General features: G+C 44.5%; 1 long non-coding RNA gene across 1 annotated transcript; it reads left to right on the forward strand.

Annotated features, from left to right (window-relative positions):
• The first annotated feature begins 28,572 nt into the window (after nucleotides 1-28,572).
• Nucleotides 28,573-116,449, forward strand: LOC146822005 (uncharacterized). The gene is made up of 5 exons (XR_014962800.1): nucleotides 28,573-28,711; nucleotides 48,550-48,801; nucleotides 50,229-50,374; nucleotides 114,924-115,304; nucleotides 116,016-116,449. It is a non-coding gene; the product is annotated as an uncharacterized LOC146822005 (long non-coding RNA).
• Nucleotides 116,450-144,179: the final 27,730 nt, after the last annotated feature.

The raw sequence follows: 144,179 nt of genomic DNA on the forward strand, positions 1-144,179 counted from the left end.
TCATTAATGTTACCAATTCATGTTTTCCGGACACCAAAATTAAATATGTAGGTATTTGGTTTTCTTCTACTATTTCTTAAACTCACTCTCTCAATTTCACCACTTGAAAAAACAAAATTCAAAACTTACTTTCCTGTCCTCACTATACCTTTCTTGGTGGGGAAGACTGGATACTATTAAAATGATGATTGTACCGCTTATTCTATTTTTACTTTCCATGCTACCCTTCAAAATCCCCAATTATTATTTTAATCAAATCAAATCCATTTGTACTAAATTTCTTTGGAACAACAAACCCGTCCGCATTGCTTTATCAAAATTAATTAAATCAAAAGATGTTGGGGCGTTTGAGTTCCTAATTTTAAATGATATCACTCTGGTTCTTAATAAGACAAATTTACGCTTTGAACAAACATTACAATGATGAGCCAATACCCAGTTGGATTGCTTTTGAACGGTCTTTATTGCAAGAATTTTCTTTCTACGACACTTGTTTTATGTCCAACTGTACTTTTATTTCCAAACATCCCATTTAAAAATACTCCCAACATTTAATACTTTCACTCTTCATGGATGACTCTGATTTTTATCAAGCGTTTCTTGCTTCCTCTATTTGGTATATTAAGTTTATTAAGTTTGCCACAAATCTTTTTACTTCAAACACGGGAAGGAGAAGAATATTATATACGTTCACCAACTTCTATCTCATAATTCTGTCCTGCCTTTTAACACATTACAAGATTCTTACGATTTACCCTCCCATTTTCTAGACCAATACTCCCATTTATCACAGGCACTTCAATCATTTCTAACGACTAGAAATTTCCCTCCCAACACTACTCCTTTTATTCTCCTGACTCCTCTGTATAATATTTCACCTGATTCTAACCTGAAAGCATCTCATCTAAATCATCAACTAAGTTAGCATGGGAATTGGATCTTTCTATGTCATTTACAATTCAAAAATGGAATAAACTATTGCATAAAGTTTTAACTACCTCTAAGGCTGCAAATATCACCCAATAGTCATTCTTTTTTTTATAATAGGGCAGTTTGGACACCTATATCTATTCATAAAATCAACCCTTCTTCTTCTCCTCTTTGCTGGTCATGTCTTTCGGCTCATGGTACATTAACTCATTTGTTATACCATTGCCCTAATTTTTTCAAGTTTTGGGTTTCCATTTGGTCTAAATGTTCAAAGATATTTCTTTTTTGTATTCCATTGTCATTTCATAATGTTTTCCTTGGTTCTATCTCTGCTGACGTTCATGAGTTTCAAGATTTCCAGTTGAAACCTAAATTACTTGACCTTTTATTGCTCTTGCTTTTAAAGTTATTCCTTCTTGCTAGAAAGACAACTCTAAATTATTTATGCTAACATGGTGGAATTTTATTTGCAATGAACATAGAATTTCTACTGTTTCATCTTTAACATTGTCTCAAAAAATTAAAACTGACTTATTATGGTTACCTTTTACTACTTTCCTATCTGCACATACTTCCTTATAATAATATATTTTTGATCACTTTTGTTCTTTCTTTCTCCTCTATCTCTTTTTCCTTCTCTACTCCCTTGTCACTCCTTCTGTATCTTATATCTCAAAAATAATTGTTTTAACCAGTTTATTAATTAGGTACTTTAACCTTATCTAATTTACCTTCTAAATAATGGTTGTATTTTTAATCTGTTTGTATTTATTACCAGATTATTTATCTTATGTTTAGAACGTTTATTCTTGGTACTTTATTTTGTATTCAATAAAAACTATTTGAAAAACAAAAACCTTTTTAAAAGATATTTCTTAATCATAGACAATTTTTGCCTTGTCAGAACCTTTTCAGTGTAGAACAATTGGAGTGGACCCCCGAGGGCTCTGACACACAGTGCCACTGCACCTGCTGCATTGTTGAATGGCACACCTGTGTATGCCTCACTAGTAGCCTTTACCAAGTGATCTAAGTCCAAATTCATTTCATTCAGACACATTTTCATCATGACACATTTTATAGTGAAGGTAGCGATTTAGATGCATACATTGCTATGTTGGCATAAGCGCGTTAGCTTTTAGAAAGCCATCTTGCCACCTTGCTGCTTTTGCACACGACACTGCTGAGACATGTTATTATTTGAGAACTGCTTGCTTGCCTTTTCTTCACATGAGAACTGTCTGTTGTTCACATCCCTAGACGTGCACTGCGACCTTGGTCTGAACATTGTGTGCAAAACACTTTGAGCCGCCAGACAATGTATGTTTTTGAGTCCAGGTTGATCGGCCCACTCTCTAGTCATAATATGCACACAGCTGCAAATACCTGAATGTCGAGAGCCTTTAATATTACAGTTTGCATGCGTTTGAAACACATTCTGGAGAAGAACATTTCCAGGCGCAGAGCAAAGCTGATCCTGTGATGTGATCCACCTAAGCTGATCTTTACGGTATGGGGTTCCCCATTCAGGCCTAGAGACCTTCTACTAGTCTAATAATATTAGTTTACTAGCGAAAGGAAGGTGGCTGTATTCCACTGTCATTTATACTATGATTTCTCCTTTCATTTTCTATGGTATTGTAACAATGCTGATGGTTTTAATTATAATCATTTGTCGGCTTATGTTAGCTAAAGTACTGCATCTTAGGCTACGTAGTTTATAAAATAAACCTTTTAAACTTTACTGTGTCTCTGATTACTTCTGTTGTGGATTGATATATGAATAATAGAGAACAGGTATTTCTGATTCCCACCATTCCTGAGAATACTCTAAGTCGCTTGTTCTGGGTTGTCTATACATTGGGACCTCCGAGATAATACGGATAACGAATGGGACACTGATGCTGGTCGCATAGGGGTTCTGGGTACTGAGGTGAGTTTTTTGGTATACCACAATTCACTGAGGTCCTGGTTTCCTGCGCATAGTTCTGTGCATGAGCAGAATCCCTGCAACAATTTTAACTTTGATCCACGCCTTGAAAATGTTTTTTTTAAAGCGTGCCAGCAAAATTACACTGATGATCTTTAAACAAGGAGAAATGTGCCTGTTGTTGAAAGGAAAACTCTGCCTTTGGCTAACACAGTGACACAAAAAATGTCACAGCCTTCAGATGATAGTACATTAGCTTTGCTTGAAAATTATGCAACTAAAATGTCTTTACTTGATGAAAAATAGGTTGCGGGTGTAACTTGCATAGTTCAGTGTGCATAATCAGGCAGAATTACCCACAAATTCTGCAAGATTATGTGCAATTACCATCAGAAGACCAGAAGAGTAATTCTGTATTTAGACCTATTTTCTAAGCGCAAAATGTCCCCTTCCATTGAAATGGATGTGGTTATGCATGTTGTGCTAAGAAAGAGAGCTAAACGCAACAGAACATGAATAGCAAATGTGAGCAGCAGCTCGCACTCGCTAAATGTGCCCTTTGAGTAGGATTTTCCCCCAATTTACTCCCAGCATTTAGTGCTAGTTTCTTAGTGCAAAATGCACCATCCTGTCCAAAATGGCCGGGAGGATGCATTTTAAGCAAAGAAAATAGCCCAAAATGCAACAAAATATGAACAGCAGTGCGAGCAGCCGCTCACACTCACTAAATGTGCTCTTGTGGTGGGATTTTTAGTCCTAAATTTCTTTTAATTACAAGAGCGGACGCAATTGGGTTACATCATCGAAGATTAACGCAGAATTACCAAAATGACTCTGTACAGTCCTAAGAAAAATAGTCATATTATAACATGAACAAAAAGAAATTGCGTGGTGCTTCGTGTCATTTTGTGACATCAGAGCAAATCCAGAGGTGCCAGTGATTGAAGGAAACGTATGGCATACCATGGATGCAGCGAGAGATGACTGAGTTTGGTGATGAAGACTGGATAAAATGAGTTGTGTGTTCTTTAATTTGCTACTTCAATCACTCTCTCGCCTTACTATTTATTCAACCATTTATTCACTCATTCTTTTGTTTGCATTGCTTTAAGTAGCTCCATTAGTGTCTGCTGAATTCTTGAGGCTTTGTACACTCCTAAATGCCTTTTGCACCTGGGGGAACACGTGTTTCCTTCCCTACCCACTTCTTTCAGTCACTTCAATTTAAGTTCTTTTGACATATTTACCGCGCTGAGGCTCAGTGCTTAGTTTGTAAAACATACAGGTGCCAGTGCCAAAGACATTGCGCTGCAGTTGGTGCAACCTACGGCTCCTGACACTTTTTTTTCCCATTAATTGCAAACCCATTGCAGAAAGGGACTCATAGCGAGGAGAAATATACAGTGCCAGTGAAAGATATACGTAAGCCTTCCTGGAACTGAGAGATTCCTTTGTCTATGACATTCACCATAGGAATGCCTGACTATGAAAATTAATTTTATTTATTCTGTCATGAAAAAGAAGGGTGCTAACTTTCTGCTGTTGCACAACACACAGGCCTGTGGCATATTTTACTAGAATACTAGATCAAGTTGCTGGAGCTGTCCCTGATTGCTTCAGATCAAAAGATGCAACTGCCATTGTCATCACTCAAAGTGATTCAGTTATCTATGGTCACACGTTAACTGTGTTAGTGACTCATTCAGTGGAGCCACTCCTTACCCACCCTTGAACTCAGTAACTAACTCAAGGTTGACTAAATACGAAATAACAATTCATTTTGAACGTTTTATATAGCGCCAACATGACCACCGAGGGTATCAGTGCGCTTTACAGATAAGCATCACAAGGTAATAAGCATACAAAATAACAACAAATTCAAAGTGAAAATTGTCCAGCAATCTTGTGAAGGCACAGCAAACCACATCATAAACAACAGAGGGAGCAAAAAGATCACAGTCTAGAATTATGCGACCGACTCATGAACAAGGTGGCTGGGGAATAGTCAACGGGTATAGCCCCAGAATCAGAGGAAGGAGCCAGGCTAAGACAGAAATTTCTTCATCAGTAGCCCTTTGACTTCTTTTTTAAAGAAGACAGAAGATGGGTTCACCATGACTTCAGGGGGAAAGGAAGTTCCAGATCCTCTGAGCCTTCCCTGAGAAGGCTCGGTTATAGGTTTTTTTTTTGTTGTTGAATTTTTGAGGTTTAAGCAAAAGGGAGCTGGCGCTTCTGGAGGCTCTAGAACCACAGGAGAGTTCCAGTTTCTGCATCTTGAAGTGGATGGCTTTGTGAGCCATGCATGCAATTTTTAGCTGTATCCGAGCTTCATATGGCAGCCAATTCAGTTCCTTCAAGTCAGGGGAGATGTGGTGGTATTTTTTTGTGCCAGTTAAGAGACTCACAGCGGAGTTGAGGGTAGACCTAAGAGGAGCCGTCCTAACTCTGGCAGGCCATAAAGTGTTGCGCTACCATAGTCCAGCTTTGAGATCACTAATGCTTGAACTGCAACCTTTAGGTCATGAGCAGGGAAGAAGGGTTTGAGCTTCCTAAGTAAGCTGAGTTGGAAGTTCGCTCCTTTGGTGAGGGAACTGATGTGCTTCTGCATGTTCAGGCTTTTGTCTAGAATGATGCCCAGAGTTGATGCCGAATCTGCAAGGTGGGGTCTGCAGTTAAGGGCAGTCAGCTGATTCAACCATTGCTCCATGACGAGGGATTGGTTGTGGGGTGAGATCAGTAGGAATTCCGTTTTAAGAGCATTAAGCTTCAGGTGATTGCATGTCAGCCATCTTTGTGTTTTCAGCAGGACTGAATTGAGGGACTGGATGTATTCAGGGGAGGCGATCTTCAGGTATTGTTGGGTATCGTTCGCATACATATGATAGCGAATGCTGGATGATTTTAAGATTTCTGTCAGAGGCTCCATAAACAGGTTAAAGAGCGTGGGGGACAATGCTGACCCTTGTGGAGCGTGGGGGACAATGCTGACCCTTGTGGCACCCCGAAGGTGATTGGTGCAGGGTGGGACAAGGATTGATTCTGTTCTGAAGGAAGGACGGGAACCAGCTTAATACCGGCCCAGACAGCCCCATTCTGTGCCCTAGGAGGTCAATTAGGTGATCATGTTTGACAGTATCAAATGCTGACGAAAGGTCCAGAAGGATCAGTAAGCACAACTCATTGTGATCCAGCATTCTAAGCGCATCACCCACATTGTGCGTTAGTGCCAACTCTGTACTATGACCTGGGCGGAAACCAGATTGGCATTGAACCAGGAGTTGGAAATGGTCAATGTGATGGCAAAGTTGGGCAAGCACACATCTCTCCAAGAGTTTTGCCAAGATGGGGATGTTAGTGATTTGGGGAAAGTTAAGAAGGTCCTTGGGATCTGCATTTGGTTTCTTTCGGATCGGGGTAACTTGACCTGCTTTAAGGCAATCCAGAATAGCCCCTTGCATAAGAGAAGCATTGACGATTGTTGTCCAAAAAGTTAGTAAGGCGGATCTCACTTCCGGGAACAAGTTCGATGGCAGGGGGTCGTTGTAGTGATTGGAAGGTAGGTCAACAGCATTTTGTGTATAGTGTATTGATCCTCGGTTTGGAACAGATTCCAGGATGCATTGTTTTAGAGGCGGTAGGGCTGTGAGGGTTCAGTGATATTCGACTCTGAGGGGCAAAGGGTGATCAGCGGCCCGCTCAAGATGTGATCATGGGCTGAGCGTAGTTCAGGTTCAATCTTAATAGTCTTCTTCATGAAGAACACAACAAATTCTTCACAGTTCGGCAGTGTCCCTTGACTCGGGGCCAGGAGGTTAGGATGATTATTAGATTGGGACTTGATGATTTAGAACAGTTTTTTTGGATGTTTTTTTGCTTCATCTAGTTGAGTTCTAAAGAAGGTAGCTTTCGAGCATCTGATGCGTTTGTTGCATATGGTTCACAAGGATCTCAGGTGACAAAGATGTTCAAGGGAGGAATACAATCGCCACTTCCTTTCTGCAAGTCTTAAATTCTTTTTTTCGGCTTTAAGATTATCATTTAACCATGGTTTGGAGAGCTTAGCAGACACTCTTTTAAGCTGAAGTGGTGCCACTGAGTCAAGTACATTGAGCATTGCATGGTTATAGTGGACCGTCAGGTCATGGACATCATACATGTTCAAGGGGGGGGGGGGCAGGATGTTATCACAGGTCTCCACCAGGTTTCACGAGTTGATGTTCAGTAAACATCTTTTTAACTGTTTTGGGTTCTTAGGTTTGGATCTGCTTGCTCGTACCGATTCAAGGACGAGGAAGGTGATGCAATAGTGGTCAGTCCAGTCACAAGGGAGGACCGCCTCCAAGCCGAAGGATTTGGGCTTACCAATGACAAGATCTAATGTGGCTCCTTTGATATGTGTAGGGCTGTCACATATTTGAATAAGGTTAAGGTCAAGTAGGAAGGATTTAAGGCTATTGACCAGCACATCGTTTACATCATTCCAGTGGAGGTTGAAATCACCCAGGAAGATCTGAGTGCCCTGGAAATCCGCATTGGCCGAAATAATGTCCATGATCTGTTCTGTGAAGGGAAGGTTGTCACGAGGGGGGTGGTAGAACGCGTGCAGTTTGCAAGAGTGATTGTTTCCCCCAGTCACTTCAATACAAAGGTATTCACAAGAGGGCAGGAGGTCGGCATGAATGACTTTCACTAGTAGATTACTAGGATGTAAGCATGCAATGCCTCCCCGTGACCACTGGTTCTGTCCAACCTAATGATATCAAAGTTGGAAGGCATTAGAGGGTCATGGATGGGAGCGGCTGCATCATTTAGCCAGGTTTCCGTCAGCATTACAAGGTAAAGATCCTGGACCAGAATGAGATCGGCAATATTCGCAGCGTGTTTAACAGCCGATCTGCAGTTTAGGAGGGCACATTTGAGACTGACGGGGGTGTCCTTTGGTGGCGGTAGAGTGGGGGTGACTATCGTGAGGTTGTTCTCATTTAAAGTTCTGAAGTTTGGACTAGGTACCCTGAAGGGATCCGTAGGGATTGATTCAATTGCATGCTAGTTTGAAGGGGGGGAGGGAAGTTCCAGCTCGTATGAAAGTAGTAGAGAATGAATATCGCTATCAGACAGGGAGGCTCTACACCTGGAGGGTTGAGAGGGGTCATTAGGGTGCGGAGCGGAGGGCCAACAAGGGGGTGAGTGTGTGAAGTGGGATGCAGTTTGCCTAGGGTAGTGGGGGTAAGGGCGCTAGGAACAACCACAGTACTTATACTTGCAGCACTTAATGTGTCAACCAAAAAGGTGTGGCATTGTAAAAGTTGCTGCTCTTTTGACACTCCCAAAAGATGACAGTGATAAAGGTGTAAAAAACAAATGAGCATTATTGCCTTGATGTAACAGAACTGTGCGCTAAACCAAGACCAATATTTGAGATGTGACACTCAATTTAGCTGATTGGTGTTTTTTTTGTGGATGAATCATTTTTGAGAGACGTCCAAGGAAAATTACAAGCAGCATATGCAGTTTGCACGTTACCATGCATTCAGGAGTCACCATTCTTGTGTAATGTAACTTCTGCACAACTGGCTAAATTGGTTGCTATTACTAGAGCTTGCTGCATAGCCAGTGCATTGAGTGTTGCAGACTATACTGACAGTCAATGCTGCTTTGGAGTATTCCACGATTTTGAGGCAATCGTAGGCAGAGATTGGTTTCATGACTTCAGCTGTTCCTTCAATTCACAATTCACAATTCATGCATTCTTAATTCATAGTATGCTTTGAATTTACCATCAAAGATAGCAGTTGTGAAATGTGCTGGCCATGGACTTGGAAGTGATATGATTATTAAAGGTAATAGCCTTTCTGTTGCACAATACTATTCATCAACAAATACTACATTGTTCAAGGAGACATATGTACAATCAGAACATATTCATATGGTATTTGCTTGTGTTTCAGTACAAACATTTGATGGATTCGGAGATGTGCAAATTGAGATGCCGGACAAGGAAAAGAAGAAATGGAGGAATGTATTACGCAAACTAGATCAGGCGCCATATTACACAAAGTGCTCCAGAGGCGCGACGGGCATTTGCGCCCGCTTTGCGCACCCTGGGGGACTTTGGTATTGCAGAAGGGACCGCAAATGCTTGGGCAGCCCCTTCTGTAACTCTGATAGCGCTGATCCCTCATTTGCATGCGGCGTGCCCTTGCAAATGAGGGAATGCTTTCAATCTGCACCCTTGCCCTATTACAGATGCAGAAGCAAAGAAGATCTCGGGGGTGCCCCTTACGGCTCCTGAGAGCAGCCCTCTGGAGGGGGGAAAAGGTGGTCCATAGTACCCCCTAGACATCCTCTTGCAGGTGGGTGCAGTCACTCACTGTAACCCCTGCAAGGGGATCTCGAATCACCCTTCAAATTACAGGCAGGTTTCCACATGCCGTGTGAAAACACAGAGCGGCTTTAAAGCAGTTGCTCTGTTTTTCACATGAATGTGCTGCCCCCAGGGCAGCGTGAGTTCGCGGCTGCCCTAAGGGCAATGCATTCATCATAATACGGAGCATTTTCCTATTTAGGGCAATAGAGGAAAATGACCACATGTATAATGCGCCCCCAGAATGACTTTTGAAAATATAATGATGGGAAGTTTGTCTTCCTGTATTCACTACTACCGCAGATGGTGAAACTCTTTCACTGACCTACACATGTTTAATGTGATGGGAGGGTGCAGTTGTTTGAAACTTACTGATTCAATCCTCATTTCTGAAGAAATGCAGAGGCTTATTGCCAAAGATGTATAGTGTGTCTGTGAAACTGAGAAAAAATGTTGGAAAGAAATCTTGAGTAACAATGAGTCATGTGGGGAAGACAGAACATCCCTTCATAAGGTCACAAATTGATTTTGGAAAGATTCCACCATGTAACAGATCGACATACATGAAAGTTGTTGTTTGCCTGTTTTAAAAAAGGATTAACATGTATAAAACAAAGAGATATGATGTACTAACAGTTGTAAAATTTCTATTGAGAAAATTAATTCTTAAATTGATTACCAACCTCAAACAAGTCGGGGAAGAGAGGACATCTCAAGAATGACATTGTTAGAGTTTTGTGTGCAGCATTGATCATAAATTTCAGTGTAGCTATTATCCAGAAACATCAGGCCTAGTGGAGTGCTACAGCAGCTCCATGAAAAACAAGTTGGCAAACGTTTGTGGTTCAAATTCTTTGAAATGGCCAGATGCACTTCCTTTGGTGTTGCAATGCCTGAGGTGTACTCTGAATAAGGGAAAGAGCTTGAGCGCTCATTGGAAGGCCTATGATAATTCCAGGAATCCCATCTGCAGGTCTAATTACTTTTACCAATGATTTCATTTAGGATTTCTATAAACACCTAACGGATATAGTACGATATACCTTTCACCAGGTGAAAGTTGCTACATCCTCTGTGTCTACAGAATTGTGTCATGAGCTGAAAACAGGATATCGGGTCCTGATCAAGAAGCATGTTAGAAAATCTTGTTTAAAAGAACGCTGAGAGGGCGGCCCCCTTCCAAGTATTCCTGGCGACGGGCACTGCAGTGAAGTGTGGAGATTTGCCATAATGAATGCTCACATCTCATACAAGTAGAGTGTGTAATGCTGATGTAGAAACAGTTAGATCGGGACAAACCAGAGACATAGACACAACTACACGCCAAGAGATTCTCCGGAAATTAACACAATGAGCTCTCAGGAGCGAACAGACTGGTTCAGCATTCATATCCTTTTCTGTATTGATTATACTTAGGTAAAGGGTGGCGATTTAGACCTCTCATGCTAAACTTGCGCTCCTGTTTTTAAGGTTACTGTTCAAGTTATGGGTTTGGGAAGTGGGAGAGTGGGCAGGGGGTGATAAGTTAGAGGACAAAAACCATGTTAAATATGTAAGAATATGACTTTCTTGTTCTTAGCCAGTCAATGAAACACCAAGGCCACAGGCATGGACAGGGGAAACGGAGGTCATCGTGAGACTCCCCTGAGGAAGGGCAGGGAAGAGTTAAACACTCACAATGGGTGAGGGAGGACACACGTTGTTGACATGGAATGTAAACGGTTTGGGGAATAAAGTTAAGAGGGGGTTGGTCACCAGATATCTTAGGAGACTCAAACCCAAAATCATATTTCCTTGCAAGAAAACCACCTGATGTGCACGAATTGTGCCTTCCTTGGGAGAGGGCCTGCATCACACTAGCACACGCAGGATTTTCCTCTGGGGCCAGGGGAGTAGCCATAATAATTAAAAAGACTCCTTTCAACATAACCAAGACATGGACAGACCTGAATGGCACATTTGTTGCAGTCCAGGGAAACTGTGACCGGAGAGAACTTCACTAATTAGTGTATACACTCTACCGTGGCCTAAAAATTGAACCTTAGACGCAGTGGCCACAGTACATCTGGAGTCTGGGCCCTCCATACACATACTTGGCGGCGACTTTAATGTTGTGCTAGGCCCACAAGTAGATCAGACTCACACAAACACTAGGACATGTATGCCCACGCCACTGGCCGAATTCACAAACTCTCTGTATCTGTCAGACCTGTGGCGCCGGCATCACCCAACTGACCGCACTTACTTGTAATTTTCAGGAGCTCATAGAGTCTTCTTCAGACTTGATTACCTTTTTGCCCCAGCTGGAGAGAAACAGACAGTGGTGAAGGGGGAGTACTTGGCACACTTGATATCAGACCATTCACCCATATACATGACAGTGGGGAGGAGAGAACGCAGAACTAGGCAAGGCTGGAGGCTGAACACCTGGAACTTCCAAAACAACACAATTGCTAGAGAGATCAGAATAGATACTGAGCTATACTTCAGAGAAAATGAGTGCTTGGTATCCTCAGCAACCACTTTATGGGAGACATATAAAACGGGATTACAAGATAGAGCACAAAATACAATAATTTGCAAGCGGCGAGAGGAGACTCGCTAAGTCGAGGAGAAAGATAACAATTTCTGGAATTAAAAAAAGAGGTAGGCTCGGGGACAGACACACACCTACTCCACCAAATAGCGATAACACGAAAGGAATTTCAAGCTCTGGCGGAAAAAGAGGCATGAGCCCAACTAGAGGCCTTACATCACAGGCTATATGGAACTGGAGATAGGGCCTGGAAACTATTGGCCTGGTTGGGGAGGAAAGAGAGAGAAGGAATATGGGTGACCAAGATACAGGAAAAAGAGAAAACACATTTGACGGCACCATCCATAGCAGAGGCATTTGCCCACTACTACAGAGAGCTCTAGAAAGCCAAGCCAATAGCGGAAGATTCCCAAATACAAAATGATCTTGACGCGGTCGATACTCCCACCCTCACTCAAGAGGAACGAGCAGCCCTTGACAAAGATCTCACCCATGTGGAAGTCCTAGAATCTATTAGCAGGCAAAAATGAGGGAAAACTCCAGGTCCAAATGAGAAACCAGCAGAATTATTTAAACGCAACGCTAACCTATTAGCCCCACTCCTCCTTAATATGTACCGGGCGGCAAAGGCAGAAGGGACGCTCCAGCTGGACCTCAGTAATGCCACAGTGGCAGTGATACATAAACCAGGGAAGCTCCCCAAGGAGTACAGGTCATATCACTCAATCTGGTTACTCAACATTGAGTCTAACATCCTAGCCACCCGACTGGTGACAGTTATCACATCTCTTATTCACCAAGACCAATCAGGCTTCAGGCTCAAGCAAGCCACAAGCTTTAACCTTAGGCGCCTGGCCATTTGGCTAGATACCATGAAAAATAGGACAACTCCATATGCACATCTCTCTCTGGATGCAGAGAAAGCCTTTGATGCGGTGCACTGGCCATTCATGAGAAAAGTTTTGTGGAAATTTGGGTTTGGCCTGTCTTCACGGCATGGGTAGAATTGTTATACAATGACACAAGAGCTAGAGTCAGAGTGAACAGGGTGATGTCAGCAGACTACCCACTCGGGAGAGGCACGAGGCAGGGCTTCCCCCTATCACCCTTACTATTTGCCCTGGTACTGGAGCCCCTAGCATGCCTAGTGAGAAAACATGCTGCATTAAGCAGATTTAGGGACGAAACAGGACTCTTGAGGGATGAACGGATCTCATTGTACGCGGATGACATCCTACTGTACATTATTAAACCTGACAAGACACTTCCAACAATATTTCAATTATTCAAAGAGTACCGCACCAAGGCAGGATACAACATAAACTGGGACAAATCAAGTTTCTACTCCATGAGAGGAACCCTAGACACACAAGAGTTAACAGGACACCTCCACGTAGTCCAGGAGGGATTCCGTTACTTAGGACTCTGCATTTCTACCAATGAGGGGGCGTGCCTAAACGTCAACATTAAGTGGGTCCTTGCAGACTTCCGAGAGGATGCTGGGCTGTGGAAGCAACTCCCTCTCACACTGTTAGGCAAAGCCACCATGTATAAAATGATAACCCTGCCCAAATTACTCTACATATTACAAAATACATACTGTAAGATCCCGGCGGTGATATTCAAACGTATAAATGAGGAGCTGCGTTCACTCCTAGGTAATGGGGGTCACCGAAGAATAGTATTACAGACACTACAATGTATACAGTCCTATTCACGGGCAGAGATCCTGGTAATCATCAATGAATGGGGTCACGTGCTGGGAGATCACCCTGCTTTTGCCTTAGAAAGGCTCCAATTCCAGGAACACACATACCTGCACTACCTATATGGAGGCAGGGGAACCCGTAAATTACTGTCCGCCACACAGCGAGTGATTGAGGCCTGGAAGGGGGCAGAAAGGCAAATGAAGTGGGACAACAGGCCAAGGAGCGAAACTCTGCTATGGGAAGGCACGAGGCTGCCAGAAATAAATGGGCTTCAGGGTTTCCGCCACTGGGATATGATCTGAATTTCCAGACTGGGAGATATCATAAAAGACGGTGACCTGATCCCCTTTACCGAGCTCCAAACCTACTATCAACTAGACAATACTCAATGATGCAAATATTTGCACCTAGAACACGCCTGGAGGGCTGAGACAGTAGATGCCTCAGATATACCCCAAAAACGCACCTTTGGATGGTAGGCTACTGCAAGAAGAGATTCCCAAAAAAGCGGTCTCATGGACAAACAAAACCCTCATTAACAATGTACCACATAAACTGAACTCCCTTAGATCCAAATGGGAAGACACCATGGGACCTTTAGAAGACATTGACTGGGAGGAGGCCTTGATGCGGCCGAGGGAGGTGGCAATCAAACTGAGACTACAACTGAGACAGTTTAAAACCCTTTACAAGATATACGACTACATGCCATGGGGAGAGCAGAGACACCAACCTGCCTACGCTGTAAAACAACACAGGGTACATATAAACACACCCTTTGGGACAGTAAGCATGTCAGCAGCTACTGTTCCCAGATACTTAGGGAGCTGAACAAAATACTGGAGGCACAACTCCCTTTGGACCCTAAATACATTCTACTAGGAAGGCCCACAGAAATAGACCTACCTCGCCACAAACTCACGCTATGCAACCTAGGACCGATAGTCGCTAAAAGAGATATAGCCAAATATTGGGGAGCTACCACCTTAACCACGTTAACGGAGTGGAGGGAGAGCATGGACTTGTATATGATTGCAGAAAAAGTGGCATATAAGGCGAGAGGGAGTTCCCAATAATTTGCTAAGATATGGAGCGCCTGGCTGAACTACTATAATCTCGAAGTAGAAGAGGCAGCAAAAACTAATACACACCCTCACACACAAGTCTAGAAAGCAGGCGATCCAAGAGAACACTGATACTCCCTCCGTTCCACATCACCATTGACAGGGAAGATATGGCACAATACACCAAAGAGGAAAGGGGACTGGGATTGCGATGTACCTTCATATAACTGTTTCATTATACAACTGTCATTGGATTTTACAATGTAATTAATCTAATACTGTAAGCCTAACATGCTATTGTACTGGCTGACTTTATGTTAATAAAAACAGTTTAAAAAACATACGCTGCCGAGTCACAAAGTCAAAATCAAGTTCGATAAATGGTTCAAGAGAAGGAAGAAAAACAATGCTGAGCAAATCAAGAAAGATAAAATCAATAGGAAACAGAGCAAGAAGATGGGAGCTTATATAAAGCTCATCTACCAGAAGCTAACCTGCTTGTCTGCCTGAAAATGAGAAAGCAAGAACCAGAGGAGTACTAAGAGATGCAGAATAATGTGGTGTGAAATTAGCTGAAACCGAAGGAGAAGGAGGTAACAAAGAGCCCGATGTGAGCCCTGAAGAATCATCAGAGGGGCTACAAAACCAAATAGTGCAATAAGAAGATCAAACAGAATACATTTCCTGAACAAGAAGTACACAGATCCTGAATAGGCGTATTTGACAACGACTGATCTGGAGGAAAGAGATATTGACTTGAAAGGGCTTTGATTTTCATTTGAAAATTCTCAAGAGCCACCGTGAAAGAGTATAACTAATGAGCAATGATGAATAAGTTTCCTTATGGATAAATGAACTGTTGTCCTGAATTGACTTGCCTTTCTTTTTGAAATTTGTGTTTATGACAGGTATGATTCTGAAGTGAAGGACTCAAAAATGAATTATTGACTACTTGTATTACAGATTACTTTTAATGTTTGCTATTTTTGCTTTGAATATTATGATTAAAAAAAATAAAGACTGGACAAAATGACTTCAAGAAATGAGAAGATCCGGATGTCTTTCCAAATAATTTCAATAACTATTCCTTTGTCTTCACTTAATGGTGTGTTATTTCATACGTATTCTGCTGGTGGGTATCTGTCAAACACTACTAATATCTCATTATTTCTGAATTCTAGTAAGCATTGCAATACAAACCTTAAAAACAGTTGTGACCAAGTTGTTGTGGAGAACTCTTACATACATTTATTTAAGAATTATAGAGATATAATGAATTTGTTTGATTGTTACGTTTGTCCTCACCTGCTTCTGTTTCAGAGGGTGTAACTAAAATTGTGTTACCTCTATTTATGGCCTATCAGGTGCACTTTACTATCCTATAATTATGCACCAGGTTTAGAAGAATTTAGTCTAGATTATGATATTCTAATACATTACACACCTGTTGTTTCAAACCTTGAAGCAAGAGAACTATTTAAGAGTCCTAGAGAGATTCACAGTATTAAAGTTGGTTATTCTAAAATATAGATTGTGTTTAGATTGTCTGAAGTAGAGCATAACTCTTTTAGAGAATATAATAGGAAACAATGTCATGATGGGTTGATGAGTTCAAAAGAGATGACATTTGAATGAAGGTAAGGGACTGTGATTAAAAAGTCCCAAATATATCTTGGCTTTAGAATATGAAAAGAGAAGGAAGGGAGTGTTTACATCATGCAAATGAAACACAGTTAGTATGATAGATCAGTTATGATAGAGCATAGTGTGAGTGCTTATAATTATATTATAGATAGGTTGTATATGCTAAGTAGTCTTGGTTGTATGTTTAGGGCCTTTTTTACATTTTCACAAAAACTGATTATGAGTGGTGTGCATCATAGGAGAGTGAAAAGAGAAAGTGGTGGTCATAAATATGAAATCTGAATGAAGGTAAGGGACTCATTAAAAAGTCACAAATACATTTGAGTCTTAGAAATTGAAAAGAGAAGGAAGGGAGTGTGTGTATATAATGCAAATAAAATATAGTTAGTATGATAGATCAGTAATAATAGAGTATAGTGTGTGTGCTTATAACTATATTATAGATAGGTTTTATATGCAAGGTAATCATTGTATGTTTAGGGCCTTTTTCACATTTGCACAAAACCTGATTATTTTACTCTTCCACAAGGTTGGGCAGGTTCATATTATTTAACTTTAGTCTTCCCTGAAATGAATCACATGAATAGCTTGAGGGATGTGCATCATGGAAGGGTGAAAAGAGAAAGTGTGGGTGAAAAAGTGTATTGTGTTATGATTCCTCCTATAGGGATTGCTTTGAATGATACGAAGATTGGAAAACTGTCCACATTAGTAGAGAATTTGGCAGATAACACAGCAGGTGCTTTAGCTAAGATTAATGAGGCGCTGCTTGGACTAGGTCTATGATTATTCAAAATCAAATGGCTTTAGATATGCTTTTGGTAAAAGGAGGGAGGCTTTTATCAAATAATAAAGGCACTGTGTTGCACTTATATTCCAGATAATAATCAAAGTATTAAAAATTATGTTGATTACCTGAATAATGTTGTGAACTAGATTCATCCAAAAGGAGAATCTAGATATGGTAAAAAAATGGTTGATGGATTAGTGGAATAAGAAAGCCAAAGATATATTAGTGAAGATAGTTTTTTTTTATTAGAAATACTAATTATCATTAGTAATAATAATTATAGTGTGTCTTTACTATACACATTTTGTGGATCAGTTTGTGTTGGGGTTTTAGATGTGATTGTATTAACAAGAAGAAGAGGATGATGAGACGATTGACAAAAGAAGTTGCTCTTGACGAAAGAAAAGCGCGGGCCAATGACAATTTGAGAGCGCCGTAGAGTTGCACTTGTTTGGTGATGTGATAATTTTCAACTATCAGAGAGGGGCCTGTGGAAAATGAATTTTTACTTAAAAGATAAAGCCATGCTATTGAAAGTGCATGTTTAAGTGTTGTGCAGACAAATGATTTTCAAAAAATCATTAAGCTTCAGCCACAGTCTCTGTAGCTGCATGATTAAAGTACCATTTTATAACTTCCTTGACTGAATGGATGTTTGAAGCATTACAAGGTTGTTTAGTTGAACATACATTGCTATGTGGTCGTTATGGATGTGCAGAAGAATAAAGTGGAAAAAGGTTGCAGTTATTGTTTATTTCCTAAATCGATCGTTTGCAAGTACGTGGAGAAACTAGCAGATTGATTGGTTTACTGTGCATGCAACATTTTAGTGCTGCCTCTCTACGTAATGTAATGTTATGGAACAATGTGCTGTTTGTATCTAAAACATTATAAATGGGCTGCAAATGTAATGTCATTCATATTTGCTCAATTTTTTATTATTGCTTGTAAAATTGTTGCTTGTTTTATTTAGGGAAGGCTAGATGCAGCGTGGTCCTTATGTATTTGGGTTTGTTTTTATTATTTTAATAATTTGACAAATGTCTTATGACTTCTTATTTTTTTAAAGGTATGTTGGTAATATTGCAGTTATTAATGAATTGGCTTCTGATTTTATCTAAATTTTAATTTCCTGTAACGGTAAATTTGATAAATAATCATACAAAATGTAGAATTAGAAAAGACCAAAGGTGTAAGTTTTACTTTAATGTTCTTGGCTAAGTAATTACCCGAGGAGTCTTCATTTCGAACGACGTGACTCTCCTAAATGATAATTAGATTGGAGCTTCAACAATGGCAGCACCATCATTACCTACTAGCCAGCCCACATAGGGCCTCATTACCAGACTCGTCGTGGGACAGCAGTGGCAGTCTTCTGACCGTCACATTATGACCTTGATGGTCATGCCGCCCTGGAACCACTGACTCCGCCAGGGAACCGCCATTCCCTGGCAGTGGTGTGGCGTGCTTGAGGCAGTAATATGCTTGGCAGGACCGCCGCAGTCCCGCTAAGCATATTACGACTTTCCTCACCGCCACTGATTTCAGGGAGGTCTTTCCTCCATGAAAACAGTGGCATGAGGAAAGAAAGGTGGCCATTTAATTTATTTATAAAGTTGTATATAGCGCGAACAAGATCCCGAGGGATAACAGAGCGCTTTACAATATGAATGGGAAGAATACCATAAATGCAGTATCAACATCCAAGCAGGTGAAAGTATCCTTTTTAGGGTAAGAATTTGTTCATAAGGAATCGTTTAGCTTCCAATTTGAAAGCCTTAGTTGAAGATATTCTGCGTACTTTCGGTGGAAGAGAGTTCCAAATCTTTGGTGCAGCGCCGGAGAAGGCTCAGTGACAAGTTCTTTTTTTGTTCAGGATAAGTGTTTTCAGGAGAAAGGTAGTGGCACTTCTTGAGGCTCTAGAACCACAAGATAGTTCAAGTTTTTACGCAAGGTAACTGGGAGTATTAAGGTGAATGACTTTGTGAGCCAGAACAGCAATCTTTAACTGAATTCGAACTTCATAGGGTAGCCAATTAAGAGATTTTAGGCTTGGGTGTATATGATCGTATCTTTTGGTGCCTGTGACCAGTCTAGCCGCTGCGTTCAGAGTTGACCTTGGTGGAGCCAGGGCGTATTTGGGAAGGCCACTGAGAGTTGCTCAGCCGTAGTCAAGCCTCGGCAAGACAAGCGATTGGACTACCTGCTTGAAATCCTTTAGTGTTAGGAAAGGTTTGATATTTCTGAGTGACATCAACAAATGGTTTGCTCCCTTACATACATTACTGATATGATTTTTCATATTCAGGTGATTGTCCATAGTGACTCCGAGAGATTTTGTTGAGTCAATGATGAGAGGAGTGCAATTGAAAGCAGTGAGGTGACTCAGCCATAGGTCAATCTTGGGGATGTGGTTCGAGGGGGAGATGAGCAGGAATTCTGTTTTGCAAGTGTTAAGCAGAAGATAGTTCTCCGTTAACCAGTTTTGAGTAGACGTAAGAGTAATGTTGAGGGAGATGATGTTATCCAAGGATGAGATTTTCAAATAGAGTTGCGTGTCATCCGCATACATGTGGAAGAGAATGTTCATAGAGTTTAATGAGTTAGCGAGGGGTTCCAGGAAAAGGTTGACTAGGATGGGAGATAGGGCGGGCCCTTGAGGGACCCCCATGAGTACAGGAGAGGACTGGGTGAGGGAGTGGTTTGCCTTGACTGTTTGTGATCTGTGATGAAGGAAAGCCGAGAACCATTGTAACACCTGATCAGCAAAACCCATTCTATTTTGCTGGATGGATAGAAGGTTGTCATGATTAACCGTATCAAAAGCGAAGGAAAGGTCAAGGATAATCAGTAGTCAGGATTCGTTTTTGTCAAGTATTTTTAAAATGTCATCCATAACATGGGTGAGAGCCGATTCAGTGCTGTGGCCCTTCCTGAAACCAGATTGATGTTGGTCTAGAAGTTGATAGTTCTCTATGTGATCGCAAAGTTGAGATTGAACACATTTTTCTAGACGTTTCGCTAAGGTGGGGATGTTGGAAATGGGGCGGAAATTATTGAGATCAGATTTGTCAGCGTTAGGTTTTTTTTAAATCAGTGAAACTTGAGCTGCTTTTAGGCAACTGGGGATCATACCTTGTGAGAGAGAAGCATTTACTATCCTTGTCCAGGTGGGGATGAGTGCATTCTTGATTTCTTTGAAGATAGCCGGGGGCAACGGGTCGCTGAAGTGGTTGGAAGGGTTGATATTCTGAAGAATCTTGTGGATGTCATTTTCACTAAAAGGGGTAAAGGTACCCCACGACGCCTTGTTCTTAGTGTTCATGGTGGTCAGTTTGTCCTTATCCAAAGGGTCAAGGGGGGAGGCAGGACCTGAGGGAGGCAGTAGAGCCTTCTTAGAGGCGAGGTCAGCAGAGATAAGTCTTGATTTCTCCGAGAAGAAAGTGGCAAGATCATCACATGAGGGTGGGCAGCCATCCAGTTCAGAGTGATTTGGACCAACGACTTATTGCAGTTTGACCAGATCGAACAGCTTCTTTGGGCGGTTTGCCGCTTGATCCAGTTGGTGTCTGAAATAGTCAGCCTTGGCACTCCTGATTTGTTTATTGTAGAGTCTCCTGACTTCCCTAAGGAGTTTTAGTTGGTCCGAGGAAGGATTGGATAGCCAGGACCATTCAGCTGCCCTGAGGTTGCGTCGTTCTGTGTTTAGGTTGTCATAATACCATGGTTTGGATATTTCTGTTGAGGCATTTTTGAGTTTGAGAGGAGCAATGTCATCCATGATGATAGAAATTGTCGAATTTAGGCATCGGTGAGTGATTCCACCTCAACCAGATCAGCTTGGGCGGAAAGGGCAGACTTACATTGAGCACCTAGTTTGACAGAATCAATTGATCTGAGGTCCCTTTTCCATATCTTCGATTTCAAAGGTTGAACCTTCCTCATCGATACCTCCCTTTTAATGTAAAAGAGGATGCTATGATGGTCGGACCAGTCACAGGGGGTAATGGAATCTAGGGTGATGGTGTGCTCTTTAGAAATTATGGGGTTTGGAGTTTCTCCTTTAGTGTGAGTTGGTTGGTCGCAGTGCTGAGGCAGATCTTGATCAATTAAGAATGATTTCAAGCAGGATACAGCGGAGTCCTTGGGGTTGGACCAGTGAAGGTTGAAATCACCAAGAAAGATTTGGGCGACCGCTGAGTCGACATTACTAGTGATGATTTCCATTAGATGCTCAATGAAGGGGAGATTGTCAGCCGGAGGGTGGTAAAAGGTATGAAGTTTGCAAACCGGTAGGTTCATGCTAGTGATACTGAGACACAGGTATTCAATGGAGTAAGGCGCAGAGGACTTCGAGAGAGAAATCGATAGTGTGTTCCTGTGGACACAGGCTAGGCCACCGCCCAACATCAGAGCTCTGTCTAGCCTAATTATGTCATGAGTGGGAGGAACTAGGAGGTCTAGGATAGGGGTGGAAGCGGGATTTAACCAGGTTTCGGTGAGGATGATAATGTCTAACTCATTGTGTTGGATAAGGTCGAAGATATCGGAGGCGTGTTTACTGGCTGATCTACAATTAAGTAGTACACATTTAAGTCATAGTGGATAAGGGGGGGAAGGAGTCTGGGAGATGTTCACACGGGTGAGGTTGTCTGAGTTGCTGCCTCTAAGATTGCAAGGAGGTTCTCTGTTTGGGTTGGAAAGGATGGAATGTATTTGACTCGGCTGGACCATGTTAGATTTGGAACCAGAAGAATTAGAATTGTGACTGTCCAGGCGATCAGTAGACGCCAGGGGTGTCCCAGATCCTATGAGGCTGGCGGAGGCATTGGGTAGGGAAAAGGATTTCAAAAAGGCGGAGGCTGGCTGCTGATCCGTGTTGTCGCATTCCCTGGTGGACGATCTGGACCAATTCAAAGAGGTGAACAGAGAACTGAACATTGGGAAAAAGTCATTTGAGAGGGAGTTCAGGTTGTGTAACTCAGAAGTGAGAAGGAGCAACTGACTAGTTGTCAAGGCGTGCAGCCAGGTCTGAATGTTGGCCTAGGGGTGGGGGGTGTGAGGGAGAAAAGATCAGTGATGGGGAGCATCTGTGTAAGTCAGTTGAGGTCTGTGTGGGGACCTGTTGTTCCGAAAGTGGCATAGTCTGTGGCAAGGTAATATGGATGGGGGAAGGGGCCTCTTCAAGTAATCGAGGAAACTGTATGATTTGAGGGAACATCTCAGATTGAGCGAAACCCAGTGACGGACTGACAGACGGTGATGATATTGATCCCATAGATCCGCCAGCCACCTGAGAGGGAGCTCTAGTGGGAAGACATAATTCCACCGTGGACAAGGCAGTGCTAGGATCAGCAATAAGAGATGAGGGGTTAGGGGAGAGTGTGGAACTCGCAACCATTAAGGGGGGGTACTAGTTAAGTCCAACGGAGAAGCAGAGGTTGAGTAGGAGTCAGCGTGGTTGCCATACACAGCATTTTTAAGAGTGGGGTAAAAATTGGCCATCTTTGCTCGGTTGCTATTAGAAGCTTGGATTAGGATGATACCATTATTGTAGAGGGTGATAGTGGTGGAGGCTTTGGGGGAGGACGAGGGAGATGTTGTTAGTTTGATGCCATGTGGGGTTTTCTTAGATCCTGTTATTCGGAGCAAGGAGAAGAACATTAAATGCCAGCATGCCCGTTTTCTGGTACAGGGCCCCCTTGAGCTTCACTCCATGTTGTGCGCCCCTATGTGCATGCATCCCCAGTTCCAGCACGGACTTCACACCCTATGCTGTGCTGGACCTTCCTTTGAAATTTCAAATATGATGTCTATTCAATAGGCACTGCTATGGGAACGCCAATGAAACTGCCCACCACTGACTACAGTGACTAAAAAAGTCATAATATGGCAGGCAGTTCTCACACGGGTTTGGCTGTGCGTTGGCGGTGCGGTCCCACTGCCGCACCGCTAAACACATAATCGGGCCCCTAAAGTGTGACAAGATGCAAGTATTATTGTTTTGTAATACATCAAATTGCTAAACACTTTTGTGCTAAAAAGATAGGCTAAGAGCGCCAACATGTGGTGTACTCTCACAAATAAGTACCAGTGTTTAAAACTAAGTGTGGGTGTTGAGAAACCGGTAAACACAGCATGCATTGAGCTGCTCAGTTTTCATTTGTAGGTTGAGCCTGCAACAGCGTATGCACCACTGCATGTGCTCTCACTTGCGAGACACTATTGTTTACAATAACGGGATTGAAGCCCACCTATTGCTTACCGGTTGTTGGCTTCAGTGTCACTCTACTTTGCTGCCTCCTATTTAGACAGTGCTAGCCACCCATCACTTCCATTGCTTTCTTTGGGGCATGGAGCAAAACAAATTGATTTAACTTAATTAATGCCCGTCCACTGCTCGCACTGTGATTGGGGTACTATTTTTCCCAGTATGCTTGCACAGGGCCATTCGTAATGTGAATGAGCTACAAAACTGTTGGTGCTTAGTTACTTCTGTACTAGAAACCTTCATCTTCATCAGTAGCCAGGGTTGTAGACTAGACAAAGATTGAAATGGTCAGTGCTTAGTTTTCCTCTTCATTACAAACTGAAATGCTTCGATGCTCATTTGCAATGAATAGCTTGTTTTCTGTGTGTAGCAATCGTACAGTAAAAACTAAGGGCCATATTTATGGGATTGTGGCGCAGCACAGCAAGTCACCTTGCTGCACTGCACTGCATCATTGAGAAAGGCCAGGAATGCACCATATTTAAGGCATATGGCACATTGCTGACTTTTCCCCCTGTGCTGGCACCATTTGGCTGCCCAGGACCAATGCAGGCACCCTTGCACCATGGTGCATGGGTACCTGTGTTGTAGGCAGGATTGTTTTTGTGCAGGAAGGGGGACCTTCCTGCAGAAAAACAATCTTGAGAGGCTTTTTCCTCTTTCCATTTGTGCTGAGTAGAAAGAGGAAGTAACGAGGAGAAATGAAGATATTTCCCCTCGTCACGCCTCCCCTGGGGAGGCATATCTGTTTGGTACATTCCCAGGTTTACCAGGATTGGTAAATGTGGGAATTCATCAAAAACCATGAGAGTTGCATCGGAAAACCCACTCAACACCCATGAAATGCTTTGCTTCCACAGAGTAATTCAACTCAGCGATTTGTGCTGCGTTTCATTACTCCATATTTTTTGGGACATTCAAAGCAACGCAAAGTGGCTTTGATTGGCTTCAAAAATATGACTTAGAGGTTTATGTCACCACGTTACATGGTGCAAGCTTGATGCAAAGGTCTCGTAAATATGCCCCTAGGTTTGAAAAAGTGTCACACCTTAGTGATGTAAGCACTTTTTTGCAGTTTTATAAACTGCGAACTTGGCGGATTGAATAAAAGCGGTTTACAAGAAAAGCAAAACCAGACTAGACTAGTTACATGTGTTATTACTTGTTTGAAAAACATAAATACCAAAACAGTTGTTAGCTAAGCACAAATACTTCTTTCCACTGCATGCTCACTGAACACACTGTAATCCAGACAAACTTGGAATACCATTTATATTAAGAATGACGATTGCACCAAGCAAAATATTTACCAATATCCCCTAAGCGTTATCCTCAAAAACAACCAGAGGGAACGTTTTGCTGGTTGGCGATAGGAGGGGTGTCTGCCAGACTGCCTACGCCCCACCAGGGCCGGACTGGGAATGTAAACATGCCCTGGCAATTGAGTCGGACCGGCCGTGGTGGAGGGGTGGGGAGGGGGTAAAACAAGGCAGCTGCTTTTGTTACAGAGGGCCAATATTGCACCCGGTGCCCGCTACAGCCAGTCCGGTTCCATTCCCCACTCCTCACCCTTACTTCCCTCCAATATGCTGGCACTTACATCCCTAATACTAAAATTGAAACCCTGAACCTACAAGTCGGGGTGTGACTCAGTGTCACTGCACCCACCCCAACTTGGATGAAAGTGACCCTCATGACAAGGGGTCGATTGGCAGATATAAATTAATATTCCATAAATGTTTTCAAGAAATTGGTATCACTGCATTGTCAGACAAATACTTTGTTAGTTCATAAAGACCAAACACTGCCGAAGGCGGACACCAAAAGAGGTCATTGGCTATGGAAGCATCACCCACCTGGAAGCAGAAAGTCTCATAGCGCTTATGTGATAGGCTTGCTATTACTGGACTTGAAAGCATTTCTGCCAAGTGACCCCAAGTTGCACGTGGTGCCTTCAGCCAGTTTAGTCTTTTTAGGCCAACGTCACTCTACATTCTTGTATTTGTAATCCAATTCGTATACAACTACAACTCCCAGCATGCAAAGTGCTGATGTCTGCAAAGCCATTACTGACTGAAGTATCGTACACAACTTGTGGTCACCCTGCATCTGTGTCAAGGGGCTGAATGTGCCGATCAAAGAGCCAAAAAATACCTGTTGGCTTTGAGCATCTCATTGGCAACAGGTGTCAACCCATGGCTGAAAGTAAAAGAAATAAAAGTGCAATGACACTGTAATACTACTTCCTTTTTTACTTCCAGCCATGCTGCACAGCAGCCAAGCTGCTGTACAACATGGTAAAAATATAGTGACAAAACAAATAGCTCTTGCATAGGCGAGACCTATTGGCTTTGCCAATTCTTGATAGTGGCAGCTTTAACTTAGCTGCATCTTTGGCATGTGCTGCACATATTCCAGACAGGAAGCAAGTTGCAGCGATAGTGCAGAGCATATCAAAAACAATCAGTGATTTCTCTAACCCTGGCATGGTGGGAACGTGCAGTAATTATCCACTAAACACAGCTTTCTGATGATACACAGGACAGTGGCTTGAGCATATTGTAAATCCCGCCTATAATAGCACACAGTATCATACCATGTGTATTTGTACAGCACATGTGCACCTGTGAGTATCTTGCTGCTGAATAACAGATGTTTATGGTTACCCAACTCAATGGTACTTGTTTTATCTATCTCAGAAGGATGAAAGGCTGAGTAGACCCGCCAGCATTAGAACCTGTGACCATGAGGTAAAACACAGACCCCTACAGTGGACGCTGTAGTCCACTAAGCCACGAGACCTGGCAGGACAAAAGCATCTGCCTGAGCCCTGCTTCCAGATGTCACACTACAGGATGATACAAGCCCAGCATTTTCATCAAAAACAGTCATAACAAATTGTGTTGCCACCAACCCAGTTTACTGCATTTCAGTGACACTGAGTTGTGAAATGTGCAGCTCCCAGGTGAAACACACTACAGTGACTTCGAGTTGGTAGTGTGATGTGTAGAATGTGTTTGTAAAGGACATATTGTATAAGGGGCACTCGCACAGCAGTTGACTGTGCTATATTTTCTCTCTGCATGTGATGGAGGATTCCACTGCTAATATGCCTGGTCTCTGTGTGAGGAAAGCTTGTACTGCTACCTGTGATATACCTGAACTTGTGTTGCTGCCATCTACGCTGTTTCTATGATATAAGAGTCAGTGGTGATTGGAATTATCTTTTCACCACACAAAATCCAAAACCATTGGCCTTACCAATGCTTGTTTTAAAATGTTGTTGACTTTTCTCTGAGTGCTCATATGGCATCAGACACATTGTCGCACATTCTCTCTGACCTTGGGACGTGAGCCTTGAATGGATCCCCAACATCTTCGGGCAATTCTTCCCAAGGGAATGAGAAACACTGTTTATCCCACCCTTGGCTTCCTTCAGCTCTCCAGAAGGGCAAATATTTATTAAAAATGTGAACATGCTAAACTGAGGAACTGAATCTTGTGATCATGATTTCACTACTACTCAGACAGGTATAGCAGACCTACCACGGCCTGGGCTGAGAGAAGCTATCAGCCTAACTTCACTATCTCCTTGCAATATCTAGTATTGAAAGTCTAGTAACACGCCGTCAATGCACGTGGAGCCACCACGGTTCATGCAGAGCCTTCCATGGGGCCATTGGAAATCAGGGAGATACATTATCACCAGCCAGCTAAAATGTGACAAAAACCTACATCTATAAGATTGTTTTAGTTACTGAAGGGTCTGATGTTGTAAACATAAACCACAGGAAATGTTTGGTAGGTGAGACCCCTTAAAATCAGTTGAGCCATCGTAAGTCACCAGCGAGCCCATGAAAAGGTCAAATGTTAACTCGCTGGTGGCACCACCGTCTATCAGCTTCTCACGCCCAGTGCTAGTTGGCACCACTGGACTTTACCCTATGAGTCTGCTGCCATAGACATTTGTGAGGTTTCTGACATTCAGGAAAATGTGCTGAGAACGGTATCCACACTTGACAGCCAACCCTTCCACCACTTTTGGAGCTGTGGTCTCTAACTAGGCTAATCCTAAGGTCCATCGGTCATATGATTTATTAACCAGCCATTACTGTGCTCAGCATCAACACATTCCTTTTCACAGAGAAGGAGTTTTCTGGCTTTTAAACACATGAAAGTGAAGAAGACATATCCTTGTGGAGAGCTCAACAAATTTCAGGTGATAAACGAGTGAATGATCAGAATATCAAGCCTACACAACCGAAGCATCACATTCTAATTTGTTCTTAGAGGGAGTTGGGCAGCAGAGTTGGTCAGTGCCAAGGTTGCTGCCCGTGTAAATGACCCCTGCTTGCCTGTGTTAGCTCCAGTAGTGGCCGGTGTGGCGACAGAGTGGTGGGGGGAAGGTTGGAGGGATGATGAGGCAAAAAAAGAAAAAACACTTACCTGCCGCATCGCCGCACCGTGCTCCTCTCCGCTGCAGGCACTGGCTCCCAGACTCCATTGTGGCCAATCATGATGCTGCTTTCATGCTGCTGAAAGCAACATCAGGATTGGCCTGAGTGCTAATGATTTGTGATCCTAGCTAGACTGGGAGCCAGTGCCTGCTCTCTCCAACCTGGCGACGCAGCTCGGGTTGTAGAGAGCTTCAGTGCGCATGAGGGTTTGGCTGGCCTGCGACGGCTGGCCAGACTATCATGCGCACAGTATAGCAATGCAACCACTCCTCCACCAGCCTGTCATACCCTGACCCCGCCCCCAAGCTTTAGCTCCGAGAGAAAGAAATAAAATGATAACAAACAAGCGCTTCTTATCGTTTTGTCTTTCATTTTTTTGGCTGCTGGCAGGCGGGGCGACGCTCCTCCGCCATAGTGGAGGAGCCGCCACTGACTAAGCTCCAGAAAGTGCCATTGTTAACACTGGAGGGACACATCAGAGCTGCACGACCTTAAACTTCAAGCTTGAGGAGGCTTGGGATGGGGAGGGCTATGCAACTCCTCGGGCAAGCTCTCAGACACCTGCTTAATGCAAATAATTGAGACATATACAGCAGGATACTCGGAGTGCCTGCTGTCAGCCACGATATGCATGAGTACATAAAACACCACAATCAGCGCAGGACTTCAGGTTGTTTAAACAGCATAAGTGTAGTTTCAATAAAAAAGCTGCTTGACTTTAGGTTTGACTGAGTGGTAAATAAAACGAAGTCAATACGCGCCATATTTCTTTCCAGGAAGCTCGATTTCCTGCAATAACACGTCCGGTTTCATTAGGTGAAACTAACTCTAAAGAAAATCCGATCGTATAATGTAGCGTTAAATACGAATTTCATGCATACAATTGTCAGTGTTACAGAAAGCGTGTTGGCACACCTGAGGGCTGGTGGGGCGCTGCTCAGAGTTTCAGAGAAGAAACACGGGCACCACTCAGCAGCATCACCCCTCGCTGGGAGCTCACAAAATGCGGACCGTAGGTAAAATTTGTTTTATGGTTTGATTATTTAAAATCTTTAAAATTTTTGCATTCTCTAAAATTGCAATCAAAATAGCACCATCATCAGTTCAAAATACAGGCATTCTGTCAACTAATAATGTCTCTATAATTTTAAGAATAGCAGCATGTTCAATTTAAAGTGACATAAGTAAAGGTAGATTCCACAGTTCATTAAACGCACCACATGGCGACTTTCTGTTGACCCGGGTATCCTTTTCGATGACTGCAGACGATGCTGCGACCTCATGTTTACTTGCTTGGAGCCAGATGGCCGTGGTCCAGGGTTGATCATACAGCGGACAGGCGTCTGCCCATCCAAGGCATACATGTCAAGAAGCTGCCTGGGAAGTCTGATTCTGCTGCCTTATGGCATTTGTGTATTTTTAGATTTTAAAAAAGCTGCCGCTGTTTTAGAAGCGGAAGCAAGTTTTCACAAGTACATTTATGGTGGGACAAAGAGCCTGTGTCCACTTTGCACAATCGCCTTATGGGATCTGGTTCGACAGCTTGCTATAGAGGTACTCCATAGGGGGAATCTGTCCTTAATTGTATCAGTTCTCTTTTGTGTTTTGGAGACAGTGGCTGGTCCAGGACTTTTTGTGTGGCCAATGTCTCAAAGGATTTGACCAATATCCCCGCGTGGACTGTCTTTCCAAAATCAGCCATATCTTTTGTGGAAAATAGTTTGGTTCGCATGTGACCAGTGTAGATAGCTTATTTGGTGAGAGGCACATTTCCCATATTTCCGTAAGGTGTAGGTTGATAATACATGATGATAACTGGATGCTCCACAGTGCTTTTTCTTGCGATACTGCTCGCTTCACCAATATTTTTAAAGAGTTTGGGGGGATCTCAGTTGCGAGCAGTAAGTGACATATGTGGCATGAAGCATGTGTTTTTTTTGTAGCTTAAACTCCAGGTGTAATTATGCTTGTGAGGTGCAGACGGACAAATAAAAAAGCAGCCTATAGTTTCGGCATTGGGCTTTCGGTAGCCATTTTGAAAATTTGTCATGGTATGATATCATCCCATAAGGAAGGGTCGACATTTATTTGTATTTCAATATGTTAAGTAGGGCACCAATGTTTGATACTAGTAAATTATTAAGTAGACAAACAAATGAGTTAATCAACACCAGTGATGTGTGTTTTTGAGAGCTGCAAGTTGTGTGATGGTGCCCTTGGTTCGTCTAGCCAGACTTCTAGATATTTCTAGCTTTCGGCTCAATTAATGTTAGTGCCATCTACTTGCCGGCTGCTGTTCTTGGATCTTTTGCCCAAATATCACAATCTTAGTTTGATCTTTAGATACATATTGTTACAGCAATTGTTCAATGCAATCTCCCATCACGCACTCATCAGAAGACTACTCGACAGAGGCACGCAAGGACCAGCACTCAACTGGATCAGCTCCTCCCTCACAGGAAGAACACAGCGAGTCAGACTACCACCCTACACATCGTAACCCAAGAGTCTGATCTATTGAGTCCGCCTGGGTTCATCGCTCAGACCAACGTTTTTCAAATGTACACGGCACAGCGCGCTAGCATTAGGTCACAAGGCGTCTCCGTCATATCCTATGTCGATGACACCTAGTTCATCCTTTCTTTGACCGACAAGTCAACCACCAGCAGAACCAACATTTCCAACTGCATGATCAATGTAGCAGACTGTATGAGATATAACTGCCTGAAACCATGGAAGTAATTTGGGTGTAGTCAGGGGTCGCAGCAGTGACTTCTAGCTTGCTCCCTGCTACTCCTGTCATTTTCCCTGCGACCCCCTGGACACAGAGGGGGAAAAGCTCTGATGTTGATGCCTAAAACTCAACCCCAACAAGACAGAAGTGTTGATCTACAGGAACAAGAGCTCTCCTTGGGACCAGGGGGCTGCTCCTCCGCTAAGGTAGAGGAGCTTCGTGAAGATAGGAAAAATAAAATGATAATAGCGTAACGTTATTATCATTTTATTTTTCCTACATCAGTTGTGCGGTCGTTTCCTGGGGGCAGGGCTGGGTTCTGTGACGCCAGAGCACTGTAGAGGGAGGAGTGGTGGCACTCTCCAAGTGTGCATGACAGTTTGGCTGGCCGTCTCAGGCCGGCCACACAGTCATCAAAGTCATGAGCACTGGGCATGTTCTCCATCTAGGCTGCGTTACAGTCTGGGTGAAGAACATGCCCAGCCTCACAGTCCCTGCCTGAGCGCCGAACCATGGTGCTCAGACCAATCACAACGCTGCATTGCAGCGTTGTGATTGGCTGGGAGCCAGGGTGCTTCCTGCTGCCGGCTGAGATAGGAAGAAGACAAGAAGATGAAGAGGACGGAGGAGAGGCGGCAGCCGGCTGGCCAGCCAAAGCCAGGTAAGTGTTTTTTTATTTGTTAGCTTTTTCATGTCCTCCACCCCCCACCCCCCAGCCAGTAGCAGCCGTTACTGCTTGGGACTCCACCTAGTGGCCATCAGACTAGGATCCACACCATGCCAAAAACCCGATAATTATTTTAGACAACAAGCTCAACATAACAGCACAGGTCAACGTTGTCAGCTCCTCCTGTTTCGACATTCTCTGCTGCTCCATAAGATCTTCACATGGTTATTGTGGAACACCAGATGCACCATTATGCAAGCCCTCATCATAAGCTTATTAAACTATGGCAACACAGTATAGGTCAGGATCTCCAACTATCTCTTCCACTGACTCCAGACCACCCAGAACGCTACGCCAAGACTCCTCCTTGACCTTCCATGATGCACCCACATCACACCACACCTCCACTGGCTCCTCATACACAAATGCAGCCAATTCAAACTTCTCACGCATGCATACAAGGCTCTGCTCAACATCGGTTCTACATACCTGAACAATCACCTTCACTTCCACCAACCCACCAGACACCTATGCTCAGCCTCTCTCTCACATTAACACCCCCCCACAACTGCAAAAACAGAACAGGAGTCCTAGCATCCTCCTAAATTGCACCCAAGACTTAGAATTACCTCCCTCAACACATTTGGGCCTCCTCCTCACTTCTGGAATTCCACAAGACGCTGAAGACCTGACTCTTCGACTAACTTATCAGGAATGACACCCAACACCTTCAGTGTTACGCTTACACGCCTGCTCCAGTGCCTGGATACCCTCACGGGTGATTAGTCATGCTAGACACAGCCACATAACATAACAACTAAAAAGTAACACTGTATTTTTCAACTTGTTCTACAGACGTGAGTAACAAAGCTATTAAACCTTTCAAAATATTTCTGAAACATCTAATTCTGTTTCAAATTCTAAGGTTTTGGAAACATTTCTAAAGTTAGATTAGTATAAGGCAGGCCTTAGTCTTCTGTCACATCTGGGTGTTTGCAGTTTTAAGTCTGGAGCACAGATTATATTACAACTAAGGATGCTAATAAAGAGAACACTCAACTGGACCAGCAGGAAACAAAGGTGAGCTAATACTAATATTCTCACAACTAGCACCCTCCTCCCAGAAGGTACAGAAAGTGGCAGATTTTCTGCAATGGCAATAACACACCTAGACATAGCAGAGAAATTCATTGGAGTCAGTTATGCTGCCAAACCATACCTGAGGATGCCAACAAAGGGGAATTTACAATGGGTCCAGCAGGAAACAAAGGGGAACTATTACTCATAAATTCACAACTAACACCCTCTTTCTAGAAGGTACAGATAGTGGTATAAAACAAATTGTACTGATACAACTTCACCTTGACACAATCTTCAATGCAAAAAAAGCTTTTCTCTATCAAAATAATGGATACAGTAAACAAGCCACTGCGACTTTCCAAGGGTAGTGCAAAAGTTCATCAATCCATAATGCGCTGACGTATCCTTACCACAGATAGAGTTTGAACTGCTTTCACATATTATTCATCGGGAAAGTCTAAAACAAGCATTGGCGGTGCAATAGGTCTGGCTTTAAAGGAATGTTTTATGGTAATGTGAAGCATTACAAGTAGACAGCATGGGAATGGATATGTATTTGTGTGGAAGTGAAGAACTGTAGAATAATATTTGTATAGGTTAAAAGGTCAGGTGACGTTACAGTGTCAAGCCACACCTAAAAATCCATATGGGTTAATAACTGCCCTCCTACCATCTGTCCTGCTGCTAGAGAAAAACACCATAAATTATTTAGCTAGCTAAGACAATTGTTTGTTAAACAGCATGTTATTGTTTTAGTACAGTACAACATAGGTTGGGGCCCATCATAGCAGGAATAATCATGTCCATATGCAATGTATTTAGGACAGTTAAATATTCTGATGTTAAGATTACAATACATAATTTCTGTGTGCAAAGCATAAATGAAATGAAATGACATGAAATGAAAGCGATATTTATAGAGCGCATGGTTACCCGGGAGTGTCCCAGCGCTGAGGAACCAAACCAGAACGGAGACCAGACTAGGGAAACAGCAAGGTCTTAAGTTGTTTTCTGAAGGTCAGGTGATTGGAAATCAGGCGTAGATGGAGAGGCAGGGAGTTCCACAGTTTGGAGGCATTGTAGGAAAAGAGTCGTCCGCCACTTCTGGCTCTTTTTATTCTCGGCACCTCGGCCAGACGCAGGTCATCTGATCGGAGTTTTCTCTTAGCTTTGTAGGGGAGAATCAAGGCTGAGTTAATGGCGGGGCCTGTTCCTGACAGTGTTTTGTGGGCAATGCACAATGATTTAAATTTAATGCGTTCAAGCACGGGAAGCCAGTGGAGGGAGTGTATAGCTGGTTTAGCTGATTGTCTTTTTGAGGTGCCCGTCAGAATTCTGGCTGCGCTGTTTTGAGCTAACTGGAGTTTGGCAATTACTGAGGAGGGTGAGCCTAGGTATAATGCGTTCCCATAGTCAAGCCTAGAGATTATAAGGGATTGTATCAGTATCTTTTTTGCTGGAGTGGGGAGCAGAGGGAGGACTTTCCGGGCCATTCTGAGCATGCCGAAACAGGTAGCTGTTGTCTTCCTGGCCTGTGTTCTAAAGTTCAAATCTTGGTCCAGCCAGATGCCTAGACTTTTGATTTCGGTCTTATGGGTAGGGGGGGGGGGTCCCATGCTTAGAGGCCACATTGAGTTGGGGTGAAAGCTGCTGTGGTTGCCTAAGACCATAATCTCGGTCTTTCCACCGTTGAGCTTGAGTTGGGAGTAATCCATCCATTCTGAGATGTCTTCTAGACAGGAATGGAGGCTGTTGGTATTGTTTTCTGCCAGATTGAGTGCTACCACCAGTTGCGTGTCGTCTGTGTAGGTCACTATGCGGATTCCATGGGGGGCAACTATGGTTTCTAGGGGGGACATGTAAACGTTAAAAAGGGTCGGGCTAAGAGAGGAGCCCTGTGGGACCCCACTCGTTAAATTGGCCGGTTCAGAAGTTACTTTATCCTCAAATACGTGAAAGGTTCTTCCTTCTAGGAAGGACCGCATCCATTGAAGCACAGTGCCTGTGACTCCTATATTCCTCAGACGGTTGATTAGGGTCTCATGGTTCACTGTGTCGAATGCTGCGCTTAGGTCGAGGAGGATGATGGCCGTGGAACCTCCTGAGTCGAGGTTTTTTCTGCTTTCCTCTACTACTGCTAGCAGGGCTGTTTCCGTGCTCTGACGAGGCCGGAATCCTGTCTGGGAGGAGTGAAGCAGATTGTGAGTTTCAAGGAAACCTGAAAAGGTCTGGTTGACAAACTTTTCAGTAACTTTGCTTATTCCTGGTAAAAGAGAAATTGGGCGGTAGTTTCCCATTTCAGCTGGATCTAGGTTAGGTTTCTTAAGTAAAGCCTTAACCATGGCCTGTTTCCAGCTGGAAGGTACCGATCCTGTGTTGAGTGAGGCGTTAATAAGGTTCAGTAAATTGGGGGCTAAGGTGGCTATTGCTTTCTTCAGGATGTAGAGTGGAGCTGGGTCTTTTGGTGATCCGCTTTTAATGGTGGATAGCAAAGTGAGAAGAGTTTCCAGGGGCATAGTGGGAAAGGTCTCCAAAGTGGGTTTGGTGGTGTGAGGGTCTGGGTTGATCGGTGTTTCCAGAGCTTCATTCCTCTGAGGAAGGGATTCGAGGATGGTTTGTACCTTGTGGTTGAAGAAGCTAGCTAATTTATTGCACCGTTGGCCAGAGGGTTCGGGGGCAATACGAGGGGCGGGTGTTTTAAGTAGTTTTTTAATAATGGTGAACGTTTCTCTGGGCGAGTTCTGGGCTGAGAGGATCTTTTCTTCATAGTAGGTTGATTGGGCCTTTTTTATTTGAGATTTATACGTTTGGATAGCCGCTCTGTATTCTGATTTTTTTGAGGGAAGGTAGTCTTTTCTACATTGCCTTTCCTTGGTTTTGCATTGCTGTTTAAAAGCTCGTAACTCAGGGGAGAACCAAGGGGCATTGTAGGACCTTTCAGACTTTTTTATTCTGACTTTGGGGAGGACGGAGTCCAGTGATTGATTTATCCAATCTGAAAAATTTTTGTTGGCAATTGTTGGACAGGGGTTAGCTTTGGGTTGGGTTCTTTCTAGGGTTTGGATCCATTTCTCCAGAGGAAGTTTGGACCAAGGACGGTCGAAAGTCCAGGTGGGTTGGAGGGGAGGAATCGTGTGTTGAAGGCTCCAGGAAAGGTTTATCAAGAAATGATAAGTCCATGGGAGGGGAATAGGGTCTACTCCTTTGAGGTCCACTAGATTTGAGAAAACCTGGTCTAATAGGTGGCCTTTGACATGGGTGGCTTGTAGAATCTTTTCCATCAAATGTAGTGCAGAGAGGTCCCTAGTCAGCTCATTATTAGCGTTACCAGCTGAGATATCGTCAAAGTGGAGGTTATAGTCTCCCAGGAGAGTGAAGTTGGGAGCTGAACTTGCTAGGTTAGCTGTGGCCTCGAGCAGCGAGTGGTGGAATGAGCCCAGAGCTCCAGGTGGGCGATAAATAAGGATACACGAAAATGATAAGCTCGGTGAGAGTTCTATGTTAAAATGGGTGCTTTCGCAGTCGGTGATTGGACTACCAAGCAGGCGGCAGGTGAATTGGTCTTTATGGATAATCGCAATCCCGCCCCCCCTGCCTATTGCACGATCGACCCTCTGCATCACAAAGCCTTGAGGGAGGGCTTGAATGATGTCGGGTTCGGCGCATGAGGTAAGCCATGTTTCCGTCAGAAATAGTAGGTCTGGATCCAGATCTCTGAGAAGCATCCAGATTTCGGTAGTATGTTTGGGGAGGGATCTACAGTTCAGTAGTGAAATTTTGAAAAACGCAGAGGGAGTGGGAGGCTCTAGGTTGGGAGGGGTAAATTTGTGCAGACAACGAGGACAGTGTTTGGGGAATTTATCCGGCGGGATGGAATGTGTGCAGGCGTTTCTTAAAGTTCTGTTAAGCTGTTTGAGCTGGGTGATGGAGTAACGATGTTGAATGGGGGAACAAGATGCAGGATTTGTGGGCCCTGGGCCCGGTCTGAAGGGCTTGCCTTTGGCGCGCCTTCGGCGCGGCCGCGGCGCGCCTGCTGCGCGCGTTCGCTGCGCGTGACTACAGACATGTGGCTTTTCAAGGGCAGGAATCAGCTACTAGAATGCTGACATGCGGAAGTAGTGTGGGCTTCCTCACTTCCTGTGTTGCGGTATTTTCCCTCCACACAATCTGAACTTTCATTGGTGGACCGGGGAATCGCAGGACACAGCGTGAAGGTGAGCAAATAAGTAATAGTGAGTTTTTAAAAGCAGATTCAAAGTGACACAGCGTTAAAAGCACAAGGCAATATTAAAAAATAAACAATGCCGGCGCAACTCTCTGAGCCCTTTACCAGGCGCTTCAGAGCATGGACCTTACGCTGAGGCTGTAGTCTTTTTCTCGCGTCCGCTGCGCATGACTACAGACATGTGGCTTTTGAAGGGCAGGAATCAGCTACTAGAATGCTGACCTGCGGAAGTAGTGTGGGCTTCCTCACTTCCTGTGTTGCAGTATTTTCCCTCCACACAATCTGAACTTTCAGTAGTGGACCGGGGAATCGCAGGACACAGCGTGAAGGTGAGCAAATAAGTAATAACATGACATAGGCCAGTCACAGCCACTAACAAACTAGCTAACGCAATTTAATGGCATTCCAGTGTCGTATGTGCCCTTGAAAGTTCAAACTCAGACAGCTAGTTAAATAAACAAAATGATCACACTTGTGTGTACGGCTACCACTTTTCTATTGAAGTACGCAACTTCTTTCCAATCAAAACATGTCCTCCTGGCTCCCAACATGTGGGTGAAGCCAAAGCACCTCTCCTAGGAATTCACACATAGTTGTCTGGCGACCTGTTAAGCCAGACCATTAAACAGAGGGTAGTCATCATACTCTACATCTTCACAACAGGCATGTCTTTGGCAAGGCTACAATAACAACTTTAACTTCATGCAAGTTATACGAAACTAAGTGGTCCATCTCTTTAAAGGCCACAGAGAAGGAAAATATGAAGACGACCCCTGCTCCACAACTATTGCATCCACCCATGCAGTATCGCTAGACAACCAAGTGACTAGATTTATATGCAACAGTCTCCCAGCATTTTCCCACCATTCATAAACACTGCTTCATACCACCTCTCAAAAAACAAGCATTGGCAGAACCACATTTTTTTGCTTTTAAAATGAGAGTGCTGAGCTTTTGGCTTTGCCAATGTTTGTCTGTAAATTATTGTTTAGAAAAAATATATTTTTTTTAATTGGGGTGGAAAACCAAACAAATTGTATGGTATATAAAAAGGTCAGAATTTAAAGGAAGGCGACTGTCAAGTCCTAATTTTCTTTTCACAGGATTCAGCCATTTGGTTCTCTGTAGTTAATCAGGAAGCAGATTTATGAGCAACCAGAAGTGTCATGCTAAGTACATTTTCTGCCTCAGACACCAATTGAGCGAGTACATCAGGTATCCCTTTTCCAGATACAGCTCCAGGGTCACATCTTTGTGTGTTAAAGCACGTGCCTGCATGCAATATGTGGAATATATTAAATGAACCAAAGAAAATCCTAAAGTCTGCTTTTTAGACATACTCCAGGCAAAATATATATACTGCTGTGCTTTTACAGACACTGTAGGAGGGAAGGGATCAACAAAAACAGGGTGGTCCACAATTTGAGGGGGGAAGCAGTACATGAGAAAAGGAGTTAGAAAAACACATGTCCTCTCCTGCAGTGCTGAATGGAAATTAAAAAAGGAGTTTGTTAAAAAGAGGAGTGGAGCATAGAAGCAAGCCATTAGAGAAATGGTAAGGAAGCTATGCTCCAGGAGAAGAACAAACACATGACGGACAAGGAAAGCCATCCTTAAGAGAGAGTCAATTTCGCCTCGTGTTGCCCTTGCCTGCTGCTACCTGCATAAGTTGGTTCGAGTAAATTCAATACCTTTTGTCCTTTATGGCATTTGAGATGTCATAAGTGATGTCACTGACCATGTCATGAATGATGTAATATGTAACGTCATCAGCAGTGCATTGCGGGGGCGTGAGTTACAGTTAGCTCAACTAACTATAACGGCTGAATTTCTCAGGTTTGGTACGAGTGAAATCAAACTAACTATAACGTTCCTGAAACCTATGCTTTTTTCAGTGAATTTCTATGGTTTTTTAAATGGTAATTTCTAACTATAACACCCCTGAAACCTATGGTTTTATCATTGAATTTCAAAGGTTTTTTAAATACTAATTTCTAACTATGCCTACATAGGTAGAACATGTACAGAAAGAGTGTTGGAGAAAGGGTGCTGGGCCTCCGACTAGCGCTCAGGAATTCCACTGCGTAGGGCTTACAGGAGGTACCAGGAGGGCTTCTTGGCCCCCAAAGTCCCTCAGGAGTAAATTGGACTTCATCCCCATCCCATAGTCTGCCAGGAGGCGCGTTTGCAGAGTGGTGGAGAAAGGGGGGCATGGCCTCTGAAGACGTCTTAGCAAACCAAAGCAGAGTTCCCGCCCTGCCATAGCAAACAGCAATGTCACGGGGGCTGGCACCCTGGGACATTGCAGGAGCCGACCCTGGGTGTTGGCCGTCCCCAGGGCCATTGAGGGCTCCAGTAGGGGCCCCCCCCTCCCAGCATTTGTAAAGCCCTGGGGAGGTGGTGGTCCCCAGGGTCCATAACGGACCGCCAAATTTATATAAACAGTGCCCTGGGGAGGTGGTGGTCCCTGGGGCTTGGGGGGGCCCGCGAGGCCCCCCTAAATTTAAATGCCCTGGGAAGGTGGTGGTCCCCAGGGCTTGGGGGGGCCCGCGAGGCCCCCCACCCAATTTTAACAAAGCCCCATGGAGGTGGTGGTCCCCGGAGCTTGGGGTTGCACGCGAGTCCCCCCTTTATTTAATTAAAGCCCTGAAGAGGTGGCGGTCACCGGGGCTGCGGGGGCACGTGCCCCCGCACATACATTATGAAGCCCCAGGGAGGAGGCGGTGCCCGGGGCTGAGGGGGCCCCAACAGCTTAATTTAAAAATTGCCCCCGGGACCTGGCCCACCCGGGGGCTTTTTAACAAATGAAGCGCGGGAGCCCGCGCTTCTTTTTTTAAAATAATTTAATCCGGATTTGCGAGCCCAGTGTGAATCCAGGTGGAATTATTTTTAAAAAATGCATTTTTTGGCCTTGGGACCCCCTGAGCAGGCCTAGGGGGTCAGGGTGTTTCTACCCTGCCCCCTTTTCATGTTTTTCATATTTTTTTCACCCTTTTTCTTGTGACTCGTGTACAGAGTCACAAGATGGCTGCCAACACTTCCTGGTTTGGCAGCAAATCAGAGTGAAGCTCGTGCCCGGGAGTGTTCGCGAACTCTCCTCGGTGCTAAGATATCGATATTGTTCTTTTTTTAATTTCTCAGGAACTACTGAACGGATTTACACCATTTAAAAAAAGGATCTTTCTGAACCAAGGACTATTTTTTTGCCAAAATTGGTGTAATTCCGTTCAGCAGTTCGGGCTGTAACCTGTTTCAAAATTCCTATGGGGAAAACATGTTTTGTGACCCTCCTTTTTTCTCGGTCCCCACTTGAAGAATCACCCTGAAACTTTCAAGACAGGAGTTGACTGGAGCGGAAATTTCACGAAGATTCGTCAAACGGTGCCAAAGACATTGGCAAATCAAAAAACACTTTCCCTATGGAAACTAGGTCCTAACCATAACTACCTACTGGCAACCACCAGTAGGTAATATATATAAACTTTAGTTTGTATTTTTCAATGTGTGTATCAAAGTTTATATTAGGATAAGAGGAGGTCTGCCACTCTTACACAAGGATGATGTCATCAGTGATGTCATCAGTGATGTCATTTGAGACGTCATCAGTGATGTCACTGACCATGTCATGAGTGATGTAATATGTGACGTCATCAGCAGTGGATTGCGGTCGCGCGAGTTATAGTTAGCTGAACTAACGGGGGAATTTCAATGGTTTTGTACGAGTGAAATGTCCAGCTAACTATAACATGTGTGAAACCTATAGTTTTTTCAGTGAATTTGCAAGGTTTTTTAAATGCTAATTCCTAACTATAACGTGTGTGAAACCTATGGTTTTTTCAGTGAATTTGCAAGGTTTTTTAAATGCTAATTCCTAAATATAACGTGTGTGAAACTTATGGTTTTTACAGTGAATTTGCAAGGTTTTTTAAATGCTGATTCCTAACTATAACGTCTGTGAAACCCATGGTTTTTTTAGTGAATTTGTAAGGTTTTTTAAATGCTAATTTATGTATGTATTATTATATTTTTTATATATTTATTTTACAATAAACTACCTATGTATATAGTTATAGATTGACTGTATCCTGTAATATGGAATGGCTCAGCTCTTTTTTTTTTTATTTGGATAAAGTTGAACAGCATAGTTAATGTCTTCTATAAACTTATAAACAGTTTAAAATGTTTTTTTTTTTTAAGGGTTTTTCACGGTGCGCGCACCGGCAATTTTTTTTATTAAACGAAATGTTTTTTTTTTATTTACGAGGTCCTTTAGGGACCCCCTGAGAAAGTCTAGGGGGTCAGGGAGTGTCTTCCCTGCCTCCTTTTCACGTTCTCCACTTGTGTTTTTAGCTCTCTTCTGCCTCTAAAACTCAAAATGGCGGCTCGGGGGTGCGCACACCGTGCGCGCACCCCGCGATTTTTTGAAAAAAAATAAAATATTTTTTTCACCCTTCGGGGTCCTTCAGGGACCCCCTGACAAAGGCTAGGGTGTCAGGAACTCTCTACCCTGCCCCCTTTTCACGTTCTCCACCTTTCTTCTTCACTGTCACACACAAAATGGCGTCCGACACTTCCTGATTTTGACCGATTGGAATGTTGACTGACATCTAACCACCAATCAGAATTACACTCGCGGACATTTGGTGCGCGCCCCGTGCGAGCACCGTGCGCGCACGGTGCACGCATATAGATATTTATGTACTTTTAACTGCAATTTTCTCAGGAACTACTGAACAGATTGACACCATATATGCAAAAGGCACATGCCTGACCTGAGGACTACCTCTTTGCCAAATTTCAAGTAATTCTGTTCAGCCGTTCGGGCTGTACCGTCGACTAAAGGTCCTATGGGAAAATGCATGGGGAAAACGCGTTTTGGGACCCCCCTTTTTTCTCAGCCCCTGCTTGACGAATCACCCCGAGACTTTCAGGGTAGGAGATGAGCGGAGCGCCCCATTAGTTTCGAAAATTTCACGAAGATAAGTCAACCGGCGCCAAAGTTATTCAAAATAGAATTTTCAGATTTCCTATGGCAACTCGGTCCTAACTATAACTATCTACCGGCGACCGCCAGTAGATAATATATATATATATCTATATATATATATGCATACACATACATCCAAAATAAAACCATACAAAACTTAAACATTTCAATAACAAAAATGATAGGAATCAATTTAGACAACAAATGAATATTAAAAATGTAAAAACCCCAAAAACATTTTTATTAAAAATACTATAAACATTCAAATAAATAAAAAATAGGAAATAGTATAAAATATTTAAAAAAACTACTAATACTACAAAATCTATTTTAGCAATGTTATAAAAACTTTAAGAGTCTAAAAATATTAAATATACTACTCCCACTGTAGTTTATGCAACAGTAGGAAATGTTTTTGGAGCAGTTAGATTTACTATTCCTTCTCCAGTCCCTGCAATAGTAAGGAAAGTGTTCGGCCTTCCAAGGGGTTAAATTTACTATTCCTACTCTAATCACTGCAATTGTATGGAATGTGTTGTACTTTGGTGGGGTTAAATGTACTATTCCCACTCCAGTCTAAGAAATAGTAGAGAAAGTGTTGGACTTTGGGAAGGGTTAAATTTACTATTTCCAATCCAAATAGCCCAACAGTAGGGAAAGTGGTGGACTTTGAAGGGGTAAAATTTACTATTCAACAGTCTGCGCAAAGTAAGGGAAAGCATTTAATTTTTGAGATGTTACATTTGAGATGTTACATTTACTATTCCCACTCCAAACGGTGCAACAGTAAGAAAAGTGTTGGATGGTTAAAATTTAGTATTCCCACATCAGTCTGTACAACAGTAGGGAAAGCATTAGACTTCGGAGGGGTTACATTTACTATTCACACTCCAAGAAGCACCACATTAGGGAAAGTGATGGACTTCAGAGGGGTAAAACGTACCATTGCCACTCCAATCAGTGCAACACTAGGGAAAGCATTGGACTTCGGAGGGATTACATTTACTATTCTCACTTCAAACAACACAACAGTAAGGAAAGTTCAGGACTCCTAAGGGGTTACATTTACTATTCTCACTCCAAACAGTGCAACAGTAGGGAAATCATTGGATTTAAGAGGGGAAAAATGTACTATTCCCACTCTAAACAGCACAACAGCACAAAAGTGTTAGACTTCGGAGGGCTAACATTTTGTATTCTCACTCCAGTCTGTAAAACATTAGGGAAAGCATTAAATCTCACAGAGGTTAGAATTACTATTCTCACACCTACCAGCACCACAGTAGAGAAAGTGTGGGATGTAAAAGGGGTTAAATGTACTATTCTCACTCCAAACAGAGAAAACGTAAAGAAAGTGTTTGATTTTGGAGGAGTAAAATTTACTATTCCCACTCCAGTCTGTGCAACTGTATGGAAAGCATTGGATTTCAGAGAGGTGAAATGTACTACTCCAAACAGTGCAACAGTAGGGAAAGTGTTGAACTGTGAAGAGGTTACTTTTACTATTCATACTGTAGTCTAAGCATGAGTAGGAAAAGTGCTTCACTGTGAATAACCCCATGAATGTTGAAAGAAATTGAACTCTTAATATAAAAAATATTAATTAGCACTAAAATATATATACACATGTATTAAAAAACACAATTACTCAATTTACATATTTCCTATTCAATATTAATTCATACTTAATTAAATTCCCAACTTAGACCCTTACAAACCTAGCAGCTCACAATGAATAATTAATTTACTAATAAAAATAGTTGTTACTTAATTATTACTTAATTGACTTCCCACCCTAGACCCCACAAACCTAGCATCCTGCAACTAAAATATTTGTAAAATAAATACACATTCCATAATTAAAAATCAATTGAATAATTGTTAAATAATTATTACTTAATTAACTTCTCACCCTCTACCCCTAGTTTTGTTTAGTTTAGTTTGAAGATTTATATAGCGCGGTTTATCACCTGTGCGGATATTCAGGTGCTGTTCATGGGTAGGGGAGATTAAAGGCCTAATTATGACTTTGGCGGTCTGGGTGCAGGCTGCCACGCAAGTGCCCTGCTCCCAGATCCCCAAAGTCCACTGCCCCACGCCCACCAGATTACGAGTTTCCACGTTGTCTGGCAGTCAGGCGGTGCTGCTGTCCCCTTGCAGTGCCGATTGAAAGGCAATGCAATGGGAGCGCCTAAAGCTGTTCCTGCATGGCATGGACTGTGCAGTCCATGCTGTGCAGGAAAGGGGGTGCATGCCGATGAGGGGAACAACATTTGACCCCCTGCATGCATCCCCGTGGATATGGGTAAAAGGGGGGCCTATAGGGCCCGCTTTGTTTTCCCACAGCTAGCCTTTTCATGATGGGCTCACCGTCATGAAAAGGCGGGGGTGGGGAAATTTGTTATATGCTTGGCAGTACGGCAGTGGCACTGCCAAGTATATTGGACCCTGGCGGTTGCAGCGGTCCCCGTGAGTGTCGGCTGATGTGCTTGTAACAGGGCAGTTGGACCACTGGTGCGGCAGTCCCTGACTGCTACCATGCCTCCACCATGGGTTATGGCAGGCACAAAAATCACAGGATGTTACGCCAACGCTGAGACTCAAACCTGAATCCCCAGCTATCAAGTTGGCAGCTCTGGCTTCGGCGCCACATCCTCTCCCCTATAAACAGCCTGTAAATAACATTTAACGAAAATAAATTGGTATTATGTAATTTACACAATACATATCAATCATACAATTAAATAAAATGTATTACAGAATACATAATCAATTATTACCTAATTAACTTCCCAACCTTTCCCCCTGCAAATCCAACAACCCATACAATCACTATTAATAATTAAATTAAAAAACGAAATCACTTAAAATGGCAAGCTATGTTTAGAAAATATATATAGAAACAATAGTAACACATAAAATTAATATATCACCTAAAACACATTAAAATATATATTTTTTTTAAATGATATTTTTAGCAACTACATTACTGCAAGCAATATTACAAACATCAATATTCTTTAAATCAATAATACTTCCCTCAAAATAACGATATTCTTGTGAACGATATTTGTGCATCACAATATTTGTGTTTCACAATATTTAATTTCTGATATTTATATCTTCCGGTATTTTAAACTTCATATTTTGTCTAAACACTAGAGATCTCTATGGCTTCAAAGGGGCTGCGGCTGGAGCAGCACTTGTGGAGGCATTGAATATTTGCCGAGTGACAATCGTATTTCATGTGTACACTCAGCAATTTATTTTTTTATTTAAAAGCAATTCCCAAAGTGGAAGTTTGCTTCTATAAAACAAAAACTAATGACTCTGACACCTTGCATCTCTTCTCCTAGGGTATGCAGGTAATTTTTCTTTTTTTCTCTTCGAGACCACAATCCTTTTACTAAGTCATGAAGAGGAGTACATCCCACTGTCCATTCAAAATAGAGTAGACGGTCTGATGTACTTGCAACCACAGCCCGAAGTCTCTCGGGCCATGGGTGTAAGGTTTTCCACAAGTAGAGCCTGAAGGATCACCTTCAATGAAAATATGACCCTCCACATGACTCTAACTAGAGTGGGCAGACCATCAGCTTGGTAGATAGGGTACTCCACCACATTTGTGGCAGTGTACCCTGTCCGTCAAACTCAAAATTGAGCTTTTAGTTACAGATATAATCAGGCCTCTAAAAAAGGTTTCAGTGAGGAGAGGTTGGCCACATGCTCTGTGTGTATGTGGTTTCTAGAACATTAATCATCATAATGATGTTATATTTAATGTGAACATTCTTCCTTTAACTGTTTGAAATGTGCTGTCACAACCAAAATGTCGCAATGTTTGAGGGCACATTCAGAGTCTGTATGTTAGTCTCAGAGAAAGGGGCTTAGAATGAGGCTCGGTCGAGACTCTTACCTGTGATCCAGCTCTTAGTTCCACTCTCGTTAGACTCCACGTTCATAGGTCTGCACTAGAGACAGATTTTACTGTTTCTCTTGACTTATGTAATGGCAAAAAAAATGATGCACTCAGTTACATGCAATACACATAGAGGGGCACTATGGGTGTGCCCCCTTCAGCCAAAGAATCTCTGGAAGTGTCACTCACATTTGGAAACAACACACGCAACAGCCATGGTAACATTTGCAAAGGAATAAGTATTCCCAGGACGGGATGATCACTAAAAAGCAAATGCCTCTGCCTGGAGGAGTGTGCACTTGTTTATTTATTCTGTTCAGCTGACATGAGCACATGATGTGCCACCATGATCCTATTCACTCTGATTATGTTCTTCATATCTGCACAGTAATTTGGGGCGCTCAATGAAGTCACTACTACTGCAGCAAGACCATTAGGTAAAGACAAGGTCCATTAGTCCCTGCCACTGGATGTGTTAACTACACTGTACCATGGAAAGTCACTGAAAAAAGCAAAGGTTAAAGGTTTGTTATAGCTAGAAATTCACCAGTTATAGTTAGTAACTTGCGACCCCACCTTACACTGCTTATGACCTCACATATGGCATCACTCATGACATGCTCTATGACATCATTTATGACATCACTGATTACATCTCAAATGACATCATTGATGACATCACTCATGACATCATCCAAGTTTCAATTTCCCGTATATTGTTGTATAAATTGCAATGCCTTTAGAGGCCTGACAGTAAGTACAAAATAGCTCAGGAGAATATCAGGCATCAGTAGTGCCATCACAGATACAACTCCCTTAGGTATAGAAAGCATGCATTGTGTGCAACACTGACTGTATACCATACACTTTAAAAGTAGCATAGTTCACATTACCAATAGGGGTAGGCGATACATTCCACTGTGACTTTCCTGAGTTTTGGCCACTCTGTGTTATGCTTGTAATACAGCGTTCCGGACAAACTTCTCCATCTGCTATATGTTGCATGTTTTATTTCTTTCAAACTCTGATCATATTGAGGAGACCACTGAAACAGGACATTTCGCTTTGTCAAGTCTCTTAAAGGTGCACTCACTGTAGCACAGTTGCAAATGTATCTTGAGCAATAACTGCCCATGCCTAAAAAGGATCTTAGCATGGTAACTTCTGGGGCAGGGGAGGGGGCAAGTGGATGACAGTCAGTGCCTGCACCTTGTCGGAGTCTGGAGCCATTCCCTCATCAGAGAATATGTGCCCAAAACCTAGGTTTGGTTTTGTGAAACTCACAGTTTGCTGCATTCATAGTGTGACCTGCATCAGCAAGAAACTGATAAGCTTTGTTGTGTTCTTTCTTGTTTTCCTAAAAACCAGTATGTCATCACTGTAATTGAATGCATGTGTTACAGGTTGGATTACTCGGCGAAAAACATCCCAAAATATCTCAGCAGCCAGAGGTACTCCAAAACTAAGGGGAAGATTTACAAGCCCCTTGCCCCACTTTTGAGTCACTTTTAATATGGAAAAGTGACGCAAAAGTGGCGCAAGGGGCTTGTAAATCTGCCCCTAAGTTTCTTGTATCTGAACAAACCAACATGAGTTGAAAAAGTAGTAATATACCTGCAGGTCTCTTCCAGATAAGTTTATGGTATGCTTTATTCAGTCCAGGTTCAATTGCATGATCATATCCACTATGTGTGGACCAAGGTGTTTCTCCCTCCCAATTGCTTTGTTTTCTTGGTGTATATCAACACAAATGCGCACCGCTCTGCTACTGTCATTTTTCAGTACGGCTACTATGGGCGAAACCCATGGCATGTCATGTTTGAAAATTGTTTCACATTTTTTCTCTACAGATTCTTGTAGTTGAAAAGCAACTCTACAGTGCAGCTGAGCAACAAGGCACATGTCTTTATTGATATGAGGCTGCAGTTTCATTTTCTTGAGCTTTGCCAGGCCATGAAACAGCGACAGGAGTTGGCTCATGATCTCAGACTAAGCACAGAGGTTGTAGTTGAGGGATATCAACCCCATGTCAGCAGCGGAGGCAAAACTGAGCAAGCATGCGCAAAACGGGCCCCTTCTAGAACATGAATGGTGGCCTGCACTGATGTCTTTTTGTTTCTCTGTCAATGACCCTCGGCTTTGTAATGGTTTAGAGGCAGGACAGGTGTATACCTTCATGTCTGACGGAGTGAGGCAGGGCACAGGAGATAGGCTGTTAAACCTTTCCTCTTGCATGATATTAATTGACGCACCATTGTCTATGATGAAGGTTATCAAGTGACCGTTCACATTCAATGTGATTTTGGGACAGTGTTTAAATTAAGTTAGTCTCTTTGTTTAGTGAGTTTTCCTTGAACTGTGATCTTCTTTACAGGCAGCTAACCCCACAGGTGCACACCGTCCTTTGGCAGATATCATCAGCGCACACCCATCTTCTTCGCTGGTACTCGGTAGTGATTAGTGATGTTGAAGAACCTGTTTGATGAACTTGATGACTATTGATTTTGCTTGGTTTCTACTTGTCGTAGCTGATATTGCTTTTTGGTTTTGTGGGTGTGGCGACAGTGCTTCTGAAATGTTCTTGCATTCAACTTTTCTTTCCGTCGTGATACACTTAATTTTATTTTGGCTCGTCACACAGTTATGAAATGGTTCTCTTTTCCTCAACCTTTGCAGACTTGTCCTAGGGCTGGACATTTACCTTCATGGGATAACAAAATCATTCATCGGAAGCATAGCTTTGATTTCTTTGAAGATGTCGACATGTGCATCTTGTTAATGCTTGTGATTGCTTTTGACAGTCAATACAAATTCATTGTGTGCTGTTCCTGTTGCCATGTTAGCAGCTTGTCTTCTGCTTGTTCTACTGCTCTCGCAGACATCAGCATTTTCTCTAGACTGTGTGTTTCTCTCAACATGTGCCTTCTAAAAGAATCTGAAAGGCAGCCATTGATGACTCTGAGGTGCATGTCTTCTTCGTCCCAGAACTTGCAAAGTTCGATTGAGTGCATCAAGCCTTTCAACAAACTCATCCATTGTTTCACCAACCTGTCGTTGTGATTTGTTGAAGATGTACCTTCCATAATTGACATGTGGCATTGGATTGAACTTGGCTTTGAGCGCCTCTTTTACTTTTGGTACGATGTTGCATCAGTTTGTGAAACTTGCTTTAGCATTTCTTTCACTCCATCACCTGCAAGGTTTTTCAAATATTTTATGCTCTTGTAATCTTTTTCCTCTAGTGCATCAATGAAGTCATCGAATGGTTCGAACCACGCAGCCCAACTGGCACCAATGTTCTACTTATTACAAGAGTTGAAAGGCTGTGGTGGCTTCAGAAACACAGCTGCATTGTATTTGCCTCTCCCTTCTGCCGCCATTGTGTTGGTACGTGCCGCTCAGGCAATCGTGGTACAGGCTGGCTCTGACAACTTCTGCAAGCATCAGCCTTTTGCCTGAGCATGGGTCACAGTATGCTGAAATCGCTTGTGATGGTAAGTTCTCTATTTCCTGCACCCTGTGGACGTTATCATTATTTCTTGCTTTGTCTGACTAATTGCTCTGTATGCGTGGCGCTACACAGAAATTCTGTTGACCACCTCACTGTTGGTTTTGATGGGCGTTTGAATATGCTCTTCTGCAGGGACTTCTATTTCTTCTGTGGCCATGTATGGGCTGGAGCAGGGCTTGATTCCTCATGTGCCAGTTGCAAACGTTGTTGCATCGATTCTGGGCACATGTGGCATGCTCAAGCAGTTTGCTGTACCATTCCAAACTCTCAGGGAGAGCAGTCTTGTTTTCTTGGGCACGTATCCCCTACTCATCGCCAGTTATAGTGTCTTCCCCAGCCCTGGAGCCCCCGAATAGATCACACCACATGGGAGCTGCGGTTAAGCATTACTTTATTTTCCAGAATTCACTCACACACTGCGCATTACATCATACTTCCCATACCCACATCCTAACACCTCCAAGGATATCACATGGTTCCTGTTCAGGGTCCACCTCAGAACTACGAGGGTCCTAATGCGTAATACATCAATATGCTATAGTGCTTTGGTACAGACTTTTGGCATTTCACATTCTGACACTACTGTTCATGTAATAACACAGTGGGACACTTACTGTAGAGGTATTTGGTACCCCTGGGTTTCCTGACACACTATTTAATATATTAATGGGGACATCAAGACGAGGGGGTGTACTGTTTAGTTCTCGCTGAGCCCAGCACATGCGCTAGCTCGGAGAGACATTTTGTATGTGAGTTTTTTAAGTGCTGCTGGCTGGCCTAGCGCTTGCGTGCACGTGAGCGTGCATGCGCGCAGCCGCCATGCGCTAGGCCTGCCAGCAGCACTGAGGAAGACCGCATTGGCCGTTCGCGCACACAACTCCCGCTTCTCCCGCCGCGCATGCGGCCAATGCGTGTTCTGTTTATATGTCCTCCTCTTTCTCTTGTTTCTTTATCACCTCTTATAATTCCAACCTATTTTGCTTTTGGTCTTGTGTATATCTCCTCTTACTTGTACTTAAAAAAAAATCTTTTTGTACTTGTTTCATCCCGTTTTCTTTAACAAGCTCACATTTTCACTTTCTTTTCTCCATTCTCCTCTTCTTTCTCCCTTATTTTCGTTCATGCTCTTGATCTAAATCCTTTTGTCTTTACCCTTTGTTGTTCTGTTTCTTTTGCTTTGTTTCTTCAGTCTACTTCTCCCGTGTCTTTCCCTCGTTGTATTTACTTGATAAACATGTGAATTACATTGCGTTGTCTTTCATAATTTCATGTTTTTGATGCTCATGTTTACTTCAATTTCGAACTACCTTTCTTTGCCATCTCTTCTTTTGATTCCCGTCCCTCTTGGCTCACGTTTTTCCTTTTCACACTGTTTTACTTCTTTTTCTCACCCCATTCCTTCCAACTCAGATGCTGACTTCAGGCACGTGCCAGCTGCTTCTTTGCGAGACGCTGACGGAGACTGTGTACAGCGAACGCGGGCAACAGATCAAGTCCAAGGAGCGGAAATTATTTCTGCTGAATGACGTGCTCGTGTGCGCAAACATCAATTTCAAGTACGTGCGATCAGTGAACACTTGCGCATGCGCAATCAGAGGCGCGCCAGCCTGAAAGGGAAGTGCGAGATGCCAGGTTGTCGAGGGCCCAAGATTTAAATATGTTAATTAGGCCCCATGCTCCCAGTTGGGAAGTTGAAAATATCCATAATTAAGGTGAAGTTGAAAATATCCATAATTAAGGTGCAGACGAAACCTCACAGTCATGGTGCCACTGCACCTGCTGCACCGCTGATTGCGACGCCTCTGGTCAAGACAGCCTGGCACCACTCTTGTGAGGCCTGTGGAGCTGAGGCAGAGTCAGTCTCTTCCCATCTCCTGCACTTCTGAGGGGAAAAAATATAGCGTTTTTTTGCTTATTGGACTCCGCCATTAGGGGGTGAGAGGGCATTTTTAGCTCCAATTAGTATAATCCGCTTGTTTTTACATTAAGGCTTCAGGAGGAGGTGATAATTCCGGCCCCAATGTTGTTGCCGTTCCCAGCTCCATTTATTCCGTGTAACAGGGCAGAACAATGTGTCCTGTTGTAGGGGACGGGTATGACTACTCGGCTTGAGAATTGGACATGCTTTTTGCCCTGTAACCTGGACATGCTGTGGTGTTCCAGTTCTTTGGAGTGTGTTCACAAGTATGATGTCTGAGAGCAGGGCTTTGAGTGGGATGAAAAAACTGGGTGGTCACTCAAACGGGCGTGGCCAATGTAATTAAGGGCGTGGCTTAGTGCATAGTGTGCAGCCTGACTTGTATTTTGCTGTTTCTGTCAGTGCATACAGATATATGATACAACAAGTAACATCATAACTACAACAAGTCAGGAATATTGGCCTTGCCAATGGTTGTTAGTTGCATAAGCTAAATAAGCAGCAACTATGGCTTGCATATAATAATGAAAAAGCTTCCACTTAAAGCCCTGGTGACACCACAACAATGTTGCTGCTCCTGAGTTTTAAAAAGAGAAGGGAGATCCCAAGAGAAAATGACTCTCTTTAAAGGATTTCCCTTCCTCTACAATGTTCGCCTGGCATGACGTCATGCCTTAACTTCTCCACTAGTGAGAAGTGAGCAGTGTGAGCACGTGCACATCGATGTGCCTGCTGTCTCTGCAGTACGGAAAACAAGCACTGGCATAGCCAATAGGTCTCGCCTTTGGGACCTTATAAGTGTTTAACCATGCAACACTTGATGTTGTTGCACCAAGGATATTGTGCCGGATAACTAAATACTTATAAGGTCCCAAAGGCGAGACCTATTGGCTATGCCAATGCTTGTTTTATATTGACATTATATTATTTTCAAATATTGTTAATTTGAGTTGTGTCAAGGGTTGTATGCCCATATTAACATGTTTCATCAGCCCATTTTTTCGGTTCCCCCCACCTTCAGGGGGTTATTTATGAGAGCCTTGCGTCACTTTGCACCACGTAAAGTGGTACATGCATGATGCAGGGCTCCGAATCAGATTTGTGAAGCCACGCAAAATTACCTTTGCTTGGCTTTGAGTAGTATGGCGACGCAGCTCAAATCGCTGCGTCGTTGACTATGCGCACTGGAGTCGTTCCATGGGCGTTGCGATGGGTGTTTCCATGTAACATCTACGGATTTTGACACTGCCCCAGATTACATAATTCTGTAAACCTGGGGAAGCATTAAATCCTTACACCTTCCGAGGTGAGGCGTAACCGAGAGAAATATCTTTATTTCTCCTAGTTTTTGCCCCTTTCTATGTGTGCTGCATCCTGCAGCACACATAGTAAGGGATTGTTTCTGTGCAGGAAGGTGCTCCTTCTTGCACAGGAACAATTCTGCATGCAGCGGAGGCACCCTTTTACCATGGTGAAAGGGTGCCTACGTTGGCACTAGGCTGCCCAAATGGAACCAGTGCAGGGAGAAAGGACAGGATTGCGCCGTATTGCATTCATACAGTGCATTCCTGCCCTCTCACTTCGGCATAGGGCAGCGCATCAAGGTGACTTGCTGCGCTGCCCTACACCAAAATACCGTAAATGAGGGCCTCAGTGTTTGCGGAAAGTGACCCTGAATGTAAACCATGGCGTGTGCCCTAACAGCTTAACCTGGCACCCAGTTGTGGGCGTATAATGAATTGCTAGTGATTGTCCGTTCTTTGTGTTATTGCACTTGTTTAATAATAGTTTAAATTGATTCTGGGGGTGTGTGCTCTTTGACCTGAGACCAAGGAGAACTTTTCTCCAAATAGCGGCGTGAGTTTTGCGCTGTTGCCATTAACCCGTTGACCGCGGCATAAAATCCGCCGCGGTGCGGGTAAATTCTTGCGTGGGCGGGGCCGCGTCGGCCAAAGGACATGTGCAGCACTACGGATGTAGTGCTCGCGACGGCCGTTGGCCGACGGGCGCTTCGATCGGGTTAAAGGAACGTCATCACTGGGAAGGATTGTGTTTTTTTTTTTTAAGCCAAACTTTTGATGTTGGGATTTATCGGATCCAGAGCCCGGGAAAAAATATGATCTGGAGCGGTGTTGAATTAAAAATATACCTATGCTTATCAGAAAATAAACTTGGTAAATAGTGAGCATCCACATAAAAAGACATGTACTATTTGCACACTTACATTTTTAATATTCTACATTTATTTATGTGCATAAGAACTGCCGTGCAGATAAAACGTGTACTTTTGATAGCACATATATTTTCACACATATGAATCTGAAAATGGATTCTATGTCCATGTAAACCATTTATTTTAGAATAATCTACAGTACAAGTCTAGTTAGAACAGCAATTATTTATTTGCTTTCGTTTTATGCAATAAAGAAAATATTATTAAATGTACAACGCGAAATAGGAGTATGCGGAAAGGGATGCTTTTTGGCTGGAGAGCTAGAAACCTGTCTGCCCTAGTAAAAAACTACATTTTTCAGCCAATAGAAAGACTGTCTACTGAGTACCCAAAGCAGACAAATAATTGTATTAAAATAGCATTAGGTTGAGTTGTAAGTCGGCTATTAGGGCAGTTTTGGGTGTATGCGGGGTCATCCGTCGATGGGTGAAGATACAATTATACCTGTGAGCAGCTCTATATGGCACAGTGACTGACAGAGACCTTAGATGCCTGCAGTCACCCCGGCTGCTCACAGGCTGAGAAGAGATGAAGTTATCAGAGACAGCATTTCTCCTCGCCCAGTGAGCTGAGGTTCAGCAGTCTGTGGAAGACCCCTTTGGGAAGGCGGTGAGTGATGCTGTGCTATCAGATATGACAGTTCCAGAATGAGATGCCCTTCCAAGAGGATCTGCCTTCATTGCTATGTCCCATCGCTGGTGTTCGGTAATGGGTTTACCGCCGCGCGCCTCTGCAAACACCCACGCGGTATTAATAGACGGTAGAGGAGAATGATACAGATGTTCTGCCAGTGGGTCATCAGGGGATAAAACAATCCATACATAACGTTGAAAATTGTCTCTTTATTGCTGGTGGCAAATAGATATTTGTTTTGTGATTGGCGCCTCTAGGGATGAGATTAGGATGGTGCAATCGACTGGTATTAAATTTCCTGCATCCCCCAGTGGGATGAAATCCTCTGGGAAGAAGAGAAATGCCATTCAATAAAGTGAGATGTGACTCCTGTTTCTCACTCATAACGCGTTCTGCAGAAGAGTCTTTGTTGTAGGTGAAGAGCCACAATGTGCATTACATGTGAATAATAACAGTAAAGGGGAAAGCTATTGAATTTTAAGTGTGGGCTGCCACATTTATCAATCCATGTAAAACACACACAGCTTAACATTGAAATCTTGAGAATCATTTGCAATCTTTATGTAAAAAACTACATGCTATTTGTCTCACTACAAGTTTAGAGATATGTGCATCTCAGGGCATTTTACCCTTTATTTATGTCAAACAACGATGACATATTTCCTTTTGGGGATAGTCCACCTTTTGTTTTGTCATTTGCCAGTATATCATTTGTATTATGACTCCTTCATATTTTCACTACTGAAGACTTCCAGTGTATTATGTCATGACATTAAGTACATTTATTTGCATTTACAACTATTGATTTTGCCTCCACCATAAGATGGCAGAACAGTTTTTCATGTACAAGTAGTAGAAAGTGATGTTCTTCTTTGATGTCTATGCACCAGTTAGGGTGATTATTCACAATGTTCCTAGTCATGTGATCAAGGCTTTGGCCAAAATGGGTCTAAGGTGGTGGTCGCCCGAGGTAGTTATAGTTACGTCTGCTTTTCCATAGAAAGAGTGTTTTTTGGTTTGCAAATAAATGTAGCCCCGTTTGATGATTCTTCACAAACCTTTGCAAAAAAAGTTCATCCACCTCACCTGCTTCCTGGAAATTTTGGTGTGATCCGACAAGCGGGGGCCTGAGAAAAAACAGAGGGTCCCAAAATACAAATTCCACATGCATTTTCCGTAGACTTCTTTAGACAAGGCTATAGAAAAAGCTGCAGAAAGCTAGATTTGGTGTAAATCCGTTCAGTAGTTTTCAAGAAATTAAGGGTAAGAAATAATTGTATACTTTGGCAGCTGGGCTTTCAAGTGTCTCTGAAATTCTCAAGGGATCGCCAATATAAAAGTAGAGAATGTCATTATAGGGTGCAAGTTATAGTTAGTGCTACTAACTATAACTGCTGAATAAATGTCTGTGTATTTTTTAGTACAAAACATTAATGTTGTCACATACAAATTCACCTAACTATAACTTTACTTTAACCTTTGTTTTTTTCGGTGAATTTCTAGATTTATTTTAATTTTAGGTTAAATTTTATTTGCATACGTAAAGCCGACCTCCTGCCAGTGTGCTTACATGGTGTGGGGAGTGACTGGCCTCTCCGCTGAGACCTCTCTGTAATAACGGAAGTGCAAACTAGGGTGTAGAGAGATACTGATCTCTCCACGAAGCCCTTCCTCTAGGATAATAGGATAACAGGTGTGCTTAGTTGGGTGTGTGCAGGAACTGGCCTTTCTGCTGACAGCTTTCCCCAGGGTGTTGAATGTATGTATTAGAGTATAGGACGGGAGTAACCTCTCCACTAAAACCCCTCCACGATGTGATAAACATATGTAGACGCTTCTCTTGGATGACGGGTGTGCATAGCATGGAGTGAAGAGGGACTGGCCTCTCCTGTCAGATCCCTCCCTCAGATGATGGGTGTACATAGTAGGGTGTGGGGATGGACAGGCCTTTCCTTTCAGACCTCTCTCTCAGATGATGGGTGTGCCTTTTAGGATGCAGGGAAGGACTGGCCTCTCCTTTCAGACCTCTCTTTAATATGACAGGTGTGTTTAGTAGGGTACGGAAGGGGCTGACCTCTCCTTTCAGACCCCTGTCATGGATGATGGGGGGCATAAATTATAGTCATTGCTGCTAACTAGAACTGGTGAATTTCTGTGTTTTTTTAGTTCAGAACCAGATATTTCCAAGATCTCAGATGATGGTTGTACGTAGTAGGGTGTGGAGAGGGACTCGCCCCTCTTTTCAGACTCCGCTCTCTGTAATGATGGGTGGGCGTAGTAGTGTGTGGCGAGGGTCTGGCTTCTCCTTTTAGTCCTCTCTCTCAGATGACGGGTGTGTGTAGTAGGTTGTGTGGAGGGACTGGCTTCTCCTTTCAGCCTCTCTCTCAGATGACGGATATGTATAGTAGGGTGTGGGGAGGGACTGGCCTCTCTCAGTAGCGGCCAGTGTTGTGGACGAGTGGCACGGTGGGCGGGCGGGAGGAGGGGCATAGGGGTCATGGGACCGCAAAAAAATATTTAATAATGATAAAAAGATTTACCTGCACCCGACCGCATTGCCCTCTTCTGCTCTTCTTGTCGCAGGCATAGGCTCCCAGTCTGCCCTGCGACCAATCCTGAAGCTGCTCTCATGTATAGCAGGGTGTGGGGAGGGACTGGCCTCTCCTTTCAGACATCTCTCTCAGATGGCGTGTATGCATAGTAGGGTGTGGGGAGGGATTGGCCTCTCCTTTCAGACCTCTCTCCGATGATGAATGTGCATAGTAGCATGTGTGCAGGGACTGGCCTCTCTGCTGAAACCTCTCTCTGTAATGATGGGTGTGTATTGTAGGGTTTTGTAAGAACATTTACTCTCCTCGCAACTCTTCCCAATTCAAAGATCACCTTCTCCTTCATATTTTTCACGATTCTGTGAGAGTCCTGCAAGATCGTAACATTAAAAAAAAAATGAATTACCCTACTCATAACTGTACTTATGTCTTACACTATTCCTCTCAATACCAAGGGCCACAATATGCATTCATACTGGTAGAGTGTATTGAAAACTCATCTACTTAACATTTCACAATCCCGCAAGAGTTCCACAAGATTGTAATTTCTTTTTAAAACACTGTACATTTATTTTCATCACAGTTGTTATCCCTTAGAGACCTCCTCTCCAAATCTAGGAGGGACAGGATGTCATTCTGCTGCCCTCTTATATAGCTTTTTTGTTTAATTCCCACAATACCTGAAATTATTCACAGTAAACACTAATAGCGGCTATTTAATTTCCAAAATTCCTACAGCCAGCTGGTCAGAGTGCTCACTCTTGCGGTACTTGCAGAAGGCACCTGCTTTAGTGTGAAGGCTCAAGGGAAAAACGTGCCTCTTGATTAATCACAGGCTCTGGCAATTATTTTTTATCCTAAATTTCTCAGAAACAACTGAACAGATTTACACCAAATCACAAAAAGCACAATCTGTGCACCAAGATCTATCTTCCTGCCAAATTTGGCGTCACTCCATTTAGCAGTTTTTGTTGTAGCCCATATTAAAGATGTCTTTGGAGAATGCATGGGGATTTTGGGACCCTCAGTTTTTTTGGCCCCAACTTTACAGATCACCCCAAACTTTGCACAAAGGAGATGAGGTGGATGACCTTTTTTTTGGGAACGTTTTGTGAAGATTCTTCAAACGGAATCTCTGCACTTGAGGCGGGGGAAGTGCCATATCATACACCTATAGACAACTGATACCGCCTGCAAGACCTGCACAACAAACCAAATAAAAAAGCAGCACACAATCAATCCCCTGGTTTGGCCACACAGAGTCTTTGTTTGCCTGCTCTGTGCCCCTTCTCAACAATGCTACAACTGAGGAGGAAGAAAAACTATTCTGAGGAGACCACCATGATCCTGGAGTACATCTGGTGGCTGAACTGCACAACCTAAAATCAGTAAAGGCAGTGATCATGTCAGCTTCTCTGCTTGCAACAATTGTGTTATCCTAACCAAATATTTAGTGTTAGCTCGCCTCCTCTTCTTCCATATTTACACATTAGTGAACTGGTCAATATATGAGTTCAGGACGTGTGCTGGACTAGACCTCTGCATGTTGAGGTACACTCCTTTAGAATTTTGGAGAGACCACATTATTCTCATGATGCATGATGGCCCTAACAATGAAGGTGCATCAAAAGGTAGGTGGTGCAGTTCACCCTATTTACCTCCTTCCTTCAACTATCGGCAACCTTCTAATACACATTTGCTTGTCAATGAGATAACTAGTTGATGTCAGTGCTGTGTTGAATGAGCTGCTGCCCACTGCTGCTGGTGACCAGGGGGGCACATGTAATGGTCAGGAGGGCCACATGCTGCACCCTGGCCGTAAATTGCACATGACTGGTCAATACCAATGACATATACATATAAACTCATTGCTATCATCCTGTGTACTTGTATATGGACATGTATGCCTCATTACAGCTACTGACAGGATTTACCCAGATCAGCAGAAAGCACAGTCCCGAGGTTTTTGGAGAAATTCTGGCTGCATCAGTCAAACCCGCGAGCACCCGTCCGTCAGGTAAGCATGCCATATAGTGTTGTAGACTATGGATTCCAAAATCATCCACAGTAACAAAATCCTTGGGGAAGGACATTAGCAGATTTAGCTACTTTGGCATACCATCTGTAGTTGATGTGTAAAATGTTCCCTACTGTGCATGTTTGCATATAATTCATGCATAACATTAAGTATGGTGTCACTTCCTTCTCAAGCTGCTGGATCAGGGACCGTATCTTCTGCTACACATACGAGGAGCCAGGTTCAGTAGAGTGGGCTACCCAAAGGTCATTGTGGCCAGTGGGAGGAGGAGTTCTTCCAACAGCAGGCTAATGTGAGGCAGGACATTCGTGCCGTAGGGGCTACTCTGTCAGACATGTCAGGTATACTGCAGGACATGCGCCAAATCCCACATGTGTTGGACAGGCTGACTCAGATGTTGGACAAGATGGATGGATCTTGACAAGACATGTCCAAGAAGAATAATGGCATCACATCCATCCATAGAGAAGTGAGTACAAGATATTATGCCTTGGCCATGAAGATGATGGAAGGCATGCTGAAACTTATCTAAAGTTTCTCTTCAAGGTCAACGCATCTACCTGCAGCACATTACATCCACAAACCTGTACCACAACCTGCAACGGCCCCCCACCAATCTTCACAGCCACCACCACCCTTGCACTTGCCCCCTACTGCATAACCAGGCACCTCCTCCACCTGTACATCCACCATCACCCCTTCTCCAGGCACCTCCTCCACCTGTACTGCCACCATCAGCCTCTGTCCGGGCACCTCCCCACGTGGCCAGGAATATGCACCACACACACCCTCACATGGGCACCCACACGGTAAACACACATGCAGAGATCCTCACCACCACAATTGCGAAGTCACAAGAGAGATCCCCCATGATCACTCTAATATATGTTTTCAAAACACCTTGTAAATAAAATATATTTTCCACATTTGTATTGAGCTGAGTCCTAGTTGATGATGGCCATTTGGCTCATCTTGTGGTAGGCCACATATGTTTTGCTAATTGTGTGTAAGACATGTATAGTAGTAGAACCATCTATCTACAAAAGTATCATGTTGAAAGCATAGCTAAACACCTACCAATGAAACGTCAATAGTTGTAATCCAGCAAACACAATAAAACATACAACACAGAGATGGCAATTTTTAGATATTTTATCGGAGAATATAGTAATAAGAAAAAAAATCACCTTCGATCTGGAAGGGAGAAATAAAACACATCAGGAAGCATCAGGGAATCTGTTTATATACAAGGGGTAGACCAAAAAAAAGTCTCAAGTCCAACCAAAGTCTAGTCACTGGTGATCCTCATTGTCCAACACAACAATGTTCAAGTCCTCTGCACCTGTAGCCTCCTCTTTGCTGGCCGGTGCTGGACCAGACACCTCACGGGAGTGAGCAACACAAGAGATTGTTGGTGAAGCAGAGAGGGTAGACGCATGAGGATACATGACTACTGGAGGGCACTGACTAGAGACGGGAGGCAGAACATTTGTTGAGTGAGAGTGGTTTGTATTAAGCAAGCAGGATGCAGTAGTTGTCTTGAGTAGTTTATTTGTAGTTACATGGGAGAGGAGAAAGCTTGGAAGCAGCCAACTCCAACAGACACCAACTCAAGAGTGTCCCACTAACATTCTATAATAACTAAGCACCAGTAGAACACTCCAACCAGGTACATCATACATAAGCATACATAATTGTGAAAGATAGGTAAATAAGAATAAACGTAATCTGATTTAACAGATTACTACATGGTTCTACCGGTCACATGGTTTTTAATCCATTCTGCTGCTATCTGTCACTGTTTTTAATAGTTTTTAAATTGTTCCTACCTGCTACCACCGAATTGTAAAGAGCTGTGTTCAATGATCTTGGGGGTAGAGGGGTATTTTGTTTATCTCTGCATTTGCACTTTTGACGTCGGGTCAGCGCTCTAGCGGCTGATTCCAACGCCGGGTCCTCAAGCACAACGATGACGCGACCGCGCTGGGCTGATTAGAGACGGGAGGCAGAACACTCGTTGATTGAGAGTGGTTCTACTCGTCATATTGTTTTTAATCCATACTGCTGCTATCGGTCACTGATTTTATTAGTTTTAAAATTGTTCCTACCTGCTACCACCGAATTGCAAAGAGCTGTCTTCAATGCTCTTGGGGGTCGAGGGGTATTTTGTTTATCTCCGCCTTTGCACTTTTGATGACGGGTCAGCGCTTTAGCGGCTGATTCCAACGCCGGGTCCTCAAGCACAACGATGACGCGACCGCGCTGGGCTGATTAGAGACGGGAGGCAGAACACTCGTTGATTGAGAGTGGTTCTACCGGTCACTTTGTTTTTAATCCATACTGCTGCTATCGGTCACTGTTTTTAATAGTTTTAAAATTGTTCCTACCTGCTACCACCGAATTGTAAAGAGCTGTGTTCAATGCTCTTGAGGGTAGAGGGGTATTTTGTTTATCTCCGCATTTGCACTTTTGACGCCGGGTCAGCGCTCTAGCGGCTGATCCAGACGCTGGACCTTCATGCATAAAGGAGCTGATGACGCGACCGCGCTGGGCTGATTAGAGACGGGAGGCAGAACACTCATTGATTGAGAGTGGTTCTACCGGTCACATTGTTTTTAATCCATACTGCTGCTGTCGGTCACTGTTTTTAATAGTTTTAAAATTGTTCCTACCTGCTACCACCGAATTGTAAAGAGCTGTGGTCAATGCTCTTGGGAATAGAGGGGTATTTTGTTTATTTCCGCATTTGCACTTTTGACGCCGGGTCAGCGCTCGAGCGGCTGATCCTGACGCCGGGCCCTCACGCATAAAGGTGTCTAAGTCAAGCCCGTCTGCGCCCGTCCGTGCCCGACCGGGCCCACGGGCCAGAACCCCTGCATCTTTTCCCCCTACTCCAGCTTACAGCTCAAACAACTTAATAGCACTCTGAGAGCAGCATGTACTCACTCTGTCCAGCCCAAAAAGTTCCCTGAAAGATGCCCTCATTGTAAGCTTAAATTATCCTCTCACACCACTGTACCTACTTTGTCCAGCTAATGATAATTTTAGTAACTGGAAAGAAGGCTCATTGAATGTAGTACTCCCTAAAACATCGATAAAAAAGACTAGTGGATCCCATAAGTCCCCCTGCTTCTCTCCCAAACTACTCACTTTAAAACAGCGTTGTAAAGCACTGGAAAGAAGTTGGAGGAAAGATTTCTCAGCTAACAAGAAGTTGGAATATAGGGCGGCTATTGCCGTTTATAAGGTAGTAATAAAAAAAGCCCAGGCCTCCTATTACGAGGAAGAAATCTTGCTAGCAGCCAAATCCCCTAAAGAAACCTTCCTCATTATCAAAAAAACTGCTTTATGCCCCCACTCCTCCTGTTGTACCAGACACCTCGGGTCAGCGCTGCAATGAACAGGCAGAGTACTTCTCTGCTAAGGTACAGAATATTCTTAAACGCCTTCCCCAGACCGACGGTGAACGTGATTCTACTGGCATGCTCACGGATCTGGGTCCGCAGGTAATTAAACATTCATTGGAGGATTTTCCACCTCTTCTCCAGAAATCAGTACTCCCTTTGTTGTCCGTGGTTAAAAGTGCGTCACCTAGGGACCCGGCACCACCAAAGGTCCTGAAACTGGTAGCACCCATAATTGCCCCTATTATCACTTCCCTGAGTAACGCCTCACTTTCTACTGGAATAGTCCCCACCAATTGGAAAAGGGCTATGGTGAAAACGCTACTGAAGAAACCCAACCTGGACCCTGCAGATCTGGCCAATTATCGCTCCATATTTCTTCTTCCAGGGATCAGCAAAATCACGGTGAAATACAAAAACCAGATGTTGTCTGGCTTTCTTGAGTCACACGACTTGCTCCATCCCTCCCAAACAGGATTCCGCCTGCGACAGAGCACTGAAACTGCTCTGTTAGCTGTGGAGGAAGAATGCAGAAAGATTCTGGATTCAGGTGGGTCTTCAGCCATCATACTCCTCGACTTAAGCGCGGCCTTTGACACAGTGAACCACTGTATTTTGGTTCACCGTCTCAGGAGCACCGGAGTAACTGGTACCGCGCTTCAATGGCTGCGTTAATTTCTGGAGGGGAGATTCTTTCAAGTATTCGAGGATGAAAAGGTTTCAAAGCCCTTCCCCTTACAGTGTGGAGCCCCCCAACTCTTTTCAACGTTTATATGGCCCCGCTGGCGGACGTTGTAGCCCCATTTTGGATCCACATGGTGACGTACGCTGATGACACCCAACTGGTCGTAGCATTGAATCATGCAGATCAGAGGTCTAAAGGACTACACCTATGTCTTGAAAAAGTTTCTAAGTGGATGGGTATGTCACACCTCAAGCTCAATGGTTAAAAAACTGAACTTATGATCATGGGCAATCCTCTAAATTTTAAATCCAGCACTATGTGGCTAGCCTGCATGGGCCCTGCACCGGTCCCAAAGACCGAGATAAAGAGCTTGGGCATCTGGTTAGATCAGAACTTAAACTTTAAGGTGCAGGCCAGAAAGACTGAGGCCACTTGCTACGGCCTGCTCAGAATGGCCCACAAAGTGCTTCCCCTCCTTCCCTTTCAAGCTAAAAAAGTATTAGTCCAATCGCTCATACTGTCCAGGATAGACTATGGCAACGCTTTATATTTGGGTGCTCCAATTGCTGTAGTCCCGAAACTTCAGACGGTACAAAATTGTGCTGCCAGACTGATGATGGGATTTTCCAATCGCCATTCAGCAGAACCTGCACTTCACTCCCTTCATTGGCTTCCAGTGAAAGAAAGAATCAGTTTCAAGGCCCTTTGCGTTGTCCACAAATCCCTGCAAGGGATTGGGCCACCAATAAATTCAGCCATGATTTGCCCATACAAGGCCAAAAGGAAACTGCAATTGGATGAGCTCTATCTAGTTGAGGTCCCTAGGATCAAGAAAGCCAGAAGTGGAGGTCGGCTGTTCTCGTATAACGCTGCCTATCTCTGGAACTCTCTGCCATTGTTCCTTCTCAAGGAATCAAATCACCTCGCCTTTCGCAAACAATTAAAGACTATTCTCTTTCCCTAAAGTTCTGTTCCTCTCTCTCTAGTATCGCCCAGCGCTGCGATGCTCCCAGGTAGCCATGCGCTATACAAATGCCTCTTTCATTTCATTTCATTTCAACACAGACAATGGGGCTGCACTCAAGGAAGTAATGGAGGCACTAAGTTGAGCCATATACCAGGACTGTGTCTCTCGGAACATACGGAGTTCCTCACAGACCTCCTGTAAGCTCGGAAAGGATTGTGCCTCTCGGAGCATACAGAGTTCATCTCGGATCTTCTGTAAGACCTAAGAGTACACATTTTCCTCAATCTCAGATACCATCACCAGTTCCTTGGATGCAGCCTGAGGAATGACCTATGACAGTACATGGAGGGGTCAATCAATCAATCATGGACTGGTAAAGCGTGGCTATTCACCTGTGAGGGTCTCAAGGTTTTTGGGGAGGGGGCTGCTGGTCGGACTGGGTGGAGGATCATTTGAAGAGCCAGGTCTTGAGTTCCTTCCTGGAGTGGGTCAGCGACGCGGATTGCCTGAGGTGTGGGGCAGGGTGTTCCAGGTTTTGGCGGTGAGGTAGGAGAACAAACTTCCTCTGGTTCTGATCTTGTGGATGCTGGGGACGGAGGTGAGGGTGAATTGTGAGGATCGGAATTGTCTAGCAAGTACGTTGAATGTGAGGTGGTGGTTCAGGTATGTTGGTCCTTTGTTATGTAGAGCTTTGTAGGTGAGTGAGAAGCTTCAAAGTGACTGGATGAACAAGAGGGAGGTGGGGTGTCAGGGGCAGGTGTCTCCCTCAGCTCTTCTGGGCACGTCCATGTGGGGTTAGTTGTGGCAGGGAGTCCAGGTAGAGGCACCAATGGAATTGGGGTCTCAGAAGTTAAGGAGGGGTTATTGTCAGGCAAAGATGGCAATGACACCTACCTTGGGGACCCCACATCAAATTCCAACTCTTCTGGACCAGGGGGAGACCCACTATTTTCCCTATCCTGGAAGGTGGAGTCCCCCTCAATGTCCCCAACTTCAATGTCCGCTCCTTCCACATGGTCTGATGGTGTTGTTGGTTTGCTCTTGGTGGGTGCACTTCCCCCTGCCTTGTTCTTCACCTCCCTCCTCCTCCTTGGTGATGGCATTGAGCACTGGTACCCACCTCTGAGCAGAGGTTCCACTCGCCTGCCCCTGGCTCTGGGTGGATGTCCCTTGGCCAGACGGCTCCACTAAAATAGAAGGCAGAAAAATATGTAGTTGGTGTAGTAATCACTGAAGAAATCACAACAAAATAAAGCAAGTGCTGATGTTGTAACCCTATGACCTCACTAAGCAATCGGATGAATTTGGAACCCAATACTATGATTTATTTTCACTCCAATGTCATGATATTACACACACTGACATCTGGCTCAGGTTTGCTCTGTATCCTCTTCAGTATTTATTAACCCTCCCTTTCTGCATTAGTTTGATGTGGGGTTCTTCAATTTGAAACATGTTTATCTGCCCATGTAGAAATTTACATTTGGGGATAAGACACAGTTAGGGTGTATATATTCACACCTACAATTAGATCCAGGAGTACCAGGAAATGTGTAGTCTGGACAGTCATACACCTACTATCATTGGGTACAACATGTGTGAGGTTCTTTGTAGACTAGTAATTCATTTGTATGTGCATTTGTTGATTAAAATGCAACTCTGAGTGAAATGTAGCCCAGTTTGGATTTGCACACTACAAGTCCCAGAATGCTCTCATAAATCTGCCTTTAAATTGCTCTAAGGAAACATAGACCTCATAAATACAGTAACCAATTTGCACATCGGGTAAAATTGGCCACATTAAGTTGAAGTAATATCTCTTTTACCACTCACATCATACTACCAGACACATACAGCACTTCATGCGCTTACCATGTCTCTGCTGCTCATGCTTCTCTAGCTGAGCATGGAGGGTTGGCCTGGATGTTCTCAGGACCCTCCAGTACAGTGAGCTTAAGTGGATCCTACATACATGTGGTTGGGAGGACTGGCTCAATAGTTCCTGGGCTATAATATGAGCCCAGCATCGCAGGTCCTCCCAGCGCTTTTTACACATCTTGACCCACCGATGGTAAACACCCACTGCACTGCAGCGTGCTGCGATGTCTGCCCACATTTAGTTGCACGGTGCTATGCTCAGCTCATCCTTAGTGTCCCATAAAGCTGAGGGAACATATCAAGCCCCCCCTCTACTAAGATGTTCAATTCAGACTCGCTGAAAGGGGATGCCTAGTCCCTCAGCCATGTTGGGGACAGATTAGGTACACAGAGCAGCAGGATGGCAGAGGATCTTGATAGCTGATGACGATGAACTGCAGAAAAAAGGCTGCCATTAGCTTCCTATTATGGACTTCCTGCTGTTTATTTCCTGTTTGTCATATTCTGTATGCGGAGTTATATGTGAAAAGTGTGCTTAAAATGTTTAAAAAAGGGGATGAACTTCAATTTTGGAAGGGAAGAGGGTTTGGGAACACACTACATCACATCCAAACACAGTTTGTCCCTTTTCATCTTGGTACTAATTCTAGTTCACTAATTCTGTATCCATCAAAGTTGCCTGCAGTGTTTTGGGGCAGGTAGTGCTGTTTATCTCTAGACACATAGGGCCTGATACACAAATGGTCTGCACACTAGATGTGGAGGCACCTCAGTAACGAGGGATTATTTGCAGTCAAGACAGATTCACAAGGTGACTCCTCCGAGTGCGGAAGCCTTTTGTGATTCAGGCCCATACATGTGTTTCTGGATTTTGTCCTTCATTAGTAGGGAGCAGCACGTCCAACCCCCTTCTATACAGGGAAGTGGAGGTAGCCATTTCATATTTGCTATGAGTTGGCCTCATCTCCAAGCATGATCCTCGACCATCCTGCTACACTGTTGCACCCACCTCCAACAACATGGATAATGTAGCAGAGGAGAAGACACATTCTATGATACTGATATGACAATATTAACTGAGGGTGTGCATAATAGGTACCCTCTGCATTATCTGGGGCCAGAGGTACAAATGAGTGCTGCAGCACGCAATGAGTTGTGGAGCTATATCACTGTGTGCTGTAGGGTATTGTGTCTTTTTACCTGCGATGGGCCTAGATGTGCCTTAAGAGCAGGGTGTGTGTGTGTGTTAATATAATATTAGGTGCTCAAGCAGTGGTTGCTACTCCATATCATATATGTCTCAACTGACCTGTTAAGTTGACATGGTCTGCGACATATCATTGGGGTACATTAGATCTGTGTGTGATGCATTCTGCATATAGAAAATGGCTAGTCATTAGGTCTCGGCTGATCCAGCGCTTGCGCTGATCTGGCCGAGACATTTTGTAAACAGGCTTTTTCAAAGTGTTGCCGTGGCCTAAAGCTACAGTGCACGTGAACGTGCACGCGCGCCCTCCGTTGCACGCGATCGTAATCGCGATTGCGATCACTTTCGCGGCCGCAAAAGTTGCCATAGCTTGTTTCTCTTTTCACTCCAGTCCATGCAGTACTGTACATCGCTTCACCTTTGCATCCTCATCAGCTCACCTTGTCCTCTTCCCTTTCCTCATTCTTTACATTCTCATCTCTCGTTTACCTCTTCACTTTCCACACGTCTTTCTCTTGTACTACTTTTTCCATGTATTCCATGTATTTCTCTGTTTACTTCTTTTTCGAGTCCCGTCTTTGCATCCTCTTCCATCCCAACTTCCTTTGACCTTCCTGCTCCTCCGTACATTGCTTCTTCCAATGTCTTTTTACATCTTAACACATTCTTCTCTAGTCTCGTTCCTCTGCGTGTTTCCATTCAGTGCTGTCTATTTTGGATGCCATTATTGCTGTCTTTTAAGGATGAAAAAAGCTGATCTGTAGTGTCGCCAATAAAGTCCTAGGTAATGAATTTGTTTTGCTTCCCACGCCCACCACTATCAAAGCACAACACAGTGTTTCCCTTCATCGGACGCCAGCGCTTCCTCCCGGCTGGAGACCGAGCAATGTCTCTGCCAGTGCATGTGTGCTTGTCCCCATTGCCTCCTCTCCTCCCACGTTCTCCATGTTCCCTTCACGTCCCAACGGCCCTCTCTGTATTCTTTTCCTATTCATGCCCCCTCCCAACCCCATGTTGCTTTCATATTCATCCCCCAACCTTCACTGTGCTGACTCTGCCCTTACAGGCCCACCACTCCCCTTTGTGTTTATTCTCTGAACAGAGTGCAGCCTTTCACACAAAGGGCAAACTCCTACTCCAGTGGTCCAACCATGCTCCGCGCAGGCCTCGTGGGACTTTCCTCCAGGCTCACCCGTCTGCCTCACCCGGTCCGCAGCTTGTCCACTGCAGCGGCCATCCCAGTGCTAGAGCTTGACATTTAGGATAACAAGGAAAGGCATGTGCGGCATTGGCGCTAAATACACTGCTCTGTTGTAAAATGTAATTGTGTCTTTGAGTTTTACCAGACGACAAATAGCAGGTCGTCTGTGCCCTGAAAACATGCGAACAAAGCTTGACTAGTCAATCGAATGTTCATAGGACGAAATGCAGGCCGCAATAATAACTTCCAGGGCTATGGCAGGCGTGCTGGTACGCTTTGTAGTAGGAGCTGTTCACATGCAGTTTGTGTCGAGCAATGATGTGGTGTATTGGGTCACTTGCTTTCTCTATGATCATCCTTCACTTGTAACATATGGGTTCGATAAATTAGTAGTGTGTTTAGTGAGGTGCACAAGTCAGTGCATCAGGCAAGTGCAGGATTAAAGGACAGTACTAGAGAGAGTGTATGTTGCATTTGTTCTGCTGTTAGATTTATGCTTCATCTGCCCGCGGTCGGTGACAAATTCACACTTTCACTGCAGTATTCTTCCCTGTATCTCGGATGGTGCTAAGTTCACCCAAGTGTTGTGTGCAGTAGTGGGTAGATCTGTCGATTAGTCATACATGCAAGTCTTCAGCGATTGCACACAGGTGCCTGCAATCATAATGTATGTGATTGGTTCAATTTGCATGTTTTGTCCTGCACAAAAAAGAAAATGGAGCCAGTATTCCTGTGTCACACAGTGGGACTTGTAGAAAGTAAATCCTGTGCAAGACAGGTCATTCCACCTGAAAATGTATACATTCCAATCCTGCAGAATGTGACGGGTTTAGCTGCTTACTCTTGGTAATGAAGTGTTTGATTCTCTTAACTATTGTACATTTTCGACATCCCTTATAAACACCAATGCGCAATGCTGATGTCAATGTTCACAGCCACAGGCACACTCCTACAAGAGAGGTGTAGTTGTCATAAGCTCACTGTGCATTTAATGTTGAATGTCTTTGTAATCCGGTGTCCAAGGTGCCTTAGTACCCTCAAATTTAGGTGAAGTTAATTTTAACAGTAACCGTTTTGGTACTTTCTCGCATCGGGTGAGGTGTCGCATTTGGGATCTCCAGTTACCTCCCAGACGTATTTAAACTATCAATTCAATTCAACTCACATATTTCCACTTCAAACCACATACATCCACTACACTAAACACAAAAACACATAGATAAAAGCATTGTAATTTACAATACCAATAGCTCTAACTTTCGCAAATGCGAGACCTATTGTTTCTTTTTGCCTTACAACTGATCAGGGCTTTAAGTGGGACGGGTCTCACAGGTGCTGCAAACTGGCAGTTTTATTAGAGGAGGCCTCAATGCGAGTCTCTATCGGGCTCTGGCACAGGCGGTCCGTTTTTTTCCGGACTGCAATGACAGCATGCGCATCGATGTGCGCGCGCTCACACTGCTCACTTCTCACAAGTAGAGAAGTTACGACATAACGTCATGCCAGTCGAGCGTTGTAGGGGCAGGGAAATCCTTTAAAGAGAGTCATTTTCTGTTTCTCTTTCGATTTCCCTTTTCTTTTTGACACTCAGGAGCACAACATTGTCGTGGTATCACCAGGGCTATAAGTGGAAGCTTTTTCAATGTTATACACAAGCCACAGTTGCTGCTTATTCATTTTAGGCAACTAACAACCACTGACAAAGCCAATAGTTCTGACTTGTTGTAGGTATGATGTTACTTGTTGTAATGCAATAGGTCTCGCATTATACAAGTGTGAGCAGTTGGCATTGCTAATAATAATGCAACACTAGCTATTGGCATTGTAAATGATAATGGCATTTATTTATGTGTTTGTTTTATAAGATAGATAAAAAAAGGCATTGTCATGAACAATGCCAATAGCTTAAACTTTTGCAAATGCGAGACCTATTGCATTGCAAATGCTTGTTTTTGATTGGGGCCAGTTGGTGTTACTCAAAGCCATGAGGGCGACAGTTACTCAACACACAGTCCTGTTAGGTTTCCCAGGTCCATTCATGATGTGCTGATCCAGCCCGGAGGGACACATTGCTGTTTGGGACTTGTAGTATAGTTCAATCCATAGTGTAACAGGCACACAAGTCCTAGTTTCCACATACATTAGCAACAGGCTTGGAGCGGCACTTCACACAGGCAGCTACCAAACATGGCAGCTATGAGTATGGATGTGATCACACAGGTCCACTTGAACCATGGTGTACATATGACAGACAATATAGCCAAACTGCCACATGAGTTGCTAGACCTGTGTCTGCACATACACGGGGCCCTATTCATAAAGGGCCTCTGCCCTTATGGCAGATGTCCCCCATCTGTAGTGGAATTCCTGTGCTTATGGTGGGCACTGTGCAATGAGATGATACATTGGAACAATTACACCCTGAGGAAGGAGAACCCAAAACAACGTCGGCACATCTGCACCAAGAGCAGTGGCCCTTTGCAAATCAGGTCACCATTTTTAAACGATCCAGGGAGGTCTCACACATGCACAGACATTTAATCCCCTAAGGCTATGAAGTCATTATGAACATTGCCCAGACTATTCACTGACATATGCACTTAACGCATTGCATGGTGAACTTTTGACTCTTGTCAACAGCTGTTGTTTACAGACATTATGTATGGCTTCTGAAGTCATCTCAGGATAGAATTTCTGGACAGAGTATTAAATGTCTACCAATCATCATTGACAACTGACTGCATGACACACGTAGACAGTGACACAACAGATTGCTCATGAGAAAAAAGTGTCAACCAGCTGGTCACAGACCCGTCTACCCTGCCCAAAGTTCTGTGCAATGGCCGGATTCAGACCTAGCTAAGGGGCCAGAGTGTTTAAGCCAAGACTTAAGGCTGTGCTGTGCAAGACACAACAGGCTAATATGATCTTGCACTCATCTTCGAAGAGCAGCAGCACCCCCCTCCCCCGTATGGTCAAGACATGTGAATAGCAACTTCAGGATACCAAAAGTGCGCTTTACGATGGCTCGAGTACGTATGTGTACCCTATTGTACCTAAGCTGAGGTACAGTGGCCACACATCTGTATGTTGTGAGGAGGGGAGAGTGTATAGCCAGCATCACCTGAGGGGGAAATTGAGGAAATATTTGTACGTGTCCCTCCTGCATCAGTACAGTACATGATGTATGAGATGGTACATGCAGTGTCTGTTGGGGGCATGTGTGTGGCAAGAGGGTTAGTGTTGTACTATGGTTGTGTATGTTACAAAGCATCCATAGATAGGAGACTTGTGTGGTGCTAGGTACTTACCCAGTGGCCACATGTTGCCAAATTCTGTCACTCCCATCCACCGGGCAAGAGGTGACCTTCAGAATATGCAACTGCCATGTGAATTGCCTGGGAACACTGCATGCACATCAATGAAGCTATCACTAGCATCACAGACAGCCTGCACATTGATAGAGTGCCTGCGGTGTCTGTTGCAGGAGATGTGTACAATGTGGCACAGGTGGCTGAAAAGCCACATGGGTGCAACCAATTGCACTGAGCACACGTGGGAAGTGGGAAATTAGGTAGAAATCCATAGCTACTCTTTGCCTCCTGGCCAGTATATGGGGTATTCTTATGTGGAGATGGGCTCTCCTATTGGTGCAGCTCAGTACCTGATGCAAGCATTGGGGCTGGCTTGCCTGCGAGATATCTTCAGGGTCACCACAGAGCCTCTGGAACGTCCCAGTGGCAAAGAACTGGTGAGCTGCTAGGATTTTGACATAGGCTGGAATGGCATGGGAGCGGCAGGTCACATAGTCACTCATCAACCACCTCCAAGATGACTTTTGGTGGTAAATGATATCTGGGCCTGATATCTTGGCTGGACATCCCAAATAAGTTTATCCTTTGTCTAAAAATACTCTCTACTCCCCTCGTCCTCCTTGTCTTTCTCCTCAAATCATCCTGTTGCATAACAAGGGACAAACCAATAAACACATTCAGCAACATGTTGAAAGGTCTGAAAGGGTTTGTTTGTGTCAGCTCTGCTTTGATGCCCTGCTTTTATGTTAGCAGCAGTGTTGGGATTGGCTGATGGGCTGAGGAGTTTCAGCTGGAACTAGCGGGGATGGTAGGCACTGACACAGGTGTGTCAGGTTGAATGCAAACTTCCTCCACCCCGAGTGTGGTGATTCCACCACGAGTGCGGAAACTCTGCCCTGAGTGCAGAGATTCTGTCCGAGTGCAAATGTAGATACTACTCGTCAATGCCCTTTGTGAATCCCGAAAGTCGTAAAATTAGACTTAAGTCTAAGTCTACCTATGTGAATCAGTCCCACTGTGTACTACAGTGTACTTTCAAATTTTTGTATGTGCGTTTCTCAATAAAGTGCTATCAAAATATACAGAAAAAAATGAATTCATTTCCCTACCAAGCTCCACTTTAATAAAGTGGTAATAGATAGGGAACAAAAATAAAATCTACTATTTACCTATAACTAAGGCCATAACCAAAAACGCAGTAAAGGGGTGCTGCAAACTACATGGCTGCCTATTATGTTTTGTAAAGACAGCCATTAGTCATTCACATACCACCATGTCATTCTGCGAAATTGCCTCGGTATGCAGAGGCACAATACATAACTACATATTTTGAAACTCATAACCTTAACGGTACTGAAACTAATTACACCTACTAACAAGAACTACATTTTAACCCCATAATCTATGTTCCTGACACAATTCATCCACATCTGTTCACCCACTTTCACACTACATCTGTTAAAAGTACCACACTCCACTTTACGTCACTCCACTCTATGCCACTCCAGACTACTCTCTGCCACATCACAGTATGCTATTTCACTCTATCCCACTCCATTCTACTCCACTCCTCTGTACACCACTCCACTGTACTCTATTCCACTATACGCCACTCCACTGTACCCCATTCCACTCCTTGCCACTCCATGTCCACTGTACACCTCTCCACTGTATGCTATTCTGCTATATGCCACTGCACTCCACGCCACTTCAGCCAACAGCACTCCACTGAACACCACTCTGCTCAATGTCACTCTACTCTGTGTTATTCCATTGTATTTAACTCCATTATATTCCACTATGCCACTCCAGTCTGGTCCACTCCACTGTACTCTATTCCACTGTATGCCAAGCCACTCTATGTCATTCCACTGTATGCTACTCCACTCTACACCACTACACTCTGCTACTCCAGTGTGCGCTATTACACTCTACCAACTCCACAACACTCCGCTCAATGACACTGTACTCCACTCAACGACAGTCTACGCCCCTCCACTCTACCACACTTTACTCCACTCTATAGTACTCCACTGTACAACAATGTACCTGTCAAAGCGATTCTACAACACAATACCACTATACGCCACCCAACCCCACTTTACTACACTTTGCTCTGTGAGACATTGCTCCACTCTTCTCAACTATACTCCACTACTGCACTGTACTCCACTCCATTGTATGCCACTCAATGCCATTCAGCTCTATGACAATCTATGCCACTCCACTCTACCATACTGTACCACACTCTACTCTACTTATGCCATGCCACTCCACTATACCATTCTGTAATCCATTCTATAGCGCTTCACTCTACTACACTCTATGACACTTTCCGACACTCTAGAACACACCAGGCCACGCCACTGTACGGCAAACCACTCTACTCTTCAACACTTTACTCCACTGCAAGCTATGTCATGACAAAGGTTTACAAAGCTGAAATGCATCTGACACCTTGCTTCTGCGTCATGGAATAGAAACCTGAAGCCAATACTACCCGGAGTGCGGTTTCCTTAGTACTTACTTGATGAAGAGCTTTTCGTCATTTAACAAAGCTCTGGCGCAAGCGTACACCGAGCACTCCTGGCACTTTGGAAGCACGCCTGTCAACGCCCAGCAAGGATTGAAAATAAATATATATAAAAAAAAAATATATATATATATATATATATATATAATGATACCTGCAGCCGCGGAATCAGAAATGGGACGGACTCCACTTTCTTGTGCACATTTTATTTATTTTTTAGCGATGTGCCGCCATGACGCGTTTCAAACTCAGAAAGGCCTTTATCACAAGTATATATATATATATATGTTCCCAGGATTCCGTCTCACCAAAGAATTCCATTCAAACCCGGATACGGACCACAGTAGGTGCTTCAGAGTTTATTCGGGCATGGTCGCCATAACATGTTTCAGCTCGCTACAAGCCTTGATCACATGACATGGGATCAATGTTACATTGGTGTATTTAAAGTGACAAGTGCTGGGGTGGTCTCAACCACTGGTGCAAAATCGCAATAGACATAAAAGACATTCGGAAATATATATCCATGTTTTAAGAAGATATTTGAAATGCTTGTGGTGTTGATATGATAACAACATAAAATACAGTCATTCAAATATTTTAATTGTAGCCATTATAATTCGAGAGATTACCAATAGCATTTATCAGTAGCAGTCCAAAATGGTACTGCTACTTTGAACTCTCAATTCTATAAAGCGCCAAGTCATTGTATAATACATTTGTTTTCTGACGCATTGGTACAATAAAGTTACACCCATCATCAATGTCGGCTCAGTAGCCTGTAATATTTAAATGCCAATTATTGCTGTAAGTGAAAGTGCTGTAGAGCAACATAGAATGGTTAAAATAAAATAATACACATATACAAACTTGCAATTCCCTTTCGAGTCAAAAGCTAAAGTTTCAAAATTCCTGTCTAGAGGTGTAGTTCCTCAAGGTCCAACTGACTCAAATACACAACGTACATTTCTGTAAAGATGCTGTTGAATAAATCATTATTTAGTGTCCCCCACCAGTCAAATGCAAATGTGTTTGAATTCTTACATGAAGCTGCAGATCCACCAGTCATTACTAGGTGTCTCTATTGAATCCAATACAGAAAAGTTGAAATTCTTACATGAAGTTGCAGTTCCACTAATGTTTACTAGGTATCCCTCACAGAAGTCGAATGCAAAAGCATTGGAATTTTTATACAAAGGTGCAGTTCCTCTAGTCATTACTAGGTGTCAGTCATATTTCAAATGCAAATGCATTGATAGTCTTTCGTGAAGATGCAGTTTCACAAATCATTACTGGGAGTCCCTCACTAGTCTTTTTTTAATTTATACCAATGGTCTAGAGGCTTTTTTAACAGATAAAGAAATTGATTGGCCACGCATTGGGGGCACACGGGTCCCGCTACTTTCATATGCGTATGACATCGTGTTAATGGCCCTGACAGCAAATGGGCTCCAAAAATTACTTACTGCAATCACAGATTTTTTGCTGGCTCTTAAAAGTTAATTTGATCAAATCATATATTATGGTGTGTGGTCCCAAAATGACCAAAACTAGGAAGTCTGCTGTGGGAAATAAGAGATTTGACAAATTTAATAATTGTAATTATCTAGGGAATATTTTTAGTAACAGGATGAATTGGGACCCACTTGTTACTGCAAGGGTGCACCATGCGGGCAGGGTGGTTGAGGGGCTGTTTCGCTTTACCTGTAAGCTGGGTCATAAGCCAGTGACTGAGCTGGTTACACTTTACAAAGCCAAATGTGGGCCTGTTGCAACTTACGGAGCTGGAGTGTGGGGATACCATAACAGCCGCCAGATACAGATTATGAAAAATAAATGTATAAAAAGGTTACTGTAGACTCCCAATAGTGCCCCCACGATATTTTGTCATCATGGGGCTTGATTTTGTAGAGGATCGTATAGATATTGCCCCCCTGCTATTATGGGCCAAAATCTGGTTGTCTGAGGAGTTGGTGTTCTTCAGAGAGGATATCAAAGACTATTAATCTTGTAAATGTAAAAGTAGTTGAGCTTATATAGCGCACAGCTACCCGCAGTGGGTTTCCCGGCGCTTGCTTAGGGAACCCGTCCTGGTATTCCCCTGTGAGATAGCAGGGTATCCACAAGGTGAAAGTCAGGCATCCCGCCGCGAGGGGCCATTGTGGAGATTAAGCAAGCTATTGCCCAGAGTCGCAGAGTGTGAACCCGTGAGTCAAGGAGGCACCGGGGCGAGAATTATCGAGTCCGTGGAATTTTTAGCCCAAGACCCGCCAAGGCAGGGAATTGAACCCTGGTCCAGGACCGATCTCAGCTTCCGGGTCTGCCGCCTCTAACCCCTGAGCCACACTTCTCCACCTAACCCCTGAGCCACACTTCTCCACAATCTTGACGGAGCACTAACTATCCCTTGGCCCCACTTTGTAAGGGATAGCCTTCATAAGCTAGGTCTGCAGCACTACTTTGATTGTCCAGCCGGCATCCCTGAAAATGCTAAGAATATCATAAAAGAGGCACATTCTACAGGGGTGAATATACGCCGCTCTCAACCCGACACAACAGACGTCCCTTGTTTATTCCCTGTCCTGCAGCAATTTTATTTAACATTCACCATAAATGTACAGATACGATTTTATCTAACAATATTTCGCTTACTTACCCTGCACTTTTTGGTGGCTTTCCCGAAACAATCGGGGTGGGTAGATAAACCGGAGTCTTGCCCTTTGATAATTTGGCAGCTCAGAGCACATTGCACTTTATGCTGTTTTGCCACCTCTATAAAGAGCCAAGAGGAAACATTTTTATTCCGATTTTAAAAGAAATCAGGCCACGTTCCTATATTGAAGGCTTTAATTATTTACACTCTTTGGCTACTTATGGTATATGCATTAGGGTTTCCAACTACATTAATGTTGCAATGGCTATTAGGAAACGGTATTTGATATTGTAGTTGAACCCAAACTATCACACATCCTAAGTATTGATGTATCTTCATGGAGGGAGTTGCACATTGTATAGATTGCATTTTTATCAGATGATTGATTTTGAGGATTTTATTTCTTCCTTTCGTTCTTTTAATTAATTGAATTGTATAAATTGCCTCTTGTGCTGTTTTGTAAATAGACCCCTGGAATCATAATTTGTAATGCTGATTTTATAAACGTTTATGGCTTTCTTTTGAAACCGAATGAATTTACTTTGACTTGACTTGACTGTCACTAGTCAAATGCTACACAACTGAAATTCTTCCATCAAGCTGTGGTGCCACTTATCGTTACTATGTGTCCCTCACAAGTCAAATGCAAAAGCATTGAAACTCTTACACGAAGCTGCACTGACTAGTAGACGTCCTTCACAAGTGAACTGCAAAATCATTCAAATATTTTCATGAAGGGGGAGGAGCCTAGCGCTTGACCAAGATGGCCGCGTGAGCTCTGAGCTCCCGAGACCCTCGCGCCCTCCGTCGACTATCCTGTCTCTAATCCTGTCGGTATGCATGGCATCGTGTGGATGACCTGTCAGGGAGGCGATTGATGCTACCCGCGGTCGGATCGCCCACCGGGAACCGGACTTATGCCTGGCGGAAGATTGCGGCCTATCTCCGAGGGATGCCAGGGGCTAGAGTTGGCAGGATGCCCGACTTCTAGTTGAACAACAACGGCCAGGCGAGGTGTGAACTGTCGGACGGAGGTCCCCGTCCTTTCACTTTCGCTTTCTCTCCCTTTGTCAGCCCTGCCCCTGGAGAGCTCTTGGTGGCTTTATTACCCTATGGACGCTCTGCAGGCTACTCTGGTGACCCACTGCAGAACTTATCACTCCTGATTCCTTTCATTGAGAGGGACCCGTCTTATCTGAACCGACCTGCTTGGTATCAACCATGTCGGGCAAAGCAGAGGTGGATCGGCTGAAGGCTAAGTCTACCAGGCGGGGAGCCTATACCCAAGTCAATAGTATGGACCGCTATGCTCTGCAGAAGGGATCACCGAGTGGGTCGAGCCAGTCGCCGGATACCCAGAAGGCGGCCTCGCCTTTGGCCCCGGAGCTCTCACTACAGGATGTCATGGGCGCGCTCGAAGGGATGCAGACTTCGATTGGGAGACAGTTTGATGCCCTGGCGCATAAGGTGGATGCCATCTTGGTGGATGTTAACCTGATCCGTGCGGACTTGGGCAAAACGAATGAACGGGTTAGGACCCTGGACCTCAAGACCACGGGCCTCACCGATGATGTCACGGAACTGCAGATCGAGGTTCGTAAGCTGAGGACCGAGAGTGATCTCGCCGCCCGCCGGCTGGAGGACTTTGAGAGCCGGGCCAGGCGCAACAACGTGCGCGTCATCGGGGTCCCGGAGTCCTCAGATGAGGCTTCGGTTGACCTGCTTGTCGAGGACTTGGTGCTTAATCATCTGCAGCCTAAGGGTCTTGGAAAGTTCTTTGCGGTTGAAAGGGCCCATAGAGTGCCGGGTGGGAGGCCCAAGGTGGGTGCCCCACCGAGGCCGATCGTCGCTCGGCTCTTTCATTTTCGAGATCGGGACGCTATCCTGCAAGCATCGAGGGTGACGGGCCCGGTCCCCTTCCAGAACGCGTCGGTGAATTTCTATCCGGACTTCACCCAGCAGGTGCAGAGGCAGAGACAGGGCTTTCTGGGGGTGAAGAGGCGGCTCCGGGAGAGGGATCTGAAGTATGCCATGCTCTTCCCTGCCAGACTACGTGTGGTGCACGAAGATCGGACATTCTTCTTTGACTCTCCTGTTATGGCCGATGAATGGCTGGACGCTTTGCCCCGGCGACGGACGGGGGAGGACATTGCCGAGGATGGGGACAGTGGCCGGGATGGGCAGGGCTGATTTTTCGGAGCCGGTCTGACTTGATTTGGCTATATTTGAAGACTTGAATAGAGTGCAGTCAATGCGGAGGGCTGCGGGAGGACGAGGGGTGCTCTTTTCCTCCCTTAGGGTACTTTTTGTAGATTTTGGGTTTTGTAGGGCGACAGGCACACTGCAAGTTGGGGGGGCTTTGTAAGCTGCAGCAGGGGTGCAGGGTGGGGGGGGGTTTCTGGGATTTTGGGTTTATTGTTGGGGGGTTTATTTCTGCAAGGCATGGTGATTCTTTCCAGGACTGTTCCATGGTGGCTCTTCGGGTGTGGGGTGGGCCTCTTTACGTTTGAGGATGGGGGGTAGGGGTTTAAGTGTTATAAGCTGGAATGTTAATGGTTTGGGGGATCGCATTAAGCGTGGGATTGTTTTGCAATTCTTGAAACGGTCAATGCCGGATGTCGCCCTGCTGCAGGAGACGCATCTTATAGGTAATACGTGCTACGCTCTGAATAGGAAGGGTTATAAATTCATAGCACATTCGGGATTCTCCTCTGGGTCCAGGGGTGTGGGCATCCTAGTCAGAGCCTCGCTACCATTTGAGGTGGACTCCACCATTGTTGATGATAGGGGGAGGTTTGTGGCGGTGGCGGGGCGGTGGGAAGGAAGAACTTTGGTTTTAGTTTCGGTTTATGTCCCGCCGGCCCTGCAGGCCTCCACGTTCACAGATCTGGGTAGGGCCCTGCTAGATCTCCCGGGGGGTATGCTTGTGGTGGGAGGTGATTTCAACGCTGTTGGCTCCGGCCTGCTGGATAGATACCCGCCCAGAGACACAGGGGGGGCTCAGAAGTGGCTTCCAGACTTCCTAGACACGCTTGGCCTGATAGACTGCTGGAGGCTCCGGCACCCCACACAGAGCCAATATACGTTCCACTCCGGGGCACATGGTAGTCTTTCCAGGATTGATTACCTACTCACTCTGGCTGCGCATGCCTCATTGGTCTCCGAGGCGAGGCACATGGCGCGTGGTATATCTGACCATTCGCCAGTGTGGATCCGGCTGGATCTAGGTCGGAAGGGAGGAGGAAGGGTGGCCCCTATCAACCCGTGGTATTTCCGAGACCCCAAGATGCGCAGCGCGCTGGTAAAGAAAGTAGATAATTTTTTCAAGGACAATCAGGGATCCGTGGACTCGGCAGTGTCGCTGTGGGAAGCATTTAAGACCGTGCTCCGAGGGGAAGCCCTCTCCCTAGTAGTAGCTGCCAAGCGGCGGAGAGATGGCGAGGTTCTGCAGGTTGAGGAGGAGATCGCGGCTCTGGAGGGAGTGCTGGAGGAGGAGGTTACAGAGTCCTCACTGCATGAGCTTTGCTTGAAGCAAGCTGAGTATAAGGACCTGGTGACGAACGCCGCTAAGACCCTCAGTAGGGAACAGCAGGGCCGTTTGTATCATGTTGGGGACAAGGCAGGGAAACTCCTGGCTTGGCTGGACAAAAAAGAACGGGTCAATAGAGTTGTGCCAGAGTTGACGGGGGAGAGGGGAGAGGCGATTGTGGAACCTGAGAGGATTGTAAAGTGCTTCTCGGACTATTTCTGTAGGGTTTATGCCTCAGTGTCGGATAGGCCGCCCGAGGACTCGTGTGACCTCCTCCGTGATATCGAGTTGCCCTGTCTCTCCGATATAGATAGGGACGATCTAGATGGTGACATAACGGTTGACGAGGTGGCGGGGGCTATCCGCGCGTTAAACTCAGGCAAGGCCTCGGGACCGAACGGCTTGCCGGTCGACCTGTACAAGCTATTTCCGGATAGGGTCGCCCCTCACCTGCGCGCCATGTTTGTGGAGGCGCGGGGGAGTGGGACCCTCCCGTTGGACCAGCGACTGGCGACGATCGTGGTTATACACAAAGAGGGCAAACCCCGAGATAAGTGCGCCTCATATAGGCCTATCTCACTTCTTAACGCAGAGCCGAAAATTCTGGCTAAAATCCTGGCGACCCGATTGATTAGGGTACTCGGTGACTTGGTCCACCCGGATCAATCCGGCTTCATCCCGCACCGAAACACAGCGTTAAATCTTCGGCGCCTTCATGGTGTAATCGCCAGGGCGGGCACGCTGCGTGAACCAGCTATTGTGGCGTATCTTGACGCCACGATGGCCTTTGACACGGTGGAATGGGCATATTTGTGGGCCGTGCTGACCAAGTTTGGCTTTGGCCACGGTTTTGTGAGCTGGGTGAGGTTGCTGTATGAGGGGCCACTTGCGAGTGTGGTGGTGAATGGTCGGGCGTCGACTCCGTTTCAGCTTAGGAGGGGTACTCGGCAGGGTTGTCCCCTGTCGCCTTTGTTGTTCACCCTCGCCCTTGAGCCGCTGGCTGCGTGGATACGTTGGCACCCGGATATACGGGGCCTTAGATGGTCGCCTGAACACGAGGACCGTATTTCGCTCTACGCCGATGATATCCTGCTGTATCTTGCCTCACCCAAGAAATCACTTATAGTGGTCTGCGACGTACTCACATCTTTTGGTAGGAACTCGGGTCTTGTTATCAACTGGAGTAAATCGTATTTGTATGTTCTTAGTGGCGAGGCTCCACCGATCCCTAGAACATGTTCGATACAGGTCGCTCAGCAGGGCTTCGTGTATTTGGGGATTTTTATCTCCATGGACTCTGCTGTGCGCTATGAGAAGAACCTGCTCCCCCCCCTGGCACGCCTGAGGCGGGATGTTGAAGGCTGGCGGAGGCTGCCGCTCTCCCTCGTTGGGCGTGCGGCCCTGTTTAAAATGATGTCTCTTCCCCGCTTCCTCTACGCACTGCAGAATACTTTGGACTGGGTTCCGGCCAAATACTTTCGGGAGGTCGAAGGCCTCCAACGAACGTTGCTTTGGGATGGGCGGCCTCGAATAGCTATTGCAAAGTTGACGCTTCCATGGTACGACGGGGGCATTGCGCTCCCAGACATCCGACGGTACTATTGGGCCACCCAGCTGAGCGCGATTAATCATGGGTTTTATGGCCCTGCCCTCAGCCCTGGGTATGCCATGGACAGGTGGTTGCTGCGTGGAGGTAACTACTACAGGGCGTTGTACTCGCGGTCCCTAGACTCGTCCCTCACGGGGCCCACTGGTGTGGCAGTGCGTGTGTGGAAGATGGCAACTGACTCGCTGGGCTGGAAGGATAGGCTCACCCTCGCTACCCCGCTGTTTGAATCGGAGAGACTGGGAAGGCTTTGGCACACAAAAGGGTTTGATAAATGGGACCTGATCGGCATCTCCAGGGTGGGAGATGTGCTGAATAAGGGGAAGGTGAAGTCCTTTGAAGAGTTGCAGACGGAGTATGAGCTGGGGCCCTCCGAGTGTTTCCGATATATTCAGGTGCGCCACGCCCTCCGATCAGTCCTCGTAGAGGGTGAGAAGGTGCCTGAGTCCTCTCCTTTGGAGGACCGGGTCCTTGATGGCCATATGCCCGAGAGCACGATCTCGCTCATCTATAAGAAACTGATCAACGTCCGGGCGGACATGCTTCTGGGGCTGAGGGACCAGTGGACTAGGGATGGCCTCGAGTTGGACGATGAGGATTGGCAGTCGGCTGTCTCCTCTCCTAAGGAGGTCGCGATCCCGTCGCGTCTGAGGCTGGTGCAGCTTAAAATACTGCATCGAGTGTATGTGACGGGGCCAAGGCTGGTTCACATGGGATTCTCGGAGGACGGCCTATGCAGGAGGGGATGTGGTATGGTGGGTACTTTCCTGCATATCATTTGGGAATGTGGTGTCATTACGGAATTCTGGAGGAGAGTCCATGCAGTGATGGGGGAGGTGACGGGCATTGCTATACAGCCGGAAGCGCGGTGTTGCCTCCTGAATGTCTGGGGGCCCACTGACCACGATGAGGCACAGACCCAATGGGTGACTCTGGGTAACATGGTCGCTAAGAGAGATATCGCGCGATTGTGGGGCTCCGCGGGGCCCCCCACATTGACCGCGTGGAAATAAAATATGGGCTGGAGTATGTTAAGGGAGAAGACGGTCTATTGCGCTAGAGGCCGCCCCCGGAAGTGGCACGCCATCTGGGGGCGGTGGAATCAATACAGGGGGGGAATATGTCTTGCCCCGGATCTGGATCCTCCCGAGGAACAGCTTTCCTCCTAACCTTCTTTCCAGCTCAGTATGGTTTATGGACTTTTTTGGCCTCTGCTGTCCCCCTTCTTCCTCTTAACACTGTACTGTAACTGGTAGATGAGTGGGGTCCGGCCTCCCCTGGGGGGCTTCACCATGGGCTTTCAGTGTTCTTGCCTTGCTGGGGTTTGTTGTGTGTTTTTGTGTTTACTTAAAATTGAACCTTTGCACTTCTCCTTTCACGGTACTGGGGACGCATCTCTGTTTCTATATATCGATGCTGCCGAACCTCCGGGTTGTCGGCTGAATAGCTGTGTCCTGACTTTTGAAAATAAAGGTTTTTATAAAAAAAAAAAATATTTTCATGAAGCTGAATCTCCACTTGTTAATAGAGATCCAGCTCAAGTCAGAATCAACGGCTTCAAATGACCTACACCAAGTTGAGGGGGCGTGGCTTTATTTTATTCATTTGAATATAAACTTTACCATTTTAATTGTTTGTGCTTGTTTTCCATAGGAATATTTGCCAAACGTTGGTTCATAATAATGAGTCAAAATTACAGATTTCAATGCATTTTTTGATTTTGTTTTTACATTTTTTGATCACATCCTACTATTTATAAGACGTTGTATTTACTGGTAAGTATAAGTATGTTGAGATAGCCTATTTTAGCTGTTTATATTTTGTTGGGTGTAAGCATGGCTTTGAGTTAGGAGGAGTGTTTTCTCCATACTGGCAGTGCTGGTATAGCACTCAAATAGAGAAGACGTAGTTTCAAAAGTAGTTACTAGAGAGGGCTAGCTTAAGTGGCCCAAATATCACTCATAATCTGTGGGAGGTCTGGTTACAACATAAAAATATTAATATAAACGTTGGCTACTCTAATGGCTTGTGCTCATTTTCAGTAAGATAAACAAATATACCAAAGCTGTTTTATTGTGAGGCATGACATCATTTACAATAAATGTCTTGAAAGTTATGAAAGTAGTTTATGTAACCCTACTGTACATAGGCACTATTAGCTATTGCAAGTGTCTAACAATTTCTTTGTTTGAGGAGCTATTTTAGAGGTGTAGGTGTACATCTGTAAGGGTGAAATGCAGTCACTCAAAGTGAAAGCATCCAATGGCTAGAGTGGGCTGGTCTGGTCATTTTTACCTTCTGCTGGGGTGGGAGGGAGTATAAGTTGAGTGACTTGTCAGCAGACCAATGGCGAAAGAGTGTTGATTGGGAGCCCCTATATATGTATGTATTATTTGTATGTTATTTGTTTTTAGTAAAACATGAGGCTGGCATTAAGGCTAGACCTAAAAAGGATTGTTTTATTAATGCAGTGGATCAATGAGATGAAGAATTAAATGTGCAATGACAGTTTGCACTTTTCAAATGTATAAAAGTCCATCATTAATTTTATTGGAGGCAGAAGGATGCACCCACACAGCTAAATGATAGATAGTGAGACTAAAAAACTCCTGTGGGCTCATCCAAGATGTGATTTATAATGTCTCATGTTAGTGGCTGGCCATTCCTGACCCGTAATAAGTGAATGGCTAAAGGAGGCTGAACCAAATCACCTTAGATCATTTCTAGAATCCAAGGGCCAGATGTACGGGTAATTGGCCCGTTTGCTGCCTAAAAAAAGGTGGTGGTATGTGCAAACGCTACTTTGCAAGTTGGTGGCTCGCAAAATAGTGTTTGCGAGTCATTATTAGGAAGGGCATGCCAAGGGCGTCCATCCCTAATAGCGAGTCAGAATGGTATGTACCATTGTTTTGCGACCGCATTTGCGGTCGCAAAACACTCGCAGTTTACCACCTACTTCAAGTAGGTGGTAAGCCACTTGCAAATGGGAAGGGTTCCCCAGGGGACCCCTTCTCCTAGTGAATGGGTTAAAAAATATTTTTTAAGAGCAGCCTGCCCTTAAAAAGTGAAAAGAAAAATTATCTTTTTTTTTTAAACGCATCCCATTTTCCGTTCAGGAAAACGTGCTGGAAAAATAAAAGGTTGCTTTATTGAAAAATCAAACACAGACATTGGGGTCTGCTGTTCCCAGCATGCCACCATCCCTGTGTTTGCATTCCATTCCAAATGGGTTGGAAATCTCGACCTGTCTCATGAATATTAATAGGGCAGGTCCCTTAGGACCCATTTGAAAATCGCAAACAGTGTCTCAGACACTGTTGTGCATTCCATTTTGTTTGTCGCAAATTGCAAGTCGAAAAATATCATAATTTGCGACTCGTAAAATGGAATAGTCATACATCTGGCCCCAAATAATTCGCCGTGACTATGAGTGGGTGGAACTTATGGAGTTTCACTCTGCGGAATTGTGCTGAGTTACATGAAAACTCAGCGAGATTCTGCGGAGTTCCACAAACAGAAATTGGCACATCGTGGTGGTCACACTGATTTATGGAACAGGGGGCTTATTCCGCATGCAATATCATCGCGAAGGTCATCACTTGATGCACCAGATGGCACTGCTTCTTTGCTGACGATCAAGTCTGCGTTGCGAATATCTCGCCAGGTGCCCTCTTAGCACGTGAAAATTTCACTAGGGGGTGACAACTCTCACTTGCTCACCAACTTTCCAATGGCGAGCTGCGTACGAGACCAAACTCTACCACGTGTCAGTTGCCGGATTTTGGCTGGAATTCTAGGTTAACAGCATGACGCTGAGAGGCCAAAACTCGTGAACTCCACCAGTGGAGAGGAATTTATCGGCCACCCCAGCCATTACTTTACACCTACAAACCTTAAAACTGCACTTCCTATGGACAAAAATTTCATAATTTAGACAACAAATCTTTACACACCCAAGGGGTAATAAAAGAATTTAGCAAGCACATATGTTTTTTAAGAAGTTGAAGCTTTAGTTTGTTGACTTTGAACAGGAGATGGGGCTAATCACAGTGTTAGGGCAAAGGCAAGATAGAGCCCTAAGGAGACTATGGCCTTGCAAAAGGCAGGTAGATGAACAGAGCAAATGAGCTACAAATTCTGTGTTTAATATCGGTTTATCAGAGTATGTGTCACCATTTATGTTATTTAAGTACATTTCTAAAGCGAACACATCAGGATAAGGTCGGAGTTCAGTACAACTATACATAGACAATGGAAGACACTGTATTAAGAGAACCCTAAAGTCTCTTTCTGGATTAGGAATGTTATGTTTATGTTTTATATTACATTTATGCTTTATGTTATGTTTTGTATTATTTGTTGTGTGTTGTGTTATGTGTTATGTTATGTGTTATGTTGTTATGTTGTGTTGTATTACGTTACTTTACGCCATATAATGTCATGATTTGTGTATTTGTACAATGCACAAATCACCCAGGTGGATATATTGGTGCTGACATACTCCATCAAATTCTAAAGGGTGTTCTGGAACCTTCTTTAGGCCACACTAAATTATGTCAGAAGCTCATAGGATCATATGTTCACAAACAGAATGTAGAGTGGCTGTGTGGGCTGGAGAGTGAGGGGCTGCTCAATCCCATCAGCAGACGGAGTCGGTCAGTGTCACCAGCACATCCTCGACCCTCTTGTGATGCTCATGCACTTGTTGTTTACAAGGCTCAGTCCAGACTAGCTGGGTTGCTGTTCCTCATAGTTCCGTTAGTAGCCACTCTCCTTTGGTTGCCTTCATGTCAAGCAGGTCTCACTCATCTTGGCCTGGTCTAAGTGATTGAGATCAGGGCAGCTTTTCTCTCAGAGAAGTAGGTGGTGCCTGGTGCGACAATCTTTGTTGGCATTCCCCTTGGGAACTTTTTTTATGTTGAATGTATGTCTGTGAATAGTGTGTGGATAAGTGTACATACATGGGTGATGTATTTGGCTGTGTATGAGAGTGTGTGTCTTTGCATAGTGTATGTGAATGTGTTTGGTGTAATATTAATGAGGTACTAGGAGAGTGCAGGGCACGGTGTATGTAATCTGGATCATGAGATGAGAGGTACCCTGGTCTTCTGCAGAGGAGGGCATAGTAAACACTGTAGAGGTGGACAATGGGCTGACATCTCGAGCCAGGCTTGAGCCTGAAGCCTGGTTTAGCTTGACATCCTTGAAACACAAAAAGATGATGGACTGGATGTTGAACATTGTCAAACATTCATTCCCAGTCACAGATCTGGGTTTAATCCATCGTAATTTTGCTTGTCACGCCATTCCAATTTCAACCCAGCCACATGTAAACCCGCCTTGACCTGTTCCGAACAATCCAGCTTGAACTGCCCGGCCAGGTTATCCCTAGACCGGAAAACAAGCATCCTCAGACCGGTTTTAGGGCATCACCCCTCATCAGCCAGGCTGTCTTAAAACCGGTGGCATAGCCAGCAGGGGACCGACATCTGGGCATACCCTTCCCACTTAGGGTGAAATTGCAACACAAAAAGATGGTGGATGGAATGTGGACCATTGTCAAACATTTACTAACAGATCTGGGTATAATCCATCGTTATTTTGCTCGCCACGCTATTTTAGTTTGGCCCAGCCATATGCAAATCAGCCTTGACCCTGTTCCCCATGGAACAGTCCAGTCCGAACTGCAAGACCGGTCCTCCCTGGACCTGAAAACAAGCATTCTGGGACTGGTTTTGGGGCATCACCCCTCATCAGCCAGACTAGCTTGAAACCGGTGAGCTTTCATGTGGCTTTTGCCTCCATCCTTCCCACAGTCACTGTGCGTTGGTGTGGCATTATGCCCAGAAATGTTGACTTTGAAAATGAGGAACCAGATTTGAATCTTGGTGTTGGCTCAACATCCTATGATTTAGGAGAAATCACTTAATCACCTGTGCCTGTAAACAATGAATGGTGGCCTTGTGTAATATAACTGGTGCTTATGTGAAGCTCTCCAGTACCTTTGGGTCAAGTTTGAGCTATATAAAGACTGCAGAAAAATGCACCAAGAGGTAAGAATAAAGCCTTTCTATAAAGAAAGACAACTAGATATCCATTTACTGGCTGATTTTTACAAAGTAAAACCAGAAAACCTGGATAAATTGCGGCTTCCCTGCTTGAATTGAGTGATTTTAGGCAAACATTTTATTTCACTAAAATTAATGTTGCTCTATAATAATCTGGGTCACATATTGGGTTTACATGACAACTGTCTTGCCTCTTAGTTCACTAATGGTCCATGATAATAAGTACTTCTCAGTGCAGTGCTATAATGTGATGAAATAATGTGAAAGCATCTACTTTATTGAATTTTGAGGAGACTTTATCATATTTTGTGTAATGATTCTTATATGAAATTATATAGAAGACATTTTGAGGGATCAGCTTGTGCACAGGCTCCAAGATCCCTGTTAATTTGTTGGGAAGCCCTCCTTTAAAATGCTGCTATACACTGTGAAGATAACAGTGAAATCAAGCATCATCACAAGGATGGAAGTGGTTTGGTGTCTTTGAAATCCAGTCTACTTTTATTTACCATCAAGTCTAAATTAAAGCCAGGAAAGTATGACATCCCAAGCAGAATTACGTCTTACTGGACTATGGGCTAAAATTGCAGGGGCACTTTGTAGTTGGAAGACTGCCTCAGCCCAGCAGGGAAAGGTATCTTACTGGCAGTGCTTGATTTGTGAAAAACTTAAGTGTCAGGGTCCTTGTCAGGTGGCCCAGCAGCTTGCACCACACATTGCCACTGCCAGCACTGCCAATGACAGTAGTTACACAACTACCAGACACACTCCTCAAGTGTAATAATTCAGTCTGTTCCAGGCCCCTAAAGTTAAAAGAATGGCTTGGGTGGTAGGTATAGTTGTTTTGAATCTTTATTGAGTTAATAAACAACTGTTGTTCTGCTTATCTTTAAATTACACAAACAGTGCCACCATGTGCCAGCTGTCATAAGTGCCGGTGCCGAGCACTGGAAACCACTGGCTCAAACTAAGCACTGCTAACTGAAAATGGAGCTTATGTGCCCTCCCTCTTCTTATGGCGGCACTATGAGCGCATTAGGGGTGTAAGTGCAGCAGTGCTGGGTGTGTGTGGATTCCGTAAGTGAAGAAGTGTTGTGAATACAAGTGTGCAATGAGTTCTGGGTTGTTTTAAAGGCAGCCTTGTTAGTAGGGTGTGTGGGTCATATGAGTGGAAAGGTGATGTCATTTCAAGGTACTGTAAATGCATGGACTTGCAAGTATGCAATTGCTGTGAATGTAGGGTGCGTTTTCTGGAGTGTTCCAAGCAAGCAAGGGCGCTCTTGTTGAAGTTTTGCATTCCAGTCGTCTGTGTCCTCTCCTTAGAAAATGGCTGGCGTGGGGAACGCTGTCCAGGGTAGAGACAGCCCAGGATCTGTAGCAGACAGCCCCTTTTCCAGCCTCTCACACTGTGCCCGCTACCACCGCTGCTCACGCTGTCCTCTGTGTACAATATTCAGGACTTGCTGTTGTGGGCTTGGAGAACAGAGCAGGAGTGAGAAGGGATAGGGCCAGCCATACGCTAATGACTGGGTGAAGGGTGCAAAGAATCCCCTTACCATGGAGAGAGAGTGGGGCAGCCCCGCCATTTACCAACCACCATTCATATGCCCATCACACTCTCCCCCCCACCTCTTTGTTACAACCAGTGCTGCGGACTTTGGACCTTGGAAACCAGGTTCAATTTTCTGCTTCGCTCCACATCCTGCGATCCTAGGCAAATCACATAATCTCCGCTTCCAAAAAATAAAAAAAGAACATTACCTTGTGCAATGTATCTGGTGCTCATGAGAAGTGCTCCAATACCTTTTAGTCATGTTTGCGCTATAAAAACAAACACACCAGGATCACATGACAAGCACAGTGCTTTCCTTTCACACATGGAGCTGAATCTCCCTCGGTTTTAAGGTTGGAAGTCAAGAATCCTACATCTCAGACTTGGACCCTACCACAATCAGTGCAAGAGGTGCAAGGAAAGTGCCTCAGTGTTTAGGGTCCGAGTTCTGGCTTCATATGTCGCTGTATCTCAACTCGATCTCTCTTGTAGGAACTGCTGGTCCATACGCCATTTGCGCAAGCATGTGAATCCCATTGTTCTTCATTTATTTCCACAACAACTGATGTCTTGGAAATGAAAGGTGGACAGCGGTGCTCATTTTGGTCAGAGTGAAAGTAGCACCCCTGAGCTTGGTGCCCAGTGCCGCGGCACCGGTTGCACCTCTCTAAAGCCCTGTTTTCTCTTCTCTAGATAGTTCAGCCACTGGTCTACCAGGCAGTTTGCAGCAGCAATGCTTATTTTATGGCAATGCAGGCAGTGAAGCATATTGATGCTGTACACACTAGAACCCTTGTGTTTCTTGGTGGAGTCTGAACAGGAACCACATGATATGAGGGGGAGGTATTAGGGTGTGGTTCTTAGAAGCATGACGTAATGTGCAGTGTGTGAATGAATGTTAAAGAATAAAAACTTGTTCAACTGCAGTTCCTGAGTGTGGCATAATCTATGGTCATGTTACAAGGGCTGTAGAAGACGCTACAATTGGCGACGAGGTTGGGGTACATGTCCTTGAAAAACAAGACTGCTCCCTCTGAAACTTTGCAATGGTACGGCAAACTGCTCGTGCGTGACGTGTGTGCCCTTAATTGATGCAAAGCAGTCTGCAACTGGCACATGTGAAGTCAAAGCCCTGCTCTAGCCAATACACAGCCACAGAAGCAATTGAAGGCACTGTAGAGGAGTGTATGTCAAAATGCCCATCAATACAGTCAGTGAGGCTGTCAGCAGAGATGGTGCGCTGTGCCCCGAACATAGAGCAACTGTTCATACGAAGCAAGAAAATGACTACAACACCAACAAGGTACAAGAAACAGAGAGCATACTCACAGTCAGGGGCTGTTGAAACACTGCTTCACATGCTTCTACATGCAGCTGATGCTTGCAGAAGTTTTCAGAACCACCTTGTGCAGCAAAATCAGATGAATGACTTGTGCTAACACAATGGTGGCAGAAGGGAGCACAAAATACACTGCATCCATGTTTTTAAAGCCACCATCGCCATTTGACACATCCAAGAAACAGAATATTGGTGTCAGATGTACTGCATGGATTGATTGAAACATTCAATGACTTCATAGATGCACTAGAGGAGGAAGATGATAAGAAAATCATCAAATATAAAAAAATTCTTGCAGTTGATGGAGTGAAAGAAGCGCTAGAGAAAGTTTACCAATCTGACGCAACATCAAACCTAAAGGTGAAAGAAGCGCTGGAAGCCAAGTTCAATCAAATTCAGAGTGTTGATTAGGAAAGGTATATCTTTAAGAAAGCACGACAACAGACTGGTGAAACAATGGATGAGTTTGTTGAAAGACTTGATGCACTTATTAAACATTGCAAGATCTGTGACTTTACAAATGAGGAAACCCTGCGCCTAAGAGTCATTAATGGCTGACTTTTAGATTCTTTTGAACACTCATGTTGAGAGAGACACTCAGTCTAGAGAAAATGCTGATGGATGCGAGAGCCGAGGAATGAGCAGAACGACAAGCTGCTGACATGGAAGTAGGGAAAGCGCACAATGACTCAGAATTAACCATGAAAAGCAAGCACAATACAAATGTACCTAAGTTGAGGTTGTCGAGGAAGAAAAAAACTATGCTTCTGATGTGGATTTTCATTTCCCCATGAAGGAAAAATCTGTAAGTGTTGTGGGAAAGAGAACCACTTCATAACTGTGTGTGGAGCTAGGGAAAAATCAAGTGCATCACGACGGAAAGAAAAGGTGGATGTGAGAATATACCAAAAGTACTCACGCCACGCCCACAAAGTCAAAAAGCAGCATCAGCTATAGCAAGTAGAGACCAAGCAAAAGCCGTTGTCAACAAGTTCGTCGTACAAAGGTTCTTCAAAGTCGCTATTGAGTACCAGCAAAGAAGATGGGTGTGTGCTGATGTCCGCCCAAAAACAGCATGCATATATATTAGCTGCCTTTGAAGAAGACTGAAGTTCAAAAACAATTCACAATACCTAATGCCAAACTTGTTTTGGACACTGTACCAAAATGACATTGAAGGTGAATGGTCACCCCATAACCTTCATCATCGACAGTGGAGCGTCATTTAATATCATGCCGGTGGAAAAGTTCAACAGCCTCTCACCTGTGCCATGCCTCACTCCTTCAGGCACAAAGGTATACACCTGGGCTGCTTCTGAATTGCTATCAAGCCAAAGGACTTCCACAACACAAAACAACATCAGTATGAGCCACCATCCAGGTTCCACAAGGAACCTCGTCGAGTGAATGCTTGCTCAGTTTTGCCACAGAGGCTGATATGAGGTTAATATCCCTCAACTACAACCTCTGCCCTCAGCCTGATATCACCAGCCAATTCCTATTGTTATTTCATGGCTTGGGAAAACTCAAGAAAATGAGAGTACAGATTCATATCAATGATGAAGTTCATCCTGGTGCCCAGTGGTACTGTAAAGTTGATTTTCATTTGCAAGAAGCTGTAGAGAAAGAGTTGGCAACACTTTTGAAACATGACATAATTGAGCATTCCACCGGACCCACGCCATACGATTCACCCATAGTAGTGGTACCAAAAAAAGGACCGTAGTGGAGCGGTGCGCATTTGTGTTGATATGTGTCAGCCGAACAGAGCTACTGAGAGGGAGAGACACCTTGGTCCCCATATAGAGGGCACGATGATGCAACTGAACAGAGCTAAAGTCTTTTACTGTCTTGACATAAACAATGGGTACCCCCAACTTGAGTTAGTAGAAAACTGCAGATATATTACCACTCTTTCCACTCATGTTGCTATGTTCAGATACAGGAAAATGAGTTTTGGAGAATCTTCAGCTGCTGAGATATTTCAGGATGTTATCCGCTGAGTACTGGTTTTTTGGAGAACCCAAAAAGTAAACGACAAAGCTCTCACTCAATTGTGCCAGTACTTGCTGACTCACGTCTCACTTTGAATGCAGTGAAATGTGAATTTCAAAGGACCAAACTTAAGTTTTTTGGGCACATTTTCTCTGATAGGGGAATGACTCCAGATCCAGATAAGGTGCAAGCACTATCATCCACTTGCCCCCCACAAGATGTTCCCATGCAGAGATCCTTTCTAGGCATGGCCAGTTATTGCTTAAGATACATTCATATCTTTGCCACAGTGAGTGCCCCTTGACAAAGCCAAATGTTCATTTTCACTGGTCTTCTGAATACGAAAATTAAACTGAAATGGCCTACTTTGACCCCTAACTACACACTTATGTCATAGTAGATACAAGCCAGATGGGCTGGGGGCAATCCTTGCTCAACACACCAGTCATCTGAATTCTCAGAGACACATTGCGGTTTATGCCAGTCAAATCCTGTCTGAAACAGAACGTGCCTACTCTCAGCCGGAGAAGGAGAGTCTGACTGTGGTGTGGGCCTGAGAACATTTTTATGTATTCCTCTATGGGAAATGATTTACTTTCATCGCAGATAACCAGGCGTTGTTCACTATTTTTGGAAACCTAAAAGCTAAGATGCTCCCTTGCATCAAAAGGTTGGGGTTGAGGCTGCAAGAGTACAGCTATGAGAATGTGCACAAACCTGGGAAGGATCAGTACCCAGCAGATTTCTTTTTATGGATGGCGCAACATAGTCGTACTTCGACATCCAGGACAGTGAAAGAATATCTAAATTTTATTGTGAGGTCCGGCACACCAGCGGCACTATCTGTGGACCAAATCATTACTGCCACCAACAAAGTCATGACTATCATTTCAGAACTGATTGAGACACAGTAATGGACACAACAGGTGTGCCCTCTAGCCGATGATACTGAATTCCAAAAGTTCAAAAATGTACAGGATGAGTTTGTAGTCACACAAGAAGGCATAATACTGAGAGTTTGGAGAATCGTCATACCTGAGAGTCTCAGGCAACGGGTCATCGAGTTGGTCCATGAAGGACACCATGGCAGTGTAGCCAGCAAGAGAGCATTGACAGACAGGGTGTGATTCCCTCGACTAGAAAAGGAGTTGAAACCACGTCAGCAATTAAAAGCACATCTGCAATAAGCATGCAGAGAATGAATCAGCATTTGACTTACGAGTGAGGATGCACACATCACATCAAATTGAACGATGAAGATGGAACTAATAGGTTTTCATTCAGTGTGGTAGGTTGCCACAGTAAATAAAAATAAAGGGAAAATATAGTTATTTGTTGTATTAGATTTTACGTCTGCTTATCAAAAGCTCTAGTTTTCTCCCAAAGCTCCAATATATATATATATATATATATATATATATATATATACATATATATATATCTTTGGCCCCTTACTATGTACCAAGAAGAGGCAATAAGTCAACTAAATGACAGTCAATGCTATTTTAAAATTGATAAAGATACAGTCCAAGATGTCGCAGTGAAATTCCATCCAGATTTGGCACAATGGAATACATTATGGCTCATTTCACGACCAGAATTTAGGTTCCTCAGAATAGAGTCACCTATTATGCCAATCATGTATCGTATTCCAATAATACATAAGAACATACATGTACCACCTGGCTGTCCCATCATATCGGCCTTTGGAAGCTTATTTGAAAATACATCTAAGTATCTTGATTACTTTCTACTGGACTCAGTTAACATTTTGTCATCCTACACCAAAGATACGGGTGATTTCCTGAAGAAAATATAAACGATCGATTGGGAGGAGGACTTTGGATGCCTCCTCCCTCTATACAAGTATGTCACATACTGATGGCATTAGGGTAGTTAAGTATTTTTTGAGTTCCCGGCCATTAACTTTATTTTTAACACACTGAGATGCTGTTGAGCATGATAGGGTGGTGTCTTTGTAACAACATATTTTTGGATCAGATCTATATCGACAATTCAGAGAGACAGCCATGGGAACCTGCTTCGCCCCAGCTATGTGAACCTGCATACGGGCTGGTGGGAGGAGCAGGTGCTTGCAACCCTGTATGCCCAAGAGATGACAGAAAATGTAGTCCTGTGGTCATGTTAGATCGATGACCTTTTTATAATATGGCGAAGTATCAAGTTGACAGCAGAGGAGTTTGTGAAGAAACTTAACAAGAATGAACTGGATTTGCACTTCATGCCTTATCTCTGTGAAAAGGAAGTACAGTTCTTGGATTTGACGATTTATGTAGCTAATGGAAAACCACAAACTAAAACATATAGAAAGAGCAGTGCAGGAAATACTGTAGTTTCCATCCTACAAAATTAAAGAACAGCATCCCTTACACAGAAAATTTGCGTACGAGAATTAATTGCAGTAGCCCGGAGCAGCTTTATAAAGCACAAACATAATTAAGCAATCGATTTGAATCACAAGGCCACTGCAAAGTCACCTTGGAAAAGGCTAAGAACAAAGCAAATCCTAGAGAACAGCTAATTTTTTCAGATAAGAACAAAAAAGATCCACCAAATCAGCCAGATCAAAAGTTTTGTTTTATTACTGGGTATAATATACAGCATCACAAGATTAGAGCCATCTTTCAGAAACATTGGCATTTAGTGCACAGTGATCCAGTACGAGGGCCTACAATGCAAAATAAACCACTTATCACTTTCCACAAAGCAAGATCAATGAGGCAAGATCTTGTAAACAATAGTCCTGGCACACAGGAACAAGAAACATGGCTGAGTGGGAGTGAAGGATTTAGGCGCTGCCATAAATGCAAAGCTTGCAACTATGGTGTCAATACCACGGATGTGCCTTTACACTTCTCTGAAAGGAAGTGGAGGATCATGAAACCCTTCAATTGCAGAAGTGAGTTTGCTGTATATGCTCTAAGATGCAGTTGTTTGAAATATTATATAGGCAGTACCATCCTGTGTGTGCATCAACACATCCTACAACACATTAGAGCCATCAAAAATAAGGATCAAACTTAGCCAGTAGCAAGGCATTTTGAAATGGTACACGGAAGCAATATAAAGGATTTGAAATATTTTGTGTTAGATCAGGTGGCAAGCAGAATAAGGGGTGGAAATAGAGAAAAATATCTGAGACAGCTGGAATCTAGATATATTTTACGGTTTAATTCCAAGATCCCGAATGGTCTCAATACTGAAGAAGATCTACATGTCCACTTATGAGTTAACATATAAGATTGGTATACGTGAGTTCCTCAGACACTATGGTTTCAATTTCAATAAAAATTTATTTTCAAGTCCAATGCAAATTATAGAGTTTTATCTAAGTTTCTAAGGGTTTCACATTAATCACCTGCACAGCACTTTAACACCAATTAGGTTTGTTCAAAAACAGTAGGGATTTTAGGTATATTTTAAACAATGATTATTTAAGATTTATCTTTTGTATGAATCAGTCAACTTACAATGGGCACATGCCCTGTATGATGCTTTGATTACATCAGAAGAAATGCTGAGGCATTAGGCATCCATGCGGTATACGTCTGTTTGCAGCAAGATGAAAGATCATAATGTCTGTGCAATGGTGAATTTTTCAAAACAGGCACACTGATGTTACATAACAACTAATATTTTCTGAACTAACCTTGGAACTGTTTTTCCAATTGTGAATGTATGCTTAATAATTATTGTTTTTAATTCCATACTGGCACAGGTTCCATTGTGATGTTTGTTAGAATATAGGCAACACAAATGACACAAGTCACTTTCTTTGAAAAATTGGGAAAAAGAGAAAACATTGTTCAAATCACTTTAACTAATATTATTGCACTGTCACTTTAATTATTTTGAGACTATGTGGGAGTATAAATGAAACCAAAAATGGTGGTGCAAATGGGTTTGACAAAGACCGCCGCAGCGGTTGATGCACGTTACCTGTGTCTGCAGCCACAATAAAGTCGTTCTGGGAAGCAGAAGGCATATTGCCCTCCATCTGTCACATGACGTGTATCATTGAAAAAAGGATGTGGAGAGATCGTGATTACAGATGTATATGTGGGATTTTCACACACATTTAAACAAGCAGACATTTTGCTCTGTCCTTACCCGTGGCTTTTCTGCAGTTTCTAATCCTGCTGCTATATCTTCTCCACATAACAGTATGGCTTAGCAATAGCTCTATTTTACTTGAACAAAAACAGCTTTAACTTGTCCATTATTTTATACAGTGTACTGAAATTGAGAGTTCCCATATACCATTAAATAGATCAGTTTTGGATTGTTTTCATCGGCAGAGTTAGTGAAATTTCATTTCATGAAGTTGCAAGGTTTGTAACTTTTGCTAAGTCTCCAAATAAAAAAAAATATCTGAAGAACTTTCCCACAGAAATAGGTTTTGTGTGTTTTTTCTTCACTCGACCTTTTTGCAAAGTTTTTCATCCAAACCATTTTTTGTAAAGCTTTCCTAACTTAGGAAGTAAAACAAAATTGATACAGCTTTTAAAAAATGAGTACTAGGGAATAAGCAACGTTGCTCAGCTTCTCCCACCCACATTAATCAGCTCTATCTTTCAATGACATTGGTCAAGTGGTGCAATATTACATTAAATAGCTAATTAGAGTGTACTGATCCCTAGAGAACAACTCAGCAGAGTTCTCAATATTTCAATGCCTTTAACTCGTTATGATTTGAGTAGCCTTGAATAAAGACCAGAGACTGTTATAGGGCCTTCCTAATAGCACATAGTTTCCATGGGCTTAGATTCACCAAAATGACAGGGATAGCGGAAGTGACATCATGTGTCCTTTGATGCTCTGTGACATGACAGGAAGGGACATTACTTTATCCTAATGACAGCTCAGGAAGTGACATCACGTAATCTTTGACTTTGATGTTGTGATAGAAGAAGTGACATGATGCCTAATTGAAACACTGGGCAATGCAGGAGGTGACATCGTAGATCAAATACTGTGTTAAATTAAGTAAAACACTTTGAAATGTAATTGAAGCACCTGCAAACACCCCAAATTAAACACAGTTAACTATAATTGACCAAATTTATATCAAAATGCAAGCAGAACTCAAAATTAATATCTAAAGGTGTTGATAAATTCTGTTCTAATGTGTAAGATATTCATGCCTGCAACATGTGCATTGTAAGCCTGCAGGGAATCACCACAGTAGTAGAATCAGAGACTCTTTGCCACTGCTGCTGGTGATCAAACAAAGTGGTGGAAGTGACACCATGCAGTACACATGCAGCAGTCTAGGTCTATCTAATGTTCAGGCTGTTTATACCGATGAAATAGAGGTAGACACAGAATCAAAATATCTTCTTGTGTCTCAGAGCTAGTAATACAGAATGCAGACATCTTTATTTAATGACAATTCAGACTCTCCTGACATAGATACTTTAATTAATAAAATGGAAAAGAGCTGAGTACAGATGTTAATCAATGTGAATTCTTGAAATCAAACAAATCTGTAGTTGCATCTCTTCTCGCTTATCCTTGTCACGTGGCCCATAAGGACATTGTCATTTTTGACTAACTTAGCTAACCCTGGGCGGTGCTGGCGGAGCGGCACTACGCGAAGGTCCATGGAGTTGGGGACAAACTCCGCTACGCCACCCGCCTCCAAGCCCCATATTAAAAATGAATTAAAAGTACAATAAGGAGTAAAGAAAAAGACTTACCTTCACTGCGGCGTCCCCGGGCTGCTGTTCTCCTCTTCCTCGCGTCTCAGGTAGTCCAGGGACCCAAAAGCAGCTCTAATATACTTCTGGTCACCTTAAGCCACACCACCGAACTCCCATGGACTGACCATCGATGCCTCCAGTTCACCTTCAGAACACCCACCATCCACAGACACTAGCACCTGCTCCCACGAAGAAACTGGACCAAAATCACCAACGAACAGCTCACCTCCTCACTCAGCAACTCCACCCCAACCATTGCGGAAAAGGACGACCCCAACACCGCAGCCCAAACCCTGCACAGATGGATCTCCGACAGCGCCAACACCATAGCCCCCCTCAAGAAAAACAACAACACCCACGCCAAGAAAGCCAGATGGATTACCACCGAACTTTGAGAGTCCAGACACACTTGCCACCGCCTCGAAAAGGCCTGGAGGAACACCAAATCCACAGAGGCCCACAATCACTTCAGAGCCGCCACCAACGCTCACCACCAACTCATCAGAAAAACGAGGAAAAAAGCAATTGAAGACAGAATCTACACACACGCACACAACAGCAAAGAACTCTTCAACATCATCAAGGAGTTCGCCCAACCCACCAGCGAGTTTACTGACATCCCTCCCGCACAAGACCTCTGAGACAAACTCATCACTTTCTTCCACCACAAAATCAAGAGCATCTACGACAACTTCGACGAAGACAACCAACACACTGAACCCTCACCAACCACCCCCGACACCCGGAACCCAGCGATTGACAACTGGACAGCCCTCACCACCGAAGACACACTGAAGAAAATTAAGTCAATCCACTCCGGGGCCCCCACGGACCCCTGCCCCCACCACATCTTCAACAGAGCCGCTGACACCTTCGCACCCATGCTGCGCCACACGATCAACTACTCCCTGGAGACCGCCTCGTTCCCCGACAACTGGAAACACACCGAAGTTAACCCCCTCCTGAAGAAACCCTCGGCGGACCCCACTGACTTTAAGAACTACAGACCCATCTCCCGGCTCCCGTTTCCAGCGAAAGTCATCGAAAAAAACATCAACAGCCAAATTGTCACATTCATCGAAGATCACAACATTCTCAACGCCTCCCAATCCGGCTTCAGAAAAAACCACAGTACGGAAACCGCCCTCTTCGCTACAACAGATGACATCTGCACCCTACTGGACAAAGGAGAAACAGTAGCCCTCATCCTCCTCGACCTCTCAGCGGCGTTCGACACAGTCTCTCACGCACCCTAATACGCAGACTCCACGACGCAAGGATCCAGGACAAGGCCCTCGACTGGATCCTCTCCGGCAGAACACAGCGGGTCAAGCTCCTCCCTTTCCTCTCGGACCACACACCAACCACCTGCGGAGTCCTCCAGGGCTCCTCGCTCAGCCCTACACTCTTCAACGTCTACATGGCTCCGCTCACCCCCATCGTCAGAACCTACGGACTAAACATTGTGTCATACGCAGATGACACCCAACTCATCCTCTCCCTATCCAACGAACCCAACACTGCCAGACACAACTCTCGAGAAGGTATGGAAGCCATCACCAAATGGATGAAAAACAGCTGCCCACAACTAAACACCAACAAAACAGAAGTACTCATCATGGGCCCAAACCCCGACGCCTGGAATGACACATGGTGGCCCCCCGCCCTCGGAAGCCCGCCCGCCCACCCCCACGGACCACGCACGCAACCTGGGAATCATCCTGGACTCCGAGCTCAAAATGGACTGCCAGTTTAATTCCGTCTCGTCCTCCTGCTTCCACACCCTTCGCCTCCTACGTAAGACCTTCAAATGGATCCCCCTCGAACAAAGAAAGACGTCACTCACGCCCTGGTCACCAGCAGACTCGACTACGGCAACGCACTCTACGCCAGAATAAACAAAAACCTCACAAGGCGTCCAAGTATACAATCAATTGTCTAGCAAATTATATCAATTGAGCCAAAATCTTTGGCCAAAAGTGGGTAATACCTGCTACGAAAAATTATTCTGGCGGTTAGTGCAGCATCATTGACAAGGTGACATCATGACATGGTGAACAAGCTGTTGTTTTTCATAGTGGTCAAGTGACCTCCTTATGTGACAAGCCAGTATTGTCTTTTCAACTAATATATTGTTGCATTCAGTTTTATGTAGGTTTTCTTCTCATTATTTCAAGAATGGTGGGTTGGCTAAAACCCTAAACTGGCTGAAGGTATCACACAAGACAGCCACCTGTGATTTACATAAATAAGTTACTTAGTATAAGGGTAAGAGTTGGGGTAGGGTGCTGTTAAAGGTGGTTCAGTTAAGGAAAAACAATCAACCGTGCAAACTAAAGTGTATTGGTGACTTTTATAATCATTTGTAGCCATTTGTGCACAGACAAACAACTTTCCCCGGACTGAGAGTGAGATGGCAGGCAATGAAGAGTGGTGGATTCCTATGAGTGCCTAATGCAAAAAGAACAATTGATGAACAGAATGCAGAACAACGTCATATATTAACCCCAGTACAGAGATCTGGGACTAAATCCATCGTTTTTTTGCTCCCCATGCAATTCCAGTTTGGACCCAGCCATATGCAAATCAGTCTTGACCCTGTGCCTCATGGGAACAGTCCAGCCCGAACTGCCAGGCCAGGTCCTCCCTGTGAGTGCCTCACAGTAAACTCAGCTATGATGAGCTCATGCAGCATTTGTTGTCAGAGTCCAAACTTCCTCTTAATGCCTCTGTTTGTTCCCTCTCAAGACTATTTATTGGCACTCACCACTAATGCATGCTGCAATTATCTTTGTCAAAAATAAAACAATATCATGTATTACTTAGCACACTACCACATCACTGGCTCTGTATGAATGAATGTGCGAGATTCTCTGCATTTAGAGACTGAAAACTGTCAGCCTCTCGCTTCCGAACCCATCTTTTGCAGAAGTCCGTTTTAAAGATAGACTTTTCACTTCATAGGACCTGACGTGCCTGACACCCTGCAGAAGTGTGACTGGCAGAGGTCTTGAAAGTGGATGGACAGATTCTGCATTTAAAAGAAGCACCACATCTCTGTGATGGTGTGAGCCATAGGCACCACTCTCAGCCTGAGAGAGGGAACAAGGGAACGGAAATGCCTGAAAAGCAGGAGCATAGCTATCGATGATGCATCAGGTGCAGTGACACAAGGTTCCTGGGGCCTAAGTGGCCTCGTAAGCCTGATTACTGCTGTACCTTACTACTCATCCAGCAGTCAGAGGGAGCATTTTACTTGCCTGCACTAGGGTCCTTTGCACAATTTCTACACCACTGCTGAACTATAGTGTTTTTTAAAAAACAATTCTGCTACAGCAGCGGCAAACTAAACACGCACTGATCTCAACAGAAACAGAGTAAATGAAGGGTCCACTGACCGTGCCAGTGCTTAGTTTGCAAAATAATAAGTGCCGGAGTTCAAAGCATTCCTCAGTAGCATGCAGACCGTGCAGCAACATGTCTGGCTTTCATCCACCACCAGACACCCCCTACCACTTTATCAAACTCTCGTGGGCTGCTTTTTTCCCCTGCTTTCTACCATCCTCACTGTTTTTACGTCTTTCTCTTCTTTCTTTTCTGCCCTTCTCTCTATTTTTCTGGACCAAAGACTGATGATGAAAAATACGTTTTGTTCCCCAAAAATGAATGCCGGTCGGCCCACCTTGAACCACCGGCTCAAATTAAGGACTGACTGTGGCTGTTGACGGGGCTGTTGACTGGAATTGTGGCATGTCAGTATTTTTGCACAAGGACATCAATGGTCCAGTCCAAACACCTGAAAACTGAACTTGTCCTGTGCAGACATCTGTCATTGGAGTTGCACACCAATATTAGAAGCCCCCAGGACAAGAATTCCCAGGCCTGGGGCAGTCTGTGACCAGAGAGGCCCAAGGAGTGGGTTGATAGGCAACATCTCCACTTTTCAAGTTGAACTGTAATAGTTGCAAGTTGCAACTTTTACAATCTCAAGCGAGCTGCTGCCACGAGAAGCTCCTGTTTTCTGAACTCGGGTGCATTTTATCACTATGTAAGTAAAATGTCCCTGTTCCCTTGTTCCCGGTGCTGCCTTTTCTCATTAGAGGTCAAGGATTGCGACCCCTGGTGACTGCCAAGTTAAGTCCATGACAGTTTCCTGTAGTCATTGGTCAGGATGGTATGGACTGCGGTGGTACATCTTGTTGAGTGATGCAATACTACTAAGGAAGTAGAGCTTCATCTGAGAACGCCAATAGGTCCTTCTGCTGACACACAGGAGCTTATTTACAAGCCTCTTGGGCCATTTTTGCGTCATTTTTAACATGGGAAAAGTGTTGCACGGGTGGCGACAGGGGCTTGTAAATAAGCCCCACAGTTCAGACATGCTACTGAAATTTACTTTCCATCTCAGGAAATGTTTCCTCTACTTCTATTATCTGAGTTGCAGTTGGCAATTTTGTTGCAGGGCAGCATTTGCTCATTTACACCTAGTTTGGGTTTCTTCAATAATAGGTGATTCAATTCTATTTTCGAAGATCCGTTACATTGCTGTGGCCTAGTGACACTTTGATAGAGGGGGTTATAGCCAGCGAGAAGGCTGCAGATTTGCTCTTAAATGCAGTTATTTTGGCATGGCAGTGTAGGATCTGAAGGTGCCTTGATGGTTTTGACCAGTCATTTGTTGAATGTTCCATCACTGAGGTGACAAAATGTTAAGTAGCGTCAGTTGTGTTTGTCCCTTATTCTGCTTTAGGGATTTTTAAATATCTTATACAATACAGGGATTTTGTTTGTGAACTTTTCCTTTGTTTTAAAAAGACCTCCTTTTTCAAACTACTGCTTAGTGTGTATTTTGTATAAATCTTATGATATTTATATTTGTAAAGCACAGCGGTTACCCGAGGGTGTCCTGGCTCTGGCTACTGCCATCTGAACAGAGGCTGACATGTGAATCCTATACACTGAAAAGCAAGGTTTTCAATCCCTTCCTAAACGGCATTAGATCGGTAGCAGTTCTAATATATTGAGGGACTTGTTCAAGGCCCTTGTGGCACAGGTGACAAAGCTTCTCCCTCCCCAGTTGACTGTTTTGATGGAGGGCACAAGCACCCTCATGGCACCTAAGGAGTGGAGGGCTCTTTTGGGGATATACAATTGAAAACGGCGTTACATTCTGGCCCTGCTCGTTGAAAGGCTTTAAAAACGGTGCACAAGGATTTAAAATGCACTAGTTGTCTAACTCGGAGCCAGTGCAACCTTTTGATTTCCTTGGTGACGGATATAAATTTTGGTGTGCCGGTGAGCAGTCTGGCTACCGCATTTTGCAGAAGTTGAACTTTACTTAGCTGTCCCTTTTGAATGTTCAGGTAGAGGCTGTTGCAATAATCCAGACTTGATAGAATGAGAGGTGTTATAAATATGCATTGACTGTCCTCCAGCAAGAAAGGCACTATTTTCTTAAATCATTCTAAGAAGATGGAAACTGGCAGATGCCACTGCATTTTTCTGGTCCCCGAAAGTGTGCTTATTGTCAACATTAACTCTCAGATTTTTTACTTTCCTAGAGGGTTTTGGGAGGGTGCCTAATTCTTCCGGCCACTAGTCTGGTGTCCAGAAATTGGCATTATTTACAAAAATAATGACCTCAGTCTTGCCTGAATTTAGCTTCAGGCAGTTCTGGGTCATCCACATCTTCACTGAATTCATGCAGTCATGGAACCTCTTCCCCTTCTCAGACTCCTGCCCCGGCAGCATGGACACCACAATTTGCATATCATCCGCATATGAAGTAAGCTGAAACCCGAAGGGTTTATTCAGGTCTGCCAGGGGAGACACGTAAACATTGAAAAGGGTTGGACTGAGGGAAGATCCCTGCGGCACCCCGCAGGGTATGGAAAAAGGTTTAGAACAGAATTTGTCCACAGCCACAATTTGAGTTCTCTCACTCAGGAAAGATTTAAGTAGCTTCCAGGCTTTACCCTGAATCCCGCAGGCCGACAAATGGTCCGTCAGGAGAATATGGTGGACCGTGTCGAAGGCTGCAGAGAGATCCAGCATAATCAATGTTGCATTTCCTCCCTCATCCAGGGCTTCCCTTATTTCTTCGGTGGATTTTATAAGGGCAGACAGTTTGAGTGGGATCTAAAATGTTATTTGCCTGGAGGAAGGCACTGAGCTGTGTATTCATGGTCTTTTCTACCAATTTAGCCGGCAATGGAAGGCAAGAGATTGGCCGGAATGTTTGTCTTGTTTTCTTTTCGGTTTCCACCCACGACATTCAAGTATACTTGGAAGTGTAAGCTGGACATGCTAGTAAAGTGCTCTCAAGAGGCAGAAGACAGAGATCCAAGTGACAAAAGTCTAAATGCATTTCAACCACTTTGTATTCAAATCTGTATGTACAGAATCTACCATTACATCTCCAAGCCTATAGAATTATAGATGGATAACAGTGAATTCCTAGATGTTTTTCACTAAGGGGTTCACTGAGGGGTTCTGAGTGACATCAAATAGGCAATGAGAGAGAAGATTGAGTTGTGTATGATGTCACTCTGAACTCCGCGGTGAAAGAATACCTATAATTCACTTTTTATTTATCTATAGTTTATGTTATGCATGGCCCCCAATATTATCTGCCCCTGCTTTCAACTGCTGCACAGGGGCAGAGGAATAATGGTGGAGTCATACGTAACATGGCCTCCTCTCCCTGACCCAAAGGTGAAGAATAAATATCTTACCTGGCATCCTTAACCAGCACCCACAACTTTTCCTGCCTTCCTGTGCTTTCTGATATCAGTCAAAGCAGGCAAGTAGCCTTGAGCTGAAAGACGCTCAGAGATCTGTCACATGACCTGGAAAGCCTTTATGATGTAGGAACTGTGGGTAAAGAGTTTTGATATCAAATATTGCTATGTTATAGAAGTGAGTTATCAGATTGAGAAACAGATAGAGGCTCGACGTGAGAGCCATACATAATGAGTGAATAAATGAATGAAGCGACTTAGAAAGCACGCAAATGCCTGGTAGGCATCTTGGTGCTAGACATAACAATGCAAAAACCAACATGGAGAATATTCGATCAATCTAAGTATTTCAGACAGATGCCCTCTCTCTGCACCTTTAGTACTGCTTGTACACATATTTATGGGGGTTAAAATGTATAAAGTCTACCAGCATTAAAACAGAAGCTAGAAAAACATGGTTTTGGAGCGGCCTTATGATAAAGGTGCCTCATATTAGAAAAAAACCTCACTTACATTTATTTCCCATTCAGTGGTATAGATGACCAAACATGGGTCAGACAAAAGTAAGGCATCCTAGCTCTGATTTACTAATGCTTTGCATCAGCACCCGCGAGCCACAAAGGAGCAGCTGTGATTTCCTCATTCTCATCATAAAATCTTTATTTAGTTGACAAAAACAACCATAAAAAAATACAATAAATATGATACAGAATTATCTCAATAAAAAACTCATACATGAAATACATCTCAAGTAAAAATCCATCATAAAATACAGAACAGGGAAGTCAATCCAGTCTGGATCTCCTGGATGTTAGTGCCGCCCGTAAAAAGCACAGCACAGTAAACAATACAAATTAATTAGGAAGCATCTGCAGATAAACAGGAGCTGGACATACTTGTGAAAAGTTCAAGGATTTCAACAGTGGTACTAAAAGGTGCTTCCTGGGCCTGCTAAAATAATCACAAAACATTACAAAGTGTAGTGTGTCCTGCGGAGACCTATTGTCGCAGTCGCAGGGCACCCTGCTCTCAGAATGGACCCAACCCTTTGGAGAGGCCAATAAGTGGTGTAACATGTTAACCCTACACCCAGAATGTAAAAACCTATCACGTTGATAACATGCACAAAAAGGAACCAAACGCAGCTGAGTCATAGAAGACTGCACCACCAGAACCAGTCACTAGCAATATGCGATATTGCCCACCTCAAACGATCTGCTGCTTGTAGACCGCAAAAATACACTTGACAATTGTTTGGATGAGAGGCAATATAACACAAAACCTGCCCTTAAAAAATGAAACGAAAACATTTCATTTTTTTCTTTTTTAAATGCACCCCGTTTTCGTTTAAGGAAAACGGGCTGCATTGAAAAAAAAACTGCTTTATTTAAAAGCAGTCCCAGAAACATGGTGGTCTGCTGAGCCCAGCAGGCCACCATATCTGGGAGGGCGTGCCATTCCCAATGGGGTCGCAAATTGCGAGAGGCTCATTAATATTCATGAGCCTCTCTATTTGTGACCCTATTGGGAATTGCAAAACAGTGTAATAACACTGTTGTACATGCATAATAGCATTTTGCAAATTGCGAGTCGTAAAAGACTCGCAATTTGTAAAGCGCTATTTTGCACATCGTACATCTGGCCCTTGGAGACCAAGATCCCAGTGGATGTGCAAAACGAAAAACTGCCCTGGTGGATTTAAGAAACTCAGATCTATTTCCCTCTATGAGGGGGATTCCAGTTATTCTTTACATCGAATAGCACCTCTAAATATGGGAAGACAGAGACTTTGCCATGGGTATGACTGGCCACTTTTAAGGTTTTAGAGCTGGTATGGCATGGGCCATCAGCCATAACATTAAAAAACAGATAAGTCCAAACTCCCCATGAAAATAAAAAAACTTGTCCAGGAGTAGGACCCGACCCCTGGCCGTACGAGCCATGAGGACCGAGTCATCGCATGTAACAGCACGGGAAGGGATCGGGTACCCACCTTCGGGCAATCAGCCTTAGCAGATAGAAGGGCAAGCTCCGACCCATTTACATACAGGGTGAACAAAAATGGTGTAAGAATACACCCCTGTAGTACACCTCTTTTTGTAGAAAAGGGCTGTGTGCAAGTTACACCCTGTGAAAACCACACCGAGGAGGTGGTATCAGCATATAAATTGTCTAAAAAGGCCACAATGTCTGGATCTACCTCCATCTGTAAGAGCAAGGCCCAGAGTTTAACACGACTGACCCTATCAAAGGTGGACGTGAGGACCATAAAAGCTAAATGAAGGGATTCAGACCGGGCAACAATGTATTTGTTTATTATGAGATGAAGATTCAGACATTGGTGAGAAGTAGACCTACCCGGCCTGAAGCCATATTGTAGATCACTCAGGATGTTGTTCTCATTAGACAATTCTAGCAGTCTATTGAGGATGACCTTCCCCATGACCTTCACTACTGAGTCTATTAATGACATGGGACAGTAACATTGGGGGATTGTCCTTATCACCCTTCTTAAATACATGCACAATTTCGACCATGAGTGAGGCGCCCCCTCCCATGTGGCCACATTTAGACACCGAGTGAAAAGGGGCCCCCAGATCTACACATTGGACCATCCCGGGGAATGCCATCTGCACTAAGGGCTTTGTTGCTCGATAATGCCACGATGCCCTGGGTGACCACCTTCAGGGCAAAGACCACGGGGGCACCCTGGCACCACTACTGTTCTATCCATGCCCTGCCCACCCACCCTCTGATTCCTAAATCATTTTCAAAAGCAGGGATGGCAATAAGGGGGGTTGCTATATATTTTAGTCAGGGACTGGACTGGGAGTTTGTCCAAGTCCAGAGGGATCCTCATGGGAAAAGGCTATGGGTAACAATGAACTTGAATGGGACTACTTAGAAGGGCTTCAGGGCAGATTATTTTTGGAGGGGACTTTAACTATATTCAAGACTTGGCAAAGGACACTTCAAATAAAAATAAAAAGCAACTGAAGCCAAAGACAAAAAAAATTCTAGATGTCATCATGCAAGATCATCGATTAGTTGACCCATGGCGTAGAGCCCATCGGGAAGTACTAGAATATAATTGCTACTCCCGTCAATTCCAATCATCATCCATCATTGATTTTTTTTTTTAACATCTCGTTCTTTGAAATATATTGGCTCGGAAATAGAGCCCAATTCATTTTCAGACCACTCTTTGGTCAAATTAGATATAGAAATAGAGGAGGGTAGGAGGATAAGATCCAGGTGGCAGATGGATCGACTCCTTCTCTCAAATCAACAATTGGTAACAGATACAAGAGAATGGATACAAGAATTTTTTAAGGTTGATAAGGGAACAGCAGAACTTTTTTCAGTATGGGGGGCTTTTAAGGCGTCAGTACATGGACAGATGGTTGCCATTATTGCCGCTCAGTCCAAAATCGGAGAACTCGCATAGCCAAACTTCAGCTGACAGTCGATACTGCTTTGCTGCAGAAGAATGCCTCTCTACGGGAAGATAAGATACTTGGGGGTCAGCTCGACAAAGCAAAAAAGGAACTAAGAGTTTTTTCCTAATAGAAGAAAATAATAGCTTCCGGACATTCCAACAGTGAGCCTACGAAGAGAGTCAAATGATACACAAACTGCTAGCTTGGTCACCTAAGTTAAACAGGAAGTAGCCTTAATTACTGAAGTATTAGATCCTGGTACTAGAGCTCCGGTGACGGATAAGGATAAGATTGCCGAAGTCTTTTTGGAGCATTACGATCAGCTATATGCTACCAAGTACATGGTCGGGCAAGAGACAATCCAGCAATATTTTGAGGATGTAAATCTCTAATAGAACTGGGAATCTCTAGTTGGCACAGGTATGCACTTGTGACAAGCAGGGACTCTCAATTCTAAATCAGGATAAGGGGATCACCCTTTCAAATAACCCCTGCTCACCCTTTAGGTAGTGTGGCGCAAGCAGTCAAGACTATTCTCAGGGCGTCATAGGTTAAGCATTTGTGAACACATACAGTAATACAATCACACACCACAAATGGACACCAGTCAAGGTTATGTCAAAAATAGGTTTCTTTATATAAGGCTTAGCACAAGACCAGAATAACGATTAAAATGACCACAGTATTATTTTAAAGTTCAATGTTCTTGTAAAAAGGCTTAAAATACAAAAATAGGCTTCTTTTACTCAATTCTTCTTTTCAGGCTTTGTACGGTTCGTACCTGGGTGTGCGACTCGTCCGCATTAAAAACAAGGAAAGTACGAGTCAAACAATCGGTGCGGACTCCGGGGTCCGTGATGCGCACGCTGCGGTGCGAACAGAAAAAAGTACCTTAAGTTCGTGGGTTCCGCGACGGACAGTGCGGGACAAGTTGATGGGTCCGGGTCGTAGTTCGGCAGCGTATTCAGATGCTGGTCGGGTCGTGGCGTCGGGACGCGGCGTTAGTACGGGACCTTCAGGGATATGTGCGGATGGCCCAGATCAGCTTGCAGAGTCCGTGGCGTTCGGCGTTCGAGCCGTACCTTCGGTGCGGATGGGCGGCGACACTTCTCGGCGCCGTACAGCGTACGGGGAGGATCAGCGTACTGCGGCTTCTCGGCTCTGAGTACGGCACGGTGCAGTACGTTAGCAGCGTACGGACCGTACCTGCGGGACGATGGAGCTTGGGTCCGGCGTACAGGGTTTGGCAGCCAGTGTTGTACGTCTCAAATCGGCGGGGAAGGGTAGGTGCAATGCGGCCGGGCGGGATACGGCGCGTACTAATGCTTTTGGATCAGCGTAGACGCACGGTGTCGGGCGGCAAAGACACGGGTTCGCGACGGATGGGGTACGAGGCGTTCTGGGGCCAAATCCAGCGGGAAACAAGCACAGATCGTCCAGGCAACTCAATTTTGGAAGGCAGATGAGTCCAATGGTCCAATGGTCCTGGGACTCAGTTCAGGGGGCAAGCTCTTCTTCCAAGCCCTTGGAGATAGTTGAAAAACAAAGTGCAAAGTCTCTTTCAGTCTTTTCCTCTCCTTTCTCAGCAAGGCACCAACTGCAGGCCAATCCCCCAGGTCAGGGAAAGTCACTCCTCCTTCAGCTTCTTCCAGGTCCTTCTAGTCAGGCAGAGTTCCTTCGTGGTTCAATCAGGATCTGATTTCTTAGGAGCAGGGCTCCTACATTTATACCAAGTTTCTTTTATCTTTACAGGCCAGGGGGACCTTTGCATAATCCCAGTCCAGTTCTTTTCAGTGAGGAGCACTTTGTTGTTGGGACTCTGGCTTCTTCTTTCAGCAGGCAGGGCAGAGACATCAGACGCTCCCCGGGGGTGGAGCCAGCATTGTGGTGGCAGAGCACTGCCCTATTCAGAGTCAAGGTGCACTCCTCCCACCCATCCTGGTGTAATCTTTCTATTCACCACCTGGCAGCCCCAGCCTGTCTCCTGGAACTTCCCAGCCCTGTCACGCAAGCTACACACAAAGAAGATAGCCCTCCCCTCCAGAGGCTGACTTAAATGGTTAGGTACGCAAAGGCTAACTTTCTAAAAGTAGCATTTGTAAACCCAGGATATTAAAATAACCTTTACTAAAAGATGTATTTTATTATTCTGAGTTCAGGCATACTAAACATGAATTTCTACCATGCTTCCTGAGCCTGCTAGGATTATAGAGTGTTATAATCTAGCAGCCCATTCTGGCCTATGGAGAGCAGGTAGCCTTACAATAGTGAAAAACGAAAATGGCTGTAATTCACTATTAGGACATGCCGCACACCTCAGGGCATGTCCCACCTTATCCTTACAATGCGCCCTTCCCTAGGGCCTACCATAGGGGTGACTAATATGAAGGTAAGGGAAGGTTTAGGGACTGGCAAGTGGGGACACTTGCCGAGTCAGCATGACAGTACCAGACTGCATGCAGGTTCTGCAATGGCAGACCTTAGACACATTTTACCAGGCTGCTTCTGTGGGTGGCACAACCAGTGCTGCAAGCCACCTAGCAGCATTTGGATATACAAGCCCTTGGCACCCCTGGTGCACTCTACTAGGGACTGATAGTAAACCAAATAAGCCAAACATGGAAGTCAATTCACATAATACATTTTACCATAGGGAGCACTTGCACTGTGGCACTGGATGGCAGTGGCACAGTGCCCTGAGCAGCTAACACCAGCACAAAAATACATTGAGGCACAGACAAAAATGGAAGGGTGACCCACGCCAATGGTGCCAGGTCTAACAATCTCCCACATTTATCAAATACTCAGGTTGAGGAGATACAAGTCAACATATTAGGAGCAGAAATTCCGGCAGCCCTTGATACAATGGCGGGAGGAAAAGCATGTGGAAATGATGGGTTACCAACTGAATTTATAAGGTCTTTGCGAAGGAATTAATACCCTTTTTGGTAGCGCTTTTTAATTATATCAAAGCGGGTGGCTTGGTCCCCATAGCTTTCAAAGAATCTATCATTGTTAGTTTTGTGAAGACGAAAAGTTGGGCAATGCGTTTTACTCCTCTGGCACACAAACTGATCAATAGGGATCAGACAGGGTTCGTCTCAGGGAGGCTAATGTCCACAAAGACAGGGTTTCTAGTACAGGCACTTGACTTTTATCAATAGTATTTAAATTCGAGCTCTTGTTATGATGATTGATGCAGTAAAGGCGGTCGACTAGGTTAATTGGGACGCTCTAATCTACGGTCTGGGCAGGTACGGGGTTCCTCGCAGGTTACAAAAATGTTATGGAATATTTATCAAGGGGCACAGGCACAGGTCTTCATTAATTCTAATTTAGCGGGGATTGTCAATGTCAATCGGGGGACCAGGTAAGGATGCCCTCTTTCACCCGTTCTTTTTTACCTTTTTTATTGAGCCCCTGGCTACCAAAATTCGTAACAATGTGGTAATTAGAGCTCCAATACTAGGTATGGCAAAATTAAAGCTGTTCATGAATGACATCATTCTTTATCTTAGTCCAGAAAGACAGAATATAGAGCAAACATTAGCAGAATTTCTTCAATTCAAATTGGTCGGAGGGTACAAAATTAACCATAAAAAGACTGAGATCTTAATTATTAATACTGCAAGTGACTTTCTTCCTAAAAATCTGAAGCAACAAGCCCTTCATCTCAACCCAAGTCGATATTTAGGGATATATGTTACTAATCAATATTGGGAACTCTATAAATTAAACTCTGAAGCCATGCGGAATAAAATTAAAAACTGCTAGATACTACCACTTACATTGTTAGGCCGAGTGGCCCTCATAAAAATGTCCATTCTACCCCTACTTGCTTTACTTTTCACTAACGTCCCTATAAAAATCAATACGAGCTATTTCAAGGAGTTAGAAAATATGTTTAGAAAGGTTGTTTGGAGTAAGACGACACCGAGGTTAAAACTCTCTTCAACTTGATATTAATCAGGGTGGGCTTGCACTTCAGCAAGCTCAAAAATATTATGAAGCAGCCATCTTAGATATTACAGCCCATTTAGTTGACTCCTAGGGATCAGTTGATAATTACTTTTTGGATAAAATGGTGCAGGAGGCTGGTTCACAGATTCCGCCATTTTTAAAAACAGCCAAACTCCCTAAAAAAACTAAGTATAAGACCTTGCAGGAATACTCTTTTAGACGTCAGGCTTTTCTCTCCAAACAGGCTTGCTCCACAGGGTTTTACTATTTAAAACTAGAAGAATGTAAAAGTCTGGGCCTCCAAATACAGACCAGCCATTTAAGGTCCTGGAACAACTGTGGTCTGTAAGAGCTACGGCATTTTCTAGTGGGAGACAGAGTAATAACTTGGCAAGAGGTCCAAACTAGATGTGGAGATCGGAGTAAGCCTCTCTTTTTTTAATATATACAGATTTCATATTTATTGATTAAATATAGCCTCCCATCTAGTTCTGGTCCAACTCTGCTCGTGACTGCCCTATTTGGAGCAAAGTTAACAGGGATGGGAAATTGGTACCGTCTTTTACGCTCCCAAGGGCAATCAATGGTGGTCAACAAATTTTTTGAAAAAGTCACCCAGGAGACACAATGTATGTTCTCTAATCGGGATTGGCAGGCCATATCACAACAAGGTAGTGAGGCCTTGAGCGCGTCCAGTTTTCAAAGAATGGATTTTTTGTCACGATGGATGGCGTACTATACACCTAAAGCGCTCCATAAAATACGTACAGAATTGAAGAATAGATGTTTTCATTGCCAGACAGAAGGCGAGGGAGGCTGGCTGCACATTTCTTTTACCTGCTCAAGGCTAGGGCAATTTCGGGAAAGGATCTTATCGGCTCTAAGCCAGGGGATGCAGAAACGCTTAGACCCGGAGAAAGATGTAGCACTGTTTGGTATCTATAGTCAAAGAGCAAACCTTGCAAAGTCAAGAGGGGAGGAGACATTTATAGCAATCGCCTCCCTTGTAGCACGTTCCTTGATACTCTAGAATTGGAGGTCTTTAAAAATACCTACTTATTAGGAGTAGCTAAATAAAATGAAACTTACATGGAAATTCAAAGAAGGCTATACGACTGTCAGACGCCACCAGGGAAGACAATGACGAAGCCGGCGTACGGAACGGAACTACAGCTCCCATGGATCCGTGCGACGATCGCGTCAATTACGTCATCGCGCACCCGGAAGAACGTTCTTAGACGTGGAGGAAGAAGCAGCGGGTGCCGGTTACTTCGCCTGCTGAGACGCTGAGTCCCCGACGGTCTGGTAAGGGTGCATATGCACCACCTTTTGAGTTTCAGTAATTCTTTGTACGCTCAGCAGAAGCGGCATACTCCTGAGCCTTTGACAGTCATACCGCTAATCCCGTTGGCTGGAAACCCGGTACTGGATCCTTGCGGGAGAGCGGGAAAAGCCCCCGGGGGGTTTGAAGTGAATACTCCCACCTGGCTTTACGGTGAACAAAGGGGCGCCCTGAATGCTTCATTGAATCGCAGCGAAAGAGGGTGGTTTCCCTTGTTACGCTACCTCTTGTCTTTTCCTGGAGAGAGTAAGACATATAACAGTGGTACTAGCCTTCAGTGGTGTTTGGTGCTTACGTGACTTGTGAGACTGCGCCACACTGGCTGTTGGTATGCTATGTTCTGAGACGTATGAGAACCTGGCATTCATTTTCAACTAGCACATGCTTGAACAATGTGGAGTTGGAATGTGTGTTTGTCCAGACCTTAAAGAGTATTTAGGCACATGCATCAAACCTTTTTGCGATCGCAAACGGTGCGAATCGCAAAAATAGGCCGTTTGCGATCGCAAAAGTCAGTGTTGAAATGCATCAACTGTATATTTGCGAAAATCCATGTTTTCGCAAATATAAGGAATCGCAAAACATTCTGCGAATCAAATAGCGAATCGGTATTAGCGAGTCCCAATTAGCGAATCGCAAACAACGATTCGCTAAATGTATGCATGACAAATCGCAAATAGCGATTTCCATGAAAATCGCAAATTAGCGATCGCTAAATAAGAAGGATCACAACCAGGTGGTAATCATGAGTGCAAATCACAGACAGGTGAAAACCAACTGAAACCCATTTAAACACACCCAGAATGAGCCAGCACTGTTCACAATGGCAGGGATATACCTGATGGCGAGGAGGATGAGGCTGCAGGCTGCCGCACAGAGACGGAGGCGAATGAATGAGCGCATCTTCAGAGTCCGCATAACTTTGCTAGGCCAGCAAGAGGATGAGATATACGACAAGTATAGGCTCAATGCAGCAATGATCCATGATCTAATCAATGAATTGGACCCCATAATGCAACGACAGACACGTAGGACCAATGCCATCCCAACGCATGTGCAGGTCCTATGTTGCCTACACCTTCTGGCGTCAGGCAGTTTTCAGGGGGTCATTGCTGTTGCGGGAGGTGTGTCACAAAGCGCACTTTCAAGAATATTGAAAGCATTCCTTGATGCCATGATGGCCGTGATCGGGTCTCATATCAAGTTCCCTACCACCGCGCTTGACCTTGCAAAAACCAAACAGGAGTTCTACCAGATAGCTCGTTTCCCACATGTTTTGGGTTGTATTGATTGCACCCACGTTGCAATATGTCCCCCTGCAACACAGGAATATATATATAGAAATAGGAAATGTTACCATTCCCTCAATATTCAGGTCGTTTGCAATGCCAAAAACATTATCACTGACATTGTTGCGCAATTTCCAGGGAGTGCACATGACTCTTATATCTTCAGGCAAAGTGGCATACACACCCGTCTTGTCAGGGGAGAATTTGGAGAGGGACATCTGCTTGGTAAATATGTGTTATAGTTTATCACTGTCATTGTACGTATGTCAATGTGAAGCTGCCACTGACTCTTTGCTCCATTACATGTAGGTGACAGCGCATACGCCTTGCGTAATTACCTAATGACGCCTTACCTCAATCCCACAACTGCCAATCAACAGAGGTACAATGCAGCACATATTTCGACAAGGAACATCATAGAGCGCACATTTGGGCTGTTGAAGAGCCGATTCAGATGTCTACATAAGACCGGTGGAGCACTGAAGTACAACCCTGAACAATGCTGCAAGATAGTAGCGGCATGTGCCATGCTGCACAACATAGCGACAAGGGGAGGAATGGACATCGAGGTGTCTGACAGCGATTCGGAGGATGGGAACCAGCAAGTGCCACAACACCATGCAGCACAAGGGGCAGGCGCAGCAGAAGGGCGTAGGAGAAGATTTGACATCACACAAAATTATTTCTGAGGTGAGTAATGATGACACAGAAACTGACTATTGCTATCAAAGTATTCTTTAATTAAATAAAATTGCCATGAGTGTTCAAGCACACTTGTGATCTGACCAGTGCAATGGACATAAGTGGTTTGCAAATGTCAATTCACTTGTCAGTCTGTGAAAAGTCAAATCCAAATAAATGGTTACGTCACCATAGTGGAATGCACTTGTACATGCCAGTCTAGCGCTTTTTCCCACGAACACCCAGACGCCTGTCAGACCCAGCATTGTCATCCGTCATGTTGGAAGCGGCGGGGGTACTGCTGCGTGTGTTGCGTCTTCCTGCAGTGCGGACTGGAACTGCCACACTACTTAGGCTTGAGCCACCCTCACTACCCTCTTCGGCCGTCGAATTGTTGGCCGCAATTGTGGAAGCATTTAGCAAATCAACTGCATTGGTGACCTGGTCCAGTGCTTTAGCCACATCGCCGCTCCAATGGCACATTTCAGTTTGCATGGTCACAGACCTACGCGCCAGCAGTGCAGTTGTCGTGGCCAATCTATTGTTTGATTTAGCAAACATTTTCAATTGCACCATTAGTTGACGATGCTGTCTCTTCTGGGATACATTTCCCTCATGCATCACCTTGCTCAGTTGCTGCACACTTTCTGACAGTACTGCTATGTTGCTAGCCATCTTGCCAACTTGCAATTGTACTAATCGTGTGTTTTTTGTCTGCAGGCGCTGCATACGGAGCATCTGTCCCTCAAGACCACCCCAGACATCACTTGGTTGCTCCTCCTGCTGTGTCCTGAGTGCTCTTCCTCTCCTACGCCGGGCTCTGTGATTAGTTCTGGGGACCTGTGGTTGTGTTTTTGTGATGGAAGTTGTCTGGCCATGGCTGCCACCTGGTGTTGCATCAGCCTCATCATCTTCACACTCCATGGTGACTAGGGATGGAACAGTAGCCCTGCGTGACTTTGTTGGACGTGAGGGATTTATTTGCACCACAGGTGTGTCCATCTGTTCACCTGCGCTGGTGTCCTGCATGTCTGGGGAATCGCTATCCACATCTTCTACACGTTGCGCATCTGTGAGGTGAAACAGTGCAACACTGTATTATTTCATGTCTGTGATATTAATTGCACAGTAATAAATATCTGCCTTTGTGAATGATTTTATACTCTATTAAGCTTTTTTGGGTTGTTACTCTGAGATTTGACATTTTAACTGCTTGACCTGACTACATCTCCCATAATGCCCCTCACCTACTGAACGCATTGTGTACTGGATGTTCAGGGTCTGCACTTGGGCTGTACTGTGGTCGAGTTCTACCTTTACATTTTGTAACACTAAGAAAACATACATTCATCTTACCTTCAGATGTGTTTGCTGCTCCGGACGTGTCCAGCTGGGTCACACCAACAACAGCTTCTGGCTGGATGGTGGATTCAATCAAGTCCTCCATGGGAGTGTTCCCAGTGTCTGTTGGTGTTCCCCCTCCTGTCTTCTTTGCCTCCTTCAGGCGGTCAGCTATGCGCACCTTAGCCCGACTGCGCAAGTCGTACCATCGTTTTTTGAGTTCTTCAATGGTGCGGTGTGTCACCCCAATGGCATTGACCCTGTTTTGGATCCGGAGCCAGATTTTCCTTTTCTCCTGCTCTGCCACTTTCAATGATGCCTTTCCAAACAGCTTGTCATGGCTGTGAACTACTCCCTCAATGAGGGTGTCAATTTCTTTTTCTGCAAATTTAATTTTGCGTTTCCTGCCTGTTTGGCTCTCCTCTGCTGTTTGTGAGGCTTCCATTTGCTATCACAAGTTTCTCTTCTGTCTCTGTCACACTCCTGTTCTGCTCCCAGAGCCAGCTCCCTCCTCTCCCTGACACTGTGCACTGGAAATGAGGCTGGTGCTGCTCACTTCCTGGTTGTGATGTCATCAGGATGCATCAAAAAGCGACTTCGGTATTAGCGATTTCGCTAATTGCGAAATCGCTAATAGCGAGTTCGCAAATGCCGATATCGCAATTTATTTAGCGATTTTTAGCGATTCGCAATATTCTCGCAATATTTTTGTTGCATCGTGTTTTGCGAGTCTTTATTTGCGAATCCTTAAAATTCGCTAATAAGGACTCGCAGACTCTCTTTTTGATGCATGTGCCTGATAGTATTCAAATGCACTGTATGTTCACGCGCCCATGCCTGGGGGGCCTTCTTGTGTTGTTTTACTACAGGGGAACCTGAGATTCCTCAAGTCAGCTCTGCACCCCTGTAACGTTCTGAGCAGCATATCTACGGGTAGGCAACGAAGAGGGGCGGAGAACAACAGGTGACTGGATAAATACAGGAGTTAACCTATTTCTTCCATATCCTTAGATATGAACTGCGCCCTGATAACCTCAATGTGCTGACTAGGAAAACCAAAGCATTTTACTTTCCAGGTAGATAGACCAAGAGAGGAGCTACAGTGGAATTGTAGTTGACTTCAGGCTGTGAGTTATATCAGTATGTTACTTGATGTTGTTTCCTTACAGGTCTCCCTCCCCTCTGTCCCCATCCTTCCCTTCCCCCGCTTGATCACTCCATGGAGTCTGTGTGCTAAATCGGACCGTGGTGGTATCGAGAGGTGGAACATAACGAGCAACATACGACCCTAAGGATCCAAGGCTGCGACAGAGTAACCGGCCCAAGTATTTACATCCTCCCGGTCACAAGCTGAATATGGCCACTTTAGAAGATGTCATGGCTGCATTAGCCATAGTACAGACAGAGCTAGCGGCCTCTAGGGCCGAAACAGCCCACTTGCAAGCCGTAGTAGACAGAATGCAAAGGAACCCTTTCAATGCAGGCGCAGTACAGGCGACACACACGACACCCCTGGTAGTGGAGGTGCCTACACCCATTCCTCTGGCCACCCCTGAGAGATTCCACGGGGAGAGTAGCAAGGTGCAGGTGTTCATGACGCAGGTGATGTTGCATTTCTCCTGCAGGGTTAAGACCTTTACCACCAACCACGCTAGGGTCACCTTCCTCATCTCGTACTTGGCAGGAGACGCGGCACAATGGGCTGTGCCTTTGGTAAAAAGAGACGACCCGTTGTTATATGACTGGGACTTCTTTATTAGGGAGTTCGAGAAGACCCATAACCGTAGATCTGCCACGCTGTCAGCGGACAGGGATTTGCTGGAACTAAAGCAAGGAAACCGGGACCTGATCGCTTACCTCAATGATTTTCGTAGGCTGATTACGGAGACAGAGTGGCCCGAGGCTAAACAGGCTGCTATCTTTCATCAAGGACATTCTGGCGCAAATAGACCCTCATGTCCTGTGAAGACTTGATAAGTCTGGTGTTACGTCTGGATCATAGGCTCAATGAGCGCAAGGGAGAACACAAACGAAGAGAGCGTCTGCCAGCCCGGGGTGAGACACTACGTCAACATGAAGGTCACACAACCTCTAAATCCGAGCCAATGGAAATAGGTGCCGGGCGATCAGCGCTTACCATGGAAGAGAGGGAGTACCGAAGAAAGAAAGGGTTATGCATTTATTGTGGAAAGAAGGGGCATTTTATTAAGGAATGTACACTACGATCCAAGTATCCTCGTACAGAAAAGATGGTGACAATAGTCTCCACGGCCTCTGCGGGAAACGACCAAGCTTAAGGATTACTGAAGGGAAGTCTTCAAGCGATGTATGCATCCCTTCGTCGACAAGGACCCCCTATGTAAAACTGACCACTTCTTCTTGGACCTTTGTTTCCTTATCCATAACAAATGTTGTCCGGTACAGGCTATGCTGGATTCGGGGGCGACAGGCTGCTTCTTCGATCAGAAACAAGCCATGGCACTGGGTCTTTCTTTGCAAGAAAAAGAACGTCCTGAAGATATATATGCGGTGGACGGAAAACGTTTGGATGCCGGTCCCATTCGGTTGTGCACTGTAGAACTGGAATTCTTGCACGGTCTTGACCATCAAGAAAAGCTAGTGTTCAACGTTATACAAGCACCACAGTACGGTGTCATTTTGGGGCTACCACGGCTGAGAAAACACAATCCCCAGGTGAATTGGGTGGAAAGAACCGTCTCCTTATCGGAGTTTTGCGGACAGCACTGCCTGGCAGACAAAAGTAATCCGGCTACGATTTTGGCAGAAAGACATCATATCGCTACAGCGGCCGTACACCCGGTGCTCCTGGCTGACGAATAGAAGGACTTCATAGATGTTTTTAACGAAACACTGGCGGAAACGTTACCCCCCCACAGGCAATACGATTGCCAAATTGACCTGATTCCTGGGGCTGTTATCCCTTCTGGGAGAGTATATGCTTTGACCGAACCGTAAAACGCCCATCTCCGTGAATATTTGGACAAATATTTGGCTTTAGGCTTCATCAGAGTTTCAAAATCGCCTGCGGCCTCTCCATTGTTCTTTATTCCGAAAGCCAATGGCGAGCTGCGCACTTGTGTGGACTTTCGTTCACTCAATGCAATCACCATAAAAAATCGATATCCGCTCCCCCTTATCAACGTATTACTGGAGCAGGTAAAAAGGGCTGTCATCTATACCTGGCTGGATTTAAAAGGGGCATATCATCTGGTACGGATGAGACAGGGAGATGAGTGGAAGACGGCATTCAAAACACGCTTTGGCCTCTATGAATATCTGGTAATGCCGTTTGGCTTATGCAATGCGCAAGCCGCCTTCCAATACTTCCTCAACGATGTGTTAAGGGAGTTCCTGGACCACTTCGTGGGGGTCTATATCGACGATATCCTGATCTACTCACCCAATACAGAGATCCATGGCACACATGTACGCACCATTCTGCAAACCTTGCGAAAACATCAACTATACTGTAAAATCAGTAAATGTGAATTTAGTGTCACCACGGTAGAATTCCTAGGCATGATGTTGACCCCTTGTCGTCAGGAAATGTCCGAACGCAAAATACAGGCCGTGAAGTAATGGCCTACCCCCACGAAGGTTCGCGACATCCAGTGCTTCCTCGGCTTCGCGAACTTTTATCGTAGATTTATTGATCATTTCTCCAAGCTAGCCGCTCCACTTACTCGTTTGCTACAAAAGAAAGTGGTGTTTCAGTGGACTGAGGAGGCTCAAAAGAGTTTCGAGGCTCTGAAGAAAGCTTTTGTATCCGCTCCGGTGTTACGACATGCTGATCCCAAACAACCATACATAGTGGAGGCAGACGTGTCCGAATACGCCGTAGGGGCTGTGCTTTCCCAACACCATTGCGATACAGGCCACCTTCACCCAGTGGCGTTCATGTCCAGGAAACTTAATTCCGCCGAGCGTAACTACACCATTGCTCAGAAGGAGTTATTGGCCATAAAGTACACATTCCAAGAATGGAGACAGTACTTAATGGGATTCAAACACATTGTCACTGTTTACATCGACCACCGCAACCTACAGTTCATGACCGCTGCCAGACACCTAACCCCTCGCCAGCTGTGCTGGATGCCGTTCTTTGCGGTTACAACTTCCTGGTGACGTTTCGCCCCGGGAGTGAAAACAAAAAGCCCGATGCACTGAGTCGACAAACCTCCCCTACTACTCCGGACATCCCACCAGAACACGCCATTGTGGATCCAAAGAAGGTGATATGTGTCACTGCCACTGAGAAATTCCTTACGAGCATCAAGAAGAGCATGACCTTGGACAAATGGAAAGGGTGGTTGAAGAAAAACAAAGACTGGACGATGAAGGATGGCCTGCCGGTACGTGGGAAGCAGTTGTTGGTGCCTATTCCTTGCTTACGAAAACAGGTGTTCCACTGGTGTCACACTCTACCCAGCGTGGGACACAATTGCTCCTAAAAAACCAGGGAGCGAGTGCTCCGTCAGTTTTGGTGGCCCACCGTCAAACAGGACATAAAAACCTGGGTAGGTGAGTGCAGGGTCTGTTGCCAGACGAAAACGCCACGCACCAAACCGGCTGGGCTTTTGCAGCCTCTTCCTACCCCGGCCCATCCATGGGAACGGATCTCGCTTGATTTCGTGGTAGGGATGCCTCCAGATAAGGGTCATACCGTCATTCTCGTAGTCGTGGACTACTTGACTAAATTAGACCACTTCATTGCATGTAAACAGTTACCTAGTGCGGGGGAGCTGGACATACTTCTCTTGAAAAACATAGTAAGATTACACAGACTGCCTCAAGTGATAATTTCGGACAGAGGGACCCAGTTCATGGCTAACTTCTGGAAGAAGTGGTGCGAGGCGTTGCACATCACCTCTAATCTCTCCACCAGCTACCATCCCCAAACCGATGGCCAAACAGAACAGGTCAATCAGACGCTAAAAAAATATCTCAGGTGCTATGTGGAGGCCACTACAGAAGCATGGGTAGATAGCCTATGGTTAGCGGAAGTAGCGTATAATAGCGCATTGCACAGCTCTACTAAACACACACCCTTTCATTGCACCTATGGGTTTCACCCCTGTTTCACCCCCTTCCAGCATCCTGTGGGCCAGGGATCTGTGCCAGAGGTACAGGAATGGATAATACATATTCAAAAGACATTACAGCAAGCTCAGAAGGAGCTACAGAAATCAAAGATCCAGTATAAGGCTTATGCGGATAGACATAGGCAAGAAGGGCCTCAATATAAACTAGGGGATTATGTGTGGTTGTCCACCAAAAACATATGCTTCAAGAGGTATAGCGTCTTTAATCCCCGATACATTGGCCCCTACAAAATAGTTAAGTTAATTAATCCGGTGGTGGTGAAACTAGCGCTACTATCCTCCTTGCGCATTCATCCTGCCTTTCAGGTGTCCCTGTTAAAACCCCCACACTCAGGAATACAGAAACCACCCGCTCCCGTGTTGGTGGATGGTGAGGTAGAACATGAAGTGAGAGGTATTTTGGATTCCAAGATCCATCGCTCTAGACTGTGGTATCTGGTTGCCTGGAAAGGCTACGGTAACGAGGAAAACTCGTGGGAACCCGCTACAGGGGTTCACGCTCCCCGCTACGTTCGCCTCTTTCACGAACGTTACTCTCACAAACCTTACTTCTGTCATTGTGCTTCAGGAGAGGGATGTACTGTCAGACGCCACCAGGGAAGACAATGACGAAGCCGGCGTACGGAACGGAACTACAGCTCCCATGGTTCCGTGCGACGATCGCGTCAATGACGTCATCGCGCACCCGGAAGAACGTTCTTAGACGCGGAGGAAGAAGCAGCGTGTGCCGGTTACTTCGCCTGCTGAGATGCTGAGTCCCCGACGGTCTGGTAAGGGTGCATATGCACCGCCTTTTGAGTTTCAGTCATTCTTTGTACGCTCAGCAGAAGCGGCATACTCCTGAGCCTTTGATAGTCATACCGCTAATTCCGTTGGCTGGAAACCCGGTACTGGGTCCTTGCGGGAGAGCGGGAAAAGCCCCGTTTTTGTGCTCACCAAGCGGACTGGGGGGGGTTTGAAGTGAATACTCCCACCTGGCTTTACGGTGAACAAAGGGGCACCCTGAATGCTTCATTGAATCGCAGCGAAAGAGGGTGGTTGCCCTTGTTACGCTACCCCTTGTCTTTTCCTGGAGAGAGTAAGACATATAACAGTGGTACTAGCCTTCAGTGGTGTATGGTGCTTACGTGACTTGTGAGACTGCGCCACACTGGCTGTTGGTATTCTATGTTCTGAGACGTATCAGACCCTGACATTCATTTTCAACGAGAACACGCTTGAACAATGTGGAGTTGGAATGTGTGTTTGTCCAGACCTTAAAGAGTATCGTATTCGAATGCACTGTATGTTTACGCGCCCATGCCTGTGGGGCCTTCTTGTGTTGTTTTACTACAGGGGAACCTGAGATTCCTCAAGTCAGCTCTGCACCCCTGTAACGTTCTGGGCAGCAGATCTACGGGTAGGTAACGAAGAGGGGCGGAGAACAACAGGTGACTGGATAAATACAGGAGTTAACCTATTTCTTCCATATCCTTAGATATGAACTGCGCCCTGATAACCTCAATGTGCTGACTAGGAAAACCAAAGCATTTTACTTTCCAGGTAGATAGACCAACAGAGGAGCTACGGTGGAATTGTAGTTGACTTCAGGCTGTGAGTTATATCAGTGTGATACTTGATGTTGTTTCCTTACAGGTCATCATAACAAAAAAGCTCCCTCACGACCTCTATTACTGAAAAATAATTCAATTGTGAAAGGGAAACATAAGGGCCTGCACAATAGTAATACCAGCCACAAAGGAATATTTTTCAATTTTTATTTTTTATTTTTTATCATTTATCATTTTATGTTTTTCTTTTTGAAAAAAATCAATATGCTCCTTTTACTTAACACAAAAATCAATTTCAGAATCTTAAATTTCACTGATTAAATACATTACAGTGAATATACATTGGATTTATTAATAATTAGCAGTAGTCCCTGGAACAGCCTAATATAGATCACACAGGATCTATCTCATCCCACAATCACATCTACACACATCCCACATCATTCCACATTCAAACATATACATCTCATAAAAACATCGAAAAAGGCATAGGTTTTTCTTGTTGTTATCGTTAATTGGACATTGGAGGTACTAGATACACAACAGCCTCCTGTGACTAACAAGTCAACTGCAAACGCAGAGTAGTAGTATCAGGTCAATGGTCGACGCGTTTCGATGGCATAGGTGCCATCTTCATCAGGACCACAGTTGTATTCAGAAACGATAATGCCCAGGGAATACCTGCAATAATATATACATAAAAAGGGTTTTATGGTTGCCCAAGATTCCCTATAAATTAAAGTAATCCACACAGGTTAGGTGATCACTTAATGAGGAATATCAGAGAAAGTTTTTACAAACAAAGTAGACAATAAAGAAAAAGAAATAAGTCTCCAAGAAGAGTCTTTATCACAGTGGAATGACTATCACCTCATTGTCATTGCACAATCAACATAACGACCCCATATAATTACACTACATAGTGGTAGCAGTTTTTTCTAACAGGGACACGTCTCTACATCGATATAATGCATGTTGAGAAGGGATACGATACCACCACCAATAAAAGCTTAGGACACCACGTGTATCATTCATGTTACAGTCCTCTGTGCTATATATCACCACTGCCGCTATTATGAGGGTTAGGAAAGTAAGAAGCTTACTTGTTTGAAAGGTATTCTGTTCAGAGTGTCTCGTCATACACTCGAGAGATTGAAATTCATGAATCTGTCAACACAGTACATAGATCCGTTAATTGTCTTTTTATCTTTTTGGTAGCGTCACAATCTATATAGATGTAAATCGGGAGGAAACCCTTCTGAGAAACCGGGAGAACAAGAATGTGCTGGTATTTTTCAACTTGCACATAAGAGTCAAGGGAGCCACTATTATGTTTAATTTGATCTGTAACCACATAAATGTAGAACCACTTTTCAACAGATTAATGCCAGATTTTTTATATAATCAATGGGGATACAGGTGACGTATTGCAGGTGACGTTCCTATAGACCCATTCTTATAATTAAAACAACCTCTTCGTCATCTATATTTTTATACCTAAACAGATCTATTTATATAGCTCACTTTAAACATATGAAGCTTCCTGAGGCAATTGACTCAATTCCCTGACGGTACTTTATATGAGACAATATTTATTCTAGAAGAACTTGTTAATTAATAGAGAGCTGACCTTTAATTCGATCCCGGAATTGTGTTCATTGTCAGTTATTCATTAGAGATTGCAGCCGTTGTCCTGTTGTATCTATCGACACCCCAGCACTAAACAGAACAGAGACTAAAGTCATCTATAATTTGTTGTGACGAATTTATACAAGAAATTTTTCAAGGATCTGCATAATATTGCCACTTTATCATGAGCAAGTTAGGCGCCAAAGAGGCTTACCTTTTATGTTAAAAATTCTTTTCTTCCAAGAATTATATAGATGTGACACAAAGGACGGTACGATACGATAGCCGTTTTAATCAAGTGGATCCAGAGCTATGTAATTCGTCTTTCAATCGGGGACGCGTAGTATCTAAGGAGAATCGAGACAGGATAGCATTAGCTAGTTATCTAGTTACCAAGTATATTTAATTACCCAAATCAAACGGGGGATGTAGCGGTCCTAACACTACTCTGTCTACAGGTGTATCTGCCTAACGGTTTACCTTCTTTTTTAGAGTCCCTCTTCGTCAGTAGTTTTTCATCCTCGCGATCTTCCGGGTAGACCAGCGCTCGCGGTACGGCGGCACGCAGTGATGTCAAAGTCTGCAAAATAATATATACGTTGCTGGCCAATCACAGCGGCTCAGCCAACGAGTAGGCGGAGTATGTTTATGGTGTACAAAAAGAGAAAGAGGACTTTCTTGCACCGTTTAGAAGCACCATTTTGTAATGGGTTGTAAGTGGTCAATCGGAGGTATTTTCGCGGTACGGCGGCACGCAGTGATGTCAGAGTCTGCAGAATAATATATACGTTGCTGGCCAATCACAGCGGCTCAGCCAGCGAGTAGGCGGAGTATGTTTATGGTGTACAAAAAGAGAAAGAGGACTTTCTTGCACCATTTAAGAGCACCATTTTGTAATGGGTTATAAGTGGTCAATCGAAGGTATTTTTTTTAATTCAAAACAGAGCCAACTTTATTTTGCTCTACATGTTGACAGAAGCTATATTACTACTTCTAAATTCAATCGAAGACAAATTCACATGTTATACACATACGATCGTGTCAAGCAGACATGTGGTCTGTAGAGCCAGTACAGAAAGATTATATATTCTGCAATGTGGCATGAAATACGGGTTGATGAAAGCCCGCATAGTGAACAATAGTATCAGTGTTTGTTCACTGAGGACAAAACATAGTCTCCCTCCCCACTGTCCCCATCCTTCCCCCGCTTGATCACTCCATGGAGTCTGTGTGCTAAATCAGACCGTGGTAGTATCGAGAGGTGGACCATAACGAGCAACATACGACCCTGAGGATCCAAGGCTGTGACAACGACGAGAGTGGGCGCTACTAAAATAATTTACGCTGCCTGGAAATATATGGGGAGGCTAGAGACCACTACAGAAGAATAGTGCCAAAATGCATTCCGAAAGTTTTTTATAGAATTAAATGGGGAAAAAATGCACATTACTATGGCACCTTAGGACTATTAAGATTGGAAAACCCTGTCTTTTAATTGATCTGACTGTACTTTGGAGAGTATATACTGATGACTAGCATCCGGCACCATGCTGAGAGGCTAAAATAGGCAGATGGCATTTGATGGAAAGTTTATGCCAACTGGGTTGCAATGAAATATAATCGTTAAATTCCACATGGTGCACTTTATGTCTGTGTGTTTTGTTTATAGTTATCAATTCACTGTATTAGCTGTTTGTAGGCCTTCATAAAACGCTATGTAATAGGACACTTGAAGAAGCATATCCTAAGTGAGTAGATTTCAGTAAAAGACCTGCTGAAATCTATTGTGAGGTCAGAGATTATTTAATGAAGTTGACGAGTGAGGTAAAGGAAAGCATCTACTAGAATAAAATGCACTTCAGCACTGCACTTTAGTATTAATAGTGTTACTAAGCACTGCACTTTATAAGATTGTAATTAGTGACAACATAGTTATGTACTTTTGTTGAACATGTCATGATGCACTTTATATGTACCCGTCCTGTTGAAACCACTGTGTATACAGAAATGTATATTTATCAAATCGTGCTTTAATGCTCTGTTTTATCTATGTATTTTCTATGGTTCAGCTCATAATAAAAAATAAAAACAATTTGAAAAGATTATAGACACCCTTCAAATGGTCAACACATTGTTCGGATATATGATGGCATATTGGCGGACGTGATATCTCCAAATGTAGGGCCGGTTTATCGCCTTCCAAAAAAGGGAACTATCCCCACTCTGGCTAGCCTGACAAAGATCCTCCCAGGCCATCTCCCTTGGGGTAGATTTACGGTTAGCAAGATCCTGCTTGTAAGCCAGCATACAACCGGCAGGAAGGTTCCTGTTCCAGGGTGATTGTTTGAGTGGTGCCTTCAAATGACAAAGGCAACTTGCACAGTCCTTATCAAACAACTTTGGGTCCAGAGAGCCCTTCCTAGGGTTCGATGTTAGCAGTAGATGGCTTACTACATGAGCAATCTCTCCAAAGGCTTGCAGGATATCTTGCTCAACTGAGTCTATGTCAAGGCAAATGGCGAACTCCTGGGCACACTTGGTAAAGAGGAAAGCCTTGAGGAGAGTGGGGTCCACCTGCACCCATTTAAGTCTTCTACCCTGGTCCTCCAAAGTAATACTCTTTTCAAGACCCGCCCCCCCCCCGCCCCCACCCCGGTAACCACTTCAGATGGTAGAAACCTCAAAGCCTAGGGACAGGGGATTATGATCACTAAGTGGGCTTGCGATTATATCAAATTTTGAGATGCACAGGAACAGAGGAACAGATACTAAAATGAAATCAATAATCGATATGCAGCCCCCTCCCCTTGAAGGTGGGATAGATGCAGGGATTGAGTGCATTTACTAGTTTATCCAGGTCAAAAAACAGATTCTGAGAATACAAAATAGACCAAGCTCAACACCTCCTTTGGAGTGGACAGAATGAAGGCCCTTTTGGTGCATGCATTTTGATTTTAAATCATTGGATGCCGAGGGACAATCACACAGATGGCAACTCAAATCCCCCATGACAACTAATAGTTCCTTCCCCATGCTAGTCGGGCACCAGCCATTCAGGGCAGAGTTAAGAAGTGAAAGTCCTGCCCCACTGTGGTATTGTAGAAATTAAAAAGTGCCATTGGGAGGTACCCAGGACTGAAATCAAAAACCCTCCCAGCATCGGAGCTTCCCATTGCATGTCATAGAGATACCCACTCAGTTCAACTGCAATAAAAGTAATTAAACCCCCAATGGCCCTGCTCCTGAAGGAACAGCAGGTAGAAAATACGTTTTACAGCCTGCCAAGAAAAATGTGTTCTGTACCCCCCACGTTTCCTGGATGCGAGTTATCTGATAGAAGTTAACAAACTGCCGCCAGTTAGGGTCAGTGAACTTAGCAGAAAGACCTGCTGCATTCCAAGACAAAAGGTTCCAACCCTTCAAAGGCTGTGGGTAGACCTCTGGCAGTAAAGAGGCAGCAAGAGGCTGGGGAAGGGAGATCTGAGAAGGCAGTCAGTCACACAACTCCAGACCACTCAGGGGGGTAAACCTATGTGATGTGCTCAAAAGGGGGGGACTGTAGATGCTCCAAGTGGTTACTATCAAATAAGCTCTGCGCCTTTGCTGGCTGGGACTGGGGGGGTCAGTAAACCCTGTTGGGATTATAAAAGAAACCCAGGGGGAGGGCGACTATACAAGATGGATCAGATATCCTGCTCAAAGGTCGGGCAGAAAAACATGAGCCACAGTCGAGAGGTTATTGAAATTTACTACCACACAGTCCCTTGCCCATCTCTTGTTGTCCCTTCCCACCCCGCTGACTCTCCGGGCTATTATGATAGACTCAGCTAGCCCCCGACCAATATGGCAGTGCAGACTAAACCAATGTACCCCCTTATTTTTTAATCCCTGAAAGGATTCAGGATTGGTTCGGGAAGGAACATTCCCTAGGACTGCTACATGGGGAGGCGCCTCCGGAGGCAAGTTAAGTACGTCCCGAGAGTTAAGAAGAGGAAGGAACACAGGGGCTTGTGGGTTAGGCCTTTTATCTGAGGTGGCTTGGATTAGAGGGGCCTCCTTGTTGTAGCTCGCGGGGTTGAGCACACTTAGAGAGGGAACAGGGTTAACATGATTCATTGAACCAACTTGGTGGCTATGCCCCTGCTTTGATGCCCTCGCCAGGTTAATAAAAGCTCAAATTTCAGAGATTCATAATTCAATATGTGTGAGCCTAGACAGGATTGGATCTAGTTAAGCCTTCAATATTACCTAAAATTCAGATAGGAGATCCCTAACAAGAAGGAGGTCACCCTGAGAGGAAGAAATTATAGGTTCGGTTTGGGCTGCCATATTAACCTGCGAACTACCCTGGACACTACACTGAGGCATGGTAGGCCCCGCCTCTTCCGCTTGCGTCTAGGGCTTTCCGAGGGAGACATGGAAATAGGGCCCTAATGATGAATATGACCCCATCACTCACCTCCTGGACTCTACCCTGGCATGTCGAATTGCGTGATTCATTCAGTACACTAGACTCGGGGGGCCAATCTACAAGAGGATACCGGTAGATGAGGGTGAGGGGGCCTGTTCCTTGACAGGGACAGCCTTCTTTCCGCCAATTCCATTTCTTTCGATACCACCACCACCTCCTGATTAAAAAAAAACATCAGTGGTGGAAACACGAAGGGCAATCGTCGGGGATGGCACCTTAACAGGTGGTGCTTTTCTCTAACCCATGTCTATAAACCCTTAGGTCGCCCCTCAAAACTCCCACTCCACCTAGTTCCCGGAAAAAGAATAACACATTCTCAAGGACAAGAATAAACAACAAACTCAAACACCCCTATAACAGCCCCCAGGCTATATCCCTCAAAAGGCCCGTATAGTCTTGAAAAAGAATGCAAGTATTCGGGGTGAGGATAAGAGCTTACTCCATGTGCAACTAACCAGGTCCAAGATAGGGGGAGCAGTGTCCCTCAGGATCAGAACCCCCTACAAGAGATCAATATTTGTAAGTCTGACCCAGGGGGCAAACACCCCTTCCCCTATGGAACGAGCCCATGTGGTTGGATAGATGCAAAAAGAACAATTGATGGACAGAATGCAGAACAATGTCATACATTCACCCCAGTACAGAGATCTGGGCCTAAATCCATCGTTTCTTTGCTCACCATGCCATTCCAATTTGGACCCAGCCATATGCAAATCAGTCTTGACCCTGAGCCTCATGGGAACAGTCCAGCCCGAAAGTGCCAGGCCAGGTCCTCCCTGGACTGGAAACATGCATCCTAGGACCGGTTTCGGGCTTTCAGCCCTCATCAGCCAGGCTAGCTTGACTCCAGTGGCATGGAGAGCACGGGACCCACGCCTTGGATAGAGCAGGGGTTTATGGGACCTGTAGTCTGTCCCCAGCAGCAGTGCTGATACTCTCCGGAGCTCACCCCCACACAGATGGCAGGTCCTGGTGTCCCCGGTGAGTAGGTATCAGGTTTGGCCCTCCAAGGGCAGACAAAAATGGCAAAGTTCACCCCTGGTGCAGCGATGTCAGCAGGAGCAGCCCCCGCTCTGCAGGAATACAGCATCACTTAAGTAGCCCAGGTGGTCGGATAGAACAGGGGGTTATGGGACCTGTAGTCTGTCCCCAGCGGCAGCGCCAATATGCGCCGCAGCTCACCCCCACACAAATGGCAGGATCCACCGTCCCCGGTGAGTAGCCATCAGGCATTGGCCCTCGAAGGGCAGACAAAAATGACAAAGTTCACCCCTGGTGCAGCGATGTCGGCAGGAGCCGATGCTGGGTGTGGAGGACAGAGGGAGGTGCGCAGCAAGCTGTGTGTACCGTGGGGGGGGCAACGTTGCTTGCTGCTGCCCCTTGCAGCATTTCTTTGTACTTCTTAATGCCGGTTTCTCGAAAAAGTAACAAATCTGCAACTATAGAAGGACTCCTTGAATGGATGCAAATGTACAACTTCGTAGAACTCACAAAAATTGGCAGTGGTAGGCTTGGAAAGCTAGACTGGTCTCATGTTTCTAGGCATACTACTGGCAATCAAACACTCAAACGGCGATGGGTTGAATGTTTGCAAATAGTCTAACCACTGGCAATCACTCGGGGTAGAATTCCAAATCATTGTTTTTTGCCCACTGTGCTACTTTAGACAGAGGGCCTTATTTAGGATTTAGCCGATGTAGTAAGGCAGACGTGGTGGCAGAGATCTTTACTGATGCCTGCCATATTTAGAGATGTCCACTGGGGTGAACATCTCTATAGATTGGCAAGAACCACTGTCATGGCAGTCCCTGTCAATTTAGAAAATGTTTGACAGCAAACTGTTCCAAAGTTTTTTGTTTTTCAAAAGCAGAGTCACAAAACTGGAGTTTGTTTTTGAAAAATAAAAACAAACTACATCCACACCAGAGTTGTTTTGATGATGGGGTGCATTTTTCTTTTCTTACTTTCCCTGACCGCCTAACCACAAGAATATACCTGGCAGCGCTGGACATTAAAAAAAAGCCATCAAACCCTCCACTCTACATAGGGCGGATGGTCAGATGGCTTATTATTATTTCCGGCGGCACCTAATCCATCGGGCTGTCGAAGGAAGAATATTTACTCCATTGGCACAAATCTTGCCATCAGCCAAATCAACTTTGGGTGGGCGAACATGAAGTTTAGCAGACAAGGTGCTCTGTGGCTTTTACAAAGGCTTCCCTGTACACTAAACTGTAAATCAGCCCTAGAGACCCACCTAATGCAAATCACTGCTGACCCTGCTCCTCATGTGAACAGTCCATCCTGAACCTTGGCCTCTTCACAAGTTCATCCTGAGGTTCACTGCTTTTTTAGTTGGGAAATTTATGATGCATTCGCCCTGAAACTCAATGACTACACTTGCTCCTGTCAATGCTATGTCTCTAAATTCGAAGGGATTGTTAAAAAAGAACAAGTTTAGCAAATGAGCCATGCCACATAGTAGGGGAGTCGTATGTATCAAGGGGTGCACTTTGGAGCACATTGTCCAGAATATAGGACAAAAGTGTGGTGAGGTACAGCCACTTATAAACAGCAAACTTTCCATGGAAATGGACTCTTAAAATGGCCACTAAATTAGTATCAGTCCACTAGTTTTACTGCTAAACATACAAGAGGCACCAACGATAACACGTGGAAATCTGATTTCAGCGCATATTTAACATTTGGGCAACACACAAAGAAAGCACTGTGGCATGTAGGTCCTGCTCTTGCATTGGTGATAGTTCATATTTTACAGCGCTGTCTAGTTTCAGCCTTATCTATTCTCTTTATGTGTAATGGATTTCTACTGTGTAATTCCATTTGTTTGTAAGCTAGGCAGCATGCAATGTAATGCTTTAAAGAGGAGCAGTTGTTAGTGTCCAGCAGAGGAGCTTGGACTGCAGCTCCTCAAGCGTGTGGCCTTTCTACAATAAAACATGCAAAGTTATCTTCGAGTCCTTACTTCAAGCATCTTGGTTTGTTTCGATCCTATTAACATCTCTGTTTCCATCACACTTCAGAATTACTAAAAAACACATGCCTCATTTTCACCTTCTTTGCTGCTGACTTATTTTGAAATATTTCTATATTTCATTCACAACTATTTCAATATTGTGTATAGGAAACCTTTAATATTGTCTTTCCTTTCATGCTCTCACTACCCCGTGAAGATTGTCACTTGGTTTCCTCACCTGGCAGTAACAGAAAGGAAAAGCAAACACCAATCTCCATTTTAAAAGAATAAGCAGCACTTTGTCAGATGACTTTGCCTGATATTTCAACTATGTCTTTACACAGCAAATGCAACAAAATAAAAACAAAAAGGTAAAGACCTCTAGATTGCTCATTCTCCTCTTAAGCTCCTGCAAGGACATTTTGGGGATGCTGCTGCACCTCCAGCACACCTCCTTCCCCCTACCCCTGAGTAACATCATGGTAAAGTACCTGAAAAGAGAGACAAGTCTCCAAGGCCTTTCTGAAGTATTTATGCATTGACAGGGACTGGGATTTAATTAAAGGGAGTTCATGATCCGGGAAGCCAGAATAAGGGCCACTTGTCCCTCACCCCAATGTTTGTATACTCTGGCACTTATAAAAGAAAGCTGGGTTCTCAGAGTGAGGACAGTGAAGTCTGATGGGGCTTGTGTTTTTTCCAGAAGGAAGGAGGACTCCCAACTGCAGCTCACAACCATATAAATCATCCTCTTGGTGACACGAATAGTAATTTGCAGCCTTCCCGCACCGTTAGCAGCACCAAATCATGGAGCCCCACTGACCATTTAACGTTTAGAGCAGGGGTTTATACCTTTTGGCTCTAAATCATTATTGGAATCCCGGACCAAATCCCCCCCCCAATCCCCACCCCCCCTCTGAATCCTTATTAGAACCCCGGAACCCCACGGGTCATTATTGATATCTTCACATTTCTGGGACCCAGGCCAATGCAAGTTTGATGATTTGAACTGTAGAACAATACACAAAGACACCGAAAAAAGCATTCATCAAACAAATGCACAAATGTTAAAATATGTTGTTTAATTCACAAACAAAAAGAAATCCATACGATATTCTGTTTAATGCACGTTCACTAATCCCATAAATCAGTATGAGGAAATCAACTTAAATGTTAGCCTCCAATTTAACATTTCTACTGAACCTTTTAAATTCTTCAATTTTTACATTTTCGTCTTTAATTATAAACACTTTTTTAGTCTGTTAACATTATTTAATTTTCTAAGCAGCCCCAAACACAGACCCAGGTTAAGAACCACTAATTTAGAGCACACCTACTAAATTTATTGTTACTGGGCCCTACGTCTGAATCCCAGTACATTTAAACAGGAAAAACAAGAGAAATCTGTCAAAAACATCATAAAACAATGCATACCATTGTGCTCAAATAGCATCCGAAATTGATATAAAAACTCAACAGAATATATAGACACCTGTAGATCCATAAAAAAACAACTGGAGTAAAAACACAACAAAAATCAAACATACAGATAGCATCACAGCGCAAAGTAGTAGGCACATTTTCAACATTTTGTGATGAACCAGCTTGCTTCATCTACATCAGAAGAAAGTTCCAGACATTGGGATCAAAAGTATAAAATCTCCATCTCACAGAGCACAAATATTGTCAAACGATGACCCTTATGTGTCATATTGCGAAGATAGTAAGTTTCTGTTGTAGACATATAACACAATTTTGAATTGTAATATGTATATCCCTATGCATGCACACATTTAGAAATGAAACAGAGAATTGTACAATTCACTTGAATATGGATAGTCAGGTAATGGAGTGTTGTGAGGAAACCCACCCTGACTCCTCTACTTACTGTGTGTTTATCCTTGAGTCCAAACCGCTGACTTCAGGAACCACTGGAACACATGTAGAGCAGCAGCGTAACAAAACTTGAGGGGACCCCCCTGCAAAGTACATGAAGGGGACCCCTCCGCAGTCCGTTAGGAGCTCTCGGGCTAGAGTACTGTGCTAAGGGGGCCCCCTGGAGCTCAGTACCCCCTGCACCATAGGGGCTGCGGGGGTCTATGTTTCACGACTGCTGTAGAGAAAATAGAGAAAGGATTAGGCCAACGGAAAACCCAACTACACTAACAAAGGACTATCATGTCTTTGGGCAGAGAGGTGGAGTTACCATCAACCAGAGCTGATCTGTGACAAAGGAGGAGAAGAAAATGGCATTGAAGTCCAGAGAGCAAGAGGAAGATGGAAACCGAAGACAGAGATGACAAACAGCAGCAAAGCAGGGTGCCATTCAGTGCAGTTGACGAGTCGGAGGAGGCCGCCGACTTGGAAGAGCCTCTCGAATCCTGGTGCAAAGAGTGGTGGACACCCCCGGATGAAGATGGAGAGCCTCGGCAACTCAAGAGAGTTGTGGCATAACAGGTGAGTTACTGATGGAAGAGTGGGGTGGTTATTGGGGTTGGGTCATGGTGAGGGGAGAGCATTAGGGGACAAGCACTATATTGTTTTTAAAAGCGCCGTAAGTGAGTTTTTGGCAGCAAGGACTCTGGTTACCAAGCTAATTTCTCTAACCTAAACCGCACAGGGCTATGAACTGAATCAGCCTCTGATAAGACCCCCACTGATTCTTGGGGAGAGGACAAAAGCTCAAACCCTAAAACCAGGTGAGGTTAACTTGATGAAAGATCCCTATTCTGTAAGAAGGGGAAGAGATAATGTTTGCTTGACTAGGGTGGGAAGAAAATAGAGTCATTTATCCACAAGGCGTATGCTGTGTTCTCTCTAGGTACAAAACACCCCCACAAATAAAAAACCTTTTTTCTCAGTCTTAAGGATTGACCTAAGGGTGTGGTGATGGGTAAGGAAAGAAGTATTCCCTAACGTATAGGTGGTGCCATTACGAGGGAAAGAGCCTCTGAAAGATATAACAAATTAAAACGGATTACTTGAATATTGACATATCCTGATTCCATCCAACCTTTATTCTTTACTTCAAGTTGCAATCAACACCAAAATTAAGAAATACATTCAGCCTCCACGTTTATATGTCCGCCTGACTTTCCTACAGTTGGTGTCAGAAGTAGGATCAAGTTATATGGAGGCTGTGGTAAATAAAATGGCAGAGAGCCAGGAAAAACTCAAGAAGGTGATGGAAAAGTTCCTAGCCGTAGCGAAAGTAGAAAAGCCAGAGCCAGACACAGGAGTGGGCTATTGGAAAACTTGCAAATGTGTTGGGACAGCAAAGGGGCCATAAGGCCTTACTCTATGTGGTATTACAGAAGTATGTCAGTGGAGAAAATCCTGGGCAGCCTGGCCCACAGACAGGTGGGGGCAATACTTGCCACCCTTGTTATCTGACGACCTCAAGGCTGTTTACCAGGTCGCCAACCTTCAGGGAACTACACCTTATGGCGACATTAAGAGAAGTATCCTGGAACACTTGGGGGTAGATAATGAGACATATAGAATTAGACTACGACAAATTAAAGAAGGACCCCAAGAAACCCCATGAGCTCTCTACTACCACATAAAGGATAAAACAGATCAACTGTTTAAAGCCCTTGCTCAAAAGAAGATATTCTTGAAAAGATATATCTGGAGCAATACCTCTCCTCCCTTTGCCCCTCAACAAAAAAGGGTCCGTCAACATGGGCATCTAACTCTAGAAAAAGAAGTGGAAATAGCAAGTGCCTTTAGTCGGGCTCATGAGCAACAAAGGGGGTGAGAGGATTCCAATTGTACCAATTGTAAGCATCCTGTAGGGCATATCTAAGACCCCAGAGGCTTCCTATTCCAAAGAAACCCAAGACCGTGACATTGATGCCAGCGCCCATACTCAGACCTATCTCTGCAGGCCCACAATGTTTTCAGTGTGGCAGTTTTGACCACTTTACCTGGTTTTGCCCTCCTTCAGAATGTCGCTATAAAAAGCCGGCTATGTATATACTATACCAAAATAAGGTATAGTGTGCACAGAATCTGGGGAGTCCCCAGTGGTATAGCAGAGGCTAAATTAGGTAAGTACTAATAGCTCTCTTGGTGGTAGTGAGGGTGAACAGTTAGGCTTATCCAGAGTGTGTGTTAAGCATTTACTGTATTCACTCAATCAAGGACTGATTACACACACTCAGAGACAGAATCCAGACCAATTAGATAAGTATAAAAAAGATACTACACAGTAATTACTTTAAGCTTACTCTTTAGTTACTTTTGGATTACTTTGAGTACTGGGGTGGTATGCCTGGATACCTAGATAGATTAGTATCTCACAATACAAGGTAAGTAAGACTTTTTACACATTTGCAGTTTAGTTCTCTTCTCTCCATTTATTTATTTTATTTATAAAGTTTTATAAAGGGCGAACATGACCAAAATGTTGGTGTCAGAGCGCTGTACAACCTGATAAATCGCATTAAATATAAAAGGAGCGAAATATAGAAAATACAGCATGAAAAGATAATACAAAGATACATAGTGAAAACATCAGCAAAGAAATCAAATTGGCATGGATAGTCGCCTCAGATAGGAAGGGCATTATTCAGTAGTCTCATTTTACTTTGTTTTTGAAAAGATCAAATGAAGGGATGGTCCTGATCTCTGGGGGAAGAGAGTTCCAAATTCTTGGGGCAATTCCAGAGAAAGATCTCTTATAGGTTTTCTTTTTGTGAAATGTTGGATGTTTCAGCAGTATGGATCATGTACTACGAGAAGCTCTATTCCGTCCGGATAGCACGAGTTTCTGAGCCAGGTATCGAGGAGTGTTGTGGTGGATGGCTTTGTATGTCATGCATGCTATTTTTAGGTGGATCCTAGATTCATAAGGTAGCCAGTTCAGAGAGTGGAGGGCTGGGGTGATGTGATCATTTTTCTTTACGCCTCTGATGAGCAGTGCAGCAGCATGGAGGGTAGCCCTCAACGGTGCTAGCTTTATTTTCGGTAGGCCAACAAGGGTAGCTTTCCCATAGTCAAGTTTGGAGATCACAAGAGCCTGGACCACCATCATGAGATCTGCATTGGGCAGGAAAGGCTTTAGTTTTAAGATTTCTTAAGATCCATGCAAACATCAGTTCAACACTTAAGGCACAAATCACTTCACATGGGTTCCTATGGGAGAAAAGTGTTTGCAGTTTCTCAGGCAAGTACACATGGGAGAGGGAGTTTTGGGGGTTAGGAACAAAGTACCCAAAGGTCTATATGGGCACTAAAGTTGGACCACCAGCGGCACTGGGGCGGCTCGGTGCAGAGTGCAGGGACCCAATGTTAGCCAATGGAGCTAAGGGGGCCTTCGGTTAGGGATTGCGGACAAGCAGGCCACTCGGTGTGGGAGCAAAGCTTCTGGGGTTAAGGTCAGAACTGCAGAGGTCAGCGACCAACACAGGAGCTGCACCATCAGCGGTACTGGGCGGCCAGGTGCAGGGTGCAAAAAGGACGTCGGGACCCTGTGCTTTTCAAAGAAGGCCTTCGGTTTTGCAAAGTTACTGCAGGCTCAGGCAGAGAGACTTCCTGAAGGTGACCATAGGCTGGCAAAGGTAAGTTGGGATCTTGGTGGATGCCTGGACACTGTCGGTTGGGCCACCCAAGGCCATGGGGTGTCGGGTGCAGGAGTGTCTTCTGGGTTTTCTTACTGACTCCGCTTGCTGTCAGTGAGACCCTTCAGGTTGAGGGTTCAGACACTGTCTTGAGGTTTGAGAGAGGTCGGGGATAACCCGATCCCAGGTCAGGATCGCTGAGTCGCTGGGAAGACCTCATTGTGGTGTTGAGCCAATCGAACTCGGGCCATGGGCATCAGGTGCAGAGTGGTGCAGAAACGCAGAGTCGCCGGAATCCGGATTCTGTGGTGAGTCTTTCTATGAGCAAATCCAGTGCTCACGGGAAACAGAGTCTGTAAGATGGTTGCAGAGCAGGTCCTCATGGCTCTGGGGGTTGTTGGCTGCTGGACTCGCCGGGGTTCTTGCTGTAGGCAGGTTGTAGATGGGACAGGCCAGTAGGGCTGGAGCCAAAGCATTTGGTGTCCTCTTCTTCTTACTGGTTCAGCACGTCTCTTCGGTCCATCTTTCTTCCTCGAATCTGAGAAGGTAATGTTCAGGGTTGTTTAAAAATACTAAATTTAGGGGCATAAAAAGGGTGTGCAGGTCAGGACCAATAGGTCCCTTCCTTGGGGTGAGTACACCCCCCATTATGCCACCCTCCAGTGGGAGGGGGCAGGAGCCTCACTCTAATTGGCTGAGTCCCCTCATCTCAAAATGCAGGGAACTGAGATGAGTGCTACACCTCTCCTCACCCACCTGAGTAGAGTGGTTGACAAAGGTGGACACACCTCTCTGACTAGCTTAGTTTCCCCACCTTTTCTCCTGCCCACAGTGGGGGCCAGAAACGGTGGGAGCCAATTGCAGGGGCCAACAAAAGGCAGGGACAGCTTCCAAAGGTGGCAGGCCTTTGAAGTTTCCCTTTCGTGGACCCAGCCCATCATGGGGGGAGGATGCATGACACCTCTAAGCACCTTTAACACCCCCACCAAGAGTTCAGGACTGGAGGGGCACCACTGGGGGGGGGGGGGGTAGGACTCACTCAGGCTGGGTCCAGGTGTGGGTTCAAGATAGTTGGACTATTTTCTGTCCCTATGGCCCTGATTAGGAGGCCAGCCAACTACTCATTGGAATAACTCTGGTAGTCCTGGGTGGAACACGACTCAAGCAGCAGGACAGTCCTATGGGGTTCAAGGCAGGCTTCAGGCAGCAAAGCAGTTCTTACAGGTGCAGCCAATCAGTTTTCTGAAGCACACAGCAAGACACAGCAGCAGGCAGTCCTCGAAAGACTTTCTGCAGGTCCAGACAGTGAACTGAAGCGAGAATCTGAGAGTACTATTTTTATACCTGAGCCTTCTTTGGTGTAGGGAGAAGTTTCTAGAGATTCCTATTGAAGTTCTTAGAATTTCCTACCTCCTCTGTCCTGGCTCCAGCATGGCTGCGGGCATAATGCACTGGTGTCAAGTCCCTTGTATGAATAAAGTGCACAACCTATTGATTTTCAAGCGAGGCTGTGGCGAGCTCTGCCCCCTCCACCCTGCCAGTGATGGCGCATCCAGGCACACCTAATCCCTCTATTGTGTGGATGTCTGAGAGGAATATAAAAAGTCCAACTACACCCAGACATATGGCCCAGTCACAGGCTACAGGCACCAAATAGTTAAGGCAGAAAAATGCCCAAAAGTGGAATTTTCTAAAATGTAACCTGAAGTCTAACTTGACCATCAAAGAGGATTTTAAATTACAATTTCTCAGATACCAAACATGAAAATCCTACCGGTTCCCACAAAAACATTAGCATTTATTGAATGTAATAAGGCAACTAAATGTTATCTAGTGGGAGAGGTAAGCCTCATAGTAGTGAAAAGGAATTTTTGAGATTTCCACTACAAGGACATGTAATACTGCAAAAGTACATGGCCATACCAAACAGCTTCTTCATCTAGTGGTCAGGTCGGAGCGCTTCCCAACGGAACGCATGATTCTCTTGGTCGACGCTGAAAAGGCGTTCGACCGGGTCCACTGGCCGTATCTTCGGGCGACCCTGGCCCACTTTAGCCTTCCGAGCCATTACATCGACTGGGTCTTTAGTAGCCACGTAAACCCCACGGCCACAGTGCGGGTGAATGGGACGGCTTCGTCGGCCTTTTTAATCTGCAGAGGGACTCGGCAGGGATGCCCACTGTCGCCGCTCCTGTTCGACCTCTATATGGAACCCATGGCTCAGAGGGTCAGAGATGAGCCCGGTATTAGAGGGGCATGCTTCAGAGGGGGGCGGAGCACAAACTCTGCTTATATGCGGATGATGTGGTGGCTACATTGGAGCATCCTAGGGAATCCTTACCTGCTTTCTTGGACGAACTGGCCAGGTTCGCCCTGCCTCGGGCTTCAAGATTAACGTGCACAAGTCACAGGCCCTAGATCTTTCCTTGGGCTCGGAGACGCGGGGGATGCTACAGCGTTCTTACCCGATTCAGTGGGCCCGTGACTCCATTTCCTATTTAGGATTGCAAGTCTCCAGCACTATTACGGACATCAAAACATCAAACTACTCAGCAATCCTGAGACATGTTCGTGCTTCCCTTAGGAAGTGGAGACCACATTCTCTTTCATGGTTGGGCTGCATAGCAGCGGTGAAAATGGTGATATTGCCCCAAATTCTCTACCTGTTTCATACGCTTCCACTGGTGCCACCAGCTGGGGTCATACGTTTGCTGCAATGAGACATAGAACTAGGGGTGGGAGGAATTTGCGAAATCCACTTCCGCAAATTATCGCGAAAATGTTTAAAATTATCGCAAACAAGCGGAAATATCACAAAGATGCTGAAGTTTTTTTCCCGCATGTTCGCGAGATTTTCTGCATGGTTGCGGGTCGCCAACTTACCCATGTGGTTGCTCGCGGGCGCGGCCATCTTGTTTGAGTTGTCTCGCGGTGCATGATTGCGAGAAGAAAGACGTGATCGCGCGACGCATGACGTCACTGCGGGCACGAACTGTCGCGAGACAGCGCAAGTGGCTAAAAACAATACAACATCTCATGGAGAACGCGACCGGCTCAAGAAAACTTGTCGGCAAACGCAGGGATTCAGGTAAGGCGATCGCACGCGCGCGAGAATGTATTATTTTACAGCGCGATCAAGAAACAAATTATCGCCAAGCTGCGGAAAGCGGAAATTTTGACATTTTCGCGCTCTCCGCATAACGCGAAAATGTCAAATTATCGCAATTTCCGCAAACAGAACGAAATTTTCGCCCAGGCCTACATAGAACGCTTTATCTGGCAGGATCAGCAGGATCGGATGCGCCGGGAACTTACAAATAGAATCCCAGTGGAGGGGGTTTGGGTGTCCCTGACCTTTTAGCTTATTGGCGGGCGGCCCAAATGAGGGCGCTGGTGGAGCGGTCACGCCCGGAATCTGGGAAACACTGGCTATTTCTGGACAGGTCACTTGCTGGCCAGCCTCTATGGGGAGTCCCCTTTCTCGCGCGTGCAGGGCAACCTCGCAACTTGTATCTCTCCGAGGTGACCCGTCCTATCCTGTTGGCCTGGGACAAGGTTGCGGTTTCTAGGGGGCTTTCGACACTCCCGTCCCCATTCACGCCCATAGCACACAACCCTGACTTTACACCAGGCCTCGACCCTAGGAGATTTCACCACTGGACCAAAGAAGCTTGTCGCTCCGTAGGTCATCTTTTTGATCTTTCGGGACCCCGTTCTTTTCCTGACCTTCAGAAAGATCATGGCATTCCGGAGACGGAGTGTTATCGATACTTACAGATCCGACACTGGGTTCTCCACGGTGACGTGCGGGAGTGTGCGGAGAGATCCCTTACCCTGTTTGAGAAGTGGCTGCTCACACGACATAGTGACACACGATTGACGTCAGACTTATATAAGTTTACTAGAAGTACTCCTGACACTGGGAAGACTCCTGGCCAACTTAGATTGGAGGGGAGTTGGGTAGGGCCCTGACACAGAAAGAATGGATGGTCATTTATTATAGGGCCCGACGCACAGCACGTAACGTTGCTTCCATTGAGACTGCCACTAAAGTGGCCACTTATTGGTACCTAACTCCTGTGCGCCTTCATAGAGGTAACCCTTCCCGCAGCCTGCAGTGCTGGCGAGCAAATGGATCATTGGGCACCCTTACCCACTTACTGTGGGAGTGTCCCTCCTTGGGGGCATATTGGCAGCAGATCCTTGACGACGTAGACTTCCACTTTGACACCCAGATCCCCAGATTTCCGGCCTATGTTCTTTTGGGCCTTCCTAACGCCATCACTTTTCCCCTTCAATCCCGGAGGGGTAAACAGATGGCACTCGCCCTAGGGGCGGCGGTCCAAAACGTTCTGACTCATTGGGGTACCAAGACAGTTCCTACACGCCTGGGGTGGCTTCATAGGTTGTGGAGGTAGTGGATGGAGGCGCACACCTATTATCTCTACTTCTAACTATGGTTAATATAGTTGGACTAATGGTGCTACAGTGTTATGCTTGCTGTCTGTATCAAGCCTCTGGTCAAATATTACAATAATGCAAACTGGGAGGTTTGTATACACCGTGTACTGTTCACATTGGGTTCTAAGCAAACCCTAAAACTCCTTATTCATTGTATGCAAACTTAAGTGAGCAACTCAAGTCAAAAATTGAGTCAAATCGTTCATATATTTTTTTGACAATCATATAAACCGTATATTTTTTCACAGAAAACCTGAGTCAATATGGTGAACATAAATCATCCATGTCAATACATGTAATGTCGAATCATAACATAACATTCAATTGTTACATCATTAACATCATGATTAACAATATTTCTCCATAAACATTCTCAAAAGGCCCGAAGCATTTCGGAACTGAATCGTCCCTTCGTCAGGGGTAATCTGTGGATAAAAATGAAATTTTACAATGTATGTTGATACAACAGATAAATATATTGCTATACAGACATCTGGTGGGTTACATTACCCAAATTGGCCTCTAACTGCAAACTACGTGCTCAGTGAGCTAGGTGTTTGAATGTGAGTGCTACACCCACGTATGGTTAGTAAAACAAAAAGTGAAAGGTATTTGCCCATATTGCAGAGTTCAAACTCAGTAGACCATCTAAATCATATCAATGCCCATAGTGTGATCCACAATTCGAACTGTCCGTGTTTAATTTAAGTCGTGAACAGACATGCTCATCATAGCGTGCCTTATTAATAAAGAACCCTACCTTCAAGAAAAGAATAAACCACAAGTAGATATTCGGTTTCTCCTGTGTGAAAACATGTAGAAAAACAAAAAAACGGTAATGGTGCTAAAACCTAAACCGATGTACCAGAGTCACCTCAGGGTCATATGTAGACCTGAATAAACAGCTCACCTATATATCCTGGTTTGCGTTCTTCGCCACTTTTACAGTAATCCTTATGGCATGAGTATACAGCTAAAAGATAACCTAACTTGGTATCAATAACGTGAATGAGCATACGACTGAAATGGGAAGTTAAAACCCACGGAAAATGTTACTCACCCTCTCTGCAAGGCTAAATTATCGAGAAGTCTTCTATTTCTTCGTAGCGGATACCTGGAATCTCCTAACACCAAGAGAAAAATGCGACAAAATGTAGCGATAAGCAATACTGCAATATGTAAAGGCAGAAGCAATAATTATATGGCGATTGGGAGAGGCAGTGACTCTCTTACCGGTGATAAAATAGGGGAACCGTAACTTCAAAAAACAGCTGCTGACGCCATGTCAAAGAAGTTAACCCGGGAAGTTGTACGTATACAATTGCAAACATGAACATAAAGATAGGACTGCCGGTATTCAACGTGGTCACCATGTTGCAACCAGGCTTAAGGATATTATGCATAACTGACAAGATATCTACATGAGGCATAGTAAGCCATGTAAAACGTCTGTAATAGGATGGGCTAATAGCCAAGTATAATCGGATATATGCTTGTAAATGCATATTAAACATTTATGTGAAAACTGTGAAAAGAAGGATTCTTGGCATGTGATATTGCCTGAACTGATGAAATAGATAACTGAACAAGTATGGTGCTTGAAAATACCACTACTTACTGGAATCTATATTGAATGTAAAGTTATAAACGATCCGTAGAATATGGGGATCGAATAATGATATATGAAGATAATGGGCAAACAGAACTGACCTGACTCGTGAATAAAAGAGATGTAGTTCTAAAATGATAGATCAGTAATCACTTGATG

The sequence above is a fragment of the Triturus cristatus genome, chromosome 6, assembly GCF_964204655.1.
Source record: "Triturus cristatus chromosome 6, aTriCri1.1, whole genome shotgun sequence".
NCBI classification, from domain to species: domain Eukaryota; kingdom Metazoa; phylum Chordata; class Amphibia; order Caudata; family Salamandridae; genus Triturus; species Triturus cristatus.